The sequence below is a fragment of the Blennius ocellaris genome (genome assembly GCF_963422515.1).
Source record: "Blennius ocellaris genome assembly, chromosome: 23".
NCBI classification, from domain to species: Eukaryota; Metazoa; Chordata; class Actinopteri; order Blenniiformes; family Blenniidae; genus Blennius; species Blennius ocellaris.
Genome location: NC_137672.1, coordinates 17,605,572 through 17,740,564, shown reverse-complemented (window position 1 = coordinate 17,740,564; position 134,993 = coordinate 17,605,572). Strand labels below are relative to the sequence as shown.

Genomic DNA, 134,993 nt, shown 5'->3' with positions numbered 1-134,993 from the left:
GTCATCGTCCTGCATCGTCGTCCTGCATCATCGTCCTGCGTCGTCGTCCTGCAGCATCGTCCTGCATCGTCGTCCTGCAGCATCGTCCTGCAACATCGTCCTGCAGTGTCGTCCTGAGGCGTCGTCCTGCGTCGTCGTCCTGCGTCATCGTCCTGCAGCGTCGTCCTGCAGCATCGTCCTGCAGTGTCGTCCTGAGGCGTCATCCTGCGTCGTCGTCCTGCGTCGTCGTCCTGCGTCATCGTCCTGCAGCATCGTCCTGCAGTGTCGTCCTGCAGCGTCGTCCTGCAGCGTCGTCCTGCAGCGTCGTCCTGCAGCGTCGTCCTGCAACATTGTCCTGCGGTGTCGTCCTGCATTGTCGTCCTGCGTCATCGTCCTGCATCGTCGTCCTGCATCATCGTCCTGCGTCGTCGTCCTGCAGCATCGTCCTGCATCGTCGTCCTGCAGCATCGTCCTGCAACATCGTCCTGCAGTGTCGTCCTGAGGCGTCGTCCTGCGTCGTCGTCCTGCGTCATCGTCCTGCAGCGTCGTCCTGCAGCATCGTCCTGCAGTGTCGTCCTGAGGGCGTCATCCTGCGTCGTCGTCCTGCGTCGTCGTCCTGCGTCATCGTCCTGCAGCATCGTCCTGCATCGTCGTCCTGCAGCATCGTCCTGCAACATCGTCCTGCGGTGTCGTCCTGAGGCGTCGTCGTGCGTCGTCGTCCTGCAGCGTCCCACAGAATATCAAGCGTCGCCGCGGCGATCAGAATGCGCGGCAGCGTCCTACGGCACTTCGTATGGATTCACACGTCCCGTCCGTGTCCGTCAGTGAGACATTGAGTTGCGCGACGCGTCACGGCTGAAACTGATGTTTTCTTGCGTTTGGCTCCGACTATTTATAGCCCGGCGCTCTCGCACGCCGCATCAATATTTGACGACTCCGGCCCGGCCTGCGGGACGACGACGACGTCCTTGAGGCGGAGGAATCGTCTCACGGGCTCGTCGCTGTGACTCAACGCTGCGATCAAGGTTACAAAGGATCAATACGCCAGATGTGTGATTCTCACTCTGGGTGTGACGAATCAATTTCATATCGCAGTTCGTCACTCAACACGTTCAGTGTAATCGATTTATTGTTCACATCATGCGGCCTCCATGATAAAAGGTGTTTCAGGTTGCAGTTTTACACCATTTAAATACATTTAAATAAAACACACACCTTTGATTTGGCATCTTAAAGGCTTTAAGATGGACTTTTACCGGGACTTTTATTTTGACAGTCGCGGTAATAACAATCCAACTTGGTCGTCTGTCCACTACAATGTCCGTCTCCTCGCCATTGTTAATGTTCTCTGCGTGAATGTGTGTGTGGTTTCATTGCAATAACAACCAAACAGCACCCACTAGTGGTCCAACATGAACACTACACCATTTTCAGTCCTTCCTTGCCACGAGATATTGTTGTTTTGTTTTTTTAAAGAAGCATTTTCACTTGAAACTACAGCAATATTAATAAGTCTCAGGTAAACAGACTGTTGTCCACGATTGTTTGCAGGAAAAACGACAATATTCAGCTGTGAAACGAAACCCAACCCGAGATCTGTCTGAAACACGCAAACGAAGCGGGAAATATTGACGACATAGTGCTCGTGAATGGTCAGATGTCCCCAGCGTCAAGCTCAAACACCGGATCTCCTCAGGGGTGTGTCCTGTCCCCCCTCTTGTTCATACTGTATACGGACAGTTGTCGGGTCACTCAGAAAAACCGGTTCCTGGTCAAGTTTTCAGACGATACAGTCTTGGTGTCCTTACTTTCGGGATCCGAAAAGAACCACGGTCCTGCGTTGACCGAGTTTGTCCAATGGTGTGACTGCAACTACTTGGATCGAAACGTCTCCAAAACCAAGGACATGGTCATTGACTTTAGACGCACCACAGCGCCCCCTTGTGGTAGCAGTGACATTCATGGGGAAGTGGTTGAAGTGGTGAAAAAGTACAAATACCTTGGTTCTTGGATTGACAACAAGTTGCGGTTCGAAGCAAACACAGACTCTATTTTTAAACGTGGTCAGCAGAGAATCTATCTTTTAAGGAAACTGAACTCTTTTAATGTAAATGAAAGCATTCTCTGCAACTTTTACTGCTGTTTCATAGAGAGTCTCTTAACTTGTTCACTTGTTTGCTGGTTCAAGTGTTTGTCTATGAAAGATAAAAATAGACTGCAAAACATCGTCAAAATCTGCTCTAAGATCATTGGCGTTAAACAAAAAGACCTAGAGTCCCTATGGAAGGAGAGGGCTCTAAAGAAGGCTAAATGTATCTTGGGTCAGCCCCTCCATCCTCTGTCCTCAGAGTTTTCACTCATGCCTTCTGGACGCCGTTTTTATGTACCCTTTCGGAAAACAAATCGTTTTTCCAACTCTTTTGTCCCCTCTGTCACTGCACTGTTAAATTCTGAAGGGAGTGTGTTTAGTTAACATTGACCGTATTGTAACGGGTCCTCTTAAACTCAATTATTGTCCGTTCTGTTGGAAGTGTAACCCTAACCCTAGGAACTAACCCATGAAGGGACTCGACGCACTTTGTGCGTCTTGGTCATTTTGCAGCCATGTTGACGGCAGAAATGTCCTCAGTGTGACAGACTGATGTGCTGCTGCTGCTGCTGGACGTTTAAATCACTTCAACTAAACCCGTTTTCAACACGGTTTCAATGAATCCTGGTTTTTTTTTCTCCAACCGTCACTTGGAGCCTCTCGAGGAGCAGCGTCGTGGGAAAGATCCACAAAGACGAAGAGGTGACAGATTCTACACCTTCACTGCAGTGATGGATCAGATGGTGTGTATACACACACACACACACACACACACACACACACACACACACACACACACACACACACACACACACACACACACACACACACACACACACACACTAACATTCAAACTGTCAAAGTGGTGGACCTGCATTCTAACAAAACCCAGACGTATGTTGGACGTTTATTAATGGATTACATTTCGTTTATATTATTTTGCTAACCTTGGAGAGAAACAATCTCATAAAAAAGCGAAAAACACATAAACGAAAACTTCATAAAATTGTCTTTTAATTTAAATATAGTCTCTGTGTGTTGAGTCGACATTAATTCCGTGGTTTTTCCCTGAATAAATATCCGTTACAAGCTTCAGCCTTCAGTAGAAAAACAATGCGATTAATCGCAATTACAGAAAATTGTGCAATTAATTAGTTAATGTATTTTAATGTTTTTGTTTTTTTTACCAGAGAAGCGGTAGATAATGGATGGATGGAGAAAATGCTCCCAATCTGTAGTATATCTATGATTGTACCTGTACTACGCATATGATTCCACCTGTATTGTGTTTGAGTGTACCTGTAGTGTATATCGACTTCTACCTGTTTTATGTCTATAATTTTTGGTCTGTATTGTGTCTGATTTTACGGCACATGATTCTCGATGTAGTGACCGTGGCTAGAGCTCCAGCATCAAACCAAGTGTTGTAGTATCATCAGCAGGGGGAAAGTGAAGGCTGCACTGAACACTCGTGACTTTACTGGATTTTTTTTATTTTTTATCATTTTATTTTATTTTACTTCTATCTCTAAGGATGCACTCATTTCAACTCATTTCAGCCGCCTGTCGATCTGCCGCTCCATCTTCTCCTCGCTCGTGACCAAGACCCCGAGATGTATGTTGGCGGATATTGAAATGCGTTGAGTCTGACTTGTGTGTGTGTGTGTGTGTGTGTGGGGGGGGGGGGCATCATGGGTTTAACCAATATGGAGTCAGCTGGATCTTCTCCTCTGTCTCCACTCCAAAGCCTGCAACACACAAGTGCACACATTGAGAAATTGACTTTTGAAAGGACAAATATCGAGCAGCTCTTCAACAATTTCCCACAGGGGGACAGCGGTCCAACGACATTGCAAGGCATTCAAAGTGTCTCTCCACAAATCCAGCCTCGGTCCCGATATTGAGCTTAAAATCTCTCTAGATTCAACTATTGTGTGTCTGAGTAGGTTACTTAATTTTAAAAAGGGCTTCACCTGTGTTGTTGGAGATCAGTCGTCGCGGTCCCAATTACTCAGTATTTCGTCCTCGAGATTCTTCCTCCCCCTTTTTTTACGGCCACCTCTGCTGCACTTTGGCTTCGTGTGCTGCTCATAGTCCACCGGGACCGCCAGTTTCCGATGCTCCTTCGGCTCGTCCTGCTCGTCCTGCTTGTCCTGCTTGTCCAGCACCTCCTGCTTGTCCAGGTTGTCCAGCTCGTCCAGAGCCGCCAGTGCGTGCAGCGCCTCCAGTGCCTCCAGTGCCTGCGGGTCGTCTATCTCCTCCAGCTGCTGAGATTCAAACAGCGCTGCGAAGCGCTTCGGTATCTGGCCAGGTCGTCCTTGTGTCGGCCCCTGAGACCGCTTAGGTTTCGGAGCCACCGTCCTCATCCAAGACTGCTGGGGCTCCTGAGGGTCGTTCTGCCACTGACACATCTTTACCCTCCGTCTCTGCCGGCGGGACTTCGGCCCTTCAAATGGCTGATCCTTCACCACGACCTCTGGCTTCTGAAGCTCCTCCTCCTGCTCAAGCTCCTCCTGCTGCTGAGGCTCCTCTGGCTGCTCAAGCTCCTCCTGCTGCTCAAGCTCCTCCTGCTGCTGAGGCTCCTCTGGCTGCTCAAGCTCCTCTGGCTGCTCAAGCTCCTCCTGCTGCTGAGGCTCCTCTGGCTGCTCAAGCTCCTCCTCCTGCTCAAGCTCCTCTGGCTGCTCAAGCTCCTCCTGCTGCTCAAGCTCCTCCTGCTGCTCAAGCTCCTCCTGCTGCTCAAGCTCCTCTGGCTGCTCAAGCTCCTCCTGCTGCTCAAGCTCCTCCTCCTGCTCAAGCTCCTCCTCCTGCTCAAGCTCCTCTGGCTGCTCAAGCTCCTCCTCCTGCTCAAGCTCCTCTGGCTGCTCAAGCTCCTCCTGCTGCTCAAGCTCCTCCTGCTGCTCAAGCTCCTCCTGCTGCTCAAGCTCCTCCTGCTGCTCAAGCTCCTCCTGCTGCTGAGGCTCGTCCTGCTGCTGAGGCTCCTCAGATAGAGGCTCTTGAATCGGGCTCATGCTCAGCTGCTCCTGCAATTTAAGGTAGAAAATGTGAGGATAATGAGGATGAAAATGTTGTACATGTTGAACCTTGAAGTATCAGAACATTAATACTGGTCTAGATTCTGCTGAGACCGAGGGATAAACCAATCCGCATTTTTTTCACTTCTGATCCGATCCTGATACCTGAATTTGGACATTTGCCGACACATTTGCCGAGCATTTTGCTTTAATATTATTATCATTAGTGTTAATTTTATATGAGGCTGTACTAAACCCCTCTCAGAAAGGTTGGATAGCATAGTGCTAATACATTAGCCTGCTCGCTGGCTGCAAACTGTGGTATGGATTTGTGGACTCATTACTCCGGGTGTCATTGAGACCCCCCTTCCGTTCAGGAAGTCCATTCCACATTTTGCAGCCAGCGAGCAGAGCAGCCGACCCGGCAGTACCACTTGTGGAGTCATTTCAGCAACAGTAATGCATAGTCAAGGCTCATGGATTGGGAAACATCGGCAGGTTGGATCGGATGCCGATACTGATACTGGATGGGATTGGTCTCATCCCCAACGAGACCTAATGTAGCAGTTTTAGTTTCCAGATGATTAATCTAATCTAATCATTAAAATTCAAAGAATTGAAGGCACTGACCTGTGGGATGTTGTAAAGTGGAGCCTGTGGCTCTGGGTGCATGGGAACCTGTGGGTTCTGGTACACAGGAGCCTGTGGGAAGCAGTATGCTGGAGCCCATGGGTTCTGGTGCATGGGAACCTGTGGGTTCTGGTGCATGGGAACCTGTGGGTTCTGGTGCATGGGAACCTGTGGGTTCTGGTGCATGGGAACCTGTGGATTCTGGTACACAGGAGCCTGTGGGTAGCAGTATGTTGGAGCCTGTGGGCCGTAATAAACAGGCACCTGTGGGACGCAGTGCACAGGAGCCCATGGGTTTTGGTGCATTGGAACCTGTGGGTTCTGGTACACAGGAGCCCATGGGTTCTGGTACACTGGAGCCTGTGGGTTCTGGTACACGGGAGCCTGTGGGTTCTGGTGCATGGGAATCTGTGGATTCTGGTACACGGGAGCCTGTGGGTTCTGGTGCATGGGAACCTGTGGGTTCTGGTACACGGGAGCCTGTGGGTTCTGGTGCATGGGAATCTGTGGATTCTGGTACACAGGAGCCCATGGGTTCTGGTACACAGGAGCCCATGGGTTCTGGTACACAGGAGCCTGTGGGTTCTGGTACACTGGAGCCTGTGGGTTCTGGTGCACTGGAGCCTGTGGACCGTAGTAAACAGGCACCTGTGGGATGAAGTACGCGGGATTCATTGCTACCATCATGGTTGTAGCAGTCGTGGTAGTAGCAGTTTAAAAGATAGTTGAATGCTGGTGAAATAACTTCTGTCGCAGTTTAAAAGATAGTTGATCGCTGGCAAGATACGTTCCTGGACTGGTGTCTTCTGAGGGTTTATAATAACTGAAGAGCCACTCGGTTCTGTTTGGTTATATAGCCAAAACTCAGTGTGATGACATACCACATCAAAGCTCAGTGTGATGCTACATCAAAACTCAGTGTGATGACATTACCACACCAAAGCTCAGTGTGATGGCTACATCAAAGCTCAGTGAAATGACTCTATAACATCAAACCTCAGTGTGATTGGCTACATCAAAGCTCAGTGTAATGAATCTACCACATCCAAGTGCAATATGACATCACAAGCCAACTTCAGCTCGGTGTGACATCAAACCAACTTCAAAGGATTCAAGCCCCGCCCCTTTGGGCCTGCTGCCATGACAACCATCAGCTGTCATGACTAATTTGTAGACCTGTGTCTTGTTTAAGCTTTAAGCTTTTCTTTTTTAAACTTTAATAACTATTTTATCTTTAATATTTACAAAATAATTTGCCCTCAACAACACATCAAAATCTGATTGGCTGATGACACTGTCACTCACCTGTTTAACACAGTAGCAGCGTCCAGCGTCGATCAGCGGTTTGCAGTGCTTTCCTCTGCTAGCCCCCGCAGAGGAAAGGAGTTGTGATGCATTTAGAGGACATAGGAGATTTGAGCTCCACAAAATATCACCAGTCGTCTTCTGGCTAAAGTTGCTAAAGTCACTAATTGATTCCACACACAGATTTCACAATCACTTTTTAATTATTAAAAAAGAAAGAAAGATCATTTTTGACAGGGCTGCACAGTGAACATCTCTCTGGAGTAACTGGAAAGCAGTTGCAAATAAAGTAAACTGAAGTTAAACTCAACTAAAACCGTGTTGCTTTGCTTTAATATACGAGTGGAGTGAGCGGATATGCCTTTGCAGCTGTTAGTCAAAAAAACAAAACTTATTTCACTCATGATTTGGATTGAATACTGTAACTTTAAAGTAGGAGATGAAATGATCAAAAACACATGCATATATACAATCGATCTCACGGCACTGGACGTGATTTTCTACAGCTTTCAGCTGATGTGGTTTGATGCACAGGAAAGGTGTCGGACGAAAAATACAAAGCCAGAGGCTAACAAGGCTTCATGCACGGGTCTTTAAAGATGTTACGAGTGGTGGAGTGCTGCCTTTCCCCTCTATAAACATATCTATGGTAAATAAACACAGACTTGCATCACAAGTGTCGAAACAAATCAGGATTCAGAGTTTTAGTGGAGAAGAACAACTGCAGGAATCAATGCGTCGAGGTAGAACTCAACCACCATCAAATTCACCCTCAAAAAACAACTGCAGCTCAGAGAACATCTGGGGGGGGGTCAGCTGCTCAATCCAGTGGCCACATCTGGACCAAGTGGACAAAAAAAATCACATTGCAAGTGTCGAGTGATAAAAGTGTGGGAGCAGAAACGAGCTGCAGCGTCGGTCCACAGTGTTCCTTCACCGCCACAACAGAGATACTGCAGAGCAAGAAATGAAGAGATGAAGGGGGGAGGAGGAGGAGGAGGAGGAGGAGGAGGAGGAGGAGGAGGAGGAGGAGGAAGAAGGGGAGTAAGATGAGGAGGTTGAGTCTTGAAGCAGCGTGAACTGGATTCAGCCAGACTTTAGTAAAAACAGCCTCGTCCAGGAGGCGCTGACAGTCTGGGAGGGGCGGGCAGGGAAATGAATACGTACACACACACGCACACACACACACACACACGTACACACACACACACAGATAGAGAGGACACACTATGTGCTGCCTCATGTGAAAAACAAATGTTTTGAGTGGTTTATCAGTCCGGCTCGGCCTCGGCTCCCAGAAAGAGGAAGCAGTTTGGTCGGGCTGTTTCAGGGTGAGGGAACAAAACACACTGTGCTCACACACACACACACACACACACACACACACACACACACACACACACACACACACACTGAACTGATTGAGGTTATTGCACTTGTAAAAATCCCAACTTATTCGTCCTACATGTCAGCCTGGAGGCTGTGATTTTCCGAGATGTTGTTATTGACCGTCACGTTATGTGATATTATTATATTTAGGCTCGTTTGGCAACAACACCCGGACTCTTTTATCCTCACTTTTGTAACTCAAGACAGGAAAGGGTGAGTACGCTCACTCCGAGGGACAAAACACGACTCAGCATATCCACTGCTGGGATTCAGGGGAAGTGAAAAATAAGAAAAAAAACCAACATGCAGACATTTTCTGAAAAGTTGCTGAAACCCAGTGAAACAACAACTTAACATCATTTCATTTAAAATCTTTAAATATATTTAGATTTTCCAGTCTGGCTTGGCGATTGGAGAATGTGCAGAGTTTGTACGTTTTCCCTGCGTGGTTTATTCTACTATATTGTATTATATCATATTAAAATCAATATTGTTATTGAACTGATAACATGTCGTATTATATCATATCAGCATAGCAACATATCATATCTGTATCAGTAACATCAAAATGTTATTTATTAATAACAGAAATCTGCTAAAAACAGTTTAATCTAACATAAATACACAATATATAGGATGAAAAGCCTCTTATCACAGTGTTCAGTAAAAGTTTTATCAGTGTCAAAATTCAAGAAAACGAGAAATATACTGTAATATTTGCCCCGTAAAATATCAAGGTAATTATAAAGATGCACTGTGAGATTCCAGTGATACGATCGAAGCTTGTCAGAAAAGTGACACAATTCATGTGAATCAGGAATCACGGAATGAAAACAGACGTTATTGTTCCATCCATCCATCCATCCATCCATCCATCCATCCATCCTGGGTTGTAGTTCAGAGGATTCAAGCAGCCAAACATTGAAGTTTTTGTTTGTTGTAGTCCAGAGTGGAATTTTCCAAAATCATCAATATTTTGGCAAAAAAACATCAATAATTACCGAATTTTTTTACTACAATCTCAACATAAAACCCATTTTAAAGATAAATTCTGGTGCAATGGGCTAGTTAGATGACTTTCATGGCAGCACCACCTTTATCTCAGCTCCGGTTTCGGTGTTGGAGCTTCTGCTCTGAAGAAATTTGCTTTAAAAAAACCAAAAAAACAGATCAGTTTGTGGAGGTGGAGGGTCTTGCTCCGGGGCACAACGGTAACCTGGAAACCTGGAGGCCTCATTCTCAGTTGTAACTTGCTCCACCCCTCCACCCCCTCCCCCACCCACTATTGAGCTGACCTACATTACAATCAGAGCTTTTATTTTGTACACTCTTGCACACAAACTGTGACTTCCTTCACTTATAGGGTGGATGTGTAAATATAGTTACGTCGTCTTGCACAAGATGTTTACAGTGGATGTCCAGGCAGTTTTTTTTTTTTATATCTTAAGATAAATAAAGCTGCACCAAGTTGAGTTCATGTTATTATTAGAAATACTACAAACAAGCACAACGGTGCTTTTTTTCCCCTTTATTCCAGCGTTTCCTTCAATTTACCATTGTTCGTTCGGGCGGAAATATGAAAACGACGCCACTTTGCAGGTTAAAAGGGTTAAAAGTTAAACGGGGGGGGGGGGGGGGGGGGGGTGGGGGGGGGGTAGAGGAATAAAGTTTATTTTTGCAACCTTGTGAAAATAATCTGTGATTAACGGTGAACTCTGCTGTAAATATGAGCGTCTCTAACTGAAACGGTTATTTGCGAGGGGTCGAGGCGAACCCCTCGGACCCCCACGAGGCTCTACCACACTTTTGGGAAAAAAAAACTCCGCTGCACAGGATGTCTTTTGTTTCGCACGTGGACTGATTACGTTACACGCAGAGTCAGGCTGCAATCGGACGCCCTGTTTGTGCCGGCGTGATCCAATCACGATGCCAAAGATAAAGTCGGAATCCATTCCGGAGGCGGTCGTGAGAGAGATTGGCGGCGGAGTCGAGGAGTTGCTAGGCCTCAGACCGGCTGACGAGCGGTTTGAGCAGCGAGTAAAACCGGTGATGGAGTCAGCTTAGTGGCTGGTCCACGTCTTTCCTTCTTTTATTTACACAAACGCACAAACAAAAAAATCACAACGTGCCACAAGGAGGATTGAGGAGTGTGGCTCCTCCAGCAGCAGAACCGTGAATGATGTTAAAAAGCGCCTTTAAATACTCTTCCCTCAACTGGGTGGAACCATTAAAAACTCCATAGGTACTAAAAGTTAACATTAGTGTCTAAAAACTACGCTAAAATCCTCCAAACTAAAACCACAACTATGACTTAATGAAAGAAAACTCCTATTAACCAATACATCTCAAACCAAACACCTAAATGGTAAATTAAGTTGTAAACCCGACTAAAACTATGTGCAACACCCCCGCTTGCTCCTCCTCTTGGTTCGGCCCGGAACCTTCCTTAACTGTGGGGAATCTTTTACTGGGACACCGGCCTGAACACCAAGAGAAAGTAAGAGGAAACTCCTCACACACCACAACAACAACTAAAAGAATAAGATCATCTTAAATGCACATATTCAATAAATAAGTTAAAACAACAATTGTGTGCAAATTCATTTATATAGGTGCAAAATATCTTGATCTTAAAGTTCCGTGTGCTTCTTAACCCTCTGGGGCCTGTGGACTCACCGGTGCGTCCTCGTCACATGACCGTTTGAAAAGGCAGTAGCGCCACAGCACAGCGTCGTCTGGTCCAGTGTTTCAATCCGGAGATATGAGGAAAAATATGTGTGACCTTTTGTAAATAGTTTTACAAAAACGCCTGAGGCAGTGCTTCTATTTCACTGTGAATATCTGTATACAACTGTTTTTTCAGTCCTGTTTTGATAAATTTGAGTTAATTATAGTTTAGATTTACTTTACAAGTAAACAAAGTGATTCGTTAACCATGTCTGTGACTTTTATAGTCAAGAAATCTATGTTTTTACCACCCGAATTTGTAATTTTATGGTGTTTTTAGAGCCACTGTTTTAATACAGTATGCCAAAGTGATGAAATTACTTCAGAAATGCATTTATGAGTTTGTCCTGAACAACATGACACCAAAAAAGGCAAGGTTTAAGGATATTATATCTGAGATATAAAGGAAAAATCAACTGTAGTGAAAAACGGCACAAAATGCTTCAGGCCCCAGAAGTGTTAAAGTGCTGAATCAAGTGCTGTGATTGCGTCAAAATAAAGGAACGAGCTTCCTGTCCGTTACAGAGTGAAAACGCCGACAAGTTGCGACCTGGACGGGGTTTGACTGACGGATGTGCAGCAGCTCCTCGCATAATAACACGCCTGGAGATGCATGAGGATTCAGTGGGAGCAACCGTGAAGCAGATGATTCTGGATCCGGGAGAACGTTGTGATGTCATGATTTAGTTAAGAGGAATTTTCTTAAAAGCCTCAAATAGTTATAACAATAAAATTCTATTTTCATTTGAAAATGGGGCCTATTTTGGGAAGAATTTGTTTGAAAAGTCATTCATGTAACACATTTGTCCCCAATAAGAATAAAATCTTGAGTTTTGGAAAAATAAATTAAAAAAATTCAGCATTCAAACCATATTTATTTTTACATTTATGTAAATTTACCATAAATTTACACTGTAAACCTTCAAGATGCATTATTTATTTATTTTATATAAGTTTATCAACTCAAATATTATCATTACTCACTTCAGGAAAGTGACATTTTATTGTTACGTCAGTAAATCAAGTCCACCTTTTTTCTCCATTCATTATATTTGTTCTATTCGATTCTATTCTTGTTGATTTTGACTGAATATGATTAAATACTAAATGTGTGCCATTTGAATTTGAGCATAAAGAATAACTAAGAGTGACAAAAGCAAACATTTTAAACAATTATAAAGCAAATGGCTTGAGGAAACTGCTCAAGAGTTCTCTTAATGCATTAATTGATAAATAAGAAGTTTTTTTTCACACGTGCTTTTCTCCGGTTGTGCTACTAGAGAGGATAATTCCTCTGAAGAAAACAAAGAAATCCTGTAAATTAAACTAGAAAACCAGAGTATTTGAGTGAGACACGAGCTGCGTTTTCCCACAAATCACAGGAATGCTGCAGGTACACGAGCCGAGTCAGCGTCTTTGTTAGCCATCACGTAAACAACAACAATCGACTTTTCGTCAACAATCGTCCGTTTTTTTCCCCGAATGGGAGGTTTTGTGTCTGCGGACACATTGTCCCGGGAACTCGTGTGTTTCTGGGGACACGGTAAACACATGGCTCGAATTACCGCCTCCTCCTCCTCCTCCTCCTCCTCCTCCTCCTCGTTCTCCACGACTCCTCACTCGCACATTCCTCGCCGTCTCAAAACATCTTCTCCCTGACCTGCTCTCCTTTTCTCAAAATAAGGCTTCGCGGATATGAATGGGCGTGAGCACGTGCCCCCCCCCCCCCCCCCCATTACCCCCCCGAGGCTCCCAGGTTTCTAGGAAAAACACCCGACGTCATCCGTCTGCTCCTCCTCGGGCCCCGACCGTAGAATAATAGAATTATTACTAATAGAATTTCTCCCCCCCCCCCCCCCCCAAGTCTTGACCCCTCCAGGCGCGAAGTGAACAAACGTGCATTGTCTGTTTGTCCAGTTTGAATATTCTGTCACGCCGTGTTCCCGCCGGCAAGTAGGAAGCATTCTGCTCGGCTCCGCCCACTCCTGCTCTCTTTGTTCGATTCCTCTCACCGCCCCCCACCCCCCCCCCCACCCCCCCCCCCCCCCCCCCCGGCATCGACCCAATAATCGAGTTACAGAGCAGATCTGTTTTCCAGTGTTTTCTACTCGCACAGGTGGAAGGGTTGAGTCGAGTGTAATCGGAGGAAAGGAGAGAGAGAGAGAGGGAGAGAGGGAGAGAGGGAGAGGAAAACAAACCTGACGAGGAGGAAAAACAAGATATTCGGCTTTGGAGGGACAATTACCCAGCGGCCCGCTCCGACCATGTGAAAACCTCCAGGCTGCAGAAAAGAGTTTGGAACCGTTCATTAATGTTTGTGACGCTGATGAAACAACGGCCGTTTGTACTGTACAGAAAAACTCTTTTCTTTCATTAAAATGCGCCAACAGCTCCGGGATCTGTGTTATTATTCTGTGCGCCTGGCCCTTTAAGAGGCAAAGATCATTCCCGGGCGCCGGGTTTATTGTTCCCGCAAAAAAAAAAATCGGGTCAAATTTGCCAGTGAATGCGGGATGGGATTTTTGGTGAAAATCTGGGAGCGCGTGACACAATGAACACATTGGAACGTGCAAAAAGGACGTTTGTAATGGCGGGCTATGGCTTTTGTTCACGCTTCGTCAAAAACGTTTCTGCAAAAATCTAAAAGAAAAAGAAAAAGTGGAAAAATTTGGCAGTGAAAGTGGGTGAGATTTTGAATTAAAAAAAAGAATAGAAAAATACATGGAAGGGATACGAGTCAGTAGCGTGCGGCAGGCACAAACAATTTGTTTTATATTATTAATTTTATATTAATTTTGTATTATTATTATTATTATTAATCATAACAATATTAATAATAGTAATATTAATATTGTTATTATTAATAATATTAGTATTATCAAAATTGTTATTATTATTATTATTATTAATAATAATAATAATAATATTATTAATAATAATAATAATATTATTATTATTAAGAGGCCATCCAAGACATTCATTGTATCATTAAAAATTTCAAAAATATTCACTAATGTTCAATAAATTGATTTAATATACCGGTATATAAGTAGATTTATATTGGTTATATTGACGAAAATGAAAACAAACAGCTGCCAAAACACGGATTCATTCAAGATGGCGGCAGTAAAAAAACGTTTTTCCTTTTATTTAACCCAGATAAAAGAACTGCTTTTGTAAAATATTTGCAGTATGAGTCGACTTGGCTCTGTGTCGCCAGTCAAGCAGCACATTTCCCCGACTTTTTCTGCCCAGTTGAGCCGTAAACATAAACTTGCTGCGTCGTCAACGTGTCATCGGGGTAAAATGCTGCAGCGGTGCATCAGTCAGAGGAGCTCTGGCTTCCCTCCAGCTCGAGGCGTTTGGGCGTTTGAAACCCCGTGGAGGGATCCGACGTGTGCGTCGCCTCCGGTTTGCAGCAGCAGTGATCTTCCATGTGGCTCCTCTAAGTGTTTTGGACGTAATCTGAGATTCCATCACATGACGAAGGGCCCAACGAATCCGTGTGGGAATCGCGGAGCCGCTAAACCGCTGAATCTGAAGCAGGTTTGAAAAACAGGACCCCCGCGGGCGAGCTTTTTGTTTTTGACGGAGAGATCGCGGCTTCGTCCTCTCGAAAATATTTACCACTTCCATTCCTGAGAGAAAAACTAAGATATAGTATAACTCTACATACAGAAGCACGTTTCTTTACGTTTCCTCCAAATTAGCTTAGTGTGGCTACGGTTCACGATGTGGAAACTATTATAAAAAAAAAAAAAAAACTAGAGCTACACTCGGTAGAGCGCAGACCTTCACCAACGTTTGCATCGCTAGCATTATAGCCGTTAGCTCATACTGATGCTAACTTGCCAGGTCAGGTCGCTGGGTCACTGTGTGAAGCGCTGAGCAGGGGGCGTCTCCATGGCAACAGATGCCGATCTCCTTTGATCTCCATGAGGTGCCTCTCTCACCCGTTTTGTTTGGGAAATTGCAGGTTTTTCTGCAGGTTTATTCAGAAACGGTCACTTTGTTACAAATCATCCCTGGAAATGTCGACTGCAACTCGGAGTAGTTTGAGTGGTGCTTTGTGAAAACTGTGACATTTATACATGCCGACAGATAGATAGATAGATAGATAGACAGATAGATAGATAGATAGATAGATAGATGGATAACCTTGTCTGCCAAACTTTCATTGAGGAAGGTAAACATAACAGCTGTAGCCCCCTACCGCCTCCCTACATCTTCCCGACAGCCTCCCAACATCCTCCCTACAGATGTAGCCTCCCTACATCCACCCTACAGCCTCCCTACATATTCCCTACATCTTCCCTACAGCTGTAGCCTCCCTACAGAAACCCTACAGCTGTAGCCTCCCCACATTCTCCTTACATTTTCCCTACATCCTCCCGACAGCTGTAGCCTCCCTACATCCTCCTTACATTCTCCCTACATCCTCCCTACAGCTGTGGCCTCCCTACATCCTCCTTACATTCTCCCTACAACCTCCCTACAGCAACAGCCTCCGTACATCCTCCCTACAGCTGTAGCCTCCCTACATACTCCTTACATTCTCCATACAACCTCCCTACAGCTGTAGCCTCCCTACATCCTCCTTACATTATCCCTACAACCACCCTACAGCTGTAGCCTCCCTACAACCACCCTACAGCTGTAGCCTCCCAACAGCCTCCGTACATCCTCCCTACAGATGTAGCCTCCCTACAGCCGCACAGCCTCCCTACATCCTCCCTACAGCCACAGGCCCCCTACAGCCTCCCAACAGCCTCCTTACATTCTCCCTACAACCTCCCTACATTCTCCCTACAGCTACATCCTCCCTACAGCCTCCTTACAGCTGTAGCCTCCCCACAGCCTCCCTACATCCTCCCTACAGCCACAGGCCCCCCCACAGCCTCCCTACAGCCTCCTTGCCTGCTCCTGCAGCCATTACCTGTGTGTTTGCATGTTATTGTTCCATTTCCCCTCCACTGGGCAGCAAACAACCTGGAACAGCGGAGTTACTCATTAAACCGCCTTATCAGGAGCATCTCTGTGCCTTACACCCCTCAGCCTGTTACCTGGCAGGGTGTGTGTGTGCGTGTGTGTGTGTGTGTGTGTGTGTGTGTGTGTGTGTGTGTGTGTGTGTGTGTGTGTGTGTGTCGGACGTCTTCAGGTGATTTGGACTTTTATCGGCAGTTTTCAATTTTCCACTCCAAACCAGCGTCGTTGAGTTTCTTTGTTTAACGTCCGTCAGTCAGTGGGAGGAAGATGCTCTATATTCTGGATGTTAGATGGGTATTTTCTTTAGGGGGGGGGGGGGGGGGGGTGTTTAGTGTTTTTCTGTCCCTCATCTTTCTCCGTGTCCAAAGGGTTTCCTCACGCCTCCCCCCCCCCCCCAGCCATATCGGTCCACTGAGTTAATCAAGCACACACACACACACACACACACACACACACACACACACACACAGAAACACACACGTCTGAATAAACAGGAGCCGCTCGATGATGGAAATACCGGCGACCTCTGCAAACAGCCTCCGCCGAGCCTCTTTAAAGTGCTTCCAGGACACGAGACGCTCAAAACAAAGATTAATTCAGATTACTGCCGTTTCGTGATTGAATTAACACCTCGGCTTGTACCTCAACACCGTCGTACTCAACACACGAGGTGTTATTTACAGATTTAAAGACATTTTAGCCTGATTCGGACATTTTAAGACAAAAAAAAGAAACTTTTTTGGGGGTAAAATCTGAACACGTTCAACATTTCAGTCCATTAGAATGAAAGAAACATGAAACATGGAGGATTTATTTAAAAGTGCTAAATGTTGACTGATTGGATCAAATGTTTGTTGAAGGAACAAAGAGTCACTGTTTCCGCCGTCCTCTGTTCGTCCGACCTGATCGGCCGTTAGTCTGACCTCCTCTGCGCTCCAATAGAAACATTTCCTGAAGAGATCAGCTGCTGAGTGTTTAATCACCGCGATGCGATCAAGGGGGGAGATATGGTTTCAATCAGGCAGTGAGGAGGACGAGCTGAAACTTTACCGCACTGGAAAACACCGCGAAATCATCATATCTGACGTTTTTACACAAATTTCAATGTGAGGAAAAAAACTAGTATTTATATTTACGCCTACAGATACGTTAAAGACGACTGACCTGAAAGTCCTATACGTTGAATAAAAGCAGGTCTTACCCAGAGTTTATGGGATTATGTTTCTAAATCCCTCTGGGACGTCTGCATGTATCGTTTTTAGCAGTTTTGGGGGTCAAATACCCGGAAAAATGGATTAAAATGGCATTAAAAGCACTTTTTTAAATTATTATTATCCTCTAACTTCATCACATCAGTCTGACACAAACTGATTTATTATATTTATTTATCACACACGTGTCTTAAATTATTAAATATTATTGTGCTAGGTGTAAAAACCAGATATTTTGTAGTTAAGGTAAATTTCCCTTCCTTTCTTTGGAAATTACTTTCTGCTTTCAATTGTGTATTTCTTAAACAGTATTTTCTCATGAAGAATAAGAAAAAAAATACTTCTTAATCAGCATAATAATAATGATTTGTGAGAAAAAGGACAAACTTATTGATATTTATTTATAAAATGATGTAGTTTTGTTTTTTTACTTGGTATTTTCACTTGTAATCCAGCAAGATTAAAGGGATACAAGAGTTATTCAAATGGCCAAAAATACTGCAGTAACACATTTGTAATCTATTACTTTCTACCCTGAGTATCTATATCCACCGTTTTGTGAGCGAAAGTTTATTTTCGGAGCCACACACAGTCTAATTTCCTCTTGAGTGAGTCGAACGGGTAAAATCCTGCCATAATAAACCTTTAAATTGAAAGTTCAAAGGTTCTTTTTGCTTTGTAACGAGATGGAAATGTTGATATTTTTGCAAATAATAACAAACAATTGAAAATTACTCAACATAAACCCAATTTAAATGAAACTTTCTGGTAAAATCCTGCCATAATAGACCTGTAAATTTAAAGTTTAAAGGTTCTTTTTGCTTTGTAACAAGATGGAAATGTTGATATTTTTGCAAAAAAAAAAAACAAACAATTGAAAATTACTCAACATAAACCCAATTTAAACAAAACTTTGGTAAAATCCTGCCATAATAAACCATTAAATTTAATGTTCAAAGGTTCTTTTTGCTTTGTAACAAGATGGAAATGTTGATATTTTTGCAAAAAAAACCAAACAATTGAAAATTACTCAACATAAACCCAATTTAAATGAAACTTTCTGGTAAAATCCTGCCATAATTTACTTTAAATTTAAAGTTCAAAGGTTCTTTTTGCTTTGTAACGAGATGGAAATGTTGATATTTTTGCCAAAAAAACCAAACGATTGATAATTACTCAACATAAACCCAATTTAAATGAAACTTTCTGGTAAAATCCTGCCATAATTTACTTTAAATTTAAAGTTCAAAGGTTCTTTTTGCTTTGTAACGAGATGGAAATGTTGATATTTTTGCCAAAAAAAACAAACAATTGAAAATTACTCAACATAAACCCAATTTAAACGAAACTTTGGTAAAATCCTGCCATAATAAACCATTAAATTTAAAGTTCAAAGGTTCTTTTTGCTTTGTAACGAGATGGAAATGTTGATATTTTTGCAAATAATAACAAACAATTGAAAATTACTCAACATAAACCCAATTTAAACAAAACTTTGGTAAAATCCTGCCATAATAAACCATTAAATTTAAAGTTTAAAGGTTATTTTTGCTTTGTAACAAGATGGAAATGTTGATATTTTTGCCAAAAAAACCAAACGATTGAAAATTATTCAACATAAACCCAATTTAAACAAAACTTTGGTAAAATCCTGCCATAATAAACCATTAAATTTAAAGTTCAAAGGTTCTTTTTGCTTTGTAACAAGATGGAAATGTTGATATTTTTGCAAAAAAAAAAAAAACAATTGAAAATTACTCAACATAAACCCAATTTAAATGAAACTTTCTCAGGTAAAATACAAAGAAAGGTCTCGGGCGTGACATCAGGCGGCGTTGGCCTGGGTTGAACCCGCTTCGTTCACGAGGCAGACGTGACATAACACTTGATTAGTCCGCCAACTTCCAAGGACTTTGGCTTCGTCGTCTCCGAGTTTAGAGTCTCTGACCTTGAAGGAAACCTGCTTTTGTCTCGCAGAGCTCGAGAGTGTGAGAATCTGTGAGGGTTTTTAAAAAAAAAACAAAAAAAAACAAAAATGACGAGATTACAATCGGGATTGCATCATGCAAAAGATAAATAAATAAATAAAAAATGTGTGAGGCAGTAACGTGTTCCGTCTTGCCCAACATGGAAACGCCCACTGAGAGAACTCCTCTACCTTTACTGGCACTAAACTATTACACATACTTGGATTACTGTGACTAATACTTTTATACCACGTCTGTCACCTTGGCTACTTTTTATATTGAGTACTTCCACAATTTGACTGACTTTTCCTTTTTAATTCTATTCTAACCTGAAAAAAATCCAGATTTTTTTTTTTTGTATCAACAATGAGTAAATTGTGCTTGTTTAACAACAACGTGGATAAAGTAAATAATACTTTGAACAGATTCTTTTGTTATTCCAACGTTTTATTAATACTACATGTACACAAGTACTACTTGAACAAGTAAGTTACAGGCAGTAGTTTTGAGTGAAAATCAAAGTGTAAAGTACTCTTCTTCTGCTCAATGGAGTATAATGAGGCACCGTAATAAACAACTTCTGCTCCACTGTTGAAATGTAAAACTACCAGAGTCCAAACAAACCCTGAATAAGAGGACAGTTTATTTAGGCTTTACTGCAGTGAATGAAGAGTAATGTGTTGCAACAGGGAGTGTTACTGCAGTACAATGATAAGTTGTTTTAATTATACTTTAATTATACTCAATTACAAGTAAAAACACTTTAGTACTGTTGAGTATTTGACCAGTTATTCTTGTTCCCAGGTGCCAGGATTACTATTCCCAGCAGCCATTCTATTATGTATTTGTTTCTTTTTTCAGAATAAGTCGTCCCACGACTTTGAAGCGCGGACATAAAAAGCACGTGAAAACGTGCGGAACATTCTGGAATATGTTGCTGCTTTTTTGTCGACGATTCAGATAACCGTCCCGAATAGATAATTAAAAAAAAAAAGAAACTGCAACAATAATGTCCCATACAAAGTGGACGGGAGAGGCACCTCGTGGAGGAGATCGAGGGGGATCAGCATCTGTTGCCATGGAGACGATGACATCAAACGATGTCAGCAATAGAGGCTGTCACACAAAATCCCCTCTGCATTTTCTTTTTTATTTTTACTTTACTTCTTCTTGTACTTGAGTACAATCTTGGCAATGTAACTGTACTCGAGAGAGACTGACTAGACGCGAGAGTAGTTCCATTACCGCTTGATTGCGATTTGTAATCCATTACTTGCAGCACAGGGTATACATGCTGCTGCTTGATCACGCAACGCGGATGCGTGACGTCACGGAGCTAAAAATAGTCGCTCTGCACCGCGCGTGTTGAATATTAAAGTGTGAACGTGCGCGTGTGAGTGCGTGTGCGTGTGCGTGTGTGTGTGTGTGTGTGTGTGTGTTGGACTGGGATATAGGAAGTAGCCCTTGACGCTGCTGCGTTGATTTTTCACACATTTAACCACCGCGCGCGCGCGTCAAAGAGGAACCGAACAGCTGACCGGCGAGTGATTTAAAAAAAAAAAAAAAAAAAAAAAGAAAGAAAGAAAGAGAAAAAAACTGCGGAGGGAGGGTTCCGCGGAGGGAAAACAAGCCGGAGGAGGAGGGCGAGGGGCGGCGCTAATGTACTATATGAAGAGGAACATGTATATTGACTGAGATGAAACCTGTGGCGCTCCCGAGGAAACGCAACGCAGCGCAGCGCAGCGCTCGGACGCTTTTTGGCACGCGCCGCTCGAAGCGAGGAGACTTTCTGCGCGTCCGCCCCGCCGCCCGTCCCCTCGGTTTGGCCCGCACGGAAGAGGATGCTTGAGAGTCCCCGCTCGAGTCGCACCTGGAACCAGGAACCAGTTCCGTTTGTAAGACCGGCCGCATTCTGTCACGCCGGGGGAATGCGCTTTTACGCACGGTAGGCGGAAATCCTGCGCTCGGCGACTTTTTATTGCGCGAGGGAATCCGATTGCAGGCGGGATCTGCACTCTTTTTTTTTTTATTGCTGCTTTTTGGACTCTACATCCTCAGAAGTTGCTGACTAAAGAACTTTCCGGGCGTCCGATAAGCGCAGGCACGTTTTTTTTTTTTTTTTTTTACTGCTGCGCACAGAGCTGAGACGCGCACGACCAGCGTCAGGTGCTGCGGGGAAGTGAGACAGACTGACCAGACAGGACAGTTAAAATAAAAAAAAAAAAGGCTTTGTGAAGATGACGGACGGAGCGAGGCAGCGGAGCAGCACGTCCAGCTCCGCCAAGGATGCTGCGGCCGCGGAGCAGGAGTCCGGAGGGGGGGTCGCGCTCAAGAAGGAGATCGGGCTGGTGAGCGCCTGTGGGATCATCGTCGGTGAGTGATGGAGGCGCACGTTTATAGGTGGAGAAAATTTAAAAAAAAAAGCGGTGTTTTGTTTCCCATTCGCCTCCATGCTTAGTATTTATAATCATAACAGTGGTTTTTAGTTCCATCAAATCCGGTCGTCTTTGTGACGTGCAGAATAAAAACTGGGCATTACTTATCTTTCCGGTAATAAACTTTGTTTGCAGTTCAGTATCTATCTATTGCAGTGCGCAAAATGGATCCTTCATTTGCAGGAATTGTCCAACAGCGCAGGCACTAGTAGATTGCGCAGGCTAAGGGTGAAGGTTAGATAGCACGATGGACCTTTGCTCAAAAAACAGATCTATTATTTGCACTGCTCAATCAGGGAATCTCATAAAATGACTTAACAACATCAATGTTTTAAAGACACTTTAGTAATTACTGCGCTTTTACAAAAAAAAGGAAAAAGTCTGTGATTTGGTTGGGGAATAAAATAGGATTACATCTATACTAGAGTTTATATTCATCACATATTCATAATTTTAAAAAAGTCTTGATGTGTCGTGAGTTTTATCACAGGAAATCATCAAGAGCGCTGTTAAAACTCTCTCGTGTTCATTCCGGTGTTTGGCCACTAGGGGTCTCACATTTGCGTCACGCTGAGCTGGAGTGTGTGTAAATCCCAGCTCTAATATTACACCCAGCTCCTCTCGTATTCCCCCCCCCCTCCGCACAACGTGCCAAAATGTTTTCAATGAGGCTTTTTAAAGCCTGATCCGAGGTCCAGATGTAGTCGTCCTATTAAGGCCTGACATTCGTCATGATGTTTGGTCGCGCCTGTGACTGAAGCGGAACAGCCGTCGTATTGGACAGACCTTCAAACAAACTTAAAACATGCACCTGTTGTTTTTTTTTTCTTTTTCCTTCATTAAAATCTAAACTGTAAAAAGGTAATCATGACACTATTTTTACTTTAACCAGCTTTGCTCCATTCTGCTTGGCACGATGCCAATACGACACGCCTTGTGGTTGAACACTACTGTCATACAGAGAGCGCAAACTTCACCGTCTGGATGCCTTCCAGTGACAAAACCGCTGCATACATTTGTCTTTTTTCATTCCACTGTAACCGTATGTGATCTTATTCGCTCATGATCGACAAATACTCAGCCTGCCCGATGCTGTAATTGTGGATGGGCTCAATTTCTTTACAGGTACTCACCCAGAGGGGAGTTCCCTTTTATGTAGCGCACGTTGTGAGAGTTGATAGAAGTCGTTTCCGCGTGCTGATCCACGTGAACATGATGCAATCGCATTGTAACTTCACTTCACGCAGGTCGTACTACAGTGTGTTATTTCTAGTAGATTATATGTTATTAATTCATTGGGCATTATTCCTTTATTCCTCACTGCTCTTCTTTTAGTTTATATTTTCCGTCAGTTTGTTGTGAGGCGGTTCCCCCCCCAGAGCGAATGCAGCCTGTGTTTGGACATCGATTCACCGTCGTGACGCCAGAGGAGACGTGCGCTGCATAAATTCATGTTTCTACAGTGAACGTCAGTATTATCAACCCCCCGTGGGGCGAAACAGACCTGGGAACGAGCCGAGAACAATAAACACCCTTCAAAGCCTCGGTGACGAGGATTTATTATGTGATGTCATAAAGACCGCTCTGAACACGCCGTCCCCACTAGACTCTAAGCGTTCCAAGTGGGCGGGACAATCCAGGCACCAATCGGGATATTGTAAAAAAAATAGGCAGGTCATTTTCCACGAGATCTGATTGGTCAGTAGACGGCGTCTTCACCCTCGGCTCCGGAGTTAAACGTCACAGTAAATCCTGAGGTTTCCTCGATAAAAAAAAACTTAGAGTCACGTTTGACGACACGAGATTTGGGATATTGAGCGTGCAGAACATAGACCTATCTATGTAGTTTTATAGAAGCCTATGGTGCAGAGCCGGATATTCTGTCATTCGATTTGGGTTAATCGTGCCATTTTTGTGACTTAATCCCAATTTTATATTGCTTTCACGTCTAAAACGGTCATTTGGCTTTTCAGGAAACATAATTTATTGCACTTCAGCAAATTCTGCACAATTATGCACGATGATATCGCGATAGTAACTTTGCAGTATGTTGCGTAGCCCTACTAAAAATACTGACAACTCCGATGTTTTTCCTCAGTTTTAGTGCAAAACTTTTAACTCATCTTAGATTCGGCCTGATTTTCTTATTTGCTGACATGTATTGTTACAGCTTAATGTTAATTTCTGTTCTTACTGACAAAGTGCAGCCCCTAGTGGACAAGTCAGGAACAGCAGCGCTCATCTAATTGGTTATTTTTACACTTTGCAGTGAGTTGGATTGAACGGGGAACTTTTCTGTTGAATACTTTTGACTCACACGTAGTAAAAATCTTTTTGAACCCGAATCTGTTAATGTGCACATGATGGGATTTCTCATTTTCATTCAGAGCAGCCGGACGACACACTAATCGATGCAGGCTCATGGGCGAGGCGTGGGGCAGGCTGTGTGTGTGTGTGTGTGTGTGTGTGTGTGTGTGTGTGTGTGTGTGTGTGTGTGTGTGTGTGTGTGTGTGTGTGTGGTCTTCATGTTGACTTTGACCTTGAAGCAAGGGGACTGCTCATTCGTACTCGGTTTCCACGGTAACGGGAAAGAGAGGAGGAAAGGTTGAAGTGAGCGAGGTTTTCTCTCCCGTGGGGACGGAGATGGAGAGGTGGTGAGGAGGAGAGGGGGAAGGAGGGAAGGAGGGAAGGAGGGAGGGAGGTGGGGGCAGAGAAGTGGGGAGGGGAAGAGGTGAGGAGCAGCGTCACCACTTTCTTTTTTCTTTTTTTTATTTCTTTGTAAATCACTGTGAATTGCCCTATGTTTGAATGGGGCTCTATAAATACATTTGCCTTGCCTTGCCTTACAATTGAAAGGATTTATACTCATGAAGGAGGGAATTTCTACTCACAGTAAAGGCTTAAATCCAATATTCATCATCCATAAAAAAAAAGAGTTTTAAGTAAAATACTGTTTTATATAAATACATTCAAGGACATTGTAAAAGCTTTCAAATATAAGACTATAAAGTAAAACAGGTAACATTTTTAAATGGATATTGCTCAATTTTTATTGCGAGTACCCAGAGAACTGAATATCCACGCACACGTAAAGCTGGCGAATGCTCTCACACCCTGTACTTAAACTAATCCCCAGTGAACTAATCACTTATACTTAAACAGACGTATGGATACTGGAGCAAAGGAGTGAGGTGAACGTGAAATTACAGTTTGAAATGTTTTACTTGATTTAGGGCAGAAAAGTACAGTTTCTTTAATTGGAAAAAGAAAAAAACCTGGATTTTTCACACACCTGTGAGAAACGTGTGTTTGAGGTTTGAATGAATGAGTGACAGTTGACCTTTTAACCCCCCCCCCCCCGTAGTGGTTGCACACAATGGATGAACGTGTGTTTGACCTTCAGGTGTGTTTGACCTTCACGTTCGAAAACAGTCCAAGGCGGATTGTGTGTCTCCTGGTGAAACACGCCCAACATTTGCGCCGTTGCACTTTACTGCTCCCTTGTTCACCAACCGATGATTAACAGACGGGCATCGCCGTGCCAACCGAGTCTTTCACACGCCGCCGGGGCCGCCAGACGGCTCCTGGCCCTCGTCCCTCACCGGGTAACTCATTCGTGCCCGGGAGGCTCAGGTGACTCGTCTGATCCTTTACCCCGCTGGCTTTCCATGAAAAGGGCCCAGCACATCAAACGCCGTTTTTTTTTTTTTTTTATGGCCTATTGTACGGTGCAGGCATTTATCACACACACACACACACACACACACACACACACACACACACACACACACACACACACGAGCACAGAAATGTCCAGAGCCAGTAATTGGGATTAGAAGTGAACTTTTGGCCACTTGGAAGGCGGCCCCACCCTGATAATGCTGTTTTATTAGCCCTGCTGGCTGAGCCACGTCTGAGCTGCATGCCCCCCCCCACCTCCCCCCCCGCCGCCGTGCTTCCATCTCGGTTTGAATACGCGCCTCCGCTTGTAGATTCCTGTCTCCGTCAGCCAGGTGAGGGACGGAGGTTGTTGCTCTCGCCGTAGCGACGGGTCACATGCGTGTGCGCCGCCACACCGCCGCGGCTCCCAGGCTGTTTGAACGTGGATCTCACACTGAGAGGAAAGCCTAATCATACCGGGGCTTTTACAAAGGCGGATTACAGTTATATCATAATGCTGCACACACACACACACACACACACACACACACACACACACACACACACACACACTGGAGATTGCTAATATTTGGAGCAGCTATGAGTCTCACAGAGGCACAAATCACTGAGCTGTTGCTCCTGCGTTTGAATTCAATTAGTAAAGAGCGAACTGAATAGTCATTTAAGCTCATTGAATCAGAATTAATGCGTTTGAAGTATGAAGTTCAACGTGGAGGCCGGATGTTGATGTACGTTCTAAAATGGTTTATTTGTCGTGGGACAAAATTGATTTCAATCTGTGTTTCACACATAAATACGGATGAAGTGAGGTTTTAGTGTTTTCTTACATGTTTCCTGTTTTAATGAGCTGTTGTGGTGATGGGAGGAGATTGTGGTGAGTGTGAAACAGTTCTTGGAAACCAAGTCTGAAACTCGCCTGAGAGCAAGTTTAAAGCTAGTCTAAAACCAAGTCTGAATCTAGTCTAAAACCAAGTCTGAATCTAGTCTAAAACCAAGTCTGAATCTAGTCTGAAACTAAGCCTAAATCTAGTCTGAAACTAAGCCTAAATCTAGTCTGAAACAGAGTCTAAATCTAGTCTAAAAATGAGTCTGAAACCAAATCTAAAACTAGTCTAAAACCAAGTCTAAATCTAGTCTGAAACCGAGTCTAAATCTAGTCTCAAATCTAGTCTGAAACAAGTCTCAATCTAGTCTTTAAACCAGTCTGAAACCAAGTCTAAATCTCACCTTAAAAACAAGTCAAAGTCTTGTCTAAAACCCAGTCTAAAACTAGTCTGAAACCCAATCAAAAACTAGTCTAAAACCAGGTTGAAAACTAGCCCAAAACCAAGTCTAAAACTAGTCTGAAACAAGTCTAAATCTCACCTTAAAAATAAGTGTAAATCTCGTCTGAAACCCAGTCTAAAACTAGTCTGAAACCAAGTCTAAATCTAGTCTGAAACCTAATCTAAAACTAGTCTAAAACCAAGTCTAAATCTAGTCTGAAACCTAATCTAAATCTAGTCTGAAACCCAATCTAAAACTAGTCTAAAACCAAGTCTAAATCTAGTCTGAAACCTAATCTAAAACTAGTCTAAAACCAAGTCTAAATCTAGTCTGAAACCTAATCTAAATCTAGTCTGAAACCCAATCTAAAACTAGTCTAAAACCAGGTTTAAATCTAGTCTGAAACCCAGTCTAAAACTAGTCTAAAACCAGGTTTAAATCTAGTCTGAAACCTAATCTAAAACTAGTCTAAAACCAAGTCTAAATCTAGTCTGAAACCCAATCTAAATCTAGTCTGAAACCCAATCTAAATCTAGTCTGAAACCCAGTCTAAAACTAGTCTAAAACCAGGTTTAAATCTAGTCTGAAACCAAGTGTAAATCTAGTCTAAAACCTCCAGACCAAGCGAGTTCCCGACCATCTAAACCTCCAGCAGCGTCACTAGAAAACGGTGGACTAATCCCGGCGCTGCTTCCACATGCGAGGAGCCCAAAGAGCTGAAAGCTCCGCCTCCAGCCCCACCTCAGTATTTAGACACCGTGACACTACTGGAGCACAATCGTCCAGACGTAACAAATGCACGGATTTATTCCCGATTTCACGCGTCGCGGGTTATAAAAAGCCGCGCTGCAGGCCCGTCTGATGTGGGAGTCAAAGGAAGGAGTCCAAAATAAACCCGGGTGTTCGAACGTCATTAGAGAAACGGCGTCTTAAAACAAGCCGTCGCTAAAAACAACCTTGAAAAGCGCCGAGCTGCCAAACCAAACTGCATTTTGGGGGAGTGTGGAGAATTGAGGAAGGGGGAGGTGGGAGGGGGGGGGGGGGGGATTTCTGGAGAACATCAAAGGGAAAATACCGAGATCGAGCGAGTCTCTTCCTCCAACCGTCCAATAACAATACCGGATATCTAAATATCCTGTGCTGACAGAGACCTGCTGAGATCCCTGGAAAAAAAAAAAAAAAAAAAAAAAAGTGGGAATTGTCCATGGGATGCTGAAGACAGAGCGGTGGCGTTCGGTCGCCCGCCTTCATCCCCGGTTCAGAGAAAAGGCTGTAAAACCCGAGGCCGCGCGGACAGGAAACCTTGCAGTTTCCACACCGGTCAGCAGCCTCACGTGACGCCGGCCGACGTCTGCACTTCACCGCCGCCTCACTGACCGCTTTGCGCCGCAGGGACGTAATCAGGAAGGCCGCGGCTGAGATAATGCCGAGTCAGCAGCCGGCTTGCCTCCCCTCTCAGAAGTCAAAGGTCATACGTTGAGGACCACCGCTGCCATAAAGACGTCAGATAATCAGCAGAAAGGGACAAAATCCCCCCCTTTCACCTGCAGCTGGATCTATAAAAGCAAGACGCTGCACGTGACGCATACGTTGTTTTGTTTTTTATTATTATTGCATGTTTTCAGTCCAGCGCATGTTTTCTGGTATCTGTTTTATATTTAACAAGAGGGCAGATAGAGAGTTGGAGGGGGGGGGGGGGGGGATTGTACAGAGCTTAAATAGAACAGTGTTGTGTGCAAATTCAGATCCAGGATAGTGAGTCTCAGTCTAATGATGTGCCTCCGAGGGGCAATTATTGAACCTCAAAGTAACTGCATGTACTTTGTGGAAGGCCAAAACTCTGCACATCTGTTTCCATGCAGTGGCGACGCCACGCGTGCTGAATTCACGCTCGTGTACGTTCAGTTTGGCAGCTCTGTTCTATGTCTATTTTCAATTTTGGAGGGTTTTTTTTTGCGTAAGAAAATGTAGTTTTATTACCCCTGAAGGTACAGTGACGCAGCTCATCTCCTGACAGTGGCCTGTATTGTTCACGTCGAAGCACCTGATTTATTTATTTATATTTCATTAGTGGTTCATGCAGACCGAGGGAGAAAAACAGTCGAGTGTGTCGCAAGAAAAAGCCATAAAACTGTTGCGCAGCTTTCGAGAGCAGAGACTGAAATAAACGCGTAACTCGTCAACTTTCAATAAACTTTCAAAACAATGTGGGGAACAAAAAGCCACAACAGCTTGTGTGTTTATCTAATATCTCAAATGACTAAAATATTCAATGTGTGCATTTTTTTAAACAGTACTGTAATAGTAGAACGTGCAAATGTAGCAAATAACTTTATTTTCTTAATAGAGACAAATGACTGAACTATTACGCAAGTATTTTCTTAACTTTGAGTTGTAATTAAGTACGATTCAAGCCAGCTAACAGTAGTTTTCATGAATTCAAATCGTACGTTTTCTTTCCTCCGCTGCACGATTTTCCATTCTTTTCTACTTAAAATGCATTTTAGGGTAAAAATTGCAGTAGGTATTGGGTTCAAATTCTTCTTTTATTTTAGGTTTAGGTAAAAATTTTTAATCTCAAACACAAATAGAGGACATAAATCTGAGATATATATATATATGGCTTTCTAGTGAAGTGGCTTTGATCTCAAAGGCGGCAGGATGGGTTGATCCGTCTTATCCTCAGGAATAATTAATCTCATAAGCTTGGCGCATATTTTAACGACACCCATCGTTTTCGCTCGACTGAAGCGGTTTTAACTCTGACCATTTTTTTTTTATTTTTTTTTATGAGGTTTTATATAGTTCTTTGGAGAGTATATAGTTGTTTTACTGGCCACAAAGGGTCCACATGCACTGGTTTCATCATTCACACCTTTGACTTTTGTACTGTAAGATGCCACTCAGCCGATCATGCAGAAGACGACCTTTCACCCCCCGACGGCTTGTTTTATTGGCACAGTCGTGGCAGTGAGCCGAACACGATTGGAGGCTCCCGACCTCCGACCCCGGCCTTATCGGTCCGGGGGACGTTCTTTCATGTGGCGCCTGAAGGCGGCCGCACGGCTGCCTGATGCTCATCCGACATGTCAGGGCTTTATCCACCCTCCACCCCCCCCCCCCCCCCCCCCCTCCACCCGTCTCTCCATCCACTACATCTCATCCCTCCTCCCCCTGTGCACTCGTTCACCCGGCTTATCCCATCTCCTCATAACCGTGCCGAGTCAGCATGTTGCGGGTTCCCGCTTCGCCCGGAGGCCCGTCTGCGGCGCCGCTCTGCAAGCCGCCGCCTTCCGCCACCATCCAGTCGTGGCCGAGTTCATGAAGCCGCCCGTCTTGTTTGTTTGGTGTCGACACTGCTTTTGATCGCGTGTCGTGAAGTTTGCACCGACTCGCGAATGTCTTTACACACACAGAAATAAACTCAAAATAAAGTGCGAATGAGTAAAACATTTTTACGCCATTGTTTAAAGTTAAAATGCAAAACGCTGCTCGGAGCCACTGAAAACGCAGCTTTTTTAAAACGCCGCTACTTGCGCAATGGCGCCACAGCTGTAGTCAATACGAACAATAGCACCCGCTAGTGGCCCAACAAGAGGACTACATCATTTTCGGTGTTTCTGCTTTTTGTCGTTTTTAACAATGTTGCCACATTCAACAACAACAACAAAAATGCAAAAATGATACATTGTTACTCTTCCCAGAGTTTAGACGTTCCTGCTGCATGTGACAAATTCAGGCTTGTGAATGTGACGTTATGTCGCGTGGTGGGGGGAAAAAACAAAAAAAAACAAAACCTGACACCACCCTCTCCCTCTCTCCATTGTCCTCCCAGGTAACATCATCGGCTCGGGTATCTTCGTCAGCCCCAAGGGCGTGCTGGAGAACGCCAGCTCCGTGGGCCTGGCGCTGATCGTGTGGATCGTCACCGGCGTCATCACCGCCATCGGAGCGCTGTGCTACGCCGAGCTGGGCGTCACCATCCCCAAGTCGGGGGGGGACTACTCCTACGTCAAGGACATCTTCGGCGGGCTGGCGGGGTGAGAGAAAAACCACGGCGGCCTGTCGTTTGTGGGCGTGAAAAAGAAAATCTGCATTTGAAGCTAATAGAAAACTCTAGAAAGGGGTCGTCTCATCCCCCCCCCCCCCCCCCCCAATTAGTGACAGAAACTGAAGGCTTTGCGATGTAATTGTGCGTAAACGTTCAGTCTGGAGGTCAGGGGGGTTTCAGAAACCTTCAGTCGACTCTCCAAAACTATTTCTTTTATCAAATATTTGACCCACTTTCCAAGACAAGGGGGGGGGGCCTCCCGAAAGATTCAAGTTCATTTGTCAAGGATTTAGGTGTGCATACCACCGCGTCTAGACCCCCCCACCCACCACCCCCCGCGAGTCCCGCTTTATGAGGCATTTTGAACGAAAATACAGGAAGAAGACAAATAACCCCGAGAGAAACATCAAAGCGGAGACGCAGAATCACTAGCGTGGCTTCCAGCGTACGGTGAGAAGCTCGGGAACCCCCCCACCCCACCCCCGGCGTTCGTTTCCGACGTGGACAATATCGTTTGTTGGCGTAGTTTCCACACAGCGTGCCGTCACCCAGACTTATAAACACAGATCGGGCCCATTGTTGTTGACCGTCTATCGCGGGGATGCATGTTATAGAGGTATCCTGGGGGAGGAATTCACGCAGACAAAACAGCCAATGATTGTTTTCGCCTCATTGTACGCCGAGTATCAGACACATCAATGGACTTTGTAGTCGGCGGCCTCAGGGGGGGGGGGGCCTACGCCGTTTCCCTGTGCCCTCCGTCGAGCACAAACAAACCACATCCAAGGAGCTGTTTGTTTTTTCGCCGAGGCGACACCCGCGAAGGCGGAAACGCTGACCTCACCTGGTGGAGGAGAGGAAGTGCTCGTAAAAATTTTTTTTACATTCAGACGCTGCGATTCAAAGCGTTTGGTCTACAAAGGGTCTTTGTTATATTGAACCGATAAGGGGAAGTGTTACACCCACCGTGGTTCCTATACAAACCTCTGGAAATAGTTTGCACGATGTGAGTAAATAGTAGATATAAAAAAAAAAAAAAAAAAAAGCTTCCGTCGTTATATAGTTGGCGCTGGGGTTATTAGATAATGTTGTGCAGCGGGGGGGCAGTGTTGAGTCAGAGGCGCAAAACCGCTTTGATCTTATTTTGTCCTTTGGAAAACCGTCTCACTACAATGCAAGAACCGACTCATTACACTCTCTAGTGGTTCAAACTTGTACTGCACGGTTCATTCAACTTGGAAAGATTTGCAAAGTCTAGCAGATCTGGCACATCTTATAAAAATGCATGTCGGTCACATTATGCCGTTTCTTTTTACTAAATTGATCTTTTACTTTAGGTCTGTTTGATTTATATACAATGATTACATATAATCATATATATGCAAATGGATGGAAAACGTCCAGCAAATTTCATCGGGAAGTTCAGCAGGACAATATTTGGGAATATTATATGTTGGCATTACGCCAACATATTCTTTCCCCCCCTAACTTTATTTACGAAAAGCAAAACTTCAATTTAATAAATTAGCGGTGTATTCCTGGTTTATTCACACAAAATAAATTCCTGTTTAGTCTCATGGAAGGTTTCTAACTTTGAAAATTCCCTGAATCTTACAACCCTGACTGCTTCCAACAAGCAGAGAATTGTACACAACCTTCAACATCGAGGCCTTTGGGACTTTTAGCGTGTCACACATCAATAATAGAAGATTTTCAATAACGAAAAGAGGAAGAAGCATTGGAGTCGACTCAAGCATCTTTGAGTAAAGTGCCTCTCGATGCATGGTCAATTATTCATACATCAATGTGCATTATAGAACAGCAGCTCGTCTCGTCGGTGATCCTTCAAAGCTACAATGCAGAAGGCATTTTTTTAAATCTCTACCAGAACATCATGAGGTCGTGTTTACAAAAGCGACGGGTGAAACGAAAGCGGTTGAAAAGCCGGAGGAGGAAAAAAATGTCGGTCGCGACAAAGCGAAATGTGGTGCACCTGCGCCGGAGACGCTCGTTTCACAATCGTCGCAGCGGCTTTTTCCTTCCACTGCACAAACATTCCAGTGATTTACAGTCAGGTGCAACGAGGGCTGACCCCCCGGCTCTTAAGCTTTTAGGGAATTTCATGGAACGAGCACGTGGCTGCAGTCTGCTGAGCCTCGCGGTCCTCCTCCTCCTCCTCCTCCTCCTCCTCCTCCTCCTCCTCCTCTGCATCCTGTTACGCGTTCTGTCAGTGTGTCGCTCACCACAGTCTCGTGCAAACATTTCAGCCGTGAGACCGTCAGAGTAGAACAGTAGTTCTTCTTCCTGGTTTCTAACCGGAACATTAACTGAGGAAGTTGATTAAAGAATACTAGTTATTTAAAAATAAAACGTTGTGGGGAAACTAGTTGTGTGTAGCTCTGCTTTGATATTAGTTACATTCATTAGTGGGGGGAAGATGCTCTATAATCTAGATGTTGGATTAAAGAAGATGCTCAATAATCTGGATGTTAGTGGGAGGAAGATGCTCTATAATCTGGATGTTAGATTAAAGAAGATGCTCTATAATCTAGATGTTGGATTAAAGAAGATGCTCAATAATCTAGATGTTAGATTAAAGAAGATGCTCTATAATCTAGCTGTTGGATAAAAGAAGATGCTCTATAATCTGGATGTTAGTGGGAGGAAGATGCTCTATAATCTAGATGTTAGATTAAAGAAGATGCTCTATAATCTAGATGTTGGATTAAAGAAGATGCTCAATAATCTAGATGTTAGATTAAAGAAGATGCTCTATAATCTGGATGTTAAAATGGAGGAAGATGCTCTATGATCTGGATGTTGGATTAAAGAAGATGCTCTATAATCTAGATGTTAGTGGGAGGAAGATGCTCTATAATCTAGATGTTAGTAGAAGGAAGATGCTCTATAACCTAGATGTTAGTGGGAGGAAGATGCTCTATAACCTAGATGTTAGTAGAAGGAAGATGCTCTATAATCTAGATGTTAGTGGGAGGAAGATGCTCTATAATCTAGATGTTAGTGGGAGGAAGATGCTCTATGATCTGGATGTTGGATTAAAGGAGATACTCTATAATATGGACGTTAGATGAAGGAAGATGCTCTATAATATGGACGTTAGATGAAGGAAGATGCTCTATAATCTAGATGCTAGAGGAGGAAGATGCTCTATAATCTGGATGAAGATGCTCTATAATCTGGACGTCAGATGAAGGAAGATGCTCTAGAAATGGAGGCTGTGAACGTTAATCCCAACGGCAGCAGACGCAGGCTGATGTGACAACAGACACAGAATTCGACTGCACTATCTGTTTTTGTTTTTTAAAACTGCGCCCTCCCGTGCGTCAGGTTCCTGCGCCTGTGGATCGCCGTGCTCGTCATCTACCCCACCAACCAGGCCGTCATCGCGCTGACGTTCTCCAACTACGTCCTGCAGCCGCTGTTCCCCACCTGCTTCCCGCCGGAGACGGGCCTGCGAGTGCTGGCGGCCATCTGCCTCCGTGAGTAACCCAGCATCTCTGCAGTATGTGTGTGTGTGTACATGCACTGTATACACACTGGAAGCCATAAACAGGGTTTCAAAGTGTGTGTGTGTGTGTGTAAATACAGAACGTCGCTCAAACAGACAATTGAGACTCACGGAGAAAATGAAAGCTGAAATGTAGGTCACATATCGTTGGGATTATGGGATTTTAACGTACTAACGTGACGTTCACGTCAAACAAATTGCATAAAAATGTCGTTTTTGTAGCAGAACAACCTTTTTCTTGCCTTCAGTTTGTTTTTTAAATCCAGAGACGTGTTTCTCCCCTCGGTTAGGGCGACGCCGATTTTGTCCTTTTAAACCTTGAGAATTTATAAAAAGCACCGTTTTAGAAAATAAAAGCATTAGCGCAGCGTGAAAGAATTACGCCAGTTGTTGGCTCGGTTTACGCGACAATGTCTGGCGAAAACGGAAAGCTTCGGTTGCGTTTCTTTTTTGGATTTATTATTATTTATTTATGATTTATTATATTATTTTATACAACTTTAACATTGACATGCATTTTTTTGCTTAATTACGAAGCACTTTTACGTCTGAATGGTGCCATATTTAAATAAGGTTTTTATTATGATCACTAGACAAGACTTAAGTCATATTTTAAAGGCGTGGAAGAAGGGTAAGGGCATTTTAACGGCATTTATGTTTATTTAAATAATCATAATAGTTGCAGACTTCATAGAAAAAGCAAAAAAATTCTTATTTTTTACATCTTTTGATGTGGGAAAACTGTCCCTGGTGTGAAAGTTCTGCTTGAACTGTGGGAAGGAGCTGAGAAATACCTGAGCTCAGGGGCAGATTAAAGAATTACCCCCCGGGAGAATGTGAAGGGCTTTTTTAAAAAGACTTCTTGTTGGGGCAGGCTGGGAGCAGGGGTAGAAAGAAATATATAGTTTCATTCACAAAGTCAGAAAATTATTTTACAAAAGCGTACAAGCTTCGAGGTGAAGTTTGTGTGTGTGTGTGTGTGTGTGTGTGTGTGTGTGTGTGTGTGTGTGTGTGTGTGTGTGTGTGTGTGTGTGTGTGTGTGTGTGTGTGTGATGAATCAAAGCGCAGGAGTGTGTGTGTTCAGGCTGACACACACACTCACACACACCGGTCAAATACTACAGGCAGCCTTCAGACAGACACAACAACACCGTCCTCTGTTAACGCCTCAGATAAACTACCCCCCCACCCCCTCCCCCACCCTCCACCCCCCGCCACCCCCCACAACCTCCAAAAAGGTCACTCGTACCGCGGATTTATTGAAACATGCAACGCAGCAGCAACTTCATGAAAAAGTAGTGGAAGCTTCAGTTTATGTTGCGATATCATTTACCCAGAGCCGCTGTAGCTCCGCCCACCTTCAGTCGTTTCTGGGGTTTTTGCCGTTTTTGCCGTCAAGACTCGACTATGTTCTTTTATGAAATTAAAAAAAAAAAATTATAGTACTCGTACTTGAGCACTCGTTTACACTTTTTTTCCCAAGAAATACCTCACAAGCAGCAAATGTGTCGAAAAGTAGTTTGAGTATTTCTAAAATGCTTCTGTTTGTAATTATGAACAATGTGAGCTCATTAACGGAAACTCGCTGTTCTTACATGTACCTTTAATTGTAATTGTGTGAAATCCACAAGCCGTGCAACAAAGTTGTACTCGAGTAACTTTTGTCTTTAGCATCAAGAGCCGCGGGGAAAAAAATGTGAAATAAAGTACATTTATATTCAAGTGTTTACATTTCATACTGAATTACAATAAAGGTGCTGACTGGAGTAAAATTAGAAGTAATAAAACTACTCTGAACTAAGTATTAGTGATTTTTTAACCTTGCTAATAGCAGGAATTCAATTAAATCTAAATATATAAAAGATTCACATTAAAGATAATGGAGATTAAATCTGGAATTTCCACTGTAAATTTTTTATTTGCTCCAAAACAGGCTTTAGTTATGACTTTAAAGGAATTATGATGTATATTGTTCCTAATTATGAGTCGAATGTGGTGAAAAAGATGAGTTTGAATGGAAACTCGTCTCAAAACTGAAAGACGGATGAGAAGTGGAGGAACCGGAGCCGTCAGACCGTCGCCCTGAAGCGTGGCGAGTACGGACTCCTGTCAAAACCTTTACTTTGAAGGAGGCGAGTTCCAAGTATTACAGGGTTTTCTCTTGAACACAAATGTGCCAGAGGAGGAGGGACGATTACATGCGCTAACATGCACAGCAGGTCGAGGCTAAAGCAGCGAAAACCTGCAAAAAAGAAGCGTTTAGCATTAAAGTGACGGCGCCTGGAGCTTCGTTTTTCGAGAACCAAGGTTCCGTAAATAGTTGGTCGCCGCGGAAACGGCAGGAACGACCGATTCCCCCCCCCGTGCGCTTCTGACACATTGACCTACATTCGCCAACCCAGGAGATAAAAGACGATGACATCTTGAGGGAAAAGGAGGTTTTCCTGGTCAGGAACGCGCCGGCCGGCAGCCTCGTTGCCGAGGAGAGAAACTTTAATGAGACGTCGGTTAATTCTTACGCAATCGTCATTCCTGGGAGCAGCCGGCGCGGCTATATCCGACTCCGTGATTCGGCCGACTTGCGATTCCCTAAATGTGTCCCTTGCAGGGGAATATTACATAATCGCGCGCATGGTTAGGAGCTTACTCGCTTGGCCACGAATTTGGCCTATAAGCAGATTTGGTTACAGTGGAATCGGGGGGGTGGGGTGGGGGGGGTGAGGGGGGTGGGGGGGGGGGGGGGGGGGGGGTGGTCGTGTCGCGAAAAGGTTCCTCAAGGTGTACCGTTTCACAAAGTGGCACGCGGTGGGTCCGCCTCCACCGGCGCAGACGGCGAGCGTCGGGGGGGGGGGGGGGGTCGCGGCAAGTTCCGATGCATCGGAGGGACATTTTGTATACTCAGCTTACAGACAGCTGAACCCCCACCCCCACCTCCACCCCCACCCCCAACCCCACCCTGTGCTACATGGTGTTGATGTAAAGCGGTCAGCAGGTGCTTCGTATAACGTACAGATCAGTTAACATTTATGTAATCTGGGGGTGGGGGGGGGGGGGGGTGGTTCGGAGGGGGCTCAGTACAAGTTATACGAGTTTCACTCAATTTAACTGCATAAACGAATACATTTTCTAACTGAAAACAAATTTAGTGGCTAAATAATATTGCTACATTTACATAATTAAGGAAACACTGTTCAATGTAATTCTATCTTATACATTTATTATATAAAAAATATTATATATTATTAAAAATATTTAACATATATTATATTATACATAATGTACATATATAAAATATATATATTATTAAAAATATTAATATATGATTTATTATATAATTATTAATTATTAACCACCTCGCATAATTGAGGAAAAACTGTTCAATGTAATTTTATCTTATACATTTATTATATGTAAAAAATATGATAGATTATTAAAAATATATATTATATTATAGATAATATACATATATAAAATATATATATTATAAAAAATATTACTATATTATTTATTATATAATTATTCATTATTAACCACCTCACATCTTTGTCACTCTAAACTTAAACACTAATTTTGCCTCATGTTAAGTCATAATTTATATCTGAATCCTAGACTTCCTGTATTTTCACAATAAAAGATAAAGTTTATAGCAAAAAAAAACAAAAAAATAATTTCTGTTATCAATGGTGAGGACAAATTAGGACTGGAAAACAAGTGAAGGAGGTGATCGTGGATAAAGTCTGGTCTTTAAATGCCCCCCCAAAAATGCCAAAAATAAAAAATAAAATCGAGGTGAAACCGGCACAAGAACAATAGTTTAGGTAAAATCAGGAAATCAATATTCTTAACATAAAGATATTGCAATAAAGTGAGTAGAACTATACACCTTTAAGTCTTATCTAATGCTAAATTCTAAATGCTCTAGTTTTATGCATCCAATGCAGTTTATTTCACCATTTCATTCTTATATTATGTTTTCAAGATAAATGCATCAATCTAGTGGCCGAATTAAAGGAAAAGATGCCTTTCTGGTGTAAAGAAGCGAAAAAACCAGCATGTGACGTCTTATTTTGTCTGATATTTGTGCAAAAGAAAGAGGAAGTAAAGCAGAACTATGTCGACACGTTGCAGATTCACATCACTATTTTTTGGCATATTGAGTCTTTGAGCATCTGCTCGCCGCCCTGAAACACACAACCGCAAGTGTGTGTGTTTGTGTGCAGGCGGGTTCGTCCTGCTACGGTTCCCCGCCGCGCCGCTCAGCTCAAGAGTTTATTTAACGGGACAAAACGTGAATGGTTGCTTAACGGCACCCTGCCGGCCTGAACCCTCACAACCCGTCCTCTTTCCATGTGCAACATCTTTATAGGAGTTTTTAAAATGTATGCATTTGCGTTTTCTCACACAATCAACACTTAAAAAAAAATAACACGCATATTCATGAGCATTAGAATTCATAAATTACACTTAAACTACAATACATAATATATATTCATATTTTTAATAATATATTATATATATTTATATATTATATAGAATATATATATTTTCTATATTTTTAATCATTATAACAATACTTTTTTATATATAACAAATGTATAATATAAAATTACATTGAACACATACTAATAATTACATAATAAATATATTTAAAAAATTTATAATTATAATACTTATTTATATATAGTAAATGTATTAGATAAAATTACATTGAACACAAACTAATAATTATATAATAAATAATATATATTAATATTTTTTTATTATATATATATATATATATTATAATATTCTATATATTTTATATATTTTTAATTATATTTTTTTAATAAAGAATAAATGTATAAGATAAAATTACATTGAACAAATCTCAATTATGTAAATTTAGCCAAATTATTTAGCCACAAAATTTGTTTTCGGTTGAAAACTAAAACTTTGAGTATTTTTTTTTTGACAGGAGTACTTTTGAACAATGGCACATTTCCTTGTGATTATCTTTGCATATCTGCATCACGTGGCGCCGTATCAGTGACGGCAGCAGAGAGGTCAAAGGTCGTTCAGACACGTCACCTTACGTTGGGAAATAAAAATAAAAAATACAACCCTCTTTGCACGATTCCAAGTGAAAATGGAAAAACTTCAGAGTATTTTAGAGGCGATAATCTGAAATTACAACTTTTTGAAAACGCTACTGTGCATACGCACCACGACTAACGATTATGAATGAAATTGAAGAATTAAATATGGAAAAACTACAAACCAGCACATAGAAGCCAGATCATTGGCTGAATTAATTAATTAATGACACAGATCAGCAGAAATCTGCCTTTTTCTTTCTGATTTTAACAGGGAACCTGAATTTCCAGCATGTTTTTTTGTTTTTTCTTAAATTGCTCCATCTGTTCCAGTGCTGCTCACCTGGGTGAACTGCTCCAGCGTGCGATGGGCCACAAGAGTCCAGGACGTGTTCACCGCCGGCAAGCTGCTGGCGCTCGCCCTCATCATCATCATGGGCATCGTGCAGATCTGTAAAGGTAAAACTTTTGTTTTTGTTGGGTTTTTTTGCAGTTCCTTGTCTGGTAAGGCAGTCTACTATGAAGCGACAGCGGTACGAACCATCTGGGACCACCAGATGTCACTGTATGACAACAAAACGCTGCTACAATTCTGCAGAAAAAAACTCAATTTTTACTGTCTTTAACTGGCAGAGAAGGAAACATTTTGCCAAGATGGGAAAAATATATTATGCATATGACTTATAGCGCGTGCTTTTTCCTCTCCGTGACTGAAAAAGCATGTTAAACACTGATATCTCACATATACATGTACAAATACACTTTACCGACCTTTAAATATTGCTTATAAATTAGTGAGCACTTTCTAGACTTAATAGTTGTTTGCTTAAAAAAAATATTTACAGTTTTTTTCCCATGTAGATTCTTAAATATAAATTTTTATTCAATTTTGCATATATATTTAGATTTTTTTAATAGATCATTTATATATTTAATTGTACTTTAAGCAACACCATGCAAATAAAACCGTAGTGCAATTATTTCTCTTTTATACTAGTATTTCATTTAATATTCAATTGTTACATAAGTTACTATTTTAATTTTTTTTAAAAGGGTTCAAACATTTCACACTAATGAATTCACTTTCTTTGTTTGTAAGTTATTGATTCCATTATAATAAATCACAACATTTCCGATAGCCACCCTCTTAAGCGTCGACGATAAATTATGTTTTAATTCTAATTAACGTAATTTTTTTTTTAAGTAGTTGCGGGTTTGTGTGTGTGTGTGTGTGTGTGGAGAGTAAAATGTCCCGGGGACACACAGCTGCGTCGTCTTCGGGGGACTTCACAGGGTTCAGCAGGTTCATGGGGCTCTTCTTTAGTTAAAATACACAAAGCTTATATGAGCAGGCCTGCGGGGGGGGTTTGGGGGGGGGGGTGCAGTTCAAACATGGCCGAGGGTCAGTTATTGTTGGGGGCCACAGGGACAAAGACCCTGAAACAACAGACGAGGGATTTTTCTATGCGAGCCTTTGAAGACGGTGGATTTCACGTCATGTGCAGGGTGCGAATTGTTGTTTTTTTTAACCTGACATTTTATTTTCAACAGGAATTTCATGAATTAAAAAATATGACATGTTTTTAAGGTCCGGGATTAACGACGCATCCGCCCCGTTTTCAAATTAAAGCACAGTTTACACGACGCTTTAAAGTGAAAAGTCAGCAAAGTCTCGCAGGATTTAAAAAAAAAAACGTGGTCCGTCGATACAGAAACAACAGAAACGATGTAGTTGACGTGCCAGGCCACTAGAGGGTGCTGTTTGTTGTTGTTATGAAACCACACATACACACACACACACACATGAAGCAGAGAACAATACGCTATAAACTTTAACAATGGGAGTTCACGGGCATTCTTGTGGCCAGACGAACAAATTGGATCGTTATTACGGTGACTGTCAAAATAAAAGCACCGAGACCCAGGAGAATTGTCGTTATCGTCCGTCTACTTGCTCGTGTGCAGAGGAACTAATTATTCCCGCTGTGACGCGCATGCGCAGTATTGCAGCGCTCAAGGAAAGTTGCAATTTCTTTGTTTTCACATACGAAGTCAGATCGAAAAGTTCCACGTCGGGAGCAGTTTTTCAAAAAAAAAAGAAAAAAAAGTGTTGCTTTCAGCACAATTTTCACTTGAAAACAGAAAAAAAGGCCTAAAAGTCTTTTACTAGCACATCTTTGATATTCTTTATTGCATTTGAGCCCATTTTTTATCAAATATGTGACAAAAAAACTTCTTATAATTTCCAAAACAAATCAAAACGATAACAGAACAAATGAAAGCAACTGTTTGGTGGAAAACAACGAAAAAAAACAAGTGAATCACCTCGCAGAGACTTTCCAGGCCGAGTAAAATGTGACTTAATGGGTTTCAGATGTTGTTTTTTTCCCCACAACAAACCCAGAGTTTGAGTGGAAACCAGTTTGTTTACCGCCTCGGGAAACAAACAAGGTCTGCAAACACCAGAGCAGGAGAAATGTGTTGTTTTCCATTATGACGCCAGGGTTTTATCACGTCATTAATGTGCCGACACGAGTTTGTCAACATGTTGCGTTCCTTCGCTTTCGTTAAAAACAACAACAACAACAACAACAAAAATACATAATCCAACATCTTAAACCAGGGGCGTCAAACTGATTTCAGTTGAGGAGCTACATCAACCTGATCTGACCTCTGGAGGACCAACAAGTCAAACTAACATATTCAAGGTTCAAGGTTCAAGGTGTTCAAGGTGTTTTATTTGTCATTTCAACAGTAAAAGCCCGGTTTCACAGTGTAATGAAATACTTACTTTGCCGTCTACCCTGGTGCCGACATACTTAAATAAATAAGTATATACACAAGAAAATAGAATAAAATAATAAATAAAATAAAACAGAGCAGTGCAAAATATTAGTCAGAAAGTGAGATATGCATATTTTGCACTGCTCTGTTATTTTATATTTTATTTTATTTTATTTATATAAACTGCAGATATGGACAAATGTCAAAGTCTTTCCTTCTTTTGATCCTTTTGTAACTGCAAGAATTCGCCAGTCTATTCTGAAATTTACATATTAAAGGAAATTATTATTATATTTGCAAAAAAAACCCTCAGTCACCTGTATCTTGATATCATATATTTATTCAGGATTAAAACAAGTTGTCATCATCTGGAAATTGTTTTGAGTTTACGTGTCTAAAGTATCACTTCACATAAGTTAGACTCATTGTTTTATTGTGAAAGGCGTTGCGTCATGTGACCGCCACAGACGCATTAATAAATTCTGACCAAGGGCGGTTTTGAATGTCATTTTTGCCGATCGAGTGTTTTTAGATCAGAATCTGTCAGTTTTCATATTTCTACGTTTAAAATGACGGCTGCAAAGTGACGTATGGCGTCGTCCCTACAGGAGAGTACTACTGGCTGGAGCCCGCCAACGCCTTCGAGCCCTTCCAGGACTACGACGTGGGGCTTATAGCTTTGGCCTTCCTGCAAGGATCCTTCGCCTACGGAGGGTGGAACTTCCTCAACTACGTCACAGAGGAGCTGGTGGATCCTTACGTGTAAGGCGCCCAAATGATTCATGGTCGATACAAACACTTTACTTGAATATTGAATTATATCACATTATAAGATATTATCAATGGCTTTTAAAAATCTAGACGCAATAACACTTCTACTGGGGTGTCAAACACATTTTTTCTTTTTTTTTTGCCCGACTGGCTTTATGTTTAGAACCCCGGGATAGAAAATTAACCATTTGTGTTCAACAGAATAGGTTTTGCCCTCCACCGATTTAACTGAATTACTCCTCAGACTAAAAAGGGGAAAAAAACAAAACGCAGATCCATAAATAAATAAATGGTTAATCCATTGTGTTATTGTAATTACTGTCATTTATAACATTATTTGTTTTTTTGTCCAAGACAGAATTTTCCCATAAAATAGGGGTAGAATAATTAATGGAATAATTTTTTTAATTACTTTATTTTTCTATTATCATCCACACCCTTGTAGTTTTTAATGTTGACATCTGCTAACAAACTATATTTCCATATTTTCTACAAAAAAAAAGTAAATAGAATTAAAGGAAACATCACTGACACTACTGATCTTCCATTTAAAGGTTTAATTAAATTACATTCCATGATGAATATTAATATTCACTCGCAACTGCGGTGTTTGAATCGGAATTTTAATTTTAATTAATTTTATTAGCCTAAATCCCGCGTCTCACCCCGCTAAAGCACGTCAATGGCACTTAGTCCATTAAATGTAATATAAATAATGCAAATTCTAGCAATAGCAACTTCACACTGTTCCCTATTTATTTATTATTTATATATGCGAGTGTGTATGTGTGTATAATTGATACTTGCGATATTGCACTTCTGGTTCGAAGTATCTAATCTAATCTAATCTAATCTCCAGGAACCTCCCCCGCGCCATCTTCATCTCCATCCCCCTCGTCACCTTCGTCTACGTCTTCGCCAACATCGCCTACGTGACGGCCATGAGCCCGCAGGAGCTGCTGGCCTCCAACGCCGTGGCCGTGGTGAGTCCGCCACCCGAACGTTACCCCCCCCTGGTGGCCGTCCCTTGTTAATACCACTAAAAAGTTTGTGCTCGAGCGTAATCGATAGATTTTTAAAGAAAAAAAAAAAAGTGATCTAACCATCCGCCTGTGTGCCTCCCTCTTCATCTAACCTCCATCTCCTCGCCGCCTCCGCCCATCCAGACGTTTGGGGAGAAGCTGCTGGGGGTCATGGCGTGGATCATGCCCATCTCCGTGGCCCTCTCCACCTTCGGGGGCGTGAACGGCTCCCTCTTTACCTCCTCACGGTCAGTCGGGCTGACGGCCCTCGGCGGGTGTTTCCTGATTCCTCACCAATCGAACGCATCTCCACTCTCACGTACTCACGAATAACAACCGGCGCCGACGGAGATTTGTCGTATAATGGGGGTTGTATGATATATTTTTATAAAAAATACTTGAATATCCCCCATTGAAGTATTTGTGTGTCACGCGATTTGAAATTGCTGCGACGCTCTCATCTGACTCGGAAGCCGCACAGTCGTTTCTGAATGTTGAACTTTGTTTGAGTCACAAAGAATGATGTCATCAAAGCAAAAAGGAACAGCATGTACGAGTTAGACGCTTTTATTCTACGCCTGCAAGTCTCTTACTGATTAATATAGATAGATAGATAGATAGATACATATAAATCGAATTTTCATATTAATGTTGACTTTCTCTGTGGAGATCAAAGAGTTTTATTGTTCGGGGGAAACACGTTTCCACTTGTAGACGCGACAATAAAACCTTTAAACTTACATACATTTACTTTAAATTTCGCTCAAATATCATGAGACAGAAGGTGTGATACGAGGCCCCGCGTTTCCATGACGACGACTGAAATAAACTTTTTTTAAGTAATAAAAATACAGTACTGGTCTAAACTTTACCATCAGATGTCATTCCAGAACTGCTCCTATGCGTTTTCTGGGGCATTTCTGCCATTTATCTTAACTTAAAATCCTAAAATTAGGTTAAAAAAAATGTTGCATTTTGGTTATTATAGTGGTATTTTGTAATTATCGAGATCAAATTATTTATTTCAGCTTAAATAAAAAAAATAGCATCTATTCTAAGATGAACTTAAACCAATAACTGAACATTTTTTGTTCTTTATGGAATTTTTTCTTCAATCTCTTCAACCCAGAAGGCTAATAACTCAGAATTAAGCGTCATGTGAAGCGGAGAGCTCCACTACGAGACGTTACCTTGTGTGAAGTTCATGCTGCCACTTCTTCATTTCCAGGTTTTCTTCCTCTCCGCCCATTTTCATTTTTTCTTCCCACACTTCTCATAGACATGTGGTTTTGGCGGGGCTGCACGATGTTCCTTAAATAAATAGATAAATAAATGAACAAAAAAAAAGATGTGTTTGGGATTTCCCAACCACATTCTGACCGTTTCCATGGTTACATTGCAAAAGTTGACAAATGACGACAGTATATATATATATATACATATATATATTGTGCAGCCCTAACGGTCAGTCCTGTCCCGGACGTCTTTATCGATATATTAACTCCGTCCTCGTCTTCCTCCCCGGCAGACTCTTCTTCGCCGGAGCCAGAGAGGGTCACCTGCCCAGCCTGCTGGCCATGATCCACGTAAAGCGTTGCACCCCCATCCCGGCGCTGCTCTTCACTGTAAGTCCCCCCCACCCCCACACCCCAAAATGAACGTTCCCCTCCCGTCACGTACAGACCATCCTGACGTCTGTGTCCCTTGTCCCCCCCCCCCTCAGTGTCTGTCCACGCTGCTCATGCTGTGCACCAGCGACATGTACACCCTCATCAACTACGTGGGCTTCATCAACTACCTCTTCTACGGCGTGACTGTCGCCGGGCAGATTGTGCTGCGGTATAAACAGCCAGACATTCACCGGCCAATCAAGGTGGGCTCATTTATTTAATTATTATTCTTATACAAACGTGTTATCAAAGCAGTAACACACGGTTGGAAGACACGTGTGTCCGTTAATTCTAAAGTAAATCATGGTGTCCCACAGGGCTCCTTGTTAGGTCCCATGTTTTAATGCTTCACCACACAGACGATTTATCTTTGAAACCAGATAATTGTGATTCCACTTATTGTTTTTTTTTCCACCTCCACTTATTATTTGTTAACTGAATTTCTTCTCAAGGTAAAAGGGAAACAATTTCCACCTGAACCCGATTCTTTTCCTGCTGCATTGGAAAGCAGAGACACCCTTTTTTTTTTTTTTTTATTGTTTTAACTTTTTATGTTTTGTTTAACCATCTGATTGTTTTTATTTCTTTAACTTTTTTTAGTTGTTTTAATTGTTTTAATGTTTTTATTTTGCCTCAAATTTTTATTTCAGTTTACAGCACTTTGTCTCAGCTACGGCTGCTTAAAGCGCTTTATAAATAAAGTTGAGTTGAGTTGAGTTAACGCTGAAGGAGTCCCACAGGGTTATGTATTAGGACCCATACTTTTAGGACAAACTGAATTATCTTCCATTAAAACACAGATGACACGTAAATGTTTTTATCAGCTTGTCGAAATCGAAATCTGCTCTCCGTTATTGTGGGTTTTTTCTCTCTCGCTTTCTCCTATAATCTACAACCTTTAATTATCATTTTCCTTCTCTCGTCTCTCACAGATCAGTCTGATCTGGCCGGTCATTTACCTCCTCTTCTGGGCCTTCCTGCTCATCTTCTCCCTTTACTCCGAGCCCATCGTGTGCGGCATCGGCCTGGCCATCATGCTCACCGGCGTCCCCGTCTACTTCCTGGGCGTCTACTGGGACAACAAGCCGCGCTGCGTCGGCGCCTTCGTCAGTAAGTCCCGGACGGACGAACTCCACTGGAGACTCTTTAGTGTTTTCCCCAATTCCTGCTTCCCGGCTCCTCCAGTAGTCATGTGTGATTAGTTAATGGGCTGCAGGAGTGTCTTCTTACTCCACAACTACACCCCTCCACCGTCACCATGTCTACCTGTTACACCACATAACTGTTGGAATTATGGTACCATTGAATTTTCTTTAATGAAATCCATTGCCAGAATTCTTATATATATATATGAGGGCAGTTAAAGTAAATTAAATCCATGTTACAACAGCAGTAAACGCCACCCGCTGCAATGGGTGTTCATCTTATATCACAATATATTCGTATTTATTGGAAATCATATTGTTACCACGACGCTCATCCGGTATCAAAGCTGCCTGTAAATTAAATCAGAATATTTTATTGTAATTCCAAAGAGGCCGAGGGTTGTACGATATCTTCTGTGTGAATATCCCCCATTGAAGTATTTGTGTGTCACGCGATTTGAAGTTGCTGCGACGCTCGCATCTGACTCGGAAGCCGCACAGTCGTTTCTGAATGTTGAACTTTGTTTGAGTCACAAAGAATGATGTCATCAAAGCAAAAAGGAACGGCATGTACAAGTTAGACGCTTTTATTCTATGCCTGCAAGTCTCTTACCGATTAATATATATATATATATATAGATACATATATATATATATATATAAATATAATTTTCATATTAATGTTGACTTTCTCTGTGGAGATCAAAGAGTTTTATTGTTCGGGGGAAACACGTTTCCACTTGTAGACGCGACAATAAAACCTTTAAACTTACATACATTTACTTTAAATTTCGCTCAAATATCATGAGACAGAAGGTGTGATACGAGGCCCCCCGTTTCCACGACGATGTTTCCGAGCGAAATCGGTAAAAATTTGCTGTTTTAGGGTGTCGGTTTCCACGGCGACGACGCTCGGGCGTCACTGGAAACGAGGCCGATTCTGGCTCCGCGATGCGTTTTTCACACGAAGCGTCATGTGACTTCCCCTCCCTCCCCCTCCCCCCCCCTCCCCCTTCCTTTCTCCCCCCCTTCCAGATAAGATGACGTACCTGGGCCAGAAGCTGTGTGTGGTCGTTTACCCGGCGGAGAGCAAAAGCAGCGACGGCGGCGACGAAGGCGAGGAAATGAAAGAGGCTCGGTCTCCGCTGTCGAAGGGCGACGGAGACAACCACAAGTCAGAAGACTGCTAAAGCGCACCTTTTAAAAAAATTTTTTTTTTTTTTACTCACCCCCTCAATCACACACACACACACACATGGGTACACACACCTGCGCAGGCATACAAGAAGTGGATGGAGTTGTGGCCCCGCCACACTTTTATTTTATTTTTATTTTTTGGTGGTTTTAAGTGTCATAATCAATCAAGGTTTTTCAATGTGAAATATATTGCGAGGTGTTTGATATAAATGCAGCCTCGGCGGTTTCCCGTCTTGAGGCCCATCAGAAGTGCAATAGAGAAGAAAGGTTAGCAGCCGTTCAGAAACATTTAACCACTTTCTACACACTCCCAAAACAATGGTGACTTTTGTTTTCTTTTTTAATAATAACATAAAGACTATTTCTCCACTGTGATGTCAAAAAAAAAATCTGTTTTTCTGTTGTTTTTTTGGTTCATTTTGATTCGTTCAACACACCAAAGCTGCATTTTTGAACGTCAAAAAAAAAAAAAAAATCAAAATCAAGTCATGTGATGTGCTGAAGTACACTAATATTGCATTTCATTTTCAGAAGATAATTGTATTTCTGAATTTTTTTTGTAATTGTGATCATTTCTAATATTAAATGCCTTTGTTTTCTAATTTTTTTTTTTAGTTTTAATATGTTAATTTTTTTAGCCTTGTAGACACTTTCTTTTCTAACAACCAGTCGTTTCCCCTCCACCTTTCAATTTTTTTTTTTTTTACTCTTGATAATGTGTGACGTGTAACATCTGGAAGCTGTTGTGAGATTTGTGACGTGTGTGTTGGTGAAAATGCGCACGGTGTCGTCGTCTTTTAATTAATTGCCTTAATTACAGTGTATTGTGTGTTTCTTAAAGACCAGTTTGTCATTCTTATCTAAACTAAAACGACAGAAAAAACCAAAAAAACACCGCCTGACTCTTAAAAAAAAATAAAATAAAAAAGCTGCATTACAGGGCGGGCTGGAAAAATAATCTGCAGTTTTAATCACATTTGTACTGTTGGTGTGCAAACATCCCAAAAACCGACACGTGAATGCTTGTGGAACCATTTTAGATTGTCTTTCCAGTATTTTTCTCTTTTTTTCTGTGTAGTTTTGTCATTTAGCTGCATTTAAAACAAAGATGTGAAACACGTTTTAGTTCAGTGCTATATAAGTGCCAAAATAACCTTTAAATTGAAACCTAATTTTTTTTTTACATATATTTTTTTAAAGTATGCATGATTAAAATGTCTTATATTTCCGCATAAACCGAACTATTACAAGCGGAAATGACGACAATCTCAATTGGGTGGATGCCTTTTTCCCCTGCATTCCTTCTTGGCCATTATTTTCCAGAAGAAATGTTAATGAGACGAAAGGTAAAAACTGTTAATTGGGAAAAAATATGATAATCAAACAAACTGCCTATTTAGAGTGTCAAGACTTGTTGCTGCCTAAATATCCCAACAGCCTTTAATATTATTTAATTAAGTGACATTTGGAACCGGATTGTAGAAACACAAAAAAACGTAAATTATTATTAAAAAATACGTGCACTTTATTGGCTTTTACCCACGAGCAGAATATGTATTTTAGAAGAAAGTAATATAAAAAGAAAAGTTGTATTTCATCCAAATAAGTATTTTCAAACAAAATCCACTAAGTGGAATAGAGATTGATTTAAATGATTACGAGTTTCCTGATATTTCCTCGTCTACTGATCCTCTGAACCCGCTGATTCAGAAATGAGCTTTACGATTAAAAACACGCCGTTTCTTTACACTTTGAATCACGTACAGCAGTAACTTATCCAGGCGGCCCCTTGAAAGAAGCCATTATCCATCTTTATGTCAGCCTTGTCGTGAGTTTTTAAATAATCTATATTATCTATTAGCGTCTCAGGGCGTCTTCAAAACTGCCTTCTACACACACACACACACACACACACACACACGCCTCCATGTAACCCAGCCGGTTTGTGCCACAGGAATCTGAGCTGGCGCTTTCGACGCGTTCCTTCCTCAGGAGTTTCAACCTTTTAACAGACGAGACGCCTTCACAACGGCGTGTTTTCCTGCCTGTACAGATATTTGTGTATTTCACAGTCAACACGCGCACACGTCCCGACAGCGGCTCTGTTTTATTGTCTCTCGGTGAATAAAAACCACTGATTCTTGTTTCCATTTCTACATCGAGGCCTCATTTATATTAAAAAAAAAACAACATTTGCCTATTTGTTGCAATCATTTCAAGGAATAAAACTTGTTTTTTCCCCCAACATCTTAAAATGAATGTGCAGAAATGAGGCCTGGATTTTCCAACAACTGCTGGAACTATTTGTGACAATATAAAGTTACAGTTCTGTCATCTGCATATTTTTTTGTTTTGTTTGTTTTTTTTAACAACTCGTCAACAACTCTGGGCTTCATTCAAAACCGACCAGTCACAAGTATGACATCACTTCTTACAACACCTCTCACGAACACCGTCTTTAATTTAAACTCCGTTTTTTCCGTCTGCCGAGACAGAAGAAGACTTGAAAGCAACAAGACTTTTAAATCTATTTTTGTGTTTTCAAATGTAAATGTACATATTGGTGGTGCGTGTTTGATAAGAATAAAGAAAAAAAAAGTGCACGTGTGAAGGAAGTGGGGTTTTTTTTTTAATCGGTCGCCGGCTTCGGCACTTCTGAGTCTGCGTCACGGGGAAAAAAGAAGATAAATTCCCACCATCAACTACGGTGCTGAAGTCTTCGGATCGCGACCAAAAAAAACGAGACGTCGGATAAAAAAACGGCTGAAAAAGAGACTTGGCGCCGCTTTTACACGACGTCGACTTCAGTTAATAACGCAAAACTAACGCAACTTGGCTCCAAAGGTGGAGCATTTCCAAAAAAAAATGCCCCGTCTCCCGGGAAACGGGGGGGTAGAGTTACGCAACTTTTTTGAAAACGCTTGTGCTCCGCGTCGACGGCGTAAACAATCAGCGTCTCCACAGTTTTGTCAACAAGACATCGTTTTCAAAACGTTGCCGTGTAATGGTGAAACTTATTTTTGTGTTTAAAAGATAAATTCCCACCATCAACTACGGTCTTGAACTCTTCGGATCGCGACCAAAAAAAAAAAAAACGGCTGAAAACGTGACTTGGCGCCGCTTTTACACGACGTCGACTTCAGTTAATAACGCAAAACTAACGCAACTTGGCTCCGAAGTTGGAGCATTTCCAAAAAAAAATGCCCCGTCTCCGTGGAAACGGGGGGGTGGAGTTACGCAACTTTTTTGAAAACGCTTGTGCTCCGCGTCGACGGCGGAAACAATCAGCGTTTCCACAGTTTTGTCAACAAGACATCGTTTTCAAAACGTTGCCGTGTAATGGTGAAACTTATTTTTGTGTTTAAAAGATAAATTCCCACCATCAACTACGGTCTTGAACTCTTCGGATCGCGACCAAAAAAAAAAAAAATGGCTGAAAAAGTGACTTGGCGCCGCTTTTACACGACGTCGACTTCAGTTAATAACGCGAAAATGCGTTTCGGAGCACAGTTTGCGCTACGACACTGAAACGCGACTTGACTTCGAAGGTGAAGCGTTTCAAAAAATGCCCCGTTTCCATGGAAACGGGGGGTGGAGTTACGCAACTTTTTTGAAAACGCTTGTGCTCCGCGTCGACGGCGGAAACAATCAACGTCTCCACAGTTTTGTCAACAAGACATCGTTTTCAAAACGTCGCCGTGGAATGGTGAAACTTTTCAGAAACGGGAAACACAAAAAAAAAGATGCGTTTTCACTTGAAAGGTTGTAAAAACGGAGCCTCAAAGCGCCTCGCTGACGCCGTTTGGACGAGACGAGGGGAAAGAAAACGTCGCAGAAGTGAAGCGTTTTTCAGAATTAAACCTTTATTATACTGACGCACTTGCGCAGAAGTCAGTCTCACACACGTCTCCACGGATGAAGCAAACAAACTCAGCAGTCTCTGAACGTACACTTTGTGTAAACTGGAGCCGCGGTCGTCCTCCGACCGCCATCCAAACAATACTGACACTCGTAACAGACGGAATCAAACGCAAAAGACATTTCTCATTGAATCAACCGCTTGGCATTGTGGGAAACACTCGTTTGGATTCGGGGGGGGGGGGGGGGGGGGGGGGGTTTGATTGGACGTACTGCAGAAACGACCAGCCGGACATTTCTGCATGATTGATTTCAGAGGCAATAAGTCACTTCAAGCACGTTGGAACCTCCGGATTCGGTAAATCCGACGCGGTCGTGTTTGGACGTGACGTTTTTTGCAGAGACGTCACATTTACAAGACTAACTTCAATCCTCAAACCGACAGCACACTGAGATCGGGGCTCCCGTTTACCTTCAGGTGCCTGGACATTTCTAATTTATAATTCTTGTCTGCTGAAGGTCAAATTTAAAATCAACATGAGATTAAATTCGACGCGCAGCAGTTGAGGTCGAACAGGAGAATCTGTCAATGTGTGACTGAATCCACTCATTTCTGCAAAGAACGTAATCAAGGACCAAGTGAAGAAACTAAAATAGAAAACAGGTATCGAGTTATTTTACTATTGTTTTGTTTCCTTCATAATTCCACATCCATTCATAGTTTTGATGCCTTCAGTAAGAATCTACAAAGAAAATAAGAAATGATATTGAATGACAGGGAGTGTTCAACGTGTCTTAACGGGATATTTAAGACTAAAGACAATAGTCTTTTTGTTAAGAAAATTAAAGCATCGTCTGATAAAACACTGAATCTAAAAAATGGATGTGCATTTCCCAAAATGTGAGACTATTTTAATGTAAAGACGGAGCTTCACAACATCAAAACAGCCTCCTGCCAATATTAAATTGTGCCGATTGGAGCAACGAAAGACAAAAAATTTCCAAGTTATTTCATGTGGGAATGAATTTCGGGGTTCGACTTATCTGCGTGTGAAGATCAGCCGACGGCCTGCAGCTGCAGGCGGAAGATTTCTGCTGCGGTCAAACTACTTCTGCATTAAAAAAAAAATTGTAACCGAAAGATAAATGTTTGTTAAACATTGATTGTGGCTGTTCATTGTGGATACGACTGTTTTCTTTGACCGAAATACCACCTGCTGATTCAGCGTGTCTCAATATTACAGCTGCTAAGGCATGGTTTGATTTATTTTTGTTTGTTTATACTTTTTTTTGTTTTGTTTTTAGGGAAGGGGAGTGTGTTGCCATGGCTACAAAGCAGCCTTGGAGCTTGTGTGGAGCAAACATCCTCCTCTCAGGGCCAGAACCAGATGTAAAACCGAGCCTCCCTGGATTTTGTAATCCGCCGCCGTCTTCTCGTCATTCCTGAAAACAGAGGGCAGAAGATACGTCATGCCATCCGCACTGCCAAACAAACCGGTTTATCAAAGTGCAGAGGAACACAAATTAAGCTATTTCGCATCGCGGGCTGGCGGCGGTGTACATTTCTCTTCTTGGCGCAGCCAGTAAAAGACTACAAAGTGTTGGTTTTTCTCTCTTGCAGCCCGTTAAACTTGTATCGCTCCGTTAGCGCTGGTCATTCGGCTAAAGGAACATTTCATATGAAACTGAAACTCACTAAGAGACACAAACTTTAAGAGAGACCTGGAGCTGCCAAAGAAATGGACAATGATCGCAGCAAAAAACACACATTGAGACATGGAAACAGACAAAAACCTGCATGAAAGAGGGAGAAATCTAATCCGTCACAAAGACACAGAACAACGAAATGAAAATCGACAAAACTTTCAGAAAGGGAGACAAAGCTGCCAAAACAAAAAGAGACACAATGAGACGTGAACACAAAGCTGCAACAAAGACGACAATGAAGACTAAAGAGATTTTTTTTAAAAGCTGTGAAAGTAATCTAAAATAACAACAAAAAACACATTTACATAGAACTACAACAAAGGGACGATAATCTACATTAAATAGACACAAACTATCACAAAGACACAGAAAAACAGAACAAAAAAAACTTTGAGAGACACAAACTTCCAGAGAGGGAAACAAACTTGCCAAAATAAAAGCAACACGATGAGACGTGAACACACAACCACAACAAAAGGACAAAAACCTACACTAAAGACACTAAAACTATTAAAAACTGCTGCAACTACCACAGATGTCACATTTAAATACAAATGGCACATTCAAAGATCAGCTCTCACATCTGTTTCCCACTGTAGATGAGCCTCTGCTGTTGTGGAGGGATCCCTTCCTTCTCCTCCACCCTCTCCTTGATGCGCTCCACCTGCATTCACGTCAAAAACTATTAAAAAAAAACACGCTGCGTTTCAAATCGCTGACACAAACCAGGCCATCCATCAGCTGTTCACCTTATCTGTGGGCTCGATGTCGATCTCGATCTCCTTGCCAGTGAGAGTCTGCGATGTAAACATCAGATCAATTAGATTTTTGTGCACATTATAACAATAACAATGTGAATAACACGATTTGTTTCTTAGCTAGTCGTTGATGTTGGAGCCTTACCTTCACTTTAATCAGCATTTTTGCTGGCTTGTCGGAAGAATAAACACCACGGTGAGCGCAGAAATGACAGTTCCGTTGGATAAATGTATATTTCCGCCACTAAAACTTAAGGATATGAATATTTGGAGAGAATATTAGGAAGAATAACTCGATATTTCTGCACTTCCACGGATTCGATGGGTGTTTCCTGGGGTCCGCGCGGCGACTTCCGACCGCCTCCTTGTCTGCACATTAAGGTTCCCCCTCACTTTGATATTAAAATCATTTCACAGAAAAATCTTCTTTTTTGAGTACAAAATGAATCCTAAATAATAATCTAATGTTTTAATGGGGTTAAACAAACGCGTAATTCTTCATTTAAGTATATGTACCGGTTTAAACGACATCGCCACGATGTAACGTAAAGTGACTTGTAGTTTTCTACGCCTCTGAGACTCATAATAAAACAGCTCCAAAGAACTACACATTACGTCCGTCACCGTAAATCTTCCCCCACACGCAGAGGAACAGGAAATCGAGGCACTGAGTAGCGGTTAAAGTCTTTTTTTTTTTAGCGGAGAGGTAAGCACTGCTTTCAATCTATTTAACATTAATTCTTCCTTTATATCTTTTTGCTCTATTTGCACTTAGCTAAACATGCTACACGGGCATCAAAATTAGCTAATTTCTGACACTTTTCAGCTTGTGTAACCTTGAATTTTGACACCCGAGCGAAAAGAAACACACAGCTGTGATCTTTACATTGCTGCTCGCTGGTTCATATAGATTTATTGCATTTGGTACTTATGATCGAATTACACTTCTATGTTGTGAGTTATTAAAAGGTGACGACGATGGTCGTGCTAACTTCCATGTGAACAGTTCCTGTCACTTTGTGTGTGTGTGTGTGTGCTTGTGCGTCTGCGTGTGCGTGTGTGTAATATTAAGACAGCACGCAGAAGCTGATCTGACCACTAATGCACATTATGATCAACACATCATTGCTATTCACGTTTATCACTTTGACTTCAATCCCTCAGTGATCAACCTAATAAAACATGTTTATTGCTCCTGTCGTCCACGTCCAGGTGCCACAGTAATAATACACTTATTAGTTTATAGGTTTATAAGATTTGATTCCTTTTGCAGTTTTTATTGCCGTTAATTGGTCATTACAGGCTGATTAAATCAACAAAACGTCATTTATATGGCATCTTTCACACATGTGAAACACACAATTGGCGAAGTGATAGTAAAACAAAACAAGAACACATTAAATAAGAAGAATTAAAAAAGAAGATATTTTAGAATAAGAATGCACTACTGAAATAAGCACCTACATGTGTTATATGTGTATGTATGCAATATAGCATATGGCAAACGTTTCCGCCATCTACACAGATGTTTAGTTTTGCCGGCTCCTGATTTTGTATTATTAGAAAGTAATCCTCATTTTCTGCTCCTATGCGATATATCGCCTGAATGAAGGCAGCTGGACAGACGACACATGGTGGAATTGTGAAACCTATGAGGTGCCTCTCGAGTCTTGACATGCTCTCTCTCCCTCTCTCTCTCTCTCCCTCCCTCTCCCTCTCTTTATCTCTCAGTCCCTGATAGTTCCCTGTTCCATTCGCGACTCGTCTCTCCCGGAGCCATGCCTCGCATTGAGAATGACGTCAAGCTGGACTTCAAGGACGTGCTCCTCCGGCCCAAGCGCAGCACCCTCAAGTCTCGTAGTGAGGTGGGTGTCGAATCCTTCCATTTTTTTTTTCCCCACCAGCATTGTGCCTTTTGCTGTGTGCTTCAATGTGCATCCCGGGGAATCGCTGCTCTATACCACTGCGTATCGCGCAGTGCTGTGGCATCTGGCGCCGCGCCGTGAGGCCAAGTCGAAGCCTCCATGGCACTTTTTAAATACAGTGACTGCGACCGGTTGCATTTCAGCAGTTGTGAACAAACCGCCGCTCCATTCTCCTCGTGAAAGACGGTATTTGAGTGTGAAGTACCGAGATCTGGTTGTCAACGGCCTTCTGCAGGTGGACCTGATGAGGAGCTTCACCTTCAGGAACTCCAAAGGAAGCTACCGGGGGATTCCCATCATCGCTGCCAACATGGACACCGTGGGGACCTTTGAGATGGCCCTGGCTCTGCACAACGTAGGTTTGGAGACAAAACACCGTCGAGTTGTGGAAACGTGAAGGAGAAGCCGCATTTAATGAAATCCCTCGTGTCGCGTAGATCAAGTGACGGATGAGGAAAGTGTGTAAAAAAGAAATCCACCACAACTATGACCACAGTTTTTTAGATAGATAGATAGATAATTACTTTCTTCATCCCCGAAGGGAAATTGTCTTGTTGCAGCAATCTGGTACATACGAATATTATAAGATACGATAGAATAGAAATAAAGTAAAATATAAAAATATCTGGGTATAAGACATAAAGTAAAACACAGAACGGAACATGGGCACTTAGAAATAAGCAGGAGATAAAAGCAAGGTAAATAAATAGTAAGGTGCAGTGGCAGAGCCATTAGAAGTAGGTATTATATAATAATAATAACAATAATACGGATAATAACAATGTGTAATAGTGGATAATACTCGTGTATAGTACTACTGATAATGGTAGCAATAATATAACAATAACAATATGGTAGCGATAAAATAGCTCTATATATATATATATATATATATATATATATATCAGTAATAATAATAATAATATTACCAATGGTAATAGTGTACTTGCACATGTATAAATATATGTATATGTACATGCAATATGAAATCCTGTACATGTGTGAGCAGATCGGCAAAGTTCAACGACGGCTGGACGCTGAACGCTCTGAGTTCACGTGTCGTTGTTGTTGTTGTTGTTGTTGTTTTCCCTCCTCTAGTTTTCTCTCTTCACCACCATCCACAAACACTACTCCGTGGATCAGTGGGTGGATTTCGCCGCCAAGCATCCCGAATGTGCCGAGGTACAAGCGTCTCCTCCTGTCTGATGATGGAATTTGTGAAACGGGTCTTTGATTGTCATCTCCCGCCACTTCCAAGTCCCAACTTGCTTTGATCTTTCCATGTTCTCGGTTCGGTCCTTTGATCGACTCCCCAGAGCGTGGCGGTCAGCACAGGCACCGGCGACACCGACTTCGACAGGATCTCCGCCATCCTGACGGCCGTGCCGATGATCAAGTACATCTGCGTGGACGTGGCCAACGGCTACTCCGAGCACTTTGTCCACTTCGTCCGGGACGTCAGGGACAAGTTCCCGTCTCACACCATCATGGTCGGTGGATGAGCCGCAGTGTGTGTGTGTGTGTGTGTGTGTGAGACGGCTAGCTAACGACTTTCTTCTCGCACTCAGGCGGGAAACGTGGTGACGGGCGAGATGGTGGAAGAGCTGATCCTCGCCGGCGCCGACATCATCAAAGTCGGCATCGGACCAGGTGAGCGCCGCGTTTCTAGACTCATGACGGCGTCGCCGCCAGCTGCCGAACAATTAACGACGTAAAGTCGCGGGTGTACGTTTTATTACGTGTTTAGCGTTTTAGTGGGTACGGCGAATTTCAGCCGCTTCAGCCGTCTTAAAGGAGAAAGTTCTTCCTCAAATGCTAACGTTTCCTCCTCCCCCTCCCCCCCCCCCCAGGCTCCGTCTGCACCACCCGCAAGAAGACGGGCGTGGGCTACCCTCAGCTCAGCGCCGTGATCGAGTGCGCGGACGCGGCGCACGGCCTGGGCGGACACATCATCTCTGTGAGCGACGCCGATTTTCTCTTTTTTCATTAATTCGGTGTTTTTAAACCAAAATGTGGGATAAAGTGTGTTCATGTGTCTTTGAGAGTTCTCAGTAGTGGAGCAGGATCAAGTTTGACCTTTTTATAAAGTGCGTGTAAATGTGGCAGATCCAGTTCTTTTTTCCTTTTTTAATAAAAAAAAAGACATTTTTAAATACATTACAGTCATTCCAATTTGCTTTTATAGAGAAAATAGAAAAGGCCAACAGATCCACATGAGCAAGCAGGTGTGTTTGCGACTGTGGAAAGGAAAAACTCCCAACAGGGAGAAACTTTGCAGAAACCAGAGTCAGAGGTGGAGGAATTCTGAGGACCGGTTGGGATGAAAGAGGAGAGGAGAGGAGAGGAAAGAGAGAGGAGAGGAGAGAGAGATAGACTTGGTGGGGAGATACATACAATACCCTTGTTAGTGCTACATACTATTTATTTATTTATTTATTTATTTGTTTGTTTGTTTGTATGTTTATTTATTTATTTATTGTAATACAGTAATCACAGTGATCTAAATATTTTCCCCAAAATAATCACAACAATTATAACAAAAGCAAAAACAAAAGGACACAAAACAAAGGGAAAAAAAGGAAAAGAGAAAAACAGAACGAAACAAAAAACAGGAAAAAAAAACAACAACAAAAAAACCAAACAACAACTTCATTTTGATAATTAACAGAACAGTCTCGTCAATGAGGAGTGGAAGTGTGTGTGTGTGTGTGTGTGTGTGCGTGTGTGTGTGTGTGTGTGTGTGTGTGTGTGTGTGTGTGTGTGTGTGTGTGTGTGTGTGTGTGTGTGTGTGTTTGTCCTCTGGATGTGAACTGTTGCAGATCCAGTTCTTCTGATTGTCTCATATAATCTGGTCTCTCCGTCTCACAGGACGGAGGATGTACGTGTCCCGGCGACGTCTCCAAGGCTTTCGGCAAGTGGTCGCCCTCGACAAAGTCCAAAACGGCGTGCGGCTCCTCCTGAGCGCCGCCCGGTGCCGGCGAGGCTGTGACCGGTTGTCTCCGTGTGACCCCCCCCCCCCCCCCCCCAGGTGCCGGGGCGGACTTCGTCATGCTGGGCGGGATGCTGGCGGGCCACGAGGAGAGCGGCGGCGAGGTCATCGAGAAAAACGGCAAGAAGATGAAGCTGTTCTACGGGATGAGCTCGGACACGGCGATGAAGAGACACGCCGGGGGCGTGGCCGAGTACAGGTGAGCCCCCCCCCCCTTCCCCCCCTCCAGAGACCGACCTCTGTTTCATATGGCATATTGCATGTACATATGTATATATATTTATACATGTGCAAGTACATTATTACCATTGGTATTATTATTATTATAAGTATACTATTACTATTGGTATTATTATTATTATTATTATTACTGATATATATATATATATATATTGTTATTGTTATTTTATTGCTACCATTATTAGTAGTACTATACACGAGTATTATACACTATTTCACATTGTTATTATCTGTATTATTATTATTATTATTATTGACATATATATATTGTTATTGTTATTGTTATTGTTTTTGCTACCATTATTAGTAGTACTGTACACGAGTATTATACACTATTATTGCTGATATATATATATATAGATTGTTATTGTTATTTTATTGCTACCATTATTAGTAGTACTATATACGAGTATTATACACTATTACACATTGTTATTATCTGTATTATTGTTATTATTATTATTATATAATACCTACTTCTAATGGCTCTGCCACTGCACCTTACTATTTATTGATCTTGCTTTTAGCTCCTGCTTATTTCTAAGAGCCCATGTTCCGTTCTGTGTTTTACTTTATGTCTTATACCCAGATATTAAAATTTTTTAATTTTTTACTTAAGATTTCTATTCTATCGTATCTTATAATATTCGTATGTACCAGATTGCTGCAACAAGACAATTTCCCTTCGGGGAGGAATAAAGTAATTATCTATCTATATATCTCTTATGAACGGCTCTTTGACCGTCAGGGCGTCCGAGGGGAAGACGGTGGAAGTCCCTTACAAAGGCCCGGTGGACGAGACGATCCGAGACATCCTGGGAGGCGTCCGCTCCACCTGCACCTACGTCGGCGCCGGCAAACTGAAGGAGCTGAGCCGCCGGACCACCTTCATCAGGGTCACCCAGCAGCTCAACACGGTGTTTGGCAACGACAGCTGAAGCCCTCCAGCTGCAGGCTGGACAGGAAGTCAGCGACGCACTGCCAGTCCCCGTCCCCCGGACGCTGATTCTGCTCGAGCGAGAGTGATTTTATCGACCTGATGATATATATTTGGGCGTGAATAATTAGCTCTCCTAAAGCGAAAACCTAGAAACCCTAAAAAAAAAACAATGCGAGCACAGGGAGAACAGATTTGAACCCACAACCTTCTAGAATCTCCCTAATTCACTTTTGTATGTTATATTTGACCCTCCCACGCAGAGTTCTCTCTGTCCTTGTCGGGAAAAAATTAATTGGCATTTCTATATTAATTACTGAAGCCAGTAGAGGTCGCCCTCTAACTGATGAGTGAAAACTAATGTTTTTTGTTTTTTTTACCACTTCCATGATTTGCAGAAACCTACAAAGTGTTGGCTTTATGGTATTTGCATTGATTTTATTCCAATCTTTGATTTTTTTTACATGCTGCAGGGATCCGCCGCATGGAAAATCCAGTTCTCCACATTCCCGCTGGCTCATTCCAGAAATTTAAACCAACGTCTTAAATTATTTATGAAGCTTAAATATATGCAACTGTTGAGAAAAAAAACCAAAACAGACCTAAAATCATTCCAGCACTTTAATTGTTTTCGCCATGCAACATTATTAACATCTTAATTAGTGAGTTCAACTTCAGTGTTTGTGTTTAAAAGTTACAGAGCTATGATAGTAAATAGTGACGATGTTCTCCACTCGTAGCCGACGTGTTACTGGAATGTTGGTTATATTCATGCACTCAAGTGAACTTGGGGCTCATTCCTACCTTTAAATAAGTGCCGCTTCTTTGGAAGTCCACTCGTTTCGAGACTTTTTCTCTTTCGCAGTACTGGTTACATCTGTTTTATTTTCCACTGTTTCACACACGTGTGGATTGTGCCGTTTTTGCCAAAAAATTTACGTTTGGAATAAAAAAGGTCCGACTGTCTCCTTTTATCAGATCAATAAATAAAAAAAATTATACTTCCTCATGTTACTGATGAACTGTTGTTGTCTTTTCTTAACATGTGTGTTTGTTTTTATCTAACTGGCTGCATCAAACGTCTTCCTGGACTTGTTTCAACTTCTCAATGCTATATATGACTGATTCTGAACCAATCATACTTAAAAAAATATCATACAATGCTTCATTTCAAACTAAATGCTCTACTTTGAGCATTTTATTTTAGTTAAATGGTTTGATTAGTTTAGACATGCTGTAGATGATTCTAAGTTTTGAAGAAAATGAGGTGAAAAGTGAGAATTTAGACTAATGTATTGACACTAAACTGGATACAAGAGAAAATTACACAATTATGACTAATATTTATACAGTATTGAATGCAAGAGAAAGTATAAGATGCAAAAGTACAGTTATTTACAGTATATATATATTAGTACAGTTATTTACAGTATATATATATATATATTTATAAATTCCTATGACTGCATCCACATATTATATTGTGTACATGATCAAAGACTGACTCCTGTATTATATAACATGTATGTCTCATTCCCACATATATTCATGAGTGTGACAAAAGCCAAACAATTACCTTCAGTTAAAAGCTTGGTGGGTGAAAGTTATCCCTTCTTTTGTTCAGTTTTGTGGGGTTTAATAAAGCTGGGTGCCCCCCCGGTGCCCCTCCACTACTGACCCTCTGGTTCCGCCCTTGCAGACTCAGAACCTTCCAGAAGCTTCCATCCTCGTCAAATCCGCGTTTATCTGTCACCTTCCTGCAGGTACGAGCTCCACTGTGTCCGGCTGGTATTACACAGTAAAAACACAATTAAAAATCACGCTGGTTTTAGAGGAACGTCACTTTATAAGATAAAAGTTCTTTAATTGGCTAATGTGGCTAACTGAGAAGCTACATTGATCTCTGGTAATAAATCCTCTGCATGTTTCCATAACATTAGCCAGCTGTAGCTAGAGTTAAAATAACGTTTTACCCTCAAACAACAACAATTAAACAGATATTATGCAGAGTTATTTGTTATTTGTCTTGCGCTTATATCAAGCCTCATACTATATTATATCATGTTTTATGTTGGTTTATCCTGTTCTATGTTGTTTTTTTTCTGTCCTATATTGGTTTATTCTGTTCTGTTTTGGTTTATTCTGTTCTATTTTGATTTATTCCATTCTGTACTGGTTTATTCTGTTCTATTTTGGTTTATTCTGTTCTATTTTGGTTTGTTAACCCTACTAACCCTAACCCTTATTCTAGTTAGGCTGAGCTGCTATGCTTGTGATACTGGTCTAATGCGTATCTATGCTCATTTATGCTGGTCTCTGTTGATTTAAGATGGTGTTGTACTGAACTGGACTTATTTTGGTCTATGCCGGTTCATGCTGCTCTGAGGTGGTTTATGCTGGTCTGATATTTGTCTTTACGATCAGCAAATATTAACATCTCACATCGCAGTGTAACCTTCTGTTTGACAAGTCGCCTTGCCCTTGTTTACATATAATACAGTATACATGTATGCGCTAACTGTCACATGTGAACGCACCGTAACAGGATGGTTTTATCCCAAACATTGTTAATAATAAAAAAACGTTTTCTCTGCTCTTTCAGGAGCCTTCACCACAAACAGATCGCCGCTTGGCTGGCTCAAACAGACAAACAAAAAAAACAAAAACAAACCAAGACTCCATCTTCAGCTGAATCTAACCTCGCCGGCACCAGGATGCACCAGAGCAGCATGGTGGTTCTCCCCATCGTCACGGAGCAGAGGAGGTTGATGTGGGTGCACTCCAGGCAGATCGACCAGCAGGTGGTCGGCACGGCGGAGATGCGGGAGGCCTTCGACAGATTCCCGTACCTGACGGGCGACGAGACGGCCGCCCTGGCCCAGCGCTGCTCCGTGCACCCAGACCAGGTGAAGGTGTGGTTCATGGCGCAGAGGCTCCACTACGGCATCAGCTGGGAATGCGAAGACATCCACAACGTCCGGCAGATGTTGATGCCAACTGGGAAGAGGGAAAGGAAGGAGGAGGGGGAAGGGGAAGGGGAAGGGAAAGGGGAAGGGGAAGGGGAAGGGGAAGGGGACGGCGTTGCGACCAAAAGGATGAGGAAGAAGAGAGGGGAGAAAAAGTCCAGTGGGAATGAAGACAAATCAAAAGGCGGCGGTGCGAAGAAGCGGAAAATGGGGAAGGCGACCGACAAGGTCAGGAAGCGGAGAGTGAAGAAAGGCGAGAAGCGACTTCAAACCAGAAGCAAAAAGACGAGGGCCGCCATCGGCAAAGACCCGTTGGTTGTCCAGCTTAGGGATCAAACCTCTGACACGTCGTGGCTGGCTGACCGTCTCCCGGAGCTGATGAAACGTATGAACCTTTGCAGAACATCGGAAACCAGCACCCCCCCGAAAAAGAAAATAAAAGCAGCGGCTCCGTTGGAAGGAGAGACGGTGACCGCGAACGCTGGTCTTGATATCGCAGCGGCTCCCCGGATCCACGACGACACGAAGCCGGGCAATCAGCTGTCAATGATGCGGGCGGCCTTCTTGCAGTGCCAGTATCCAACGGCGGAGGACTACACCGAGCTGGCCGACGCCATCGGCATCCCCCGCAAATTTCTGGTGCAGTGGTTCTGCGAAATGCGCTACTACGTCAAGACCTCGAAGCCCCGTTGGATGACCGCCAATCAGCACGGACGGACGGTGGCCCAGATCAAGAATCGGCAGGAATGTACCTGAGCGTGTCTGCAAAGCACCCCGTGGTTGGAGTGGATGGTTCCTGGATTGTGGCGTTTTCAGAGTTTGGTCTTGTTTGTTTGGAAATTTAAAATGCAGCCGTTCGTTTCCATTGCGTCGTGACAAGTTTACAGTGTCTTCTATTGTTGTGCAAATAAAGACGTTTCAAATAACCACGACTCTTGTGGTGATTGTTTGCAGGAAAACACTCAAACACGACTTGGTGTGAAACACAATTATGCCTTTCAGCGTGCATGTTTTCATAAATTCACCCTCATGGTGTGGCTTTGACGCTAATGATGGAGTAAATCACTGCGATCCAGAGTTGATAAACAGCAGCTACTTTTATTGGAACATTTTCTTTGTGCACATCTCACAAGCATAATATTGCACTTGAACCAGAAAACCTACATTTATATTTAATTTGCTGTTTGTCACTTCAGAAACCTGTCGACGAATCTTGATTAAATTTGGCAGATTAACATAACAAGCAAAAGGAATGATTTAATCTAGATCTGCTAGGTCTGGATCATATTCTGGATACCTTCGGTTTTAAATACATTATTAATTTATATTCAAATTAAACAGGGTACTTTGTTCTGCCAAGTGAGGAGAGGTCGGGATCATCTTCTGGGCTCTAAATCCAGATAAACCAACAACCAATTGAGGGCTGTTGACACAAACCATTGGTTTATTTCGAGGTTTATGAGGGGTTAAATGTTAACACTTAAAATAAAACAAAACAACAGTGGTGACGGGGCTGCTTCAGTTCCAGGTGGCGGTGTACTCGTTCCTCTGCGGCTGCCACAGCTCGACGCCTTCGATGACGCGGCGGATCATGGAGGCGGAGCTGATCAGGAGGTGTCCGGCAGCCTGCAGGAGCGCGGACGCCACACGCAGCGCTTCTCTGTGCGAACACAGCCGGGAAAACATTTCAAGTGGAGAAGCGCATCATTTTTACTGCTATATTTCAGAAAAAACAAAAAAAAGCACTTAAAAATGCCATATTCTTTATGTTTGTGGGGTTACAGCTATTTGCTCTGCCAGCCAAGGTACCCTCCAATGAATCAGAGCTAAAGCCTCGTGCATCGTGGACTTTCTGGGGGTACCTTAGGACTTTTTTGGGTCCGAGACACTGAAAGTCGGCGCTGATGGAGTACAGGCCCTGGAATGTGGCCTTCACGCTCAGGGAGCCGAACATGTCCCTCGGGCTCATCTTGTAAAGGTCGAAGGTCACCCGGGCGATGTCTTTCCCGGTCCGAGGCGTGTCTTTGGATCTAAGCACGAGTGCCCCCTGGAGAGATTGGGAGGGTCTTACAGACAGAACACAATGTCAAGGATGTGGAGGGTCACGATGTGTGTGGTAGTGGTGATACCGGCAGAGGCTTCCACATCTGGCCGGGTCTCAGGACCATGAGCACGGTGTTGTCCGGTAGGGTGGTGAGGAATTCGTCGGAGTCGACCTCGGTGCCGTCCTCCTCGCACACCAGAGACAGAGAGACTGCCGACAGGGTGAGCAGCAGAGCCTGGCAGGCCTGACGGACGACAACAAGGCCTCGGTTTGCGCTCGACTGAACCGCATACAGCACTTCCTGTTACTTCCTGTTCAGCGTCACATCAGAATCTGAATGTCGGTGAGTTAATAGAAAGTGCACACGGTGAGATTTGATTGGGGCTCTCTCTTCCCTATCGGAGTATAACTAGAATAAATACATCAATCAAGACCGTGTTGACACCACAACATTTCAAGGGAAAACAATGCAAGGCATTCACACTCTTGAGATTCTGTTTCTGTTTATTCTGTACGTTTTTCGAATCGCTAAAACTCTGGCAATCTTCACCCGTTCGTCACCATTCAAATACCAAATCGTGCAGCTTTTTCGGCACTTTCCGGCTGTGTTCCAGCTGTATCAAATCTCGTCAACTTTTTTTAAAATATTTCAACTTTTCCACATTAAATTTTACATGGAAGTGAATGGAGAGGAAAATGGAAACTCCTTCAACTTTGAAGCCCGACAGCTCGGTCAAACTTTCAGCTAAAAACGTGCTGTGAGTCACAAAACGTTGCTTTTCACAAGCATTACAGTTTGTCAGCAGCATTCACACCATCATGCATTTGCCGTGGGAAATGCAGATCATCTAGTTTCTGTTGTTTTCATTTCTACGCATAATTAGTCACAGCAGGGATTTGCAACTGGGAGGCACCAGAGAGCTTCACGAGGCCTGCAGCACCAGAGAAAACAACTTAGGTTGAAAGATGACTTACTTTTGTCTGTTGATCCCTAAAGATTTCAACAATATCTTATTATTATTTTCAATACTTCTGACTTATCGTTATCATTCTGTTTACAGGTTGTTGTAAAATGTTTGGCTGTGATCCGAACGGCGTTCCAACCTTCTCCTTCAGCTCCTCCAGGGTCCCGGCTGTGAGGCCCTTCCTGCTCTCCCTGCTGTGGTTACACACTCTGAAAGGCCGTTGAGTCGGGGACCACACTCGCTTCGTGACGCTTCTGATGGCAAAACCCAAAGAGAAAATAAGAATTCTGGCTTACGTAGGAGGAAGAGTGACCTGAATCAACTTGATTTTCCTATTACATCTAGTACAATGTGCCCATAAAAAAAACTTTGACGCAGCAGAAATGAATACAAAACCAACATGCGAAAAGTGATTCGCCACTTACTTGAGGAATGTAGATGTGGTATCCATGCTTGCTAATTCCTTCTTCTTCTTCTTCTTCGTATGTTTCAGCACAACAAACTCAGATTCTGTGTGTATACGGCTTGTGTTTTGACCCAGCAGCTGAACTTTGCCCTGTTCTGTCCTCTATCTCAATAATCACCAGGATTGGAACAAAGTTCATGCTGTCGGCGTGTCTGTCGACTCAAACCAGATCATTTTCTTTCTCTTATCACTTTTGATTTATTATGTCTTATGGTAATCCACTGTCTCAGTGTATGTACGAGAGTGATTCACAGGCCATAACTGAATACAATTGTTTACTGTAATGATTTATAACTGACAATTACACTTTTGTCAGTTATAAAAATAATTTAACATTACAACGATGAAAACCTCTAAACACGTTTTCCTGTCAAGGCATAGATACGGTAATGTCTGGATAAGGAGTATTTGGAAACTTTTTAAGCTGTTTTGGTTTAAACATAGCAATATTTCTGTTGCCATTCTGTTGATAGTGATTAGAAACTTTGAAATATAAACAGGTAAATAATTTGTAATAATGAATTTCATCATTTAGGGCTGAAATTACTGTTAATAAAGCATATTTAAATTCAATTGGATTGTTTGCAGACAGTTTTTTATCTTACATTTGTTATATATTATCACACTGTGTTTGTTTTGATGTAATTCTGATTTTATAACGAAAACTTTTTAACTTTAATTTTAAAAAGCACCCTGACGTTCACGTTTACGTCTTCGCTTATTGTTATTACGTCACATCCGAGAGGCAAAGTGACGCTTCGGTGCGCTTCTTTAAATCACCCGAGCGCACCCGTCGGACGGTGCTTCTCGCGCCTCTGGTTATTCGCGGTCTTTCCCCTTTAAGCACCGATAATCCGGCACATGCAGGTGAGTAAATTCGATTGTCACCTCCCGCCACAGCGAAGGCGGGAGGATGCGCTAAAGTTTTCTTTTCGGCGGAAAAACAAGAAAATTACAGCCGATGCTTCACAAAAGATCACCCGATGCGTAGTCTAAGGATTTAGCCAGAAATAATCCCGGCGGTTTTGCAAGTTTTCCTTCTCGCTGGCGGATTGGGTCTGACAGCTGGAGCAGTCTGTCAGAAGTTGCTAAGCTAACGGGAGCTTCTGAAAACAACACGGCGCAATGGCCTCAAGAAAACCAAAAGACAATGGTAAAGCTCCCCTCTTTGCATAATGACCTGGAATTTATGCATTAATTGCGTTTGCACGTGTATTTAATCAGTGACATGGCGATAGTAACATGCATATTGTGGATGAACTGTATTCGTGCTGCAGGATGTGAGTGAAGTTTGAGAACATGGAGAGAAATGAAGCAACATTTATTCTTATTTGTTTTTGTTATCATGCATCTTTTTTAGACCAGAGCTGGACATCATAAAGCCACATGTGGCCCTCTGGCTGTCACTGGGAAATACAAAAAAAGAGAAAAGATATAGTTCTCATTGACTTATTCACTAAACTTGAAATCTAGAAAAGGGAAGTCTCGATTTCCACACAAAGAAAAAGTGACAGAGCAACAGTTGATCATGAAAATCCTGCACGATGCTATATAACTGTAACATGCCACTGTAAAAGCTATAGGAGAAGTTTCTCTGGACATTTCACTGAATATAGGTTTCATAGAAAATATAGACGTCACATATTCTGCACCACAGCAAAGAAAAAGGTATATTTTAAATATTATGACACAATTTTACCACTTAGACTGAAGTCTCGTGGGAAAATACATAATTATCTCTCAAATTTAACAAAAAAATGTGTTTTTGTCGTTGTGAAACTGTCATTAAACATCTGCTATCAGCCTCTTGAGGATTATAAAAAAACAACGTGTCTTTTGTTTCCTGCGCAGACGTCAACCTTCCCTTCGCCGCCCTGCAGCTGCTGGCCCCCCCGGTGCGTCTGGTGTCGGCGGCCCTGTGGAAGGTGCTGCAGCGGCGGGACGTGACGCAGTACGGCGTGGTGGAGGAGTTCGTCACGTCGGCCTGCGAGACGGTGCCGGGGCTCCTGACCAGCAGACACCAGGCCAAGCTGGCCCTGGGCCTCAGAGCCCGGGTGGGTTTAAACAAAAGAAAAAGAAAAAGAGTTATCTCCTTTGTTTCTTTGCCACGTTTTAATTTGTCCTGTCGACTTCAGTTAATCCTGGAGTTGTGCTCCGTGCAGCCAGATGTGAAGGTGATTCAGCCACATCTGGAGAGGATCCGTGTTCCCGCCGCTCCTTCGGCCGCCGCCGCGGTAAATCACACATCAAAACGTCTCATTTAAAGATAATCCAGCGTCACAATGGCTGGATTGATTTTTTTTTTTCACATCTGCAGGAGAAGAAATAATACAAATGTGTCACAATAACATCCAGGACTTTAAAACGGCCACTTGAAGTCAAAGATTTAAAATAATCATTTGTAAAAGTAATGACTGAAATGAGGCATTCGAATACATTTTTACAATTATACTGCTCCCTTTTATTTTTTATATCGACCTACATTTATAGCCGCTTACACATTAATTGCCGTCTGAAAATATATATTCGAAAAGTAAAAAGTTGTTGATTATTGATGATGATCATGGCAAATGACAACAGAAATACGCGACATTTCGATATTTAAACTCGGTCTCCACGCTCTGCAGATTGAGCGTCACTCATATAATGGGACCGATTACACAAAAAGAAACATAACACCATCGTCATCACACAAATACACGCTCCTCTTGTCATCCACGTGTTTTTCTTTCAGAAGAAGGACGTAAAGATCTCGCGCACGGTGGAACACTTCCACGCTTTGGTTCACACGTTGCTAACGGAGCCGGCGGAGAGGGAGCGCTTCTTCAAGGTCAGTCGCCGTCGCAAGCTGAAGGGAATGGGGTCAGAGTGTTGAATCGGGGGGGGGGGGGGGGGTCTGTAACGGTCATCGGGGGGGTCTGTAACGGCCGGGGTCGTCCTCCACGACAGGACGACTTCCCGGAGGAGTACGGCGCGCAGTTCGACCGCGAGCTGGAGAAGCTGCTGTGGGAGTTCCTGCTCCGGCTGGATCAGCTGCTTCCGGTTCCCAACCTGGCTCAGGTAACCACAGGGGGGTTGTGGGTTCGATTCCTCGTGGCGGGTGGAGATTTCCCCCCCCGTGTTTGATTTGCTCCGGTTATTCCAACTTTTTATTGACATTTTTCCAATCCATTACAAAGAGAACGGTACATTTCTGAAGTAATAATCAGATTAAAAAATGAGTTTTCACCTGAGAATCAAAGCAGGTGACTGAACACACAAATGGAGGGAATGAACCTTGTTTAGAATGAGAAAAGAAGATAATCCTGTTTTGACTGACTGAAAAGTGTGATTCCCCCCTTTTGTATGGCTTTTCGCCGTTTGTTTTCTATGTCTATAAAAACAAAGATAAATAAAAAGTATTAAACAAAAAAACACAGACATTAACGATTGAGAATAAATAAATAAATCAATAAAATAAACATATAAATAAATAGAAGAGATGATTCCTCATCAGGATCTGGGTATAAATCAAGAGAAAGGGACTCCACGACCTCTGGAACGTTTAACGAGAACCGGAGTTTTTCCAATTTTCGATTATTTAGGACTTCTTTAATCCAACGACCGTATGATTGGGGGGGGGCAACTTCCAATTGAGTGGCCTGGCCAACAGGCATGATTTGCTCCGGCTTTGCTTTCAGACGGTGTCGTGGCTCAGCGACGCCCCCGCCGTCCTGGAGGAGTGTGCGCAGGCCGCCACTCAGCCTCAGCTGCTGGAGCTCGTCCTGCAGCACCAGGCCTGCCTGGGTCACCTGGAGGCGGCAGGTGAGATTTATTGATTGATTTATTTTCATAAAGTTTTCACCGACAAAAATTTTTGCTTTTTCACGTGAATACATGTAAAAAAAACAACAACAAAAAAAAAGTCATTTTATTATTTATTTCATTCATTTAAACGATGCAACAACAGCATTTAATATGAATGAAAAGGAGCAGAAAGGAGTCAAACTTATAATGTCTGAACTTATCAATACAAGATCCTTTACTTTCCAGTTGATTTGAGCCGTCGCATGCAGCGTTTTTTTCCAAGACCTCAAACACAAATTACTAATATTTTGCACTGCTCTGTTATTTATTATAATTTTATTTTTATTCTACTTCTTGTGTATATACTTATTTATTTATGTATGTGGACACCAGGGTAGACGGCAAAGTAAGAATTTCATCACACTGTGAAACCGGGCTTTTACTGTTGAAATGACAAATAAAACACCTTGAACCTTGAACAAAATACATAAATAAGGTTGATCTGCTCCTCCGCAGTGTCGTATTTCTGTAACATTGACAATTTAACAAGTTTCTTAAACACATCAATGGACTATGAAGTTTTAGTTTTACAATCAGACCGACTCCTTCGACTGAGAAGCATTTTTCCATTACGGCCGATTGAAACCTGGGTTTTATAAAAAACCTCAGTTCGTATCTACTTTTTCTCTGTTTTGCAATTTGTTCAGTAAATTTTCCAGATGAGCTTTAAACATGTTTTTTTTTAGAAGGTTCTACTCCACTCAATCCTTAAATTTCAGTGTTTTTAGTCGTCTAAATAAAGGATTAGTACGATCTCTGTTACCACTTCCACTAGCGACTCTAATCGCTCTTTTCATTTATGTTTCATTCATTCATTTTCATTTTATTATTTATTTCATTCATTTAAAACAATGAAGAAGAATCGCACACGGGGCTCCAGCCTGCAGACCGTCGTAGGCTCCTTTTATTTTGTAGACGACGGTTCCGATGACCCGTGTTCCTGTTTCCTCGTTTTAGCGTCGCTGCCTCCCAACATGGGCGACTCCATCCTGGCGTCCTTGTCTCTGCCGCCGTCCGGACGGGTCAGGAACTCGCCGGCGGACCAGAGCAAAGCGCCGATCGCGCCCGTCTTCGGCCTCATCGCCAACGAAGACGTCCCCATCATGAGGACGCTGAAGGAGAACGAGCGCCGCGGCGGCGGCGGGACGAAGCGAAAGCATCCCGAGGAGCGAGAGGCGGAGCCCAGTGAGGAGGGGGAGGAGGAGGGGGAGGACGGCGTCGGCGCGTCCAAGAGGAAGAGCGCACGGCGGCGAGACGGCGAGGACAAAGAAAGCCCGGCGACCTTTAACGCCTCCCTCAGCGCCGCCGTCGCCTCGTGCCTCAGCAACCAGCCCAGGGTCGTGGTCAGGAGGCTGTCGGCGCTCGCCGTCGGCGGCCGAGCGGAGGCGGCGTCTCGGCGGCGGGAACGGCGGAGGACGCCGCCGCCGGTCAAGGCGCCGAGACGTAAACACAGAAGCGGCGGCCCGACGTCCGAATGGGAGTTTCCGGGCCTGGATGATAAAGAGTAAGAGAGACGTGAATATCGTGGCTGGTCGGTTTAACGTTTAACGAGTGGCGTCCTGTTAAAGTCCTGTTGACTGGTCTCGGATAAGTTAGGCTTTTATTGTGGTAAAAAAAATTCACGGGTAAAGAAAGTTTGTGTACGAGAGGATGTTGGTTTGTTGCTTGTAGAGATTTGAAACCTTTAAAAAGTGCAATAAAATCACCTGGTTCACGGTGGCTGGTTTCATTCACTATTTCCTGCGTGACGTTACAAATGACTTTTTCCACAATTTGAGTTTCCTGCTTTTTGAGATTTTTTTATTTTTTTTATATATAATATACTAAAGTGTGTCACTGATGTTTTTGCTTCGACAGAAATCTGCCTCTGTCACCGAGCAGCTCGGCCCCTCAGCAGCGGATTACTGCAGGTGAAGCATTGTGGGGGATGGAAACCAGGTGGCGACGTGAAAACATGAACCCATTGACGTGAATTGTGTGTATGTGTGTGTGTGTGTGTAGAGGTGCTTTCAGTTTCAGGCGACGGAGACGACTACGTAGCCGATTCCGAAGACGAGGCGACAAAGAACTTCAAAGGCAGGGTATGTGTTCAAGACTCTATTCAACCCATCAGGGACTCGGGGAGGGGGGGTGGGGGTTCGAATCCCACCAGAGGCAGTGTGTGTGGGAATCTTTGGGCTGTTCCACTAATCGACTGTGTCTCCCCCAGCTGTTCACCAAGCGCTACTACAAGACGAAGCACGGCACCTACGTTCCCACTCTGAGGGAGTTCTGGAAGCCCGGCGCCGGCCGCTGCAGCTTCCTGTCGGCCGGCGGCAAGCACAGGTGATCAGACACACCTGAAGTCTCACCTAAAGGCCTTCAAACCTTTTTTTTTAATTCATCTCACGTCAGTGTAAAAGAGCTTAGAGACCCTTTTTTTGAGCTGTCGGTTTGTGATCATGGCAAAGCAGGTCAGACGAGGCTTCGTCCAGCTTTTTATTCCTTATAATGTAATTGTTTATTGAAGGTTTGACCATACATGTATTATGTCTTAATAAAGTTTGGAATATTGCAATCATGTTTAAAAAAACAACAAAAAAAAACGCTTTCATTCATTCATTCGTTCAATGCCATTGGCCAGACGGATCCGTTAAACAGCTTTGATCTTGTGATGCAGCGTCCTTACAGACCGTTCAGAGCTTTAATAACAATTTGTCATGAATCATGTCAAAGAAGTTCGTTTCCAACAATCAACCAAGCAGATTATCAGGCGCTTTCACACAAATGGATCACACTTCCTGTATCGGCTTTACTGCGGCCACTTCAAAGGGTTTTCGTTTTGGCCCCGACGGCTTCACAGCCGGCAGTTCATCCCGCCGGTCGCCGTGACGGTCTCTCCGGTGATGTAGGACGCGTCGTCGGAGCACAGGAACGCGATCACCCCTCCAATTTCCTCCGGCTGTCCGATTCTGAAACGTGAACCATTAAAAACCTTAATTTGTGTCGCCTTCATCGGGGGGCGTGCCTATTGATGCCAGTGGTGTCCCACAGGGTTCAGTATTGGGGACCCCCCATTTATTTATATGCACTATAGCAAAGATTTTTTTTAAATGTAATATTCTTTACAGACGATTCCAACAATGTAATAATGGCCAATAATATAATTTGGGCCATTTTTTTTAATGAATAATAAATCTAATGACATAATAAAATAGTTGGAAAATGAATTACAATCATAAAAGATTTTAGTAAATATGACCGCTATTTTAGATATGAAAATTGCAAAAAAAACTTCAAGAAATTCTTATTTTTAGATTTGCTGCATTCACAAGTGATTTTTTTTAATCTTCCTTAATATATCGACTGATCAAACATTGTTTAATATAATAAATCGCATATTCTGTAACACTATTGGCATTTTAATGTAATTCCATTTCAACTTTTTTGAAATTTGTGCAGAAATTAAACTTGCATTCAAAGTTATTGTTAAGAAATAAAGCAAATATGAAGCTATTTTGCAGTTAAACTAAAAACTAAGTTAGAAATTGATTATATAAAATATTAATATATTATTAAAATATTAAAAAGCAATATTAAAAAATGTAGAAAATATGTAAATACAAAATATAAGTAAAAAGAACATTGCACATGTTTTACTGCTCATTTACCGCCATACGCCAAACGACGCCTTGTAAAGAAGCGTCACCTTTTAATGCAGAGCTGCTTCTTGAACTCGTCCATGACGTCTTCGTTTTGCCACAACTGGAAGAAGACGAGGCGGCGTCAGGAGGACGCCACACACACACACACACACACACACACAAACACACGACACGTGAGCGTCTCAGCGGGTCGGCGTCCTCACCGCTTGGCTGAAGCGCGTCTTGATGACTCCGGGAGCCACGCAGTTCACTCTGATGTTACTCTGGGCCAGCTCGGGGGCCAGGGCCCGGGTCAGGCCCAGCAAGGCCGTCTTACTCACACTGTAAGGTCCCAGCGCCTGCGGGGGGGGGGACGGGACACAGTTACTGCAGTGAAAAATAGACCGGCTCTTGGAGATTTGGGCAACTCCAGACTGCGGGACGATATTATTAGCGACACTTTGATGTTACTTAGGTTTGTCCAGCAGGACTAGCTAAAAAGCTATACCATGACATTGCAAAAATGTGCTAAAGGTAGCAAAGAAATACTTAATAGATTCAGGACCCGTTTGCTTTCTTTCTTTTTTATTGAGTGGCGGGAATGGTATAGACTAACGGTAACCAGCAGGTGGCGGTAATGCTACTTTATAGCTTGAAACTGCCGCTAAACCCAAAAGAAAAAGAACAAGAGCCGTCGCTACTGCGCAACAGTAAATTATTCTTCCCCTGGTCCACATTCTCCTGGTACTTGGTAGTTTCATAGTGGAGTTGCCTGTAATAACGATCCAACTCGGTTGTCTTTTGCGTGCTTTCATTTTTTTTTAAATAGCCAAAAGCGCAAACGCGTGTGCTGACTACATCGTTTTCAGAGTTTTCCATGTAAACGTGAAACTTTTCTGAAACAAAAACGAGAGAAACGACACGTTTCCCCCCTCAACCTTCACTTGTGTACACGAAGCCTCGGATGAGAGGGAAAAACGATTGCGGGATGTGTTACACAATATGCCCCCCCCTCCACCCCCCCCAACTCTGAGCTCACATGTTGCAGGTTAGCGTCACCGCTGCTAGCTAAAATGCTATCCGTGTTTTGACTGTTTTTTTTCCCCTCTGGCTTACCGGGAACGGTTGGTATCCCCCCACGGACGACACAAACACGACGTTTCCGCCTCTGAGAGCGAAACACAAGGATTATTAAAACGTAATCTTATGGTCCCGTGTCGGATTTGTGTGGTTTCTCACCCTCGTTTCGCCATGTGGGGCACCACCAGCTTGGTCATCAGGAAGGAGGATTTCACATTTACAGCCAGAATCTGCGCAAAATAAAAAAATTATTTAATCGTCTTAAAAAAAATCTGTGTTTAAGGGTCTGATTTCTTGTTTGTACCTTGTCCCAAACTTCCTCTGTGGAGTCCATCATGTTACCGAAGAAAGGGTTGACCGCGGCATTGGACACCAGGATGTCCACGCCCCCGTACTGGTCCAGAGTCTGATCCGGAACAAACAATAAGGCCGGGTTTTAGGTCGTTCATCGCATATATATATATATGTCGCTTTACACCCGTGTGCTATTTGCTTTGATGCTAATGCTATTTCTCTAGCAAACCGCTAGCTGGCGTTCACTCCAGCATCCTGTTGCAATTAGCTTCATTAAATTTCTCCAGCAACTTTTGCTGTTTTTGAACGTATTGACATTTCTCTTATATGCTTTATGTGCCTGTTTTGTCTGGAAGCTCAATGTCTTGGCCGGGACACTCTTGAAAAAGAGATTTATAATCTCAACGAGGTTTTTCTGGTCAAATAAAGTTAAAATAAATAAACATTTAAACATAATGGGTGTGATTTACTTCTGCGACACTTTAAGCAAAGTCCTAAAACTCAGAGCAGAACGCTAAAAGGACAACCGGGGAGTCGGCGCTCAGGGGTTAAAAGGAGTAACTGAAGCTGGTTAACGTTTGCGCTAATGACTCTGCCATACGTGAATCATTGAGCAGGCAACGGTTTCCATGGAAGAAGTCCTCTCACGAAACCGCTGAAAGTTTTCCAGCGAGCACCTCAGTGCTCCCAAACGCTACTGGAACATATTTGTGGGCTGATGAAAATCAAGACGGAAACCTTTGGGGAGCTCGAGCACCGGCGCACGTTTCGTGGTTTTGTTTTGACGAAAGCACAAAAAAAATAAAAACCCCAACAAGACAACGGTTGTTTTAATAACCCTAACCCTCTGCACGCGCTTTACCATTTGCACCAGTTTTTCTCGGTCCTCTCCCTTGGCGACATTACAAGTGGTTCCGATGACTTCGATGCTCTGGCTCTGCAGCAGCGACACGGCTCGGTCCACGTTGGCCTGCCGCCGGCTGCTCACGACCACCTGAGCCCCACGTTTACCCAGAGCCTGAGCCGCCGCCAGACCGATCCTGGGGGGGGGGGTGGAAGAAAAGAGGAAGAGCAATCAGCTCACGAAACACTGATTTCAGAGGTGACATTTTCAAGTTTGGAGTTCCTCAAGGCTCCATCCTGGGTCTACTTCTTCTTTTTTTTTTTTTTTTTACAATGACATGCTTCTACTGGCTCAAATTTCAGATAACGCGTTTTGTTTTTGTTTTTTTAATAATATGATGTATTCACATTTTTCTCACTGCTTCTGCTCTACATGAATAGTGTCAAACCAGTTAAATAGTGCCATAACAACCTTTAAATTTAAATTTTAAAGTTCGTCTTTGCAGTATAAAGACCCCCCCCCCCCATTTATTTATATGCACTATACCAAAGATTTTTTTTTAAATGTAATATTTTTAACAGACGATTCCAACAATGTAATAATGACCAATAACACAATTTGGGCCTTTTTTTTTAAATGGATGAATTCAAAAAATTGAATGATAATAATGAATAATAAATCTAATGACATAATAAAATAGTTGGAAAATGAATTACAATCATAAAAGATTTTATTAAATATGCCAAATCGCTATTTTTAATATGAAAACTACAAAAAAAAAACCTCTTCAAGAAATTCTTATTTGTTTATTTTTAGATTTGCTGCATTCACAGGTGATTTTTTTTTAATTCTCCTTAATATATCAACTGATCAAACATTGTTTAATATAATAAATGGCATATTTTGTAACACTATTGGCATTTTAATGTTGCTCAGAGTATATGTGATGAAAAGATGTATAATTTTGCAGAACTAAGCAATTTCAACGAAAAATGATAAAAATCTCAACATGAAGCCAATTTAAATGTGTGATGGTGTGACCTATATATACTCTATAGCGTTATGCTTATGTTGCTCTGCATGTTTATTAATGTGAAACACTTCGGATTGCTCTGTGGCTGAAACAAAAATACACAATATGTAGATGGACAGATTGGAGGAGTGACGGGAACGCACGCCTGGTGGACTTTGGCTGCTTTTGGGGTGGAGAGGTTTTAAAGAGTTGGCATCTCCTTTTAGGGGGCAGCAGGGAGAACAGGTGATGTCCCAATGGGGGGGGGGCTTTCAAAATACAATAAACATGGTGGAATGCATTCCTCACCGAAGTACACATTAACGGCAAGTACAAATGCAGCTCTTTGGAGGAAAGTCTTAATGATTAACAAAGAAAAAACAGTCCGGTGGTACAATGATTCACTCCAGTAGATAGATAGATAATTATATTTTTTATAGTATGTGAAGCACTTTATGCTACACTCTTTTGTATGAAAAGCGCTGTATGAATAAAGTTTGATTTGATTTGATTTTTAATGATCTCCACTCCCTATTTATTGACAGTTTTCCTTCATTGCAGATCAAGTTCTTACCCATCTGTGGAGGCAGTGACTATGGCCACCTTTCCAGTGAGGCTGCCTTGTGACATGCTTCTTCGGCCAGCCACACACTGAGTCCTCAGACACCTGAAAACAGTTCTCAACATAACCTATGAACAGAGGGAATGATTACTCACATGTATTCACAAAAAAAAAAAAAAAAACAACCACTGGAAGTAGGGTAAAGGTCATCTGGACTAAAGAGTGATTTAAAAAGGGCAAAATGAGTAAATATGGAGACATGATCATCAAAGATCGAAGTTATTAAACACATATACGTCCACGTGTGGCAACAGCAGTGGTTAAATACTTGTTGTTTACAAAGACAAAGAAGTTCTGCAGCCACAAACTGGAACGCAATAGATGCAATAATGCAACGGCGGTCAGGAGCATTATCTCACCTTGTGGTTCATGCAAAGCTAAACTCGTAGTTGCACAGAGGAAAGAAGACAAAAGCTCAAAGTTTATCTCCTGAAACCTTTAACTATATTGACATACGAGTGTCTGAAGACAGTTTTCTTCCTGGTTGCAATCTCGTTGTCAAAATAAAAACATCCAAGCAAATAATTGTTTTTTTGTGTCTCTTTATATACTCAGTTACAATTATAGGAATACATATATTGCCAAAATAATAATAAATGAGAACTGGGTACTCCGCAAAATGCTCACAAAATTACATATTTTGCCAGTTTGTCAGATTAACTATAAAATGTAGTCGTTCCTGAACGCAACGCACGGGGGAACCAGCCAATCAGAGACGGCGCGTAATCCGGTCCGCGGCGAACTTGCACGATCTCACAACATGCCGGATGAGACAAAGCGGACGTAGAACTCGTGCGCGTGGCGCTTGTAGATCTGCGCAGCGGGCCGGCCGCCGGAGGAGGCGGGGAAGGATTCTGTTGTCATCGGAGATGATCGAACGCCGATGGCCAGCCACGGATTCTCTGAAACGAAGAAGTGTTTCCCTTTTTTTTTTTCTTTTTTTTTTTTTTTCTTCTCTCCTCTCTCCTCCTCGTTCATCACAGACTGGAAGTTTATCAGCGACACGAAGAGGGAGAGAACAAACAAGGTATTTATCCTTTCCTTAGGGAGGAGTTTGAAAACGAGAAGTGCGGTTTTGCGTGTTGTTTTTTTTTTTTTTTTTTGATCCGGCGTTTTTGGCTATTGTTGTTTTGAGCTAAGCTAAGTGGAATAACTAGGCCGCGGCGGCGAGGCTCACTTTAATAATGCACGATTTGGTGGAAATGAAGCGTGGATAGCACGCACGGCAGAAGAAGAAGAAGAAGGGGGGGTTAAAAAAAAAAAAAAAAAAAAGGCCAACTACAAACCACGTTTGGTAGCGAGCGAGGAGAGATAATTCGGGAAACGCTGCTGCTGCTGGGCGTGGGGGGCGCAGACAGGTGTAGCTTCGGTTTACCTTTTCATTTCGCACGTGAGCCTGGAAGGAGACGCACCTGCAGAGATACTGTGATTTTTTTAATTTTTTTTTATTGCTATTTAAATTTTAATTTAGGTTACCAATGAAGACGAGGCTGCCACACCGTGAGATGTGTCCCGTTCACAGCCAGCTGATCTCCATGGAGGACCACCGTCAGCAGGACCCCTGACTTTCTCCCGACTATAAGCCGCAGATCCACACAAGCAGAGATGTCCGTCTCGGTGAGTTTTATTTTTTTATTCCCTTGCATGCTCTGAAATGATCTGCCTGGGGTTGGTTTCAGGCAGGGCTCCTTCTGCAATGTTTCCAAAAAAAAAAAAAATGTGCACTGAAATATATAAGAAAATGTGCTTGTACGTCAGAAAGTGTCTTATTTGTTTGGACTCTCGTGAGTCATGTTTATGTAAATAAGTCATTGTACTGTAAGACTGACACTCAATAATGTATAGGCAGCCTGGAGGGAGAATGAAGCCCATTTATAGCCCAGAAATGTGGGAGACTTTTGCTCAGTTTCACGCCTCGTACTGATTTTACAGTCTCACTATGTAGATATATCTCATAACTAGAATATCGCTTGATAATGCTTGACGTTTTACTTTATTTGCATGACCCCGGTTTCAATTTGGCTTCATCCACACGAAGCAACTTTCTTCTGCATTAAATTGCATGTCAGGAGCACAGATTTCATTTTAGGTGTAAACAGAAATCTATATTTGGAAACTTATACTCCCTAAAAGAACCAGTTTGCTCTTAATTTGAGTGACTGTGATTTAATTGCATCCACACCAGGATGTAATATCGTTGGCCCACGGGCCAAACTAAACTAGAAAGTCCTCTTCTAACCAGCTCACTCTTTGACCATTTAGTTTCACAGCCAATCGCAGGCATTCAATAAACTTTAGCAGTGATCAAATGTATATTTAAAGCGGTACAGTAAATAAAAGATGACTCTTGGCAGGCGGCTTACGGTTTGAAAAGCGTATTAATTATGCTGCAAAATGCACTGGAGTGCATGTAAGTAGTAGATTGGGGGAAAATAATGTGAGTCTATTAAAGTAGTTAGTGATGAAATGAGGTCCCCTCTCCTTTTTTTTTTGTTTTTTTTTCTTTCCAGCTCATTTTACCTCGATCTCCTCTGGCCTCCATTACTGTCCCGGGGCGGCTGTGGCCGAGCTGTCCCCGGGGGGTTGGAGTAGAAAATGAAAGGGGGGGGTGGGTGGGGTGTTGGGGGGGGGGCTCTCTGGCTTTAAGGTCGGCAATTAAACCCTAAACAGCAAGGGACAGATGTGCCTCTCATCCCCTCCCCCCCCAGGGCGTCACTCTCAACCTGCTCATTAGCATTAAGCTCTTGTGTCCATTCGATCATTGATCCCCCTCTTCCTCCTCCTCCTCCTCCTCCTCATGATGACACAGCTGTGATTTATTTTTCTTTTCCTGTAAGCCCTGTTTCAATTGCATCATTCTCAAGTGAATCTGGAAAACTCTTGTTGAATTCTGGGCTTCTGTTTACACCACAACGGTGTTCAGAGTCACTGCAAGGGGCAACTTTGTGAAAAACTTTTTTTTTTTTAACCCCCCTTTTCTGAAACGACACCACTGCGCATTCGCACTTTGGCAGTAGTAAACAGCGAGTCGGTGGAGAATAACAACAACAATGGCGGCCTCCACAGTGTCACGACTCCCCGTCCACACGGATGTCCGTGTCCTCGCCATTGTTTAACGTTTATGGCGTGTTATTATCCTCTGCGTGTATGTTTGTGTGGTTTCACTACAACACAAACTATGTCGGATTCCGATGTTCTCGTGGAAACGGACGTTTTCAAAACAAGACATGAAGCTTTTCTGGGTCGAAAAAGCAAAAAAAAACGTCGTGTTTTCACTTGAAATGTTGTGCCCTCGCCCCCCCCCCAATCCCACCTCCCCCTGCTAATCCTCCTGCTCTCACTCTTGTCTTCCACACGGACAATTTACGAGACGGTCCCTATTCAGTCCTCATTCAGCAGCTCCACACAGTCGTCCTCTTTAACGACGCGCTTCATCAATGTGCTCGTTTGTCTGCAGATGCGAGGCGCGAGTCAGGCTGCCGCTTTAAAACTAACTTCCCCAGTTTGCTTCTTTTGTGCGTGAAATGTGGTTCAGAGTTGATTTGAAATAAATTAAAATAAAAAAAAAAAATGCACTCTCTTCTTGTCCAGACGGTTTTGGCGAAGGCGCTGTACGACAACACGGCGGAGAGTCCGGAGGAGCTGGCCTTCCGCAAGGGCGACATCCTGATGGTCCTGGAGCAGGAGCAGAGCGGCGGGCCGGGCTGGTGGCTCTGCTCGCTGCACGGCCGCCAGGGCATCGCCCCCGCCAACCGCCTCCGCCTCCTCCAGACGGCGCCGCCCCCCGGCCCGGACGCCGTCTACCTGTCCCCGGGGCCGCCGCCCGCCCGCACCGCCGACGACGACGTGGACGGGGTGTATCGCTCCCCGCCGGCGGCCGGGGAGGGACGAGGAGGTGGGGGAGGTGGTGGGGGAGGGGGAGGAGGTGCTGCCAGGACCGGGGAGCTTCGCAGGGTGGAGGGCGGGCGCCCCCGCTCGCACTCCAGCTCGGGCACCCGGCCCCGGCCGGACTGGGACCTCGGGGTGGCGGGTCGCCCGCGCTCGCCGTCCCTGAGGGGGCGAGGCACCGACATGACGGGAACGCTTTACCAAAGCCCGGCGAGCCCCCTCCCGGCGGCGGCGGCGGCGGGGCGGCCCCCCGCCGCCTCGGAGTCCGTGTACCTCGCCCCCAGCGGCGTGCCGAGGCCGGCCGACGAGCCGGGCGACACCACGTATCTCGTTCCCAGAGAAGCGCTCACGGCGGGCTACTCGGACGACTGCTACCTGGTGCCCAAGGGGACGCCGCTCGCGAGCGAGGACGTCTACCAGTCGCCCAGCGGCGGAGCCGCGACCGCCGCGTTCGCCTCCAACGGGCTTCCCGCGGTGCCGCAACCCAAGGACGCGTCCGGGACGTACCAGGCGCCCGTCTCGTCGGCGGCGGGCCTACACCGGGCGCCCGCTACGGTCCTCGCCCACCACCACCCTTCTCAGGCCTCCCCTCGCCCCGCGCTGAAGGGCGTCCCCCCGAACGCTGCGATCGCCGCCGCCCGGGGCAAACCCGGCCACCGCGGCTCGCCGCTGCTCATCAGGGCGGGCCAGGTCAGGATGCCCGGGTCGCCCAACTTTGCCCGCAAGCCGCCGCCGCCGGCGCCCCCGGTCCGATCCGTCACCAAGAAGGACGGCGAGACGAAACCCACCGCCCAGGTGCCGCCGACGGGCCTGAGGCAGGACGAGGACAAGGGTCAGGACGTCCGGCCGAGCAACGGCCTGGAGAAGAGCCGCAATGCGCACAACAAGCCGGGAGAGAAAGTAGATCCCTCTGACGATGTGAATGAACAGGTGGGAACACTTGTTTTTTATCTTTTACCTCTGAAATTCTTTCTTCCATCACAGATCAAACACTCAAATTGACGGCGTTAAACTCGCCAGATTTTCAAAAATATTTAACTCGGTTTCCACGTTTAAAAAACCGATCCCATGTTTTGCATCTCCAAAAGTTACACCGTCATTGTAACTTGTTCAACTTTGTGGTTTTATTTTCCAACAACAAGAAAGTCTGAAACATTTTAATTGTGATAATTATGTCCTCAGGAGTTTGTTTGTTGAAATAATCAGAATAAAGCAGGAAAAAAAAATCTTTTCACTTTGTCTGCTAAATATAAATGGAAAAGTTTATTTATCCAAATCCAAACATGTAAAATTTTCTTTTGCACGTTCAAGTGGAGTTGTTTAATCACCCCCATGAAATTGAATAATGTCTGAATATAAGCGGTTTATGTTCCGTTGGGGGTGCGTTGCAGGCTCAGATTAATCTTTTTATTCCAGCTGTTTTGGACTTCGTGGCGGCAGATTATAATCTCGTCACCACCACGTGTGCCTTCCAGCTCGCAATTGTGCTCTTGACGCTGTGTCCCCCCCCCCCCCCCCCCCCCCGGCAGGTATACGACACCCCTCCCAGTGGCAGGTGGCAGCATCCGGTCCCGCCGCCTGTTGCCGACGACGACGGCATCTATGACACCCCGCGCAGCGTCCCTCCTCTGGCGGACTCCGAGGCCGAGGTAAAGCGGAACATTGCGTCCAAACTGCACGCCGAGACTTGAACACACGCTTTCCTACGTTTTAGTACGTCGTTATTGTTGCTAGTAAATCAAGGGTATCTGTGGCCGAAATATTAAAGATTGAAGTAAACGTGTCGGCAAACCTAGATTCTTTACTTAAAACGGTCTTTAATGGGGAAGAAATGCTTTTAAACTCACTAAAGTTTGAATAGAAGCAAGTTCGTTGATGCGATGAGCTGGGATTACAGCGTCTCTGGGTAAATGATATCGATCGGTGAGTGCAGCCGATTTATGTAGATACACGTTTAAACCTCGCGTCCAAACTGCACGCCGAGCCTCGAACACACGCTTTCCTACGTTTTAGTACCTCGTTATTGTTTCGAGTAAATCAAGGGTATCTGTGGCCGAAACATTATAGATTGAAGTCAAACCTAGATTCTTTAATTAAAATGGTCTTAAATTGGGAAGAAATGCTTTTAAACTCACTAAAGCTTGAATAGATCTTGCAAGTTCATTGATGAGCTGGGATTACAGCGTCTCTGGGTAAATGATATCGATCGATGAGTTGCTTTGTAAGATTTCTAAGAGTTCTTCCTCCAGGACAATGATTGAAGTTATGTCTGGTCGCTGTGGGCCTCTCCTCCCCCCCCTCCCTCCCTCTCTCCCGCTGTGGTTCCTCGCCCACATGTGACGTGTATCGTGTTTCAGCCCCCCCTATCAGTTTTAGCTGGGGTAGACCGTGAGAACCCAGTGTGTCGGGTTCGTGTCGACACAAGCGCAGCGCCGGGTGAACAAGCGATGACGCTTAAATCCACCCGCTGCCATGGGAGGCGAGGCCACACCTGTCTCCGTCTGCAGCGCGAGCCTGTCTATCCAGTCCAAATGCTGCTTCTATTTTTTCTCTCCGGTCACACCCATCTGTCAGGGCCACGGCAAGGACATACCACCACCACCACCACCACCACCACCACCCCCCATAGTGGTCTCTCCTTTTTCATGTTACTTGAAAATGTGTGCCAGCTGTTGGGAGTATTTCCTCCCCCTCGTCCTGCAGGGACTGGATGTGGGCTGCACACCGATCCAGCACTTTGATGTAAAAGGGTAAAAACCCGCCTCGCCCACTTGGTGGTCAGTCGCCCTGCTGCGTTTAATTACAGGTCTGATTCTTCTTCTTCTTCTTCTTCTTTTTCTTCTCCATCTTCTGGACCGCCGTGTCCAACTGTGTGATTAAAGCCCAGCTGACTGTAGGCCAGGGAAACACTGAATACTTCTGCATGGAGGTGCAGGGGAACCGCGTGTCACCAAATAACATGCATTCATGTCAGCATATTTGGTGATTTGGTGACTGACCTGCAGCCCCACCGGCCCAGAGGCCCAGAGCCCCCACCGGCCCAGAGGCCCACCCACTGAGTAGATGGGAGTGTGTCAGGTGGCGAAGTGTGGACAACGTGGTCAGAACTGGTGCAAATTGAGGGGGCCAGAGAAAGAGCCCTGTTGTTTGGCGTAACAATCGCGGTGCACAAATACATTAACATCATCGGCGTAAGTGTGTGTGTGTATATATATGTATATATCATTACTTGACAAGATTTTATCACATTGCATTCCTTAAATGAGTATCATGCAGCCCCAGTTCAGGTATTCATCAGCACAGGTGAATTTTAAAATTCTATCAAAAGTAGCAAAGTGAAAATCGCTTTTATTCTGGAGGAATTAGAAATATTGTGATTTATGAACTATAGTCCGATGCTTTTTTCCCCCCACGTTTTGGAACCCGCTCAAACAATTTATGGATTTTTACAGGTTAAGGTCGTGCTGATGATTCATAGGTGCTGCGTTCAAGTGCATCACGTAACTCTGAACTTTCTTTTTTCTTCGTCTTCTTTTTTAAATTCGGGGACTGTGGTTTATATTCAGGTGTGCTCAATAGTCCAGAAATTACGGTAGCTTTGTGAGATGACTGTGTGAAGTTATTCGCATTGAAATTCTACAACTGTAAGATTGCGAGTTGGATTTGTTTGCTGTAAGTGTAGCTGCAGTGAGGTTATTTATATTTGATAACGTTGGATTTAAGATTTCTTCAAAGAGAAGACGAGACTTTCAACACAAAGTTTAAACACACTGGTCGATTCACTGGTATTTCTTTCTAAGTTCTAACTTCGAGTGAAGGATCCAAGTTTGAATTCCAGTTGCAGCAGGAAAGACGTTCAGCGTAAAAACTAGCCAAGTCTATCGTGCAACCGAAAAGCCCATCATCATCAATCCTGAGAAAGTCCGTGAATTTTTTATATTTTGCGAGCCGTCTCGATCTGTTTTCCCCGGAGGTGGAGCCGACTTCTACCGCTTTCTACTGACAGTTTGCTTGATGGTTGCCAAAAGTGCCTGTGGCAGGTTTATAGCGTTTCGACAGTGGAGGCATCGATAACATCCGATTGCTAAATCACGGGGTTTGGAAACCTTTACCCAATTTATATGGATTAAAATTAATTTCTTTTAAATAAACCTGATTGAATTATGCAATTCTCACGTCCTGCCTCAAAGAAAAATGAACGAAATGTCAGCAAACGGCTTCACTTGTTGAAAAAGAATAAACCTGGACCAGTTTTAACTGGGAGGGAGAGAGAAGTGTTTGTGTCTGAACGTATAATCATGATTTTCTATAGCTTCTTTCACGAAGACTGATAATTTGATCCGCACCCTTTTTTTTTTTTTTCTTCCAAACTCTGCATTTAGTATTTTGAGGTTCTTGCGCTCACGCAGCTCCCGCTGTACAAGCACGTTGCACTATTCTATATATCTTTGCATATATCCTAGACAAGGACAATTATTGTTTTTTTTGTGTAGGTTGCATATGAAGACATTTTACAAACAAGTTAAAGGTAAACGAGACAGGAAAATATGACGTTTGTCTGAATCTTGTGTGTTTTTTTGCTGTGTTCCAAGAACATTTTTCATATGAAGGTATATCATTTTGAAAGGCAGTAACATGTTTTACATTCTGTTCCTTTGTAACGATTTTTTTGTGTGTTGTTTTTCATGAATTCATGGCCATATCAGTATTTAGGATTGTGTTTTACAAAAGACTTTTAGCAGAACGCTCATGTATTTCACGGCAGGTTATCGCATAGATTTTGACATTGGAAGACCTAAGACAACTGGTTTTCAGACGGCGACACGTTGATGCCGTTTCGGAAACGTTTCCCTTGTAAACAGAGACGGAGTGACGAGCTGCAGTAACATAATAGTTTAAAGACTCATTTAAATCAACCGCTAAAACTCAACCCAAGTTTCACTTGGAGTCAATATTTTGCCAATCGGCACTCTTCTGAGTTCCGTCGGTATTCCCGCGATCTCGGATTCGGATCGGCTTGACGGTCTTCTTTCTCCTCGCAGGTCTACGACGTCCCCACAATCACCCTGAACATGTCCACGGCGGAGCTCCATCCCGGCGACGCCGACGACGAGGTCTACAGCGTCCCCACGCTGCCCGGCGTGCCCCTGGTACCCTGTGAGTCCGGCAGCAACCGCTCCAGCAGCGAGGACGGCACGCTGTTCCCCGCGCCGGACAAACGGGCCAGCGGCGGGACTAGCCGGGACTCCTCGGAGCCCGACTGCGGCATCTACGACATGCCGGCGCTCACCGTGGAGACCCTCCCCCACTCCTGCTCCTCGTCCTCCACCTCCACCCGCCGCCTCTCGGTGTCCAGCAACGGCTCGGGCGACGTGCAGTGGAGGGCCTCGCTGTCCGGCCTGGTGCACTCCGTGCTGGGCGCGGCCGCCACGCTGACGTCACGGGACCTGGCCGCCGCCCTGGCCGAGATCCTATCCACGTGGAAGGCGAGTCACCCGGCGGAGCCGCCGCCGCCCCTGCAGCAGGCCTGGGCGCGCCTCTCGGACCTCCTGCCGGCGCTGGCGGCCGTCGGCGGCGCCCCGCCGTCCGAGGGGCTCCTGTCGCTGGTGCAGCGCTCCCTGGAGGAGAGCGCCCTCCTCCTGCAGGCCCAGGGCCGACCCCGCCTGCCCTCCCAGGAGTCGCTGTCACGCCGGCCGCTGCCGGCGCTCCCGGCACCCGACGGAAAGCCGTCCGGAATGGGCTCCCGCAAGGGCAGCTGGATCCAGGAGAGGCCCCTGCCGCCCACCCCTCAGCCCGCCTTCCCCCTGCCCCCCACCCCGCCGACGGTGACCCTGACGGTGGGGCCCGTCGACGGGGAGGAGGAAGACCCCAGCAACGAGTACGCCGGGATCGGGTTGACCCCGGTGCCGCCGCCGGCTCCCGCCGGAGACAGCGTGGGATACGTGAAGCTGCAGGTCAGGTCATCGGTGAGAAAGGTTGTCGGGTGGAATCTGAATTAAGATCATGATTCTCGAGCAGGGGTGGGCAATCCTGGTCCGAGAGGCGCGCCCAGGCCTGCAGGTTTTCGATGTTTCCCTGCTCAAACACACCTGTTATCACGACGAGGCTCTGCAGAAAGCTTGACAAGGATCCACTAATTGATGTCAACCGTATTGATGTGAGGAAACATCTAAAACGTGCAGGGCTGCGGCCCTCCAGGACCACGATTGCCCACCCCTGCTCTAGAGTTTTATAAGCCTTCATTTAACCTTGTTTATCCTTTGACCATTAAAGTCAATATAAAACATCACCCCCCCCCCCAAAAAAAAAAACAAGACCTCTGGAAACTTTATTAGAATTAAAACACATGCAAATTTAAAGGTTAATTTCCAAAAAAGTTACGTTTTCTTAATTCAAACTGAGGCATTACACATTAACTGACATTTTTCCAACTTGTTTTTCGACACAAGTGAAAAGAACCAGAAATGCAGCATCACAGAATATATTCAGATCGCGTGTCTGTGCTATATATATTCTGTTTATACTGACTGTATCGTCTCTGCGTTCCAGGGTAAACCCGAGCCTCCTCCCGATGTCCTGATGGAGAACGGACAAACCATCACTGCAGACACAAGGGTGAGTTTAAACGTCTCCATTCAAACTGTAACAATCACTATTTCAATCTTTGTTTTTAGTGGTGCATCATCAACATAAGCTATTAGTGGAGTCATTGTAAAGTTGGATTTAACAGGAAAATAGTCCCAACAAGCATAAGTAATTAAAACTCAAATAGGTAAACTGCCGAACAGACCACGCTGTGAACACGTAGCCCCGATATTAACGTCTCCTGCTCGACTTCACCGCTGACTGATAATCCCAGTCGACGGTCGATTCGCCGAGGTCAGGCTCTATGTTTGTCCACCGTGACTCATTAATCCGACCTGCTGCAGCTGCCGGCCTCCCGACGTGTCCTCTTGTACCTGCCGTGTTTACACCACCTTGCAACGCTTCACGCTTTCCGACTTGCCATCATTGAGCTCTACATGTAAACTCCAATGGGCTCACGTCTTCATTTTTTTGCTGAGTCGTGAGCTTTTCCTGCTTCTTTGCTTGGCTCCTTTGTGTTTTTTGGCTCCGGGCAGCAACAAGAGTTCACTTGTGAATCTGGACAGTCTGGGCTTACAGAGGACGCAGGCTGCAGGACAATGAGTGAGAGAGAAGCCCAGTCAGTGGACTCATGTATGGATTTATGAGTCAGACTCTCTCCAGACTTTAAAGTTTGGTTTCAGACTTGGACAGGGAAAATAAATAAATAAAAAATACTGCAGTTTCGTCTATTTTGAATGCTCCTGCACAGTTTTGCAAGTATGTATTTCTGGTAGTTTTCTTTAAACTTGTGTGAAGTTTAAATGTCAGATTAAGTTTAGATATTAGGCCCACGGTTTCCTGAATTTCCATTGTATAGCTTTTTGTTATAGATTATTATGTTGCCATTTTATTGAGCGAGATGTTTTGTATTTGAGGTATTTAATAGGTTTTTATGTGCAGTCTGTTTGGTCTTGCACTAATTCTTATCATTCCACCTCATTTGTCTCCATTAAGTAAACAAATAAAGTCTGTTTTCAGTAAGTGATTAGTGGATCTACCCCAAGTTTGATTTGTGAGAAGAAGTCGTACCTTAAAAAAAATTCCTGCTGGGAATTAAAGTTCATCATGGGGGAAAATACTATCAGACATCACGCAGATACCACGAGGGCTTTCGCAGAAAAGACGAGGGAGAAGTAGACGAGCGTCCTGTCGGATCCCTTTGATCCTCCTTTAGCCTCTTTGATCCTTTTTAAATCGGGGATTGGCGAGTTCGGCCGGCGCTCCTGAGGCGCTTATGATGCCGTCGCCAAAATCTGCAAGTGAAAATGTACATTTTTATATCCCCCCCCCCTCCTCCTCCTCTTTGTGATACAGTTGGCCCCCTCCCCTCCCCTGCCGGGGACCCTCTCCCTGGGGGACTCGGAGCTGCTGTCCTTCTACTCCTCGCAGAGCCTCGCCCACCTCTCCTGCCTGGCGGACGCCATCGACGTGCTCTTCAGCAGCGTGCAGGGGAACCAGCCGCCCCGCGTCTTCGTGGCGCGGGGGAAGAGCCTCATCGTGACGGCGCACAAGCTGGTGTTCATCGGCGACACGCTGTCGCGCCTCCTCACCTCGGTGGACCTCCGCTCCAAAGTACGCCCGAGCTATTTTTTATATATAGCTTTGTTGTAAAGCACTTTGGATACCACTGGGTTATTGTAAAAGGGCTATAGAAATAAAGTTTGATTGATTGATTGATCTTTTTGCTTTTTCAGATCACCACCTCGGGCGGCCGGCTCTGCCAGGCCTTGAAGGCGGTTGTCGTGGCAACGAAGGGCGCCGCGCAGAACTACCCGTCGGTGTCGGCCACGCAGGAGATGGTGGACCGCGTGGCGGAGCTGTCCCAGCAAGCCGCCGGCTTCTCCACCCTCCTGCAGCGCCTGGCGGAGATCTCATGATATTGCATATCACCTGTTGTGTTGGGGGGGGGGGGGGGGGGTGGTGGGGTTAGGGTGGGGGTGGTGGGTGGGGGGGATTTACAAGTTACACGACACGTCTATTCTCTCTTGAAAATGCCTTATTTGTCGTTGAACTCTTTCCGTTTGCCTGAGATTGAAGCTGGCGGATCCGGATCCTGCAGTCCGGCTGCATCTGTTTTCATTTTGTTGGTTTTTTGTTGTTGTTTTTTTTTCGGGCTGTGTCGGTCCTATCCTCCAAGTGTGTGTTGGCGTGCCTTTTGTTTATACGACTCCTGTGCTTTGATGCCCGGCACACTGGTTTTAAGTGTTAACTTATTGAATATTTGAAGCCCCCCCCCCCCCCCCCCCCCCCCCCCCGTGGTTTGACTGCTTACTTTGGAAGCCTTTGCTTTAATGCGCTTGCCATCGTTTCTCTCCCCCCTCTTTCATATGATAGCCATTTTCCCTTCCTTCCTCTATTTATTCAGCCATCCCTCTCCTTCCAAAAATAGCACAGAAAGAGGCCTTACATCCTGGTTTTGGCCTGATTTATATACACCGCTACCCGAAAGGCCTTCTCGTCGGCCCCGGTTCAAACAAAAAAAAAGCTGACGAAGCAGCATGTCGAGTGTTTTGGGGGGGTTTTAATACGGGGCGACAGCCTCCACCAGTACGTGATGTGTTTGTGCCCATTTCTACCCCAGAGTCGTCCCTCGCTTTCCTTTTTTTTTTGTGCAGTTTTGTGAAGTCTCGTGAAAGAAAAAACGACAAAAACAGGGGAAAAAAAGAGGGAGAAGGTGAAGAATCAAAACGAAACTCTCCGAGGGGACGGTTGGACGGGACGCTGCCGCAATCTGTTCTTTCTCACAGTCGTGTGTTTTCCTGGCAGAGGATAAGAAACCTGTTCACCGAGTTCACCTGTCTGCACACGTCCTGCATTGTTAACTTGTCTTCTTATCTTCATTTCCCAAGGAAAAAGGAAAAAAGAAATTCCTATCAACTGTGTTCTCAAACATGATGGAACTAAATTTAATTTCGAAGCATAGCAGAAATATCATGCTATTATATGACGATTATTCTCATGCCTTTCAGACTATGACCACCTGGTCCTGGGAAAAAAAATCTTTTCTACTAAAAAATACACATTTGCATTGAACAGACACTAAATCACAAATCCACATGTGGATCAGTCGTCCTGCACAAACCTGATTGTGAAGCACAAGCATGCCGTTTGTCACATCGACGCCACACATCTGTATCGTGTCTGTAAACAATCATCCAGCCGGGGGAGAAAGTTTGAAGTGTTTCCTGTCAATCACGTTACTTTGTCTGCTTGTTTGTGTTTAAATCTCTTTCACCAGGCCCATTTCATCGTCATCCTCCATGGTTGTTTGCTCTGTTTCGTTGGAGGAATACTCGCCCTTCTTGCATTTCCATTTTCTTTGCTGCAGAGCCACCGTGTGGAGATTTGAAGTACTACTAAGCGGGGCTGTATGCGAAAACACACCATGACGAGAAAGGAAACTACATATTTATTATTTGTCATTATTTCTCATTTGCATGGCTTTAATTTGCTTGAATACTATATATGCACATCCTTCACTGGAGGACGAAGAGGGGGGGGGGGGGGGTATCAAGTGATTTGCAATGAACAAAAATTTGTTTTTTTATGTTTTATTTCTGTTACTGTTAAGATATATGGCTGTTTTCTTTTGTACAGGGACTTTTTTTTTTACACAATGAGGACATATGTGTTTTTTTCTGACATATAAGTGGATCTTTAATCCTACAGTAATAACAGACCTAAATCCCATTACTTTTTAACACTACATTTGATGTCTGTCTTGTATTTGCTGTTCAGAATGCACAAATACATCTTTTACAAATAAGAAAATGCGTTTGCTTTTAATTTCCTGCGTTGCGTCGTCTCGATACCGGATATGCTTTTGCGTCTAGGTGAAATATTTGTCCCCCACATTTGAAGAAATCCGAGTAAAAGCACTTTTTAAAAAAAAATGTAAATACTTGTGGTTATATGGAGGCCGAGTGGGCCCGATCGTTTTTACGGCTGTCAGTGCCGAGGGGACTCGGGCGAGCCGAGCGCTTCCGGAAATTGCCGAGCTGTGACGCCGAGCAGCAGCCGTAGCGACGCTTGTTGGGAGTTTAGACAAGCGGAGGGGAGCAAAATGGCGGACGAAGATATTACGCTTGATGGAAAACCTCTACAATCGCTCCGAGTTGCGGATTTGAAAGCCGCCCTGGAGCAAAGAAACCTCCCGAAGAGCGGGCAGAAGAACACGCTCATCAAACGCCTGAAGGGGGTAAGTTTTCTCCCCCGCTGTGGACGCTGAATGTCGAGTCTGGCTAAGTTCGGTTTGGGGGGTGGTGGGGAGGAGGGGTGGTGGTGGTGGGGGGTTAACGTTCGAGGCCGTAAGCGGTGTGTACGAGCTCCGGAGCGGGAATGCATACATCGTAATTACGCGCAAACAACAGCTCGCGGTGTCGCCGCGGCTTCCGCGACGCCTCCGCGGGGCTCCCTCGCGGGGCGGCTCGGCGTTTTCACCGCGGTTACTCGGCGGCCCGGCGCGTTGCACACAGTTGAAGTGTGCACCTGTCAACCGGAGGCCTTAAGCTTTGAGAGTCCGCGAGCCAGCAGCCGCACATAGTGTACAGTACACCGCCGTGCCCGCGCGCTCGCGCACCCCGACACCCGCTCGCCCCCGAAAGCGGAGCGGAGCGGGGGTCCCGGGGGCGCGCGCGCCTCGCGATGTAAACACAATCCCCTCCCGCCGCCGTCCATTAAACTACGCAGTTATATATGTATGTTGTTTTTTTTTAGTTTCCAGCGAGTTTTACGTAACGGGGTCGTTGTTGTCGCTGCGAGCGTTTAGCTTTCAAACAGACGGAAACGTGACTGACGTCCGGGCTCCATCCAGAAACACATGCACGGAAGTAGACTGTTATTTTAAAATCGGTCTTGTGCTTTTTTTTTTTTTATTACCGAGGAGTAAACTCCCAATAAATTCTACTAGAAAATCCCACACAGTAGAATCATGTAACTGATCGAAACAATATTGGTACTTTAGACCAAGGGTGTTAAGAAAACTGAAATTTCCCCCCAAAAAGCAACTTCTTATGCATGTTTTTATAAACTCAAGGTTTTGAACTAACTTGCTAGTTTACTATCTTTTATGGCATCAGCAATATTTAATTACTGTGTGAGCGATTTTAGGATTTTTTTTTTAATAAATCAGTGATTTATTACAAAATTCTACAATTTGCATGGTGGTTGGAAAAAACTGTACTGGAGCCTCTTGCGGGCCAGTTTATGTCCCACATCCCTGATGATACTTTTGCAATAAATTCAGGTTTATATCGTAAAAAATGTACAGCAAGACTTTTTTCTCTCTCTTGCTGAAGCTCTCTGGCGCCCCCCAGAGGACTGACACGTTCAAAACCATTATATCTAGAAATATTTTAGATTTTATGATGATTTTCATGAGATTATCATGTGAAAACTCAACAAATGTTTGCATGCACAATATTTGATGGCGTGAATTTCAATGGATTACCTCTCAAGTGCATCCGTGTTCGGATAATTATTGAGTCATTCCCTATTATTCATTGGGAAAACAATGGAAGTCGTTCAATTGAATCCTCACAACTCGATACTCTTTTAAACTCTCAGGTCAGATTAATAATAACTGAAATCTTCAGTACCTGCTTTTGAAATTATAAAGAGTTTTACAATAGTGGGGCTCATTTTGTTTTGGCAGACATCATTTCCATTTTGATTTACATGTATTCAAAACAAAGCACGCTGTAACTCTCTTTTACCATTAACTTTTCATGTAATTCTGTTTATTGATGGACGGGTATGTTGTTGACTGTTGCGCTAAAGCACATTTGATCTGTATAATTTCTGTTGTTTACACAGTTGGATTGCAGTGTTTAATTCAAATAGACAAACGTTTAATAGAATATCACAAAGATTTAGCCATGCTTTTACTTTTTAATTTGATCTGCAAAATTGTGTGAAATATATGTGGGATTTTCACGTATTGTTATGAAACTTTTCGATGCAGGAGATCAACGAAAGATGGACGTTTAAAACACACGAGTAACAGCAATTAATGAAACAGCTGTAATAAAAAGAAAAATCTACACCCTGTTTAAATCTGAATAATTCCGTTATATTCATTTGCATGGATGCATTGTTATATCATTCCAACAGTCTGGAGAAAAAGACCAGTCAAAGCTGTTTTCTTTCTTTTTTCCTCTTTAAAGAACGATAATATTACATGGCTTATTGGTAATTTCTCTCTCGTTCCATTTCCCCGTCAGGCTCTGATGCTGGAAAACCTGCAGAAGTCGTCCTCCTCCCACAGTGGGCTGCAGCCCAACTCTCAGGTGGGACACTTTTCTGACTTTCGTTTGCAAATCTCTCGAGCGGCGTTGACGTGCGGTTTTGAAAAAAAGAGTGTGGTCGTGCTCCCCCGGTGTCTCAGATCGGGGAAGAGATGTGCCAGAACAGCTTCATCAAGCAGTACCTGGCCAAGCAGCAGGAGCTCCTCCGACAGCGGCTGGAGAGAGAGGCGCAGCAGGAAGAGGACGCCGACGGTAGAAAACACAACTTTACACACACACATACGGTGGCGGATCAGACCGGAAGCGCTGTTCATCAATGTTCGTCACACTAAATTGAACTTGTGACTTGACAGAAAGCCCGGCCGTACCGGAAGAGGACGAAGACCAGTCGGAGGACAACGACAGCTACATCGCCGACAAGGTCGGTAAACCTCCACTGGCTAGATATAGCGCTGACATCAGCAGAAATCGTCCAAACGTACAGAAAATGTGGTTTCAAGACGTCCATCGTCGCAGCAGACTGACGTGTGGCTTTAGATTTCTTTGTGCATATTAATATTTGGGTTTGTCATGAGACCCGAACGGCTTGTAGTCACCGTCCTTCTCTCTTGCGGCAGCAGCAGCACCGCGCCACGCGGTCCCAGCCCTCGCTGTCCAGGCCCGACGCCGGGGCGGGAGACCCGGGTCTGGGCCTGGGCCCCGGCTCGGCGCTCCTCCTCCAGGAGTCGCCCAACGCCTCGGGCACCCGGATGCAGCGCGCCACCTTCCTGCAGGGCCTCAAGGAGGCCACGGCGCCGTCGCCCCCCCGTGCGGTGGCCTCCCTGTCGGTGCGCGTCCTGGGGCAGCCCGACCGGCAGGGGCTGCCCCCCGCCGTGCCGCGGCCCCAGGAGAAGGAGGGCACCGCCCCCAGCGAGCCCGGCTCGGCCCACCCGGTCCTCCACCTGAGCCGGTCCGCCGGGGGCGCCGGTGCCGGTGGCGGCGGCAGCGGCGGCCGCGCCCAGGAGGACAGCGACGAGGCCGACGACGACGAGAGCGACGACGACGAGGACTGGGGGCCGGGGGCCGGCGGCGTCCGGAGGGGCAACCGGGCCCCTCCCCCGCCCCAGCAGATGCCGCCGAGCGCCCCGTCGGCGGCCGCCAGGTCCAAACGCAAGCTCCAGCCGCCGCAGCACATCCCGCCTCCTCAGGTCAGAGTTGCTGGATTGTCTTTCATCTGTTCAGTTGTCTTTCATCTGTGAAAACTGCCTTCAGCTAAATCCTAAAAAGACTTTGATTATTGCTCCAGAGCAAAAAAAAATCCCTTCGATTGCCAACCACCTTGGTTCTCTGGGCTCCTCGGTTCAGTCGAGCGTCAGAAACCTCGGCGTTTGGTTTGACCGGTCTCCGTCCCTCGACAGCCAGCCGAGACGTCTGGTCAAAAACTGTTTTTTTTCCCATTTGAGAAACGTCGCCAAGCTAAGGCCAATTTTGTCCAACTCTGATCTTGAGGCGGTAATTCATGCTTTTATCTCGTCTCGTTTAGATTATTGTAACTCCCTTTTCTAGCAGACGGTCTCACGTTACTCCCATCTTATATTCTCTGCACCGGCTCCCCATCAAATTTCGAATTGATTTCAAGATTTTAGTTCTGACTTTTAGAGCGTTGCACGGTCAGGCTCCTAAATATGTGTCTGACTTGTTGTGCCCCTGGTACTCCTTCGGTCGCTCCCTTAGGTTCTCGGGCCAGAACCTCCTCACTGTCCCACGGACCCACTTTAAAACCAGAGACTTGTCCTTTGAAGCTGCTGCTCCTAGATCGTGGAATGACCGTCCTTTGTTGTAGCCGACTCTGTTGATTCTTTTAAGAAGCAGCTGAAAACACGGCTGTGATTGGTTTTATCTTTATTCCGTCCGTACTATTTGATTGTTTTCATGCCTCTGTGAAGCACCTTGTGATTTTATCTGTGAGAGCTGCTATATAAATAAAGTTTCTTCTTCTTCTTCTTCTTCCTCAGGTCCACCACACGCCCATGCAGCTGCGCCACCCGACGCCGCCGCCGTCGCCGCCGCCCAACCTCTTCCCCCTGCCCGACACCCCCAAGCAGAGCCCGCCGGACGACCACGAGGGCGAGCGGCCCAACAGGGCGGCGGCGTCCTTCCCCGCCATGCAGGGCCGGGACTCTGACTCCAGCTCCGGGTCCAGCAGTCCGGAGCCGCCCGCCAAGCGCCGCCCGGGGCCCCTCTCGCTGCTCGTGCACAAGATGGAGTCGGAGAAGGCTCTCCGTGGGGGGGAGACCACCGCCGCCGCCGCTGCCGGGACGGCCGGAGAGGACGCTCACTCCTCCAGCAACTTCCCACCGGGTCTGAGGACAAAGACGCAAGAGTCCAGAGACGAGGCGGAGGAAAAGGAGCGGGAGAGGGAGAAGAAGCGTCTGGAAGAAGAGAAGGAGAAGGAGAGGAAACGAGTGGAAGAGGAGCAGAAGCAGCGGCAGAGAGAGGAGCAGGAGAAGGAGAGGAAACGACAGGAAGAGGAGAAGGAGAGGAAACGACAGGAGGAGGAGAAGGAGAGGAAACGACAGGAGGAGGAGAAGGAGAGGAAACGAGTGGAAGAGGAGCAGAAGCAGCGGCAGCGAGAGCAACAGGAGAAGGAGAGGAAACAACAGGAGGAGGAGAAGGAGAGGAAGCGGCAGGAGGCGGAGAAGGAAAAGGAGAGGAAGCGTCTGGAGGAGGAGGAGAAGAGGAAGGCGGAGAAGAAAGTGAAGGAAGAGCAAGAGAAGAAGCGGGAGAGAACCACGATGGAGAAGGTGGTCGTGACACTTTCCCAGGACTCGGGTTCCTCCTCCGACTCCGACTCCAAATCGGACTCCTCCTCACGTTCATCACACTCCTCTTCCTCCTCCTCCTCCTCCTCCTCGGGGGGTAAAAGCCAACCTGCTCGCCAGCTGAAGGTCAGTGATCAAACATGCATCTTTATTTTTATTTTTTTAAATCGCTTCATCAGACTTGGGGCCGCCGGGTTCTGGAGCGAAACAAACCTTGACTCTGAACAAAACACTAGAAATCAATTCAGCTTCACGCCGTCCCAGAGAAACCAAACATGGTCTTATGTAGTCATGTGACCATTTCCCCTGGGTGGAACCCGCCGCCCTACGTCGGATGAAGCGGTTTTGATTGAAGCGGACGGGTGGATCCCTCCGTCCTTCCAGAGCTTGTTGGGAATTGGACTCGGCTGTGGCCTCAGTGTTTTGTGTTCTGACTCGTCTCGCAGAAGGCAGACCAAAGAGACGAGGCCGGAGACGAGACGAAGACGAAGACGAGTAAAGGAGCGGAGAAACGATGCCCTCCGAAAAGGTCAGTCACCGGACGAGCTTAATAAAAGTGTTTCTGGAGCTGCAGAGAAACTGCATGTGAGACTTTACAAACTTTGAACGGAAGATTATAAAATTTTTTAAAGCTTAAATCAAGACTGTATATAGTGAGGAAAAAAGAAAATACAAAAACAAATGATCTCTAGTAATTACTATTTAAATATGTATTCCACCAAGCTTTAGAATGAGCAAATCGTTTCCTGGTTGATGCCTTTATTTTGAAAACATACAAGCACAGAAAACGTTTTTTAAACACGTCTAATAAATCTCATAAGTCATTGCAGTTTTTTTTAACTAAATACATGTAATGTGGTTGTTTTACACCACTTTCTTATGGATTTGATCCTACAACGTAACGTGGTTTGAGATTACACACATTTCTAGTGAGTGAAAAGATTCACGGGTGCAAAATGGGAGTGACGACATTTAAATGTCTGTTTTCTATCGGTGTGTCGCTTCCCTTCCCTTCCTGTCTGTCTGAGATGTCTTAAAGCCACTCACGCAGCGCCTTTACTCCCACAGCTTCTACGAATTGAGAGGCTTTCCCCTCCTCGCTAGGCCGTAGCGGCAGTTTCGTAGCTCGCAGGGTAAAAGACGACAAGAATTCCAGTGCGTAAGGTCACTGCAGTTGAAATGGCGCGTGCGAACGCCCTGCTGAATAATTGATGGAGGACGCACGCCGCCACGAGACTGTGTTTATGATTCCGCTCACTCTTACCTTGGCAGGTGAAGGTGAACGCAGAACCATGTTAAAGAGAAACGCCAGGGAATTTCAGATTAAGCGACGCGATGAGATCACATGCGGAGAACGCACTGGAGTTAGTTAGATTTCTGTCGCACCTGTGATCTGCAGTATGTCGTCATCGGGTACAGGTGTCGCCTTGGATGTGTCCTAAATATTAATAATAGTAATCCATGTTTCAGGTCGTTCGTCGTCTTTCTACACGTTCTCTTCAGTATTTAGTCATTCCGCTACGGTTCTAGGAAAACGTGTGTATTTCGTATTTTGTTCCCCTGCTGAACAGGTCATGAAGAATCTCATAATTTTTTTCCAGTAAACTTCTTTCTACATTCTGGAGCTGCTGCTTGTTTACTGTGTACGACATATATTTAATCAGTTTTTTTTCTCTTATGTGTCTTATGTACAAAGTTGAAGTATTATTATTTCACATTAGGCCTTTTGGTATAAATCTGATATTATACAATTATCAGAAAATAACTGAAGATATTTGTATTATAATGTGCAGGTATAAGAGTGATACGTCTATTTATTTCCTGCGTCTGCAACTAACATGCTGTTTTACCTGTCAGGTGTGTTCTGTTTTAGTCACATGACCTCTGACGTGTCTATTTTTCTCTTATTGTTTTTTTTTTGCTGTGATTTGTTGTTACCTCAGTTGTATTTCTCGTCAGCGCAGTTGGTTTACACAGATACATTTTGTAAATAATAATAAGAAGAATGGGATACGATTTGTAGATTTTTAACACTGCCACCAGAAAAACTAAATTGCAACAGGAAACAATTAAATAAGTCGTGAATCCCAAAAATGTGTGGGGGGAAACTTATTCCCCGTATAAGAAATATATATATGTATAAAATTGTGCTTTTAATGGCTACAATCAACGGGACCTTAATACGTCACGAAAACAAAGGTATATTAAGGTAATGGTGTTAATGATGAAATCCTTTTTTTCCCTCTTTACCGCTTCATAATTGAACATTTTAATGAATTCGAGAATCAGAATCATCGTTTATTTCGTTTCGCGGTGTCGCCGGTTGCGGTTATGCGCGAGCATGCTTTTACTGCGGAGGTGCGCGACCGGAAGCGTGTCGTCACCCATTGCGGGCGTCTTGACTCCGCTGGCTCCAGCCAACATGGCCGTCATGCATGCATTGCATCCCTGATACCGACGCAGTGTGCGGCTAAGTCAGCGCTAGCAACCACCGCGCCTCTCAACCCCGCGTCCCCCGGCATCGAAGCGACGCTCGAACGGACCCCGCGCCCGGCGGCCCAGCGTCAGTCCCCCGACCCCCCGGCTGGCTCCTCCTTCCCGAGGCCGGCCGCACAATGCTGTCCGAAGGCAACAAGAACGGGTAAGAGTGAGCCAGAGGGCGACCCGAGGCTTCTCGCTTCCCCCCCCCCCCCCCTCCCCACCACCCCGTCCGCGGTCCGGCGAGCCCGGCGTCTGCGGTCTCGTTTCGTCCGCCGGTGAGCCCGCGCGGGCGGCCCGCTCCCCCCCCCCCCCCACCCCCCCTCCCCTCCGCCGTGATTCCCGTGTCATCGGCGCACGTTGGCCTGGCGAGGAGCGCCTTGCCTGTTGGCCCATGTGAGGAGGACCGGGGGTGGGGATGTCGGTGAAAGCCTTTTGTTGGCTGAAGGAGCAAGGGAAGGTTTTTCTTCCAGAGAGGGGGGAAGGGGAGGGAGGAAAGGAGGGGTGAGGGGGGGGGGGGGGGTCCTCCTTTTCTTTGATCAGAGCCTAAAATAGCTTTGCAACGTGAATTAATTAATAATGGCTTCGGATTTCATGGCGTGAGCATTGATTTCTCCTCTCCTGTCTCGGTTGCCTCATTTTCCTCACAACCATCTAGAAGCTGCTTTTTTTTTTTTTTTTCTCCTCCTTCCCCTCCTCAGTCCACACACATCCTGTCCATCCTTTTGCAGGCGTCCAACGCACAGAGGACAGTGTATTTTTGAGGTTTTTTTGTGTGTGTGTGTGGCTGAAGCGATTAATGATCTGGCCGTTGTCAAGGGAGATCATTAAAGCAGACATCTGTTAGCTGTACAGTCAGTGTGAATGCTCCCTTATGGTGTGATATAATTCTCCCAGCTGGCACCAGCATTCACACACCCCCCCCCCGGGAGCTGGACTGCATGTGTGCTTTGACCGGTGACAATGTTTTGGTCCGATTTTGTGTGTCCAGACTGTTAATTTGGGTTTGATCTGAGTCATATTCCCGATGAGCTGCCATGAATATGAATTCGTCCTTGCGAGCGCCGGCTTTTTTTTTTTTTGTAAAGATTAACCAGACGAGATTCCATTTTATGGCACGTTTAAAAAAAAAAAAAGCCGACGCTAATCAGCAGTTCCTCATACCGGCCGAGTCGTCCCAGGGCCCGTCACCTGAGAAGGAGACGCTCAAACGCAGCCGCGACTCATTCATTCATTCATTTCCATTCATTTTCTCCCTGCAGGGTTGTATTTCAAGTTGACATCTGCCTCCTTTTTTTAAAGAAAGCCTGCAGGTGTTTCTGCAGCCTCGAGCCCCACACACACACACACACAAGACATCCACACCTCGTGCGTAAGGACAATGTGTCCGCGGCGTGGAGGACGGATTGCTCCCACTCCTGGTTAATCTGGAGACGGAGGACGAACTGGCTTTTTCCCGGGGTGGATCTGCCGAGGAGGAGGAAGGAGGAATTGTTCTGACTCTCTCTTTAACAGTTTGTTCATTAAAAATTCAGCCACAACTAAACACAAAGTTTATAAATAATAACGTGAGCCGGGGTCTCGAACTCTCGGCTCGGCGCAAATTCGCGTTTATTTATTTGACGTAACCGATGGGTACGCATTTAAACAAGTGACTGACGTCTCTCAATTAGGTAATAATCATTAAGGTGATGTAGTGACCTTCTCTTCTAACGGCCGTATTTAATGATATGCCGAATAATAAAAGTGTAGTTTATGACGACTTGTGCAAAGGGATTTTTTTCTAAGAATAAATTGAAGGAAGGAATCGGCAGCACATACACACTTTAAGGTTTTTTAGGGTTTTCTGCACAGTCAGATCCAGCAGGAGGTCTCAACCTGCAGCAGCCCGGCTCACCTGACTCGCCTCCGACGCCCAGATTTTATCAGTCGGGAACAAAATTGCATTTTGCCTGAAGGCTCGCCCCACAAACTGTCTGGAAAACAGTCGAAAGTTTGTCGTTTTAACAGCCAGAAGTCGGTCTGAAGCAGTAATCGCCATCTTCAACATCTGTGTCGTGCAGCTGGAAGTACAGGGGAGTTCTGCATCTTGCTGCACTCTATAAACCAACACGAAGCATCCTGGCATTTATTATTCAGCTTCCTGAAGCCGTTCCCTCCGGCAGCACGAGAAGCGGAAGCTGTTATTGAATGCAGGTTAAAATCAAAACATGTGAGTTGATGTAGTTGCGTATTGTTTTTTTTGCACACTTAACTGTGATGTAATTGGGTGTAAGGAGGTCTGATGACTCTTTAGCTGCAATTAGGGTTGTTTTTTAATTCATTACGTAGGTTTTTTATTCATTCCATACATATATAATGGGTGAAACACTAATCGAATGATGTTCCTGTTGTTATATAGTGGCATCTAGTGGCCCCACATGGTACCTAGCAGGGTGTTTTGATGCAGACAATGTTCCTGAAGTCCTTGACGTGACAGTCTGGGAAATACAGCCAGTGGTACAAGTAGTTCTCAATTAATTCCAGTTGGACTGGCGGAGCATGGATGCGCGCTAATAGAATTGATTGCATTTGAAGTTCTTTGTGCTGATGGCTTGGATCGGTCGTCACTCGCAGGTAATTAGCCCCTTTTGGACGCCCTGTTTTCACTGGATCTGCTCGGTGACATAGAAAGTGATGGAGGAGGCTGATGAGAGAGAGAGAGAGAGAGAGAGAGAGGGAGATGGAGGGAGGTAGAGAGAGAAGGATGCTCAAAGACGTGAGTCTCCCACCTACAGGGTGCTGCCTCGGCGCCCGTGTCCTCGCGGAGGAGGCTTTTGATTATGTCGGTAGGGGAAGTTGCTAAAAATATAATGACGACATCTGCTTGTTTTCTCTCCCAGAGTTAGATAACGGAGCGTCGGAGCAACGCGAGCACAAGCCTTTGAAGCCTGAGCTCCCGATTCACGGCCGTGGTGTTTTCTTGGCTTTTTTTTTTTTTTTTTTTTTACTGGCTGTCATGCTCACATAGCTGCGCCCCCCCCCCACACACACACACACAGGAGTCTCGGGAGTGTGGCCGAGTCGAAGGAGCGTCGGTGACCCCGGGTGTCAGTTAGCCCGCGAGTTATTTATAGCAGGAAGTGACCCAGATCGCCGGCCCCCAGCACCCTTCCTCTGACTCCTTCAGTGTTTTGCATCGCGTCCCGTCACCCTCGGTCCGGTCCGGTCGGGGGGGACGTGAGAGCGACACCCACTGACTTTGAACTCTTGAGCGCCCATCAAATCAAATCTATTTGTATTTGTATATCCCTTTACAATCACCCAGTGGTACCCAAAGTGCTTTACAACAAAGCTATAAAAACAATACATTAAGAAATAAATACAAGAATAATACCTAAAAGACTGGTGGAGGTGTGACGGTGCTGCAGGTTGGTGCAAATCTTCCAGAGATTCATAAAAACAGAGCATATAGAATAAATACTCTGCCCTAGACAGAGTTAAAAGCCGACTTAAAAAAATGGGTTTTCAGCTTTGATTTAAAAAGGCCCAGATCAGTGGTGGTGTGAATGTCGGGGGGGGGGGGGGGGGGGTCAGCGACAGCAAGAGAGCGTCACCCCACTGTTTATATCTCCACCTTGGAACGTGTAGAAGAAGCTGAGCATTCCGACAAGACGGAGTAATGGCGACTACATGTCGTACCCAGTACTATTAAGACTCTGGTTACAAGACGTGTTTTCGCTTCCCAGAGGTTCTGTGTTCACCTGGCGAGGGCGGAGATGATGACAACCACACACACACACACACACGTGTGCACACGAGAACAAGGCGCCATACACCGTACACGGACATTCGTATGGACGACTTTGAAATCACTCGTCCTGCTGACTGGACAATAAAAGCACCATGTTCCAGGAGAATATGGAGTCCTGACGTTCTCATTGTCGTCGCCCGCTAAGATCCTGACAATTTACTCTTTTTTAGAGGATTTTCTTTTTACATATTCTATTTTTTGGGCTCTTTTTTTTTTTTTGCTCTCGTTTAGATTTTTAGAAGAAGAAGAAGAAATTTATTTGTATAGCGCTTTTCATACATGTCATGTAACACAAAGTGCACATGTTTTACACATGTTTACATATTTTAATTCCTTAACTTTATAAGTTCTGCACCTTTTTACCTTGAGCTGTTGTAAGTTTGTGTTTCCCCCCCTGGGGAGGAATAAAAGCTCTCTACTCTACTCTACTCTTAAGATCTACTTGCTATTGGCCGCTTGCACAGTAGCAGCGCTTCAGAAAAGTTGTGTTTCCACGGAAACAAGAGTGGGGAGCGTTTTGAGAGAGGATCATAACGAGTTAACTTTTCAAATGCGCTGCTTTTAGCAGCAGCTGATGTTTTTTGACGTGAACAAAACATCCTGTGTTCTAAATGAGGAGTCGCCGGGTATCGTCAGATATACGGGAGTGTGTAACCTATCTCCCCCCCCCCCCCCACCTGCAGGGAGGTGTCGGAGCCCAGCACGGCCGCCGTGACCGAGGTGGAGCCGGAATCGGAGAGCTCCATGGCGCAGCAGCCCGCCTCCGGGGCTGAGCCGGAGAACAGCGAGGGCCGCCTGGAGGAGGTAAGATCGCTGCGAGGGGCGGGGGTTGGGGGGGGGCTGCTCCGTCACCCACTAACCTGCATCCTCACTCACACACTAGCATGTGTAACGTAGAGGTAGGGGGGGGGGGGGGGGGGCGCTCACTCAAAACCAACACAGCCCCAGTGAGGGGCTCCTGTGCAGGGTTCCTCCTCTTGATTGGACCTCCATGTTCATCTACTTCCTGTTGTAGAAACAAAATGGTGATTGGACGGGTGACCAGGTGACCAGAATGGGGGCTGAGTTGGATTTGGGTCCCGGGGGGGGAATAAAGGTTAATAAGCTCATCTCTTCCATTTGCTTTTGAAGCTACTAATATTTCCCAAGAAGCTCAGTTACATAGATGATCTCTCACACATGTCTGAGTGTTTGTTTGTTTGTTTTGTTTGTTTTTGTGAACGCAGGCAAGCTTACAGCGCATGCATTTTGTATTCCTGCAGTCGGGGATTGTTTGTATGTGATTCGTTTGCAAGACAAAACTGTTGACGCTAAAGGCCCCGACACACCGAGGCCGTCAATCCTGCAGAGGATTGTGGTTTTTTTAAAGGGTTCATCTTGCAGCTTCGAGTGGATTTTCATCATCCAAACTGCACCGCAGTGAAGAGAAAATATCAAATTAAAGGTTATTATTACACGGCTCTAATGAACTCCAGGCCAGTTAATTGTTTTTAGCCTTGATTTTCAAATTAAAATCCATCATGTTATAGGTGGGCATTAAAGCGGCGGGAGAACAAGTTAACAAAACTACTCGTGAAGATTTAAAGAATAAAATTTTCCACGGCCTCCAAGAAGGCCGTGGAGGGAAAATTTTTTTTCCCTCCACGGCCTTCTTGATGCCTCGTTTTCACTTTCTATATAAGCGATTTAGCAAACCGTGCTGGTTTAGGTTGAACCCAACTCTGTTGGCTGCAGCCGCCTGAGGACTCCTAAATAAACAATTCCTAAATAAGCTTTTAAGCTGCAAGATGCCTCGTCTTTCACTTCAGCGTGAAGTTCCCATAGCAACGGTGTGTCGGGGTCTTCAGAGTCACACTGGAGTGTTGCATTTCTTTAAAAAAAACCCAACATATAACCTCGAATCTCTAAGGTGGAGGAAATCTGTTCTCATTACTGACCCAAACTATCCAGACTGGATTAACTTCTGAGCTTCTCTGCCCTTCAACTTATCAGTGTGTATTTTATTTTTGTTGCGCTTTCGTGTCCCTCCTGGGTTTGCATGAGTAACGGATCCTGACAGTGTGTAGAGATGCATCCGGGCTTGTTTCTGCTGTTCCTTTCACACTGTTTTCATTCTCGCTGCTCTCTTAGCTTGCTCCTTTCACACACTGTCTCTCTCTCTGTCTCTCTCTCTCTCTCTCTCTCGCTGCCTCTTTGTAGCCCTACTTTCCATCTTTTGCCTTTGTATCCCATCATGATCACTTCTCTCTCTCTCTCTCTCTCTCTCACTATATATATTTATGGTGTGACTGCTGTTTAAAACCCCATTGATTGCTTTGTTATGAAGGTGCCCATGCCTCTTCCATTGCCCCTATTGGTACCTGCTGCGTACTACTACCACCACCTCCACCACCACCACCACCACCACCAACACCACCTCCTCCACTCCTACTCCTCCTGTCCCGCTATGCCCAAGCGCGTCGCTGGTACCTGAATTAGGCGCAGAGTCTGCGATGGCACTGAGTAAAGCCGCCCCCCCCCCCCCCTCCTCCGAGTCTGCAGCGTAGCCCTACAGCGAGACGCTGAGCCAGCAGGAAGCTGGAGCCTGCATCAGGCCGCCGCCGACAGCAGCAGCAGCAGCCATGGTAACTGCAGCAGCACGCAGTTGTCATGGCAACCCAGCCACAAGGGTTAGAAAAAGCCTGCTCGCCGAGCTGAAGCCAGACTGGACGGCACTGCGAGGCGGCGGCGAACGAACGAGTGACTGAATGGAGGGGTTCAGGGGAAGGTGTGCTTCGTCACTGCTCACCTCCTCCTCCTCCTCCTCCTCCTCTTCCTCCCTGCTGCCATTTTGAGGATGCACACAGTCTGCATGTGTCATTCTCTGTGGGGGAATAGACTCACCTCTTCCAATCCTGTGTGTAGGCCTTCGTCGCCCTCTGCTGGTGGGGTGGAGTAATGACTTTGGACTGAGACCTGCTGCTTTGACTCCCCCCACCCAGTAACCCGGGGCTCTGAAGGGACGTGGATGTGATGTGGGGCTGTTCCGACACAATCCAGTAGAGCAACTGACCTCGTCTGCTTGTCAGTCGTGCGTAAAGGACTCAATCGCTGATGGACAGTTTCAAAAAGAACTTCTTTTTTTTTAATTTTTTTTATGTGGCACATGGGCTTCACACTCTTAAACGAACTCGCCAGCTTTAAAAAAGACCGCAGAGACTTTTTTTGTGCGTTTTTACCGCGTCGCCATTTAAAAGACTGATCTCTGATGGCGGCGCGACACAGACGGCGCACGGTGACGCTCATCACCCACGCTCGGGAACTCTGGAAACACCCGACAAGCCGCCGCCGCCGCCTCCGGAGTGGGACCGGGTGTTTCAGGAGGCTGACGTCCCGCCTCCGGCGACGACCTGGCAGGAAGTCGTCGCTGCGATTCCGTGCATTTATAGATCCACGTCGTCGCGACGCCCACGGCCGGGCCGCGGCTCCTCGTGAGCCCAGAGGCACTCCTGGCGGCGGCGAGTCTTTTCACGACGTCTGGGGATTATTTTTGTTTGTTGTGCTTTGATCGTCGTCCAGAGACCAATCAGACCTGTGAACTGGTGACACCAGCTGATGCTCTCTGGATACAACGCGCAAGAGACACTGTGGACATTTTCAGCCGCTTCGACGTCGTCAAGCTGCAGATTTAATCTCATCCGGCGCGTCAGATCTTCACGGACTTTAAAGCAAAGTAAACATCGCCCTGCTTTGACACCCCCCCCCCCCCTCCTCCTGCAAAAAGACTTGAAACGAGACTCTGTGACCAGCAGACAGTCGAGACACGTCCTCCCCAAAAAAAAGTCCAGCCCTGTGATCAGTTCCTGCCTGGTGGTTAATCGACACTCTCAAATCGAGCCCCGCCCTCACTCCTCTGCCTTCTCTGATTGGATCCTTGTTGCCTAGATACAGTACACACTGTCGTGCGGTTGGGCCGTAGTCGAGCCAGTAAGGAATCAGGTGTCAAATGGTACCGGGAATTCAATGACTCGTCATTATTCCTGTATTTTTAAATTGTTTACATTTTAAAAAGACATAACTGTGCAGATTAATTATTTTCTCTTACCTCCTGATCTGTTTGAGTAAATAAGGAGTAAATTTTATACAATTTTCCTTTGTCATTTCGTGCTAATTCTAATGTGTTTTTAGAGATTTCCTTGCTAGATAAGCGGCTCCTGGTAAATCTGAACCAAAGCCGTGGAGCTGAAGTGGTCTGTTGTGAATTAAGCTAATTCTCAAGGATGCTGAGTTGATATTGTTTGTGACGGGTTGACTTTTCAACACGCCGTCGTCCGTCTCTGCTCATTGACGATCGCCAAGGGTTTAGATCAGTCGAAATCTACACGATGGCATATATTCCCCCTTATATCGGTTATGAAACGTCTGATACACTTTTAATTACGAGAGATATGCTTTTGGTTGTGGCACAATTTGTCAAATAACCAAGTTCAGACGAGTAAAAAAAGCAAAATTGTAAAATTTCAATCCCTTTTCCACGTTAATTGTGCCTAAAATTGCTGAAAACACAGATTAAAAAACAAACTATTTGCTGAGCAATTTTTTTAAATCAAAAGAAATGATTAAATATAAAACCTCACTGCTTTTTCAGACTTTCAGTTTTAAAGAATGTAAAATAAATACTGAATGGGCACAACTCACTCATGGAAAACCTCGTGAATGCATAAAGGACAAACACATTTAACCAGAAGACGGACCAAGATGAAGGGATTATCGGTGAAACCGTACTTTTCTTTTTAGAGATGGGTAGAAAAGGTTTATTTAAAATTATTTAATTTTTTTTAATTTAAAAAAGACATTTTTAAGTACATTACAGTCATTCCAATGTGCTTTTATAGAGAGCACATATAAAAGCCCAACATATCCACATGAGCAAGCAGGTTTGAAACCGATAAATATCCTCTCAGTGCGTTAATTTGCATGGAGAAATGTTGCGTAACGTTTGTGCACGTGGAAGCATGTATAGGCCCGTTTGAAGACGCAAACCTCAGCAAGTCGATGCAGTTTGATTTATAAACACTCGATATCTCCAAAAGCAATCATGCAGGGAAAAAAAAAAAAAAAAGCTCCCGTCGGCCCTCGTAGGAATGTCGGAAACACCAAACGTCCTTTTCGTGAGAATAAACCGACAGCGGATCCAGAAGAAAGTGCGAAAAAGGACATGAGTTTATTGAAACGAGGTTTTCACAGTTTCGCGATTTCCTCGCCGACATTGGCGTCTCTGAGCAGAGGTGGACGGCGGAGACGTGTCCGGAGTCTCTCCGTGGACCGGAGGACGTCCCGTCTTTACTGTGGTAGAATTAGAGCATCCAGGCCTCCCCTCCTCCACCCCTCCTCCACTGTTCCTGTGTTCACCTCCTGTCTGATGTGGCCTGTTTCGGGTCTGGACTCTGGGTTCTCATGTCGCCCCCGCACCCCTGGGGTCTCTGTATGCTCTCTCCCTGTCTCCCTCTCTTTCCAGAGCACCACTCCTAAGGCTTTTGCCGCTCGCAAGATCTCCCTGACGAGTAAGTACGCCGGCCGCCGCACCTCCTCCCTCGACTCCCGGAGAACAAACGCAAGGAGGGAATGTCCTGCTTTTCCACATTAGGAAGGCGGCAAAAGATGATAAAGATAAAGAGCTGGCTTACCGCCGCCTGTCCAGACTTGTGTCAGAACACACCACGCTGTGGTTTGGTCTCCCGTCTTTCTGCCGGGCGAATGTTTCTTGGCTTAGCTCAGCCAACCCGAAGAGCGCCGCCTCAGCAATTATACCTGTTGTTTATTGTGATAAATTACCTGCTTTATCGCGCCCGTTTCTTCCCACCGCCTCCCGCCAGGTTTTGGCGGTGAGGCGTTGACAGAATTATAGGGGGAATTATACTCCCGTTGTCCCGTTCACACCAAAAGGGCTTTGGCATCAACGCCGTGATTCATCGGCGATATTCACATTTTTTTTGTCCCTGGATAAAGTGCTTACCGTAACATCTGGTGTTACGCTCAGCCACAATAAGCAATCGTCTGTATTTTTTTTTTTTAAAAAGGCCAAATGTAGGAACTTGTTTAATCGGTGGTAGACGTTAATAGTTACTTGAAGCTCCGGGGGAAAAGCCGTGTTGGTTGAAGTGTTTGAGCAGCATGTCTGGGAGACACTCTTCCCGATAGTGAACTTTATCTTGTGTTTTTTTTTTTAACCCCTCGAGGCACTAAAACGTCTCCGGCGCCGGCAGACGGCGGATCGGCGGACTCCGACACGAGCACGGCGGCGGGCAGGAAGCGGCGCTGGGGCTCCAGTACGGCGGTCACCGCCAAGAAGCCCTCCATCAGCATCACCACAGACTCCCTGAAGGTGAGCGTCCGCACGGCGGCGTCGCCACCGCGGGGTTTCCATGGCGACGGTTGCCGACCGCGACTCTCTCTCTCCTCTTGCCTCCCAGTCGTTGATCCCCGACATCAAGGTGAACCAGGACGCCGTGGTGGAGCTGCACCCCGAGGAGCTGCAGTCGTCCGGCGAGGAGGAGGAGGAGGAGGAGGAGGAGGAGAACCTGGACGCCGGCCGGGACGACCCGGACAAAGGCCTGAAGATCCGGCGCACCGTCACGCAGGTCGGTGCCGCGGGACCCGGGGAGCAAGGCAGCCGGGTGGAGGGGATTGGTTTGGCTTCAGGAATACGAGGGTTTCGTGGTTTAAAAAAAAAAAAGTAAGCACAGACAATAAAACGGTGTCACACAATCTTAAACAGTTTACAGCAGGGGCGCTCAATACGTCGATCGCGATCTACCGGTCGATCGCAATAATAGTCATAGTAGTAGATCGCACGACATTAGAAAAAAAAAATAGACGCTGGTGTAATGAAACTGATTTATCTTTCCGAATTACGAGTACAATCGAACGCAGCGTCAGATGACGGCTGAATCTTTCTGACCTTCAGGTCAACGCACACGCGCAAACGACGACGCTAAGTGTGGCGAAGCTAACAAGCTAGTCAAGCGAGTTACCGCAAATTTGAAGCCCCCCCCAAAAATGAGTGGGGGGGGGGGCTGGACCAAGTGAGAAGACGAAAACGTTTCACTTTCACGAGGAATGGGAGGTGGACTTTTTTTTTTCACGATGTCATTTTCGAAGTGCGTTTGTCTCGTCGACCGTCGCAATACCAAAGAAGGTCGTCAGAGTAAAGTCGAGTAATTACAAAGAATGTTCATAGTTAATTATGTCGTGTTGCACAATATTGGCTCGTACGGTTTTGCAAGGTGCATCAGGTACATTTTTGTCGTGGGTAGGTCACTTTGACTTGGTCGTTTTATAAGTACCTCGCTGAAAAAGTGTGGGCCCCCCTGGTTTACAGTGACGTATATTAACAAACAAACGGATAAAGGCTAAAGTTCAGTGATCCTTCTTTAACGGTCGGGTGAATTCGGTGGAATAAATGTAGAAGGTTTGAAGGTCAACAGGAAGTTGAAATGAGGAGGTGCAGGCTTTAAGGCTTCAGGTCCGACAGGCTGAGGAATCTAATGTGATGAAGAGTTTCCAGGTACGTTTTGCTGAATCGTTTGTTTCCCTAATTCCTGGACTAAACGCCAATCGTTTCCCCCCCAAGGTGGTTCCAGGCGACGGTCAGGAAAACGGCCAGACCAATGAAGGAGAGGAGGAGGAAGAGGAGCAGCAGCGGCAGGAGCAGGAGCAGGAGCAGGAGGAGGAGGAGGTGGACGCGGACGCGGAGAAGCCCGAGAAGGAGAAGCATCGCAGGACCTCCAGAGACAAGAGGAAGAACAGCGCCTGCGAGGAGGCGGCGGAGACGCTGGCGTCCGTCACCGTGGACGGAGACGCAAAGAAAAGTAAAGAAGAAGAAGAAGAAGTGTGTACGTGACGGCGTGTCCATCCCCTCTGCCTCACCTCTCTCTCTCTCTCGCTCGCCCCCAGTTACTCCCAGCGACAGCCTGGTGCGTCGCTCCATCAGCCAGCAGAAATCCGGCGTCTCCGTCACCATCGACGACCCGGTGCGCGCCGCCCGCCAGCCCTCGCCCCCCCGGGGGAAACTCTCCAACATCATCCACGTGACCAACCTGGTGGGTCTTCGCCTCGTCTTGTATATTTCTGGATTCCTTAGCCGACGGGACGGATCGGCCGTCTTCCGTCTGTGGCCACGCCGGGCTCCAGAACCGCGATCTAGTTTGAAGTGTAAAAAAAAAAAAGATGGCTGACCCTCGCGCCCTCGCTCCCCCGTCGCAGGTCCGGCCCTTCACCCTGGTCCAGCTGAAGGAGCTGCTGAACCGCACTGGCGCCGTGCTGGAGGAAGGCTTCTGGATCGACAAGATCAAGTCTCACTGCTTCGTCACGGTGAGACGGTCGGGTTGTTAGCGGGGCGGTGGAGTGAAACGCTCCAGTTTCTAGTGAAAAGTTTGTTTAGATAACTCGTTAATGTGAGAACTGATCCGTCTCCGTGGAAACGGCCCCTCACTGAACGGCTCACGATTTAAAGTCCTAGTGAAATGAAGATTCCACCTCCAAAACACTCAGGTGTCGCTTCTAGGGACATTTTTCATGCTAACTGGCCGAAGGGTAAAATGTTAAAACACGACAATCTGCGAGAAAATAGCCGATTAACGGCGGTGTTTTCGCTGCTGGGCGGAGCTTCTGACAATAATAGAGTGACATCACGAGTTGTGCACACGCCCAAGTTGTGTTTACATTATGGAGGATCAGAGTTTTGACCACGAAGAGGCTGAATTTAACCAGATTTCATCATCGGGTGTTTCAAATCCGTGGAATCACCGAAGATGAGTCCAGGTATTACTTGATCGTCTACTAGCCGCCCGAGCTAACGGCTAGCCGCTCCCGCCGCCTGTGCTCCTTTCCTCCTCTCTCGGTCTCTTCCAGGCTCAATCTTTCATCAAGGCTCATAAAACGCCGACTATAACTTCAAAACACTGTAAAAACTTGGATATTTAAGAGGAAACAAGCCGATATAAACACAACAGATGGAGATCTGCACAACTTGTGATGTCACGCCCACGAAGAAGGATTCCCCCCGACTTCCTCGGCTGGAGATTCAAAATTCAAATAACTTTATGCGACAACAGTGGTGGGGCAGAGTCGGAGGAACCTTACAAGTAGAACCCCAACTATCGTTTTTTGCAGAGTAGTGTTTTACATTTCACTGGGACACTAGGGCGTCTCTGTGAAACACTAGATGACTTGTACTTCCTGTTCTCTTCCTGGATTCTCCTTCCGCCGCCACCGCAGTACGCCACAGTGGAAGAAGCGGTCGCCACCAGAGCCGCCCTCCACGGGGTCAAGTGGCCCACGAGCAATCCCAAAGTCCTGAACGTGGACTTCAGCGAGCAGGTGGAGGTACGACGTCACTCCGCTACTTCCCAATGGTGTTTCCGACACGGAACGAGGATTCTGTCTGATTCTCTCTCTCTCTCTCTCGCCCCCAGTTGGACTTCCACAAAGGCATCCTGAAGCCGGCGGTGGAGGAGGAGCTGCCGCCGCCCCCCGGCCCCCCCCCGACCCGGCTGCCGCCCCTGATGCCGGAGCGCGACCGCGAGCGTGAGCGGGAGCGTGGCGTGCGCGACCTGTGGGCGGAGCGCGAGCGGGAGATGGAGCGGCGGGAGCGGGCGCGGGGCGAGCGGGAGTGGGACCGCGACAAGGTGCGGGAGTTCGCCCGGCCGGGCGAGGACGGGCGGCGGTCCCGGTCCAGAGAGCGAGAGAGGAGGAGGAGAGAGAGGGCCAAGAGCAAAGAGAGGAAGACCGACAAGAAGGGTGGGTGTCTTTTTACCCCCAGTCCTCTGCCGGGACGTCTCCGTCTCAGAGACGCCGGGCGTCTCACGTTTGGACCATCTCATGTCGTGTCTCATGTTTTGATCGTCGCCCTGCAGAGAAAGGAGACGAGCCTCCGGCCAAACTGCTGGACGATTTGTTCCTCAAGACCAAAGCTGCTCCGTGTATCTACTGGCTGCCGCTGACCGACGAGCAGGTCAGTCCCTTCATCCCTTCTTCCTCCCTTCTTCCCTTCTTCCTCCCTTCTTCTTCCTGCCTTCTTCCTCCCTTCTTCCTCCCTTCTTCTTCCTCCATTCTTCCTCCATTCTTCCTCCATTCTTCCTCCATTCTTCTTCCTCCCTTCTTCATCCCTTCTTCCTGCCTTCTTCCTCTCTTCTTCCTCTCTTCTTCCTCTCTTCTTCCTCCCTTCTTCCTCCCTTCTTCCCTTCTTCCTCCCTTCTTCCCTTCTTCCTCCCTTCTTCCCTTCTTCCTCCCTTCTTCCTCCCTTCTTCCCTTCTTCCTCCCTTCTTCCTCCCTTCTTCCTCCCTTCTTCTTCCTCCATTCTTCCTCCATTCTTCCTCCATTCTTCCTCCATTCTTCTTCCTCCCTTCTTCATCCCTTCTTCCTGCCTTCTTCCTCTCTTCTTCCTCTCTTCTTCCTCTCTTCTTCCTCCCTTCTTCCTCCCTTCTTCCCTTCTTCCTCCCTTCTTCCCTTCTTCCTCCCTTCTTCCTCCCTTCTTCCCTTCTTCCTCCCTTCTTCCTCCCTTCTTCCTCCCTTCTTCCTCCCTTCTTCCTCCCTTCTTCCTCCCTTCTTCCTCCCTTCTTCCTCCCTTCTTCCTCCCTTCTTCCTCCCTTCTTCCTGCCTTCTTCTTCCTGCCTTCTTCCTCCCTTCTTCCTCCCTTCTTCTTCCTCCCTTCTTCCTCCCTTCTTCTTCCTCCCTTCTTCCTCCCTTCTTCCTCCCTTCTTCTTCCTCTCTTCTTCCTCTCTTCTTCCTCCATTCTTCCTCCCTTCTTCCTCCCTTCTTCCTCCATTCTTCCTCCATTCTTCTTCCTCCCTTCTTCCTCCCTTCTTCCCTTCTTCCTCCCTTCTTCCTCCCTTCTTCTTCCTCCCTTCTTCCTGCCTTCTTCCTCCATTCTTCCTCCCTTCTTCTTCCTCTCTTCTTCCTCCCTTCTTCCTGCCTTCTTCCTCCATTCTTCCTCCCTTCTTCTTCCTCTCTTCTTCCTCCCTTCTTCCTCCCTTCTTCCTCTCTTCTTCCTCTCTTCTTCCTCTCTTCTTCCTCTCTTCTTCCTCTCTTCTTCCTCCCTGCATCCTCCCTTCGTCCTCTCTTCAGGATCGTCTCTTTAATTCATCCTTCATCCTCCCTCCTTCCGCCCTTCTTCCTCCCGTCTTCCTCCCGTCGTCCTCCCGTCGTCCTCCCGTCTTCCTCCCGTCTTCCTCCCGTCTTCCTCCCGTCTTCCTCCCGTCTTCCTCCCGTCGTCCTCCCTTCGTCCTCCCTTCATCCTCCCTTCTTCCTCTTTTCCTCCGAGTTTAAACTCTTTGCTTTTCCACTCCAGTTTGATGTTTCACGTTTTCGTCCGTCAGTAATTCTTCACACTCGTTTCCTCTTTGACCGATTCGTCCTCCTGTTCTGTCGTTTTCTTCTTCTTCTGCTGCTGCTTACTCTTGCAAGCGCTCGCAACACTTTTATATAGTTTGAAAAGTAAAATAAATAATAGCTTTTTAGATTAGAGAGCTTTTATTCCTCCATAGGGGGGGAAACACAAACTTACAACAGCTCAAGGTAAAAAGGTGCAGAACTTATCAAATTAAGGAATTAAAATATGTAAAAATCTAAACAAGAGCAAAAAAGAGCACAAAAAATTGAATATGTAAAAATAAAACAATCCAGTAAAAAGAAAAACCCTCTAAAATAGAGTAAGTTGCCAGGATTGCTATACACACAGTGTAGATGGGTAAAGAACTGTACTCTAAATGTAAATGCTTAAATTGAGTGTTTTTGTGTGACGCGTGAACTAAATGCTGACTCGCCTATTTTTAAAACGTTAAAATGTCCTTAAAAACTTTGTAAACTGCCTGTTTTTAACAGGTTTTTTAACATCTTTTCCTATATATGGCTTCATGTTACAAACAAATTATTAAAACGTATGAATTATTTCTCAAAACGTGTTTTTATGACCGCATTTTAAGTGTAATTGGGACAAATTGAAGTGATTTAAAAGTTGGATTTCTACGTTCCCTGGTCCAAATGGAGGCTCAGGCGTCGGATTGGGACGCGGCTTAACGTTTGCGTCTCCCTCCTCGCCGTCCCGCAGGCGGCGCAGCGGCTGCTGGACCGCACCGAGCGCCAGAAGGAGCGCGAGCGGCGGCGGAAGGAGCAGGAGGAGGAGGACAAGAAGCGTGAGGAGGAGCGGCTGAAGGAGAGGTTAAAGGCGCGGGACAAGGACGGCGGCGTGTCGGCGGGCGGCGGCGGCGGCGGGGGCGGAGCCACCTCCGGGAGAGGCGGCGGCGGCGGCGGAAGCGGCGACGCAGACAGAGAGCGAGGCCGCGGCCGGGAGCGCGAGGCGGACAAGAAGAGGGACGGCAGCCACCGGTCCAGACGAGCCTCGGCGGGGCCCGGGGCCGGCGGGCGGCGCTCCCGTAGCCGTAGCAACCCCAGAGACAGACGCCGCTGAGGGGCCATGAAGGCAGCTCCCTGGCTCCGCCCCCTCACCGCGGCGCCAGCGTTTGTCTTCCACACTTCCTCCTCCGTTCTCTCTCCGTCTTCCACGAGCAGCACTGAGCGGTTCGTCCTGCAGGGGGCGGCGTTTCCCCCTCCTTCCTCCTCCCTCCCTCCCTCCTCCTCCTCCTGGGGGGAGGGGGAGGCGGGGTCCTGGTTTTTCTGGCTCTCCTCTTCATCTTCGTCCCTCTGAGGTTTTTATTTCGGTCCTGCGGGCGCAGCAGTTCCTTCCTCCGCCGAGCCCTGTAATAAACCCGGCTGGAAATAGATCCCGACCCCTCGCCTGTTTTCTAGCGTCCGTTTTAATCTCTCACTCTTCAGCACAAAGCTTCGGTTCGCTTTAGTTTTTCTACCACTTAGGAAAAGTAGTTTTACGAAGAAACGGTCCTTTTTTTTTCTCTCTCTCTCTCTCTCTGTTCGTCGTTCCTCCTCTTCCTCGCCGGAGGCTCGTTGAAGTTAAAGTCCTGCCCCTTCGTCTCGACACTGAACGTTCGGACGGTGGGAAAGAGATGATTTACAATCCGTGTCCAGAGAAGTTTTATTGTGTGACCTGCTGCGGAGGCTGATCTCACTGCACTGGGAATAAAAAATAAATAAAAAATAAACAACAAAAAAAATAAAAAAAATCCTCCGACGATCCTTCAATCTTATATTTATGAGCAGGATTAAAAAAGGAATAGTTTATCTTCTAATAGTCTAATAGGTTGAATTTTCATATTTTTAATTCTCGTTTTTAGTTCCAAACTGTGTGATTTTTTTGTTTTTTTTTGTTTTTCCTCCTTTTACTGCAAGTGCTGAATGTACCGAGAATTTAAATGAATAAATCTAAATTGGTTATCACGTCGTCTGCGCCCATGTTTGTTTCTATATTATCATATATTCATTATTACCTTCTGGATGTGTGCAGGTTTAATTAAATTGAGGCAATAAGATTAGCTGCTTTTCACTCATGTTTATTTAAAACATTAAATGCCGTATTTACTGGACTATAAGTCACCTCTTATTTTTTTGCTTGATCTACAACTTAATTAAAATATACAAGAAATGTTTAGTTTGTTTTATATGTAAAGGAAAGTGATTAATCACAAAAGTTTAACGAACTACCGTATTTCCTGAACTGTAAGTCATTGTTTTATTTAGATTTTTGTCTGCATGTTAAATTATTTAAGGAACAAATGTTCCTAATCCGTCACGTTTTACTAAATTAAATCACAATACATGCAATCGATCAAATGTTTTCTGAAACTACCGTATTTTCTGGACTACGGTGACACTTATTTTGGTTGCTGCTTATAGAATTCACATCAAAAGCAGATTATACAATAAATATACCATGTTGCACCACTAGATGTCACTATGACATTTTCTGCCTCTTAAATTAATACTTTAGTGCAAACGAGGCCTGAGTCTCTTCGTTTTCTTATCACTTATTGAACCTTTTGTGTTTTATAATGCAGACAGTCGCTTTCCTTTTGCTGGAGGACAAACTGACTCGTTACACCACCTTGTGGCTCAAGGTGGTATTGCATCTATTTAACCTGGTAGCTTCATTAGATTTCACTATAATTTTTGAAGTGAACCGATTCAAGCAGGAACAAACGTGTCGAAGCACAAATATTTATTACAACTTACAAAATAAAAGGACAGTAATGTCTCCACCCCCCCCCCCCCCGCCCCGCCATCCCCCCCCAAAAAAACTGTACAGATTCACAAATCTCTTACAGTAAAGTCGAATTTAAGTGCAAAATGTTTGCTAGCAATAACGTACAGACGGGTGACGGATTAAAGGGAATAAAAGTGTTCTTTGCTAACGCGTCGGCGAATCGTCTCACTCGACGCGTACGTCTGCAGATCTGGAGGAGGAAACCACGGTTCCTCCAACACGTCTGTCCGTTTTCTACACCGTTCAGGACGCTGGAGCTAATCCCAGGTTACCGAACCAGATTAACACACACACACATACACACACTCACAACAACGGGACATTTACACTGAAACCATAAAATAATCCCTTCATCATCCAATCCAATTAGATTAAATGTCAAACTACAAAAAAAATATGAGGAATTTTGACCGAACGATGTTGGAAGTTGGCTTATTGACCAAACAACAATGTTTCGTCACTTTCCGGAAGGTCAATGGCTTAAATCTGCTCATCTTCTCCATTTGCTCAATACACCATCTGGTGGTGCAAAGTGGTACTGCAAGAATAAAACCCGCAAACTCAAGCTGGTTTAACTGGTCTCCAGGATTTTTAAAAAAATCCTTATTTGAGGACGTTTTAATGCTTTTAGAGGTTAAATCGGTTTGATTTTGTACAACTTGAGCTCTTGGCGGGACGAAACGGAGCCGGTGAATCCCGTCAACACACGCACTCGTCACGTACAACTTTCCACACATGCGATCGGCTTTCCAGCGAAAACTTTTCGCCGACTTCCTGTCACCCGCTGCTTTAAATTCGTCAGACCTCAGCGACGTCTTTCCCTTTTATATTTACACAAACGAACGAACCCCCACCCCCCCCCCCCTCCCCACACAAGTTTTCCCTCTCGCCGCCTGGATACAAAACCTCGGAATGTTAAAAAAAAAAAAAAAAAAAAAGCCTCCTCGCCTTTAACTCGTCACCCGTCTGCACTTCAAACACAGTTCAGCATCAATAATCAATCATCCTTGTTCTTCTACAGCAAACAGTAGCCACATCGGGGTAAAAAACAAACAAACAAACAAGCAGTAGTTTGACCGGTTCCCTTTTTTTTTTTTTTTTTAAACTACGGTACAGTAATAATACAGCAGGCAGACTGGAGGAGGTCAAACCACCGACGTCTCAACAGACGACCTACGACTCGGCGAGAAGCATCAAGACCAGCTTTCTTTTCTTTTCTTAAAAGGAAAATAATTATTATTAGAATAAAAATAAAAATTAAAGACGCACAGCTGCATAGAAGACGTGGTCAGTGTGTGTTGTGAGGAGGGGGAATGTTGTGTGTGGCGCACGCCCGGGTCATGTGACACGGGTGGCAGAGCAGGTGACAGTCCAGGGGGAAGCACTGCGAGCCGGGCTGGTCCGAGAGCTGCTTCCCACACTCCTGGGGGGGAGGGGGGGGAGGAGGAGGAGGAGGAGAGGAGGAGGGGGGGTAGTTTAATACAGTACTGCTAGTTATTCTACATTTGTACACACTGTTGAGTCGCAGGAGACGTGGACTCACCTCGCAGTGGTAGCACTCAAAGTGATAATCCTTGTTCATCGACACGACCCTGAGGATCTCCTCACTGCCCTGGAACACACAAAACACACATTATATATACATAAATATATATATATATATATATATATATATAACATGAAACATCTTAAACCAGGGGGGTCAAACTGGTTTCAGTTGAGGATCCACATCAACCTGATCTGACCTCTGACCTCTGGAGGGCCAACAAGTCAAATATAACATGTTAAAATGCAGATATGGACAAATGTCAAAGTCTTTCCTTCTTTTGATCCTTTTGCAAGAATTTGCCAGTTTATTCTGAAATATACATATTAAAAGAAATCAGATATTATTATATTTGCAAAAAAAAAAAAACCCTCAGTCACCTGTATGTGGATATCGTATTTCTATTCAGGATTAAAACAATTTGTCATCATCTGGAAATTGTTTTGAGTTTACGTGTCTAAAGTTTCACTTCACATAAGTTGGACTCATTGTTTAATTGTGAAAGGGGTTGCGTCATGTGACCTCCACAGATGCATTAATAAATTCTGACCAAGGGCGGTTTTGAATGTCATTTTTGACAATCTAGTGTTTTTAGATCAGCCTCTGTCAGTTTTCATATTTATACTTAAAAAAAAAAAAATAAAAATCCCATGGCGGCCGGATTAGATCCTCTGGCGGGCCGCTTCTGGCCCCCAGGCCTCATGTTGGACACCCCTGGGTTAAATGGTCCTCATACACACTGCTGTGCAGTAGACTAGAATATAAATCTTATTAGAACTAATCCCATCGTCATTATCAGCAGTTTTTTCTACCCTGTTAAACTGTACTTCCTGTAAAGTTGCCATTAAATTTTGTATAATTTTTTTTTTATTAATCCTATTGTTTAGCTGATTAATGGCACTTGTGACGGTCCACGACGGGGAGATTTTAACTCACCTCTGTGGGTAAGATGGGCTGTAAACAGGCGGCGCACTTCGGGGCAAAAGTCCTGCAGGATGAAAGGAAAATCGTTTATTTCATTAGAAATGTGCATCAAGTCTCCACGCCTGGGAGACACGTCACACTTGTTAACGGAGGAAAATATGAATAAATAGGATCCATAAATCATCATTTTAATGGGTTTTTTGTGGATTTGATGGTTGCCATGGCGATCAGTCTGATCACAGAGTCTCGGGGTAAATGATATCCTCTCATCCCGGGTCAGCGTCAGGCTTTTTTCTTTTTTTTTTAAACAATTTTCTTAAATTAAATCAGATTAAACCGAGCTGAGAGAGATCGTCATGGCCGCCATCGCCGCCGCCGCCATTAGAGAACGCCTTACTTGTTGTAGTCGGCCACGCAGTAGATGTTGCTGTGCTGGTCCACGGTGAAGGGGACGCCGTCCAGCGCCTTGGAGCACATCACGCAGCGGAAACACCCGGGGTGGTACGAGTTCCCCAGAGCCTGCAGGATCTGACACCAAATTAAAAAAATGTAAATAAAAGTTTAGAGAAATAACTCGTGTAAATAACCGCTAGCTGACTTATTTTGTTTGTTTAGGCGATCAAATACATAATTATAATGGAGGTTTTTCTGTGCTGCAGTAGCAGCTGTATGTCACCGTACAGTGACATCTAGTGGCCACAGATGGCATTGACACTATTTAAAAAAATTATTTTATTTTTTTTGAAATTCCGTCGCAGTTCAGTCAGTTCTATAAATTATTGATGCGAAACGTGTCACCTGAATTATAAAGTGGGTGTTTTTCGATAGCTTTTACTGATCGACGGCTTAAATTCATCATCATTTCGTATTTTGCGTTTCCGTTGGACGTGGAAGTTACGTCATCAACTTTTTGAGAAAACCTCGAGTCCAGAAAATACGGTAATAATCGGATGTTGTTCCGTATGCTAACAGCCGCGTGTGAAGAGGGACGGAGCCTGATTATAGCGGCTCCATTAAATCAGCCACACGACGGCTAAATTCCTCGCCGTCCTGCTAAAAGCTTCCGCTTAAAACTGCTTCCTCGTCGTCGCTGTAAAAAAAAACGACTCGAACTTCATCGTTTCCTGAGAAACTCTCCGACATTTCTGTTTCGGGGATTCAGACTCGGGCTTCTATTTATATTTTGGGTCTTACGCGGTTCAAATATGGTAAAAACACTTTGACGCTAATCGCCGCCGAGACTTTTTTTTTTTTTTTTTTTCCCCCGTCTCTTTATTTATGAAAAAAAACCCAAAGCAAACATTCCAGCGGAGGAGAGCCGTGGGAACCTCGAGGAGGAGCGTCACCGAGTTTATACTCCGCCGGGCACCACCCAGGAATTCTGGGAAATGTAGGACGTGAATCCAGATTAAATATAAACCCAACGAGCCGAATGTCCCCCTGCGATCGGAAACAATCCGACGTTTAAAACTTAACGACGTGCAAGTAATCATATTTATAGAGACATACCTACAGTATGCGTGTGTTATAATATTTGTGTGTAATGATATTTGCATGTGTGTAAAATGGCATTTGTGTGGGTGATGATATATGTGTGTGTGAAAACTACGCTGAAGAAAAAATTCAATAGACAGCCTGTCAGTCAACACTGAGGGGGAAAAAACCCCAGACTGTGTTGTTGCAGAGCAAATTCCACTTGCAAAAATAGACGCACACACACACGTCTGCGTTCGTCGTGAAGGACGAGGCTGAGTCGGTGTATGAGGGGCCTTGAGGAGTGTGTGTGTGTGTGTGTGTGTGTGTGTGTGTGTGTGTGTGTGTGTGTGTGTGTGTGTTCAGGATCCAGATCCCTCACCTGCTCCAGAATGAGGTGGCCACACACGCTACACTTCTCCGCCGCGGCCTGGAATCCCGAAAACTGTAATTATAACAAAAGATTATCACGAGTGTGTGTGTGTGTGTGTGTGTGTGTGTGTGTGTGTGTGTGTGTGTGTGTGTGTGTGTGTGTGTGTGTGTGTGTGTGTGTGTGTGTGTGTGTGTGTGTGTGTGTGTGTGTGCGCGTGAGCCAAGAGACGGATGACAAAACACGCCTTGACCTGGACTCTCACCATGTAATCCTCTTTACAGTACACAGAGCCGTTGACATTGTAGAAGTCCTTGTTTCTCAGGGTGCGGCCTGCGGAGGGACACCACAGGAGGGGTGAGTGACGAGGCCGCGGGTTAGTGCCTCAATATGAACACTACTTCATCACAGTCAAGTACAATTATCCACAATGCTAATGCTAGGGGGGGGGAAATGCGACTTGCGAATCGACTCGCACGTGTGCAGAAGAATATTTGCCCCGTTTCCATGGAGACGGGAGTTATAGCTTTTTCAAAAAGTTGTTGTGATTTGCCCCGTTTCCATGGAGACGAGAGATATAGCTTTTTCAAAACGTTGTTGTGATTTGCCCCGTTTCCATGGAGACGAGAGTTATAGCTTTTTCAAAAAGTTGTTGTGATTTGCCCCGTTTCCATGGAGACGAGAGTTATAGCTTTTTCAAAACGTTGTTGTGATTTGCCCCGTTCAAAAAGTTGTTGTGATTTGCCCCGTTTCCATGGAGATGGGAGTTATAGCTTTTTCAAAACGTTGTTGTGATTTGCCCCGTTTCCATGGAGATAGGAGTTATAGCTTTTTCAAAAATTGTGATTTGCCCCGTTTCCATGGAAACGGGAGTTATAACTTTTTAAAAAAGTTGTTGTGATTTGCCCCGTTTCCGTGGAGACGGGAGTTATAGCTTTTTCGAAAAGTTGTTGTGATTTGCCCCGTTTCCGTGGAGACGGGAGTTATAGTTTTTTCGAAAAAGTTGCAATTTGTGCCATTTTCCACGGAGACAGTGTTTTTAAAAGTTGCGTTGAGTTTTCCTCCCCCCACCTCGTTGTGATTTGCCCAATTTCCACGGAGACGGAGAATTTTCAAAAAGTTGCACGTTTTCCCTCGTCAAGACGGAGTCGTAGCTTTTTTCCGAAAAAAGTTGCGATCGGGCGCCGTTTCCGCAGAGCTCGGGTCAGAACGTTTCCCATTTTCCCACACAGTTTTCAAAATGATCCGATCTGCCTCGTTTCCATGGAAACGGGAGCATTATCAAACTTTCCCCCCCCGTCATTTTCACAGAGACAGAGTGAAAAACTTTTTTTTTGTTTTAAATCACAATCTGTGCCGCTTCCATGGAGACGGAACCTTTTCAAAAAAATTGCGCGTTTCCACGGAGACGGCGCCGGGAGCAACTTTTTTTTAAAAAAGTTGCGTTCCGCCGTCCCTTGAAATTCAGCGGAAGTTTTTCCGTCTTCACTTGCAGACATTGTTGCCAGCGGCTCCTCGGGTGTTGAAAGCATCAAAGCTGGAGGAAAGTTACTTATTACCTAATCGTATTCAGTTACTTGGGGGGGGGGGGGGGGGGGGGGGAGGGGGGGGTTAAAGTACCCGGGTACTTCATGGCGGTTTTTTTTTTTAAACTCACCACAGGAGACGCAGGTGAAGCAGCGAGTGTGGTAGAGGTTGTCCAGGGCCTGGCAGGCGTTGTCCGCCCCGTACACGCCTTTCCCACACTTCACACAGGTTCCTGCAGGCACAGCGTGGGGGGGGAGGGGGGGTGGAGGAGGAGGAGGAGGGGGGTGGGGGGGTGGAGGGAGGGGAACAAACACAAACATGCATTTAGCCACAGAGTAATCGCCGCGGCTCGACTCGCCTCTTTAGCACTTTGTTTTACGACGCGTCGCGGCAGAATGCGTCTGAAATCCTGGAAATCCTGGAATCCTGGAAATCCTGGAATCCTGGAAATCCTGAACTCCACACAAAGTGTCAACACTTAAATCCTCCGCCAGGATTCTCACACACTGAAGCCCCCGGCTGCCCGTTTGGCTCGTCTGTTATTAGAGGGAAACTCCACCGGATCTGACTTCTCTGCTGGAATGAATGACTCTCTCTCTCTTTCTCTCTCTCTCTCTCTCTTTCTCTGTGTCTGTCTCTCTCTTTCTCTGTGCCTGTCTCTCTCTGTCTGTCTGTCTCTCTCTCTCGCTCTGTCTGTCTCTCTCTCTCGCTCTCTCTCTGTCTGTCTGTCTCTCTCTGTCTGTGTCTGTCTCTCTCTGTCTGTCTGTGTCTGTCTCTCTCTCTCTGTCTGTCTGTCTCTCTCTGTCTGTGTCTGTCTCTCTGTGTCTGTCTGTGTCTGTCTCTCTCTCTCTGTCTGTCTGTCTCTCTCTCTCGCTCTCTCTCTGTCTGTCTGTCTCTCTCTCTCTCTGTCTTTCTCTCTCTCTTGCTCTGTCTATCTCTCTCTGTCTGTCTGTTTCTCTCTCTGTCTGTCTGTCTCTCGCTCTCTCTCTTTCTCTCTCTGTCTCTGTATGTCTCTCTCTCTCTGTCTGTCTCTCTCTCTCTGTCTGTCTCTCTCTCTCTGTCTGTCTCGCTCTCTGTCTGTCTCTCTGTCTCTGTATGTCTTTCTCTCTCTCTCTCTCTCTCTCTCTTTCTCTCTCGCTCTCTGTCTGTCTTTCTCTCTCTGTCTGTCTCTGTATGTCTTTCTCTCTCTCTCTCTCTCTTTCTCTCTCGCTCTCTGTCTGTCTCTCTCTCTCTCTCTCTCTAAATTTCACTTTAAACCCCATATTTAGAACAATCTGGAGATTTAACTCGACGGCACTTTTCGTTTTTCTTTTTTTTTCTTCCTTCGCTCTTTCTGCTTTGAGCCATAACCACACAGGAAGTCACCAAATGATCTCTTCTCCCGCTTCCTTCCAATCCTCCTTTAATGACAAATAATCGTTAAAAGTCTACCAAACAAAAAAAACAACAACAAAAGGTCTTTTTTTTCCCGTCACGCCTGTCGGAAATGGCTGAAAACATCTAATCTGGAAGGAGTGAGGTCACTTTGACTTCAAAGTCCTGGGTTGTGTTTGTTTGAAGCTGGGAAAATGTGTCCTTCCCAACTGGGAGCGTTCCCATTTCCAGGCGTTATCAGTCCTTCCTTCAGGAAGGTCGTCTGCGTTTCCAGCTGGAGGAGGGGTTTTGTTTTGGAGTCGTGTCATTTTCAGTCAGAGTGGTCAGAGTGGGAAAACTACACCAGGAGGTGGGAAACTTCCCAATTCAAACTCTGGAACTGGAAGATTCCCACTATGAAAGTTAACTGTTCGTGATCTAAACTGGGAAATGGGATCTTTAACGAGACGTGACCATGTCAGTTCCCAGCTGCAGAAACAGGGTTCAACATTTATATCTGGCTTTCTTTATGCCTTCATGAATAAGTGGGAAGTGGGAAATGTCACAGTCTGAAGTGGGAAATTCTGTAAACTAGGAAATCTGACTTTCCAAAGTGGTAAAATTCCAATTTCCCAGCTGGGTTTTGCTTATCATGTAATGTAAACCGCTATTATTGGTACAAATTAATATACTTTCCAAACAAGCTTAAATTAATGTTTTTATTTAGTTTAATAGTTTTTCTCTCGCGTTCGCGAAGAACCGGGAAGTGGGAGTGATCCAGTTTTCAGGCGGGAAGAATGTTTCTTATTGAGCTTGAACTGGGAACGTATGGCCTCGTTTAGACGACGACAAAAAACGAGCATACCTGCTAAATTTATTTATTGATTTTTCTTTTTGGTGTTGCGACGTGAAACGTTGTTTAACCTATAAAATAATGGAGAAACTGTAAATAATGACGCCTTCTGGGTCGGAAATCACTAAAAATGCGACTTTTTGTGCCAAGTTGCTTTAAAATGTCCATTTATTTCTGTTTATTTCATGTTGCTTAATATTTGTTCCGTTCTAAAAATCGGTGAAAATTTAAAATGCAAAGCGTTTTTTTAACTCTCCGTTTTTTTTCTCTCTGTCAAATATAAGAAATTCAACATCAGATTGTTTATTTTCAAGTAAAAACAGAAAACAACATTTTCCTCCAGAGGGTTTCAAGACTCTGGGATTTCTCCTGGGACTTTTATTTTGACGGTCAACGTAACAACACTCCTCCCATCGTTATTGTTTACTACGTATTGATTGTGGCGTCCTTACAAAACAAAACGACTCGTAGCCCCGGTGAGATAACCGCGTCGTTTTCTGCGCTCCTGCCGTTGCCGTGGGAACGCAAAACGTTTCTGAAGCGAAAACGCAGACGCGGCGCTTTTTCGCTTCAAACGAGGGCCTGAGGTGGAAGAAGTTGGACATAAAAACTCTTTTTTTTTTTTTTCGTATAATAAAACATCAAAGGGAGTTAAAACAACAGCAGCTGAATATAAACTCGATTTAACCCTCCGTTTTAACCCTGTATCCCATCATGCACCTCTCAGATCAACCGACTTGCGTGCAAAACTTCTTCTTTTTTCTTTTTTTTTTTCCACCAAACAAGAGAAAATCATTACGAAAAAGGATTATTTTGTCGCGTCCCTCCATCGCTGACGCCTTTTATTTTGACTTCCTGTTCTCAAACTAAAGCGGGGTTTGTTTTTCGGTTGAGTCGAGTCGTGACACCTGAACGCAGGTGTGTGCGTGCATGTGTGTGTGTGTGTGTGCACGTCCATCTTTCACGCCTTGCAGCCTCTGATGTCTCGGTGAATGGCTGAGAGGAGTACAGTATTGTGTGTCGCCGCAGGGCGCACATACCTGAGCAGGAAAACAGGCTACGGCACACACACACACACCCGCCTCTGCACACGCCGAGGCAGCAGCACACACACACACACACACACACACACACACACACACACACACACACACACACACACACACACACACACGCATGACTCACAAATGCTGCGTTACTGTGGCCTGAAGTCACTCTGGGGAAAAACACACCCTGCCCATGAAGAAACAATACACACACACACACACACACACACACACACACACACACACACACACACACACACACACACACACACACACACACACACACACACACACACTGTAATACACTCCTGCCTGAGCCCTAATCTCGTGAGTCACAATAAAGGCCAGAGCTGTGTTTATATGGAACCGTGTAATTTGTGTGTAGCAGGATTTTTTTTTATTTTTTTTTAAAAGATGCGCTGCATCGGCCTCCTGAAACCATCGACGCGCGTCTAAAAACTCGCCGACGACTCAGTCGCAGGTGCGGCGGCTACTTTTTTTTTTTTTTTTAAATAATTTTCACGTTTGGCGTCTCGTCTCTGCATGTGCAGCCTTTTCCTTCACGCTCGCTTCACTACGACCCTGCAAGTCCCTGCAGGTTCCGCGGCACCGTCCGTGCATCCGCACCGCTCTTTCAACATTTAATCCCTCCATCCATCCATGCAACCCTCTCATTTACTGGGGGGGAGGGGGGGGGGGGAGTGGGGGGTATCTGTGATGTGACAGCGGGCGGCAGGCGGGACGGTAATAACACGGCGAGGGGGCGTGTGCGAAGTGAGGACGTGATCGCATGAATCTGTGTCGACGAGCAAATTTCCTCTGAGGAACTGAAAACTGCTTTGTGATGTCACGAGATGAAAGTGCTGCTCGTGGCAGCCATCTTGAAAACTAGGCTCAGGCTTATCGCCATCTTTGCCCGCTTTAGACAAACAATTAAAACACATTTTTTTTAAAAAGTGATCTCACCGAAGAACTCCTGCCGGTTCTCGCCCGTCTCCCGTCCGGCTCCGGGCTCCTCCTGAGGTTTGGCGGGGCCCCCGGCCGTCGCGGACACGACGGTTGGCGTGCCGGCTTTGGAGAGCGCCGTCAGGGCCAGAGACTGCTCCTTCAGCCGGAGGCCCACCAGCAGCCCCTCGCCCTCCAGGACGGCGTCCCGCAGCAGGAGCCGGGTCAGCTCCTCCTGGTACTGGGTCCCCGGCAGGTCCGAGTACCGGGCCCGCTCCCCCGCCGCCCCGGCCTCCTTGCCTCGCGCCGCCGCCTGCCGCTCGTCCCACCACTCCGGCCCTGCCTGGTAGCAAGTGGCCGCCGGGCTCCCGACGGCGGGCGGGTAGGAGTGGCGGCTGTCCTGGGCGGCCGGACGCATCCCGCCCTCCAGGTACTGAGTCCAGGCCTCCACGGGGGTCATCCCCACCCTGCCCGGGCCGCCGCCGTACCCCGCCGCCGAGCCGCCGCCCTGCATGGAGGGCGAGTGCTGCTGCGGGGGGAGTCCGCCGGACGCAGAGTAGCGCGAGTCGTAGCCGAGGCTGATGCCGCTGGTCCGGTTGCTGCTGCAGCGGCTCCCCATCGGGCTGCCGCTGCCGCCGCCGCCGCCGCCTCCGCTCGCCGTGCTGGAGGCGAAGCTGGACCGGGGGCTGACCAGCAACGACTCCTGCAGGCTGAAGGACGAGCACGGGCTCAGCGTCGGTCCCGGCGGGTAGAAGAAGCCGCCGCCGGTCACGTCCGACGGGCGGTGCGGCGGGTGGGAGAGGGACGCCGGCCGGGCGCTCTCCCACAGCTCGCCGCCGGTGCTCAGGCGCTTGTAGAACAGCGCCTCCTGCAGCGACAGGCGCTTGTGCCGCTCGGGCTCCGACAGGTACGCCGGCTCCGCCAGGCCTCCCCCGCCGCCCCTGGGGGCCGAGCCGTACCCGGCGGCGGAGGGGTACGGCGGCGGGGCGGAGAGCGGCGGCGGCTGGGAGAGGAGCTGCTGCCGCCGGACCAGCTGCTGCAGCTCCAGCGAGTAGCGCCGCTGGTTGAGGGAGGCCTTGGAGCCCAACGCCGCCATGGCGTCGCACTCGGGCCCCGGGCCCGACTCCCGCCTCAGGTGGGAGTCCACGCCCTCCCCGAGGTAGCAGGACGCCCGCTGCTGCGGCGAGGGACGCCTCAGCGGTGCCAGGGCGGAGGGGTGAAGCTGCTGCTCGCCGTCTTGGACCGCGGCGGCGGAGGCCGGCGTGGCGAGGAGCTGGGAGGGACTCAATCCCATCCCTCCTCCTCCTCCTCCTCCTCCTCCTCCTCCTCCTCCTCCTCCTCCTCCTCGTCCATTGACTGGAACACATGCATCGCTTGCGGTCGCCGAGGCGAGCGAGAACTGGCCGGCTCTGGCGGGCGAGGCGGCTGCAGGGCCGGGCGCCGGAACGCCGCCCCCGCCGCCGCCGTTGGCGTTGCTGTTGTTGGAGTTGCTGGCGGCGTCGTGCTTCTTCTTGGAACTGTGGAATTTCACACTGCCCGAGTCCGTCAGCTTCAGCTTCTCCAGCAGCTTGCTGATCGGCCGGTCCATGACGGGAGGACGTATTTATTTACTTGCTCGTGCCTGAGTAACGTCTTCAAATCCCCTTCGCCACGACTCAAGACGCCTCAAAGTCCCGGGACTGACCCCTCTTGTACGCGCAGAATAAATACAGACGACATAAATAAGACTTTCTTAGAGACATTTCAGGGTGAAGTCCTCTGAGTCATCCGGCTGCAGCTCGTGTGGAAACCCCACAGGCAGGTAGCACAATCCATGGGCTTATTACAGGGTTACCACACACACACACACACACATCCAGGATCCAGACCTAGGGCCGGGGAGGGCCTCCTCTCTGGGGCCCCGTGTGGCCCCACGCCCGCATCCCGGGGCGAACGGAATATATATACTCGCGTGGAGGAGTCGGCGTGATGAGGTGGAGGAGCCTTTCGGGTTTCCCTTTTTAAACACACAAAGCAGCAGGAGGAGGAGGTGGAGGAGGATGATGATGGTGAGGAGGAGGAGGAGGAGGAAGAAGAGGTCCGGCAGGATGCACTTCATGTGGGTCCAGTGAGGAGGGAGGGGGGAGGGGGGGGGGGGGGGGACTCGACTCACCCGGCTCCTGCCATTCACCTCAGGGGCCACACGTCCTCCGGGAGAGCCGAGCCGAGAGAAAACCCCCTCACACGTCCGTCCATCCGCCCGGTCCGGGGAAAGGAAAAAAAAAAAAAAAAAACCTGCCCGGGACTCGGAGGCTGAGTAGCGGGTAACTTTCCGGAGGAGTGTCCCGGGGGGAGGTTGGGGAGGTTTCGGGGGGTAAATGTGGAGAAAGAAGCGGCTCCGTTACTTGTAGAATCCCTCCCCGTGTGCCCCGCACGGTCGACAACTTTGTTTCTTTCTTTCTTCCCCCTAAATAATTACTTACCTCCCCCTCTTTCTCGGTTTTTTCTTTTTTTTTTTCTTCCTCGCAGCGTCAAGTCACCTGAAGAGAGGCGACGTGCGTCACTTCCTTCCGCGTTTCGAAATAAAAGGCCCCACCTCGGAGCCGCTTTCCTTTGCGATAGAGCAGCGATTTGTCACTGAAAATACATTCCTCTCAAGTCCCAAAGTATTGTGAGAATATACTGAAGTAACAGTATTAAATACTCTCTTTAGAGCTGCTTTACACCATAAATTGTCAAGTAAAAATTTATTGTTTTTGCATGTTCGTGTCTCAAAAGTCTCACATTTCCACAGCAATGTTTTGAAAATGATGTCCGTTTACATTGATATGGAAGAAAATGATGCACAAAATTATGTGCTTATCCTGTCAAGCCAAGAGTCGCCGCCGTGCGTTGTTTTCGTAATTAAAACCACACACGTGTGCCGAAAACAATATGTTATTATAAACATGAACAATGGTGAGTATATGAAGAGACAACCAAGTTGGATTGCTATTACTTTTATTCTCAATAATAAAACTACCAAGTCCCAGGAGAATATGGAGTCATGACACTATGTTGTTATTTTTGATGTAAATAAAGAACAGCAAAAAAAAACCTTTTAGAATAGTTGTAACTGAACATTTTCTCACTGTTTCTGAGAAGAAAATGACATTACCTTCTATTCCATGTTGTATTAAAGCCAGTGCGAGAACCCAGTTCGCTACGTTGCTTTTATTTTGAAGGACGGGTCAGCGCGCGCTGTTCCGTTACCACGGGCGCCTTGACACGTCACTACGCTCCTTTTATCAATGTGCGGCGGCTCGCGCTCTGCGGGCCGGGACACCTTTCCACCACCAGACATGGCTGAGAGCATGTGCGCGCTCACGCGGGACCACGACTGCCAGTGCACGCGCTCTCACGTGGACGCAGCGAAATACAAATAAATCCCATTACTGTCAGTATTACAGAGTGTTTTTTGAGTATGTTGTACTCAGTTAGGAGCAACATGCACGATATAATCCTATTCACTACTTTAAAAAAAAGCTATTTAAATTAGTTCTGGTGTTATTTTATAAATTACTTAAACTCTGTACATGATTACAGATAAAGGTACTCCAGTTACAAGGTACTAGTAAAGCGACGTAACTTGAAACTTATACTGGATACAGCTGTAGTTACTAGTAACCACTTCAAATAGAAGTCGAGTTATTTGAGAAACTAATATGTAATTGAGTAGTTATACTAACAACATTATGTACTAGTGAAGTCAACTTACCAATTTCTACTTAATTTTAGTTCCTAGTTAAATTAGCATATAGTTGATTTACAGGAATATTTAGTGAAAATTAGTACTAGAAGCAGTAATGTTACTTGTAACTAAGTAATTGAATAGTTCTGAAAACACTAGAGTGAAGTTTATTTGCCAGTTATTACAATAACATTACTTTATTACAGTTATAGTTACGACTTCCCATTATAAACATCAATGTAGTTACTTTCAAAGTTACTAGTAACTTGAATTATACTTGAATCCTCTTTTTTTTTTAACTTTTATTTGTGTTCAACGCCAAAGATAAAGTGAGTCGAGGCGGCGGGACTACTTTGTGGTACCAGCAGCCTGTGGAATGTGCGCAGGGACACGGCGGAGTGACGCGGCTGCTGGATTTTTTCGGCTCGTCTGAGTTCTCCAAGGACGATCCAGAGTAAACATCCCGCTGCTATCGCCGGGCAGAGCCGCCTGCAGGAGCCCGGCGGTGGGAGGGACCCTGCCCCCCCCCACCCAACCACCAACAACCCTCCACCTCCTCCTGCTCCTCCTGCAGCGGCTCCCCGGGTTCCCCCCCGCTGCGTGCGGCCGCTTCACCGCTGGCTGCGAGTGGAAACATGTCCGGAGGAATTCTTCAAAAAAAAAAAAAAAAAAGAAAAAGTGTGTGTGAGCAGTTTGGTTCAACACACACACACACACACACACTAGTCAGGTGTGTGAGATTCTCCTCGAGCTCTCTGGGAGTCTGCATCGACAACAAACTAAACTTTTTTCCAATGGAGGCAGATTATAGTTCATTATAAATTTTAATTCAAAATTAAATTCAAATTAATTTTAGCGTCCAGTTTCCTTCATTTGAAGACATTATAGGTTTATTTATTCTGCGACGACTTTCCATTGTTTTACTCGTCCTAAAATAAATCTTAAAGGGTCGGAGACAACACTATTTATTCACTAATTTCTATTAGTTGCAGTGAAATCACTCCCAAATATAAATTCTGGAGACAAATTAGTATTTTGTCGCCTCAAATTTTATGTTTTGTGGCCAAAATGTAGTTTTATTTCATGTACCTGCTGCTCTGTGACATTTACATAATAAGAGGGAAACATTAATGCTTCGTTTTTTATAAATGTTGTTAAATAAATCCTCTTCTTCTCTTAATGTAACGGGACCGGGCGGCTCTCTCGCGCCCAGCGCGCCTCGCGCTCCCCCTGCTGGTTCAATCGGATTATCACATCCAACATGGCGGCCCCCGTCAGGACGCTGTGCTGCTCAGGTGAGACAGAGGTTATTCACCTCTTCCCCTCTTTCTGTCCTTTAATCTGAACGCTCCAACGGATACGTGTAACTTATAATATCTCCTTTAAATCGGTCGCTTTGTTTTTTTAAGCTATTTCAATGAATGGACGCCAGGAAAGCCGCAAAAGTCTCCGATCAATGCTAATGTTAATGCTAACTGGCGTGTGATCTGTGGGGCTTTTTTGTGTGTTTCTGCTCCAAAACACAACAAAGAAACATCTAAAAAGTCTCCTCGTTGTGTGTGACTGGTTTTTATGTTGTTCTTTTCAGTGTTTCGACTCTCCAGCAGACAATTCAGCACAACATGTGGAGTCCAAGCAGGACAGAAGTGGAGGAAAGAGTGAGTGTCTGTTGTTTAGCTGCTTTGATGTAAACAAATAAACATTCAACCAGGAAACACTTGTGAAAGATTTTCGTAGGTTATTCTCACGTAGTTGCAGTCATGTACATATAAAACATTTATTTGAACAGAAGAGTGTGAAAGAGTCACAAAGCGTCTCCAAACAACGTCAAACATTTAACGTTTTGCATTATATTGTTTATTTGTCTCATTTGATCACTTTGGTGCATTTATCGTCTGATTAGTGTTATTTGACATCATTTTATGGTCAATTGCTCTTCAAATTGTTTTCGTATAAGACTCCTCTCACTTTGATTTGTCACATTCTGGTTATATTTGAATTTATTCGAGGTAATGTTGCATCACATCGCAGTAGTTTTAAGTCTTTATCGATTTATCGTTTTTTTCATCACATCGCCCAGCTTATTTTACTCTATTGCCAATTTTTTTGTATTTTAATCCAGTTTTTCCCCCCATTACTTTCTTTTAGCCATTTCAAATCACATTCGGGTTGTTTTGCTTCTCTTTAATTCAAAGTTGTATCATGTTTTGTTTTTTTCCCCCCATTGTCTGTCTGGAGACACTTTGACGTCAATAAAGAAGTTATAAAATGTGTGTTTGTTTCTTTGCAGACATGGAATTGCTAGAAGCGGCACAGAATACGGTCCTCTCACAGACCTGCCTGACTGGTCCTTTGCAGGTATTTCTTTTATTCATATTTCTGTATAGAAACTACCTGCACTTAATTGTTCACACTAACTTTCAATATTGTAAATATGTAAAAAAAAAAAATTAAAAGATGTCTTTTGATATCTATTATGACACTTTGAATTCACTGAGCAGAATTACTTCAGTTATTAATGAATAATTGACTTAAAACCTGTTTATTGTGTTGAAATGTGCGGACTGTTTGGTTTTTATCACCAAAAGCAACTTAAAATGTGGCTATTTATGCATTAATCATGGAATTTAAACTTTATTTACACGTTTTACTGAAATGTTTATGATTTAAATTTAAATAACTCAGTAATATTGACCATAATTTTACTTGGTATCCTGTCGTAAAGAAATGTACAGCTACATTTATTAGTGCAAGCGAATGCATCGTGGTGTTAAAGTGCCAATGAAAGATTAAATATTAAAGATTGTCTTTAGTTCTTGTTGAAACTATGGTTTGTTGGTTCATATCGGACATTTAGGTGCATTTAAAGTAAAAGAAATGTCGGAAAATGGAAGTTTATTCAACGTTAAAGCTTCAAACAACTGGTTTTTAGTCTCGTCACTGATTTAAATTCCTCCTCGATGTAAAATAACTCGAGAACATTTCCAGAAAGTGTCACTCCTATGAAACGTAACCCCGTCCTCCTATCCTCCTATCCTCCCGTCCTCCCGTCCTCCTGTCCTCCCGTCCACGAAGACGGACGTCCAGCCCCTCCGCTGAAGGGCCAGCTGAGAAGAAAGCAGGAGAGAGAAGTTCTGGCGGTGAGTTTCTCCTCCTCCCTCACGTTG

The 134,993-nt window shown here is 45.1% G+C and overlaps 10 protein-coding genes across 12 annotated transcripts in view; 6 read left to right on the top strand and 4 right to left on the bottom strand.

Moving 5' to 3' along the window:
• Positions 1–20,741: 20,741 nt before the first annotated feature.
• On the top strand, positions 20,742–50,524 carry slc7a8a (solute carrier family 7 member 8a). Its single transcript, XM_080518933.1, has 11 exons — positions 20,742–21,667; positions 30,512–30,716; positions 34,076–34,227; positions 39,662–39,787; positions 42,721–42,874; positions 43,743–43,866; positions 44,050–44,153; positions 45,434–45,530; positions 45,629–45,778; positions 46,508–46,685; positions 47,756–50,524. Exons 1-11 carry the CDS (start codon positions 21,532–21,534, stop codon positions 47,908–47,910), a joined length of 1,581 nt encoding a protein of 526 aa, XP_080375059.1. The 5' UTR covers positions 20,742–21,531; the 3' UTR covers positions 47,911–50,524.
• A 1,253-nt stretch (positions 50,525–51,777) lies between these two features.
• nedd8 (NEDD8 ubiquitin like modifier) lies at positions 51,778–54,578 on the bottom strand. Its single transcript, XM_080519329.1, has 4 exons — positions 54,386–54,578; positions 54,232–54,279; positions 54,064–54,146; positions 51,778–53,218 (listed from the first exon to the last, which is right to left on the bottom strand). The coding sequence occupies exons 1-4, from the start codon at positions 54,401–54,403 to the stop codon at positions 53,104–53,106; spliced, it is 264 nt and encodes an 87-aa protein (XP_080375455.1). The 5' UTR covers positions 54,404–54,578; the 3' UTR covers positions 51,778–53,103.
• A 286-nt stretch (positions 54,579–54,864) lies between these two features.
• Positions 54,865–61,337, top strand: gmpr2 (guanosine monophosphate reductase 2). Its single transcript, XM_080519470.1, has 10 exons — positions 54,865–54,946; positions 55,972–56,105; positions 56,401–56,520; positions 57,264–57,347; positions 57,482–57,655; positions 57,734–57,815; positions 58,016–58,122; positions 59,034–59,076; positions 59,194–59,353; positions 60,143–61,337. The coding sequence occupies exons 2-10, from the start codon at positions 56,019–56,021 to the stop codon at positions 60,330–60,332; spliced, it is 1,047 nt and encodes a 348-aa protein (XP_080375596.1). The 5' UTR covers positions 54,865–54,946; positions 55,972–56,018; the 3' UTR covers positions 60,333–61,337.
• Positions 61,338–64,815: 3,478 nt separating this feature from the next.
• On the bottom strand, positions 64,816–66,757 carry cideb (cell death inducing DFFA like effector b; the record flags this gene model as incomplete). The annotated part of the gene is made up of 5 exons (XM_080519209.1): positions 64,816–64,957; positions 65,160–65,344; positions 65,427–65,585; positions 66,446–66,560; positions 66,732–66,757. 5 exons carry the CDS (start codon positions 66,755–66,757, stop codon positions 64,816–64,818), a joined length of 627 nt encoding a protein of 208 aa, XP_080375335.1.
• A 919-nt stretch (positions 66,758–67,676) lies between these two features.
• On the top strand, positions 67,677–72,988 carry tinf2 (TERF1 (TRF1)-interacting nuclear factor 2). The gene is made up of 10 exons (XM_080518806.1): positions 67,677–67,925; positions 68,624–68,826; positions 68,908–69,006; positions 69,507–69,602; positions 69,722–69,832; positions 70,453–70,576; positions 71,576–72,122; positions 72,476–72,528; positions 72,620–72,699; positions 72,828–72,988. Exons 1-10 carry the CDS (start codon positions 67,898–67,900, stop codon positions 72,945–72,947), a joined length of 1,461 nt encoding a protein of 486 aa, XP_080374932.1. The 5' UTR covers positions 67,677–67,897; the 3' UTR covers positions 72,948–72,988.
• Positions 72,989–73,082: 94 nt separating this feature from the next.
• On the bottom strand, positions 73,083–78,564 carry dhrs4 (dehydrogenase/reductase (SDR family) member 4). The gene is made up of 9 exons (XM_080518807.1): positions 78,453–78,564; positions 78,046–78,161; positions 76,478–76,655; positions 75,626–75,727; positions 75,481–75,551; positions 75,358–75,409; positions 74,466–74,600; positions 74,307–74,362; positions 73,083–73,569 (listed from the first exon to the last, which is right to left on the bottom strand). Exons 1-9 carry the CDS (start codon positions 78,462–78,464, stop codon positions 73,455–73,457), a joined length of 837 nt encoding a protein of 278 aa, XP_080374933.1. The 5' UTR covers positions 78,465–78,564; the 3' UTR covers positions 73,083–73,454.
• A 488-nt stretch (positions 78,565–79,052) lies between these two features.
• Positions 79,053–90,492, top strand: efs (embryonal Fyn-associated substrate). Of its 2 annotated transcripts, none has more exons than XM_080519207.1 (8): positions 79,053–79,120; positions 79,565–79,710; positions 81,685–82,911; positions 83,511–83,630; positions 87,024–87,935; positions 88,531–88,596; positions 89,923–90,180; positions 90,303–90,492. In XM_080519207.1, the coding sequence occupies exons 2-8, from the start codon at positions 79,699–79,701 to the stop codon at positions 90,483–90,485; spliced, it is 2,778 nt and encodes a 925-aa protein (XP_080375333.1). In that variant the 5' UTR covers positions 79,053–79,120; positions 79,565–79,698; the 3' UTR covers positions 90,486–90,492. The 2 variants fall into 2 exon arrangements, with proteins under 2 accessions (XP_080375333.1, XP_080375332.1); XM_080519206.1 differs by having other exon boundaries at positions 87,024–87,947.
• A 2,165-nt stretch (positions 90,493–92,657) lies between these two features.
• acin1b (apoptotic chromatin condensation inducer 1b) lies at positions 92,658–117,261 on the top strand. Of its 2 annotated transcripts, none has more exons than XM_080518938.1 (18): positions 92,658–92,806; positions 94,830–94,895; positions 94,994–95,105; positions 95,207–95,274; positions 95,474–96,040; positions 96,848–97,780; positions 98,101–98,183; positions 104,609–104,729; positions 109,423–109,468; positions 110,144–110,289; positions 110,378–110,545; positions 111,538–111,775; positions 111,861–112,006; positions 112,170–112,277; positions 113,184–113,291; positions 113,381–113,705; positions 113,822–113,919; positions 116,014–117,261. In XM_080518938.1, the coding sequence occupies exons 1-18, from the start codon at positions 92,672–92,674 to the stop codon at positions 116,371–116,373; spliced, it is 3,828 nt and encodes a 1,275-aa protein (XP_080375064.1). In that variant the 5' UTR covers positions 92,658–92,671; the 3' UTR covers positions 116,374–117,261. The 2 variants fall into 2 exon arrangements, with proteins under 2 accessions (XP_080375064.1, XP_080375063.1); XM_080518937.1 differs by having other exon boundaries at positions 95,471–96,040.
• A 1,708-nt stretch (positions 117,262–118,969) lies between these two features.
• On the bottom strand, positions 118,970–130,579 carry ajuba (ajuba LIM protein). Its single transcript, XM_080519328.1, has 8 exons — positions 128,139–130,579; positions 124,051–124,152; positions 122,659–122,726; positions 122,406–122,468; positions 120,948–121,078; positions 120,563–120,614; positions 119,624–119,692; positions 118,970–119,503 (listed from the first exon to the last, which is right to left on the bottom strand). The coding sequence occupies exons 1-8, from the start codon at positions 129,703–129,705 to the stop codon at positions 119,369–119,371; spliced, it is 2,187 nt and encodes a 728-aa protein (XP_080375454.1). The 5' UTR covers positions 129,706–130,579; the 3' UTR covers positions 118,970–119,368.
• Positions 130,580–133,058: 2,479 nt separating this feature from the next.
• mrpl52 (mitochondrial ribosomal protein L52) overlaps positions 133,059–134,993 on the top strand; it is a 3,331-nt gene continuing 1,396 nt past the window's right edge. Inside the window, exons 1-4 of the mRNA XM_080519454.1 lie at positions 133,059–133,121; positions 133,415–133,484; positions 134,117–134,184; positions 134,902–134,966. Coding sequence (XP_080375580.1) covers positions 133,088–133,121; positions 133,415–133,484; positions 134,117–134,184; positions 134,902–134,966 — 237 coding nt within the window. The 5' untranslated portion in view covers positions 133,059–133,087. The remainder of the gene's footprint in view (positions 133,122–133,414; positions 133,485–134,116; positions 134,185–134,901; positions 134,967–134,993) is intronic.

Excerpts from the sequence above, each read along its gene's own strand:
- slc7a8a (XM_080518933.1), top strand. The coding sequence starts at position 21,532 with ATGACGGACGGAGCGAGGCAGCGGAGCAGCACGTCCAGCTCCGCCAAG. Across the intron at positions 30,717-34,075 it reads ATCTTCGGCGGGCTGGCGGG|GTTCCTGCGCCTGTGGATCG; the intron begins GTGAGAGAAAAA and ends CCCGTGCGTCAG. Across the intron at positions 46,686-47,755 it reads CTGCGTCGGCGCCTTCGTCA|ATAAGATGACGTACCTGGGC; the intron begins GTAAGTCCCGGA and ends CCCCCCTTCCAG.
- nedd8 (XM_080519329.1), bottom strand. Across the intron at positions 54,147-54,231 it reads ACATCGAGCCCACAGATAAG|GTGGAGCGCATCAAGGAGAG; the intron begins GTGAACAGCTGA and ends ACGTGAATGCAG. Across the intron at positions 53,219-54,063 it reads ATCTACAGTGGGAAACAGAT|GAATGACGAGAAGACGGCGG; the intron begins GTGAGAGCTGAT and ends CTCTGTTTTCAG.
- gmpr2 (XM_080519470.1), top strand. The coding sequence starts at position 56,019 with ATGCCTCGCATTGAGAATGACGTCAAGCTGGACTTCAAGGACGTGCTC. Across the intron at positions 58,123-59,033 it reads TGGGCGGACACATCATCTCT|GACGGAGGATGTACGTGTCC; the intron begins GTGAGCGACGCC and ends TCCGTCTCACAG. Across the intron at positions 59,354-60,142 it reads GGGGGCGTGGCCGAGTACAG|GGCGTCCGAGGGGAAGACGG; the intron begins GTGAGCCCCCCC and ends TTTGACCGTCAG.
- tinf2 (XM_080518806.1), top strand. The coding sequence starts at position 67,898 with ATGGCCTCAAGAAAACCAAAAGACAATG. Across the intron at positions 72,123-72,475 it reads CCGGGCCTGGATGATAAAGA|AAATCTGCCTCTGTCACCGA; the intron begins GTAAGAGAGACG and ends TTGCTTCGACAG. Across the intron at positions 72,700-72,827 it reads CAAAGAACTTCAAAGGCAGG|CTGTTCACCAAGCGCTACTA; the intron begins GTATGTGTTCAA and ends TGTCTCCCCCAG.
- dhrs4 (XM_080518807.1), bottom strand. Across the intron at positions 75,552-75,625 it reads CAGAGGAAGTTTGGGACAAG|ATTCTGGCTGTAAATGTGAA; the intron begins GTACAAACAAGA and ends TATTTTGCGCAG. Across the intron at positions 73,570-74,306 it reads AAGCAGCTCTGCATTAAAAG|AATCGGACAGCCGGAGGAAA; the intron begins GTGACGCTTCTT and ends TTCACGTTTCAG.
- efs (XM_080519206.1), top strand. Across the intron at positions 83,631-87,023 it reads TGGCGGACTCCGAGGCCGAG|GTCTACGACGTCCCCACAAT; the intron begins GTAAAGCGGAAC and ends TTCTCCTCGCAG. Across the intron at positions 90,181-90,302 it reads CGGTGGACCTCCGCTCCAAA|ATCACCACCTCGGGCGGCCG; the intron begins GTACGCCCGAGC and ends TTGCTTTTTCAG.
- acin1b (XM_080518937.1), top strand. The coding sequence starts at position 92,672 with ATGGCGGACGAAGATATTACGCTTGATGGAAAACCTCTACAATCGCTC. Across the intron at positions 113,706-113,821 it reads GAGGAAGACCGACAAGAAGG|AGAAAGGAGACGAGCCTCCG; the intron begins GTGGGTGTCTTT and ends GTCGCCCTGCAG. Across the intron at positions 113,920-116,013 it reads TGCCGCTGACCGACGAGCAG|GCGGCGCAGCGGCTGCTGGA; the intron begins GTCAGTCCCTTC and ends GCCGTCCCGCAG.
- ajuba (XM_080519328.1), bottom strand. The coding sequence starts at position 129,705 with ATGGACCGGCCGATCAGCAAGCTGCTGGAGAAGCTGAAGCTGACGGAC. Across the intron at positions 122,727-124,050 it reads CTTCACCTGCGTCTCCTGTG|GCCGCACCCTGAGAAACAAG; the intron begins GTGAGTTTAAAA and ends GTCCCTCCGCAG. Across the intron at positions 119,693-120,562 it reads AGCCCATCTTACCCACAGAG|GGCAGTGAGGAGATCCTCAG; the intron begins GTGAGTTAAAAT and ends TGTGTGTTCCAG.